At 28.8% G+C, this 144179-nt stretch overlaps 3 protein-coding genes across 3 annotated transcripts; 1 reads left to right on the top strand and 2 right to left on the bottom strand.

The window, feature by feature from the left end:
- Positions 1-11228: 11228 nt before the first annotated feature.
- Positions 11229-20406, top strand: LOC129960712 (mesencephalic astrocyte-derived neurotrophic factor homolog). The gene is made up of 3 exons (XM_056074280.1): positions 11229-11507; positions 13623-13747; positions 18357-20406. The coding sequence occupies exons 1-3, from the start codon at positions 11420-11422 to the stop codon at positions 18663-18665; spliced, it is 522 nt and encodes a 173-aa protein (XP_055930255.1). The 5' UTR covers positions 11229-11419; the 3' UTR covers positions 18666-20406.
- A 35458-nt stretch (positions 20407-55864) lies between these two features.
- LOC129959812 (probable G protein-coupled receptor 85) lies at positions 55865-56983 on the bottom strand. Its single transcript, XM_056072703.1, has one exon. It carries the CDS (start codon positions 56981-56983, stop codon positions 55865-55867), a length of 1119 nt encoding a protein of 372 aa, XP_055928678.1.
- A 6274-nt stretch (positions 56984-63257) lies between these two features.
- Positions 63258-123659, bottom strand: LOC129960104 (calcium-activated chloride channel regulator 1-like). The gene is made up of 13 exons (XM_056073227.1): positions 123380-123659; positions 106247-106544; positions 93370-93476; positions 91401-91571; positions 84771-84898; positions 82507-82621; positions 82174-82398; positions 78974-79273; positions 76040-76270; positions 73795-74065; positions 73492-73650; positions 70773-71063; positions 63258-64000 (listed from the first exon to the last, which is right to left on the bottom strand). The coding sequence occupies exons 1-13, from the start codon at positions 123548-123550 to the stop codon at positions 63390-63392; spliced, it is 3078 nt and encodes a 1025-aa protein (XP_055929202.1). The 5' UTR covers positions 123551-123659; the 3' UTR covers positions 63258-63389.
- Between the last annotated feature and the right edge of the window lie 20520 nt (positions 123660-144179).

The following is a 144179-nucleotide window of genomic DNA, read 5'->3' as shown; positions in this document are numbered from 1 at the left end:
AAGGAAGAATGATAGACTATCTATCTCTAAGTGGAATTCCAGCAGGAGCCACGGGTGGCTCCGTTATTTTAAAAATAGGGTCAAGATCGAATGAAAAATTTCAGATAGTTAATGCTTGTATATTAAATAAGGGTAATCTCAAATTCCAGTTGAGAACATTAATAAATTTGGAATAGCCGGAGTACTGGCATAGGGGTTGCGCGTCTTCCCCGTAATCTGGGCATCCCGGGTTCGAGTCCCGGTTTGGGCATGGTTGTTCTATCTGTGAGATGTGTGAATGTGCCCTCCCGTAAAAAGGGATTCTGCAGGCGATGGAGTGACGCGTGAGTAGCAAAGTCGTACTCTTGGCCCTCGTTGGCGCTACTATAAAAACAAGAGACGCTCCCCCTCCGGCTAAAATCACAGTCTTCGTAACAGAGGGTTTGTCCGTGGCAAGTGCCATAAGAAACAACAACATAATTGAGAATGGATGTTTGAAAGGGATCCCTCCGTCAGATAAAGATTTTTCGAGACCATTAGAGTGTGATATTATTTTAGGATCTGTTTCTTTACAATTCTGCGTTATAGAAATATCATTGGATCTGAAATGCAACCGATTGCTTAAAGCACCATTTTTGATGGGGATGTTATAGGTCGGATTCTAAAGTTTTCTAATTCATCACTTTATACGCAATCTCATTTTTCTCGCGTAGAAAACCGATTGCAACACTGATTCCGTATTGCAACAATTTTGGCAAATGGAAGAGTTGCCTAGTAAAATGTTTCATTTGTCAGAAGAATTTTGTGAAATTCATTTTAAATCGACTCACAAAATAAATGATCAGGGTCGATTTATTGTGAACTTATCTGTTTACAAGTGTATTAATCAATTAGAAAATACAAAGGGGATGGTTTTTTCTAGGCTACTAGCAATGGAAAATAAATTTAAATTTGATTCAGAATATGAAAAAGGATAAGAGGGTTTTATGAATGACTATGAGGAACTATACATGTCACCTAGTGAAAATATGGATTCTTGTAAACCAGAATACTTTCTTCCCTCTCGTGCAAGAGAAAGATAGTATTACAATTAAGCTTCGATTTGTATTTAATGGGCCCTGCAGCCTCCTAACTCTAATTCGTTAAATTCAGCAGTTTTAGGAGTAGGACTAATCTTGCAACCAGATGTTTTCGCTATTCTTGTCAGATTCGAAGTAAAGAAAATTGCTTTCACTTCTGATGTAAAGCTAATATATAGAAAATTTTTAATTGATCCAGAAGATATAAATTTGCAAAAAATAACGTGCAGAAATTCAACTGATTCTGTATTAACACTAACTTTATACTATAATTTATGGTACTTCATCAACTCCATTTTTAGTTGCTTGATATTTATATCAAATAGGTTTAGAGTCTCAAAACAAATCATAAAATATCTAATATAATTTAAAATTCTTTTTATATGGATAATTTAGTGGCGGGAGCAAAATCTAATGATAAAGTAATCGCTTTAATTCAAAACTTCTCTGAAACTCTAGATACCAGAGAATTTCATTTACGAAAGTGACGTTCCCGCTCTCAAAATGTTTTAAATAATTTAGCTGAAAGTCTTGGTGCTAATAAATCAAATGTGGAAATTTATGCCGAAAAGTGTTCTAAACCTCTTGCACTTATTTGGGACTCTTCTATTGATTGTTAATTTTAAACTGACTTTACCTTTGTAAATGAAATTATCAAAAGATCATTTCTATCACAATCACAGCAAGGCTGTTTGATCCTTTGGCGTTTCTTTCACCTTGTACAATATTAATAAATCTTCTATCATCAGTTAAGGTGGGTCAAACTTGATTGTAACAATGCTTAACCGGTGCATTTTGTAATTAAATGACATAATTACCAAAAGTAATTTTAGCAAATATGTCATTTCATTTCCAAGATTGCTTTAATTTACCGAGAAGTAAATCACTCTCCATGGCTTTTCGGATGTCTCGGAAACTGCATATGCCCGTGTAATTTATGCTGTTCAACGAAATGATAATAGTGTTACTGAAGTTGCTATTTTAGTAGCTAAAAGTAAGGCAGCTCTTGTTTAATCTGTATCTATTCCACGGCTAGAATTAAATGGAGCTCTCTTACTAGCCAGATTATTTGTAAGATCAGATTACTTGTAAGGATCATTTTATTAATTTTTATGCTTGGACAGATTCCCAAGTTGTCCTTTCCAAGTTATCTTCACCTCTTCGAAATTGGAATCCGTTCATCGCCATTAGGATTCCAGAAATTTTGAGCTTCCTTCAGAACAGACGGAGGTATGTGCCTCAAAAGGAAAATCCGGCTGATATTGGATCGAAAGGCTTCTGTCCTTTCAGGTACTATCTAAACTGTATAGTTTGACAGTGACTAACGAGCATTTGCTTTTCTTACTTCAACATGACTGTTCTGTGTTAAACTAGAGCAATTAGGCAAAGCTCGCTCTTTGTTAGCAGCAATATTAAATATGAAATGGTATATGTTATCATAAATATTATGAAATTTTCTTGTATGTATGTGTGTATGATGTCGAATTGCAAAAATAAGGAAAAAGCAACCAAGAATTGTTCTTTGGCTAAAAACCCACATACCCACATACTTATCCAATAATCAAACTTTCCTCTCTTTGAAGATTGTTTAACTTAGGAAACAGGTGTAGTTAGGATGCCGGGTTTGAATTTACGATACTCTTATTTAATGGCAGAAATCGGTGTTTATACTAAAAACTTTATTTATCACTGATATTAATATTGTCTCGCTTCCACCTCATTTTTATCAAGCTAGCTGTAGATCAGCACAATATTTTGATTAACTTTGTAATCTTTTACGATTATGAAATAATAAATCTTTTCTAAATTAACAAATTTTGCGCTCTGGCAAGTTATGTTTCTCTGACTTAAATATAAAATGAGTGCCGTTTTTTTATTATTATTATTATTATTATTTTGTTTTTTTCAACCTCCGGTAAACCATTGAAAAAGACTCGAGTAGACAAAAAAAAAACGAAAGAGTAATGCACAAAAATGGTTACTTTTCGACATAACCATCTTAAGTTTAGTTATATATTAGTTATATAGAGTTTAGTATATAGAGTCCCGTTTTTAAAGTAGCAATGGGCTAGATCTAATGTCATAATGAATCATAGATAGTAGATAGTAGAGCTAATGTCATAATGAAGAGTTGGTTCAGTTTACAGCTTTAGCTGCAGAGGGAGGTAATTACCTGACAACTGCAATAAATTGGCCTTCTCTGACAGATAAAATTATTCCTTTTGACAAGAAGAAATTATCTTGTAGACGATATTTCGATCGATTTAGAAATATCCTAAAAATATTGTTGCTACCATTCACTAGCCATTACAACGCCTCTAAATTGAAGGATATATTGCCTAAATCTAACAGAATCGGATCTTTTATCCAACAATATGATAAATTTAACTAATATTATGTAACAGAAAACTCCAGGTATATGCCTAAAGAAATATGCTATATACCAGAGTTTCTAAATTTTAGTACCAAACTTAAATGTGGTCGCGCAGAATAATTTTAGAGTTGCAAAAATATGCTCTACATTATAGTTCAATGAAGATGACAACTAGATACGTCTAGAATGTTTTTAAATAATATGAATACTAATCAAACTTTAGCCTTTACACAACCACTAAATCAATAGAATGTTGCCAAAGTACATCTAATATTAGATGTAAATATCAAGTAAACTAATGCTATGTAAAAATGGTGAATAAACACTAAATATATAAAGTATACAGTATACCTGGGTAGCATAAATCCAGGATTCCAACTTCATATAGGGTTTTATAAGATAAATTTGGGCCGCAAAACTTTACAATTCGTGTTTTTCTTCGCTTTTGAAAAATTAGTAATTGAAGAATAATTGTAAAGCCACTGTCTTTAATTATTCCTTGAAATTATTCAGTCATTCATTAAAATTTATTGAACAATTTAACGAGCAAATGTATCGCCTGATTTGTTTAAACTGAATATTAATCAATGCTGTTTTAAGCAGTTTTATTTTCTTATTTATATATACAGTTAGGGTAATAGTAAAAAATTTTCTGATAAGTAAAGAGGATCGTGAGAAATTATCCGAATCAAGAAGAGATCTCTAGTAATTACAGTCTGAAAAGTCTTGCCATACACAGACTATGTATATGTTTAAAATAAATTCTTGTCCACAAATTCAAGAAAGAGGTTAATTAAATTCAAATCTAACAAAATAAATCAATAATCAAAATAATTATATTAATTTTCTGAAAATGTGAATGCAAAATGCAGCTGAAAGTTCGTATTTTTATTTATTGTCATTATAAATATTCTATGTTTTATTTTGATTACTCTTTATTTCGTAACACGGATTGCTGTGGGCATGTCACAGTTCGATTCTGAGAAAAATCCGCAGTATACATGCTCTTTGATTGCGAGCATATAGGCTCGCAATGTGCAGAAACACACATATACTCTCATTGGTGTACGAAGATGGAATGATCTCTCAGGTGCCATCCTATCCGAAAATCGTTTAAAAGTACGAGCGTCTTTCCAAAATAGCTTTCAGGTAGTTTGAAAATAGAATGTAAATCTAACTGATTAAATTAAAATATCTCTTAGCACTGAAGCAAATGTCTGAATTTTTTAATGACATACAATAGTTTGGTTTAGTTATATTAACGACCCATTTTAAAGAAACACTAGGGCTATTTTGGGACGGAGCTCGTAATTTTGAACCGCAGTCGGATGATGAGGACGACGCCTGAGCTGGCGCACCCCTCTCCGGGCTTCCGCACCACACCAGCGAGGGGACGTTTGACCCCGACGGATGTGGCGTGCACCAGAGCCGCTTGCACGACTGTCGTTCTGTGAAGAAAAAGCAGAATTCTGGTCCACCAATATGACAATTGCTTGATCTTTGCAGCGATTATGTCGAAAATAATCATATCTACTTAACTTTTGATAATAAATTCATTTTGCACTCTATTCTTTTGTTTTATGGTCCATCAGAGAGTCTTTCTTATTCAACAAGAATAAGAAAACCCCTCTTTCCATCTGATGCCTGTATCGGAAACAGCTTTATTTCTAAAATTTACTGTGAATTTTCATTTTTTTTTTTTTTTTAATTTCTTATCTTATATCTTATATATCTTTCACACTTTGAAATTGTATTTTCTTCAATAGTAAACCTTTTTCGCGAAATTAATAAAGGAGCATTGTCTTTTTGTATTCTTCCTTTTTAGTAATAACAGCAGACTTTACATTATAATGTTTCAACTCTGCTTATTTTAGTATACAAAAACTTTTTATATTATTATCACTATATTCTTTATAAGAATTTTTATTTTTGACTTTCGTTTTCCGATTTGACTACAAATTTTGCATTAAATGCTGTACACCTGTCCTTATTTTTGACTCTTTATTTTTCGATATAACTACAAATTTTGAATTAAGTGCTGCCCTTTATTTTAAAAGTAAAACTATATTCATTTTTAATTATCAAAACTAATTGCAATTTTTTTCAACGAAACTATATTAGGGAGGAATTATAGCAGTATAATTGCCCAGCCTTGTTATTTGACATTAATTTTTTCGGCATTCTGTTTATACGATGACAGTTGTAAATGAATTAAAAACCATATATCGATTAGTGTACTGTACAGTTTCCGCCATTGTTAATTGTTCTTTTTGTGTGTTACAGGGTTTCTAATTCAGGTAGATGCTTTACAACCGGATAATCGTTGGTGTTGTAGAAGATTCCCACCTATTATATCTCTATAGTCATGAAGACCGTTATTTATCACCCATTATTACTTTTTTACTCATGTTTTTGCGACTTGATCAATTTGTTTACTGATGTCAAACTGCCATATTATGCCATACTGCTAAAAGGAAAATCATTATTTCAATGGATGAATGTAATAAGCGGCCAGGTAAGTTCAATGATTTTAATATAATTAGTAAGAATGGATTTAATAGTATTAAAGAAGCCCTGAAAACTCGTTAAACAGTAACAAGAGGCTTTAAATACAATAATGCTGCTCAGGAGATGGTGTGATTTAGTAGCTAATAAACATGAATCTGTAAAGAAGCAATGTATTATCATGAACCTTAAAAACGATCCCAACTATATCATCTTTATAGATTAATTTTAATACTGGTTTGCTTTCTGTTGCCTTAAAATAAAAAACTTGAGGAGTCATTTAGTATACAGCAGTCACCACTTGTAGGGATAATGAATGTAAAAATCAATCGACTATACTGATCAAAACAGAGTCGAGTCTTCTTCATCTAAATACATATAAGAATATGAATTGTCAGAAGGGAAAGTCTAAGGCTAAAACTAAAAATCAAAGGCAAAAAAAAAAAAAAAAATCCTTAGAATGTTACCTCCACTGAACCAACCTCTCTCTCTACCCTCTGCAGTCTTTTGCATCCTCCCATTTTGTAAATTAATAGCAGTGACCAAAGAACTTTGTCAGTTACACAATGGATGAACGTTGTGTGATAAGCATGAAAGAAAAGTGCGGTCTTCTGAAGGAGTATAATCAACTTTCCAGACCATGGAGGCTGGGGGCATGGCGAAAATTTAACTACTGTTCCTTAATTAATTGCTAAAATAATGGAATGATACTGAATTTGTAGTCGGGAAGAATGACAATTTTATGCGTAAACGAAAGTGATATAAGAAAGATTTAGACGTCTAATATGCATTGAAGGCATGTTTTTGAAAACAAAAGAAAAGGGCGGACATGTGAATGGACCATTGCTTTGTCAGAAGACAGAAGGCTTTTTAAGATCAGTCTAAAAGCGTGTTGAATCTTTTGATGAACATTATTAATAGGAACAATTTATCCAATGAATACTTAATCCCTAAAAAAACATTAGTCTCAATAACTTTTTAAAAGAAAGCTTAAAAAAATTGATGGCATGGACTTTGAAAGAGCTGGTATTCTCACTGCTGACAAAATCACGGGAAAAAAAATAATAAGTTTATTAAAAGCATTGCACTTCGTAAAGAAGGCCTACGGCGAAAGCTCCGATGTGACTATAAGGTAAGTACTTCACAATGGAGCTTTTATTTGGACACAGCAAGAGGATGGCCCTGATGCCTCCGCAAAGGAAGTCGACCTTTTCGAAGAAAAATAAGAGGCCGGGATGAGTATCGATACAAAATTTAGAGACATCTGAAAAAACTACAAAAGAAACAATTTGTCAATCGCGGATGATTCGAAGAGAAGAAAACTTAAAACACGGGAACAATGACAAGAAAGAGGGGGCGGTGAAAATCCACCATCAGCCCAAAAAACTTTTTTAAATCCTTCTACTTTAAGAAAATCAGTCCAATATCGTGCTAAAAGTTTCGATGAGCATTATTCACATGACTAGTTTATCTATCAGATGATTGGTAGCTCAATTAACAGATTACTCTAGGTAACTTTTTGAAAAAAGCTTAAAAATTAAATACATAATATTTTCTTTTTCAATTCTGTACATTGTATCGATTTTCTGCTTTTAATTGAAACGAATAAGTAAAATGTAATAAAAGTTGAATGTTCCTTTTTTTCTGCTGTCTTTATACACCCAAATATTTGAAGCGTCTTAAAGTCATTTTGGATGTAGTTGTCATTTGCATGCAGTGATCGGACCATCTTAAACCCAAAGCGATAACTATAAGTGGCATCCATCATATGCCAAGTTAATATTTGGTGTGAAGTATTCTAATAAAAAAAAATGTCCCTCTTCTTTTTTTCTCCCCTTGAAATCCAATATTTCCACCTATCTGACATTGACCATCCCCTTTTATATTGGATACATTAAGTTGTTCATAACGTTGTTTACAAATTAGAAAAATAAAATGGACAATTTAATGACAAAAACGGTTAAAAGGATATAAATAATACTATAAATAGGTCAAATAAGTTAAAAGTTAATCCTTAAATATTGATAAATCCCAAAAGATAATTGCAAATTTCTCAATTTCTTACAATGAAGCATACAAATTCGATTGACTTAAAAAAAACTTAAACATGTATTCATTTCAATGTACCTTTTAACTAATGTTGAATAGCATAACAAAAATATCAAAATATGTTTCATTCCTTCAGAATGTTTGTTTTGAATACAATAACCTCACATATGCATGATGGAACTCTCCGATTTCTCTTAAAAGTAAATCTTCGGAAGTCTTGAAAAAAATTTTATTTTTCTTATTTCATTAGCTCTTTTGGTACTTCAAATCAGCTTAAAAATGTAGAAGGTTCATGCTTTAAGTTTGAAGTTATTAGAAGATATCAATCCTGTGATAACTCAATTCTTTTAGTTCAGCTCCATAAGTAAACGAATATGAAAACCGTTGAAGATGATTATTCAGTATAGGTGGTTTGTAAAAAATCTGGAAATAAATCTCACTAAAGAAATTCCAAATATTTTTATATAGCTTTAAATATTCTTAATTGAGAATTTCTCTCCAATATTTTATATAGCTTTAAACATTCTTAATTGAAAATTTCTTCTCAATTAAGAAGTACTCTTTTTCTCTTAGTAAATTGATAATTCCAATAAAATGAAGGAAGTTTTACAGTATATAATCCTTTTTACAAATCGGAAACCAATTCCAATAAGGTTTATCAAAACACAATGCCACATAGAAGTCTTCAGTAAAAATTTAATGATCAAAATGTTATCTCTAATATCGCAGGTTTCTTTTTAAAGATGGTGAGAAAAGAGGAAAACTTTATTTGAACATCTTTTTTTTTTTTTTTTTTTTTTTTTGAGGGACGATAATATATAGATTAACTCAGCAAGTTGTCTCAGAGCTCCTCATGGTCTAATTGAGATAAAATGTTACAGCCTCTATGGTTACATCTATTGGATATACATTTCTACTGAAATTCGAGACAAATGTTGAATAAAATATTATTTCAATTTTCATATAACGCTCAACGAAATACTTTTATTTGTTTGGTAAAGATTAAAGAGAATCAATCCTAAGTTACTAATATTCAAAAAAAAAAAAAAAAAAAAACATTGAATAAAAAAGTAATGTTTATATATTTTTATTATTTTTCTTTTTAAATAGATAAATGCATTGAATGAATTTTATTTAAATTTGTTTAAATGCGAAATCAAAGAATTGGGTTTTATTCGACATTTTTCTTAAAATGAACATTTTCCACGAATAGTAATTCGCATTTCTTATTTAAACCCTTTTCAAGAGATTAATAGATCAAATTATCTGAGAAAATTTAGTAACATTTCGTGAAAAACTGTCGAAATGATTTGTAAGATTTGTTTTTTAAATATTGTTTATGTGTCATTGTGATATCTTTAAATAATTTTTACATCATGCTAAAATTTCAACATTCCTTTCATGTTTAATTGTTGTGCAATTTTCCCGTAATTTTATCAATTTTGAAAAGATTTTTAAATATGATTTACAACAGTAGTTTTTATTGTTGAAGCTTAATTCAAATTTTATTGTTTCATTTAATTTTTAAACCATTTGTTTTCTTCTGCTTAGATTTTCTTTTTGTGTGTGTGATTTTAAGTATAAGTTACTTTTTTATTTAGGATTAGGTTTTTCATGTGATGTTTGTTTAATGTATTTGAATTATTTAAAAGGTTTTATAATTTCTTAAATTATAGATATTTTTAACCCATTGATCGGCGACAATCCAGAACCTATATCTCCTTAAAACAGTGACGTTTGAATGTACAAAGAATGACTTTCTGCGTTCAAACCGCCATTAGCGAAAGTTGTTGAGGCGACTTTCTGCGTTTCAGCTGGTTGAAGAGTTAACTATATATTTCTTACGAAAATGGCAATTTTTCATTATTTAGAGCTAAGTTTGCCCGTAGAATTAATTTGTTTTTTTAATTAATGCAATATAATTAAATGAAAAACTAATTTTCAATCCAACAAATGTTATTATTATAATAACTATTTTAAGCATGTGAGCATCTCATTAATCAGATATTTTTCATCAAAAATTTATTTAAATTTTTTTTACAGCTTAGGAATGCTATTTTTTTTCCATGTGTGCGTTATTGTGAGAGTATGATCATTTATACTGCTGAATCATATTTTGTACACAATGTTTTCTTTTCATTACTTTTACATAAATGAATTATTAAGAAGACTGCCAGAACTTTTTTTAATATACGCAGTTTTTCGTTTCTTCAGACGATAATTTGCTTAGTTTCAGGATAAAAGCATTTACAGCTATTAATTATTTTTATTATTACCTTACTATGTAACTTCCATGCTTACTTTATAGGCAAATAAGTAATGCGCAACTGATGTAATCTAAATTTCAGTAATATTTGACCAAAATGACTAACAATTTTCATTAACTCTCATAATTTTTAAGAATCAGTCTACTTAATTATTTTTAACAATCAAATATAAGCGACTAAGCCGTTAATTACATTAGCTGCAAAATGTACGGAACATTTCCATTTTGTTCATGGATCCAAAATTGATTTCCATTAAATATGCATTTTTTTTTCTTTGCTTTGTTAATCTATTTTCTAACTTACTTCTTGGGGGGGGGGGTAGCAATTAGTACTAATACAAAATAAAATAAGTCGGCATTACAAAATTGAAGTTAGTTTGTGAAATGTTAATCATTTTAATTAAAAAATGTTTTATATATTGATATTTAAGTTGCATCGAAATTTCGATACTATATACTGTCTTGATATTTACCCTGGCGGCCATTTTATGTAGGTACGCCTTTGAGCACGACCTTTGTAACTTAAAGGAATACACAATATAAAATTATTAAAAAAACACCACAAAAAATCTCAAGGGTTTGCGGGCTCCTAGAGTTTCGGTGACCCTAGGCAGTTGTCTACTTTGCCTATTTATTAATCTCTGATCTGTAATCAATTCTGAAATACGTAACAGTGCGATCAAAAATAAGCTCCATTCATCTCCAGGAAATTAGCGCCATCTTGGCATGGTGGTAGTTGGTAGTAGAAGGATCTACCTTTCTGGGGACACGTTTTAAATCACATCTAAAAAAATGATTTTTTGCATTACTTTTCCTTTTTATAGACTTTTTTTTTAATTTTCTGATTTGTATGAAATCTATGATTTTTTTTTTTACAGTGTATTCTTATTAATTACAGATAGCTTCACTTCAGTTTGATAGTATCAAAAGCTACAATCCGAATTTCTCCGAATCGGAAGTGGCATTTATACTTAGACCAATCATATCCCGACAACTGGCTTTAGCCGGTAGTTTACGTGTTGTCAAATCCAGCTATGATGAATGGGCATTGCTTAACAAAAGTTTCCAGTTTTCATGAGTGAAATTTTGAGTTGAAGATACTCGAGTTGTTAGTGAGAGTTCGTGGGAGATCATTTCTTTTCTTGCTTACTTCCCTCATCAGAAACTATGGCACATTTGATTTATATAGTTAATTGTTTATTTATACTAGCATTATTTGAATCATCGAATGGTTTGAAAGAAGGTGAATGTGAAGGTAAATATATAAAAAAACCATTTAATTTTGTTTTATATTGTACTTAATTCTAGTGAATTGATGTATATGGAATCATGCAGCAGATGTAATATATATAACTAAATAACTTTATCATAAGTATATTACTAAATAATAATGTGGAATTGAGTACTTTTTGATAAATATTAGTTCAAAAATTTGTTTTCTATTTTTATTTAAATGATTTAAAATCGAAACTAAATTTTTTGACGTTGACAAAGTATTAGTATGACGTGGATTTTTGGATCGCATCTGTTACAAGAATTAAACTCAATTAAAAAAAAAATGTGAGCCTGTTCGTACAAAGCGGTTCCTGTCGTTGCAGTTGAGGAAAGATTTTGCAACGTAGGTCTTACGATTATTAAAGGATTTTGACAAGATATTTGCGATTTTCTAACTATTAAATGATAATGATATCAAATCTTTAAAAATCTATTTAAGAGTTAAAATATGCATTATTTTTATTGTTTTTTCTGGTTTTCTCAGAGAAATATATATTTATTTCTACGATCGTTAAATCATTGGCTGTAATCCAGTTTCATTTGATTTCTGTTTTCTTTCTAAACTATTATTATCTTTTTAAAAGAAATTTGATTACATATTTTATTTTGAACTTTAGATTATTTTTTTAATTAGAAAATGTTTGAGTGAGTAAACTGATGCAATATTACTTTAATAATAGAAATGTAGAGTCCCAATTTCTTACTTGTAAATATATCTAGTGAAAACTATTTTAATTTACAATTCTGAAAATAAAAAATTTAGTTTGTTGGAATATTGAAATTGCTGTTTATAGATTTGACCTTAACGGACTTCTGATCTTTAAATTGACACTTTTCAACTCGAAATTAAATTTGGATTATTTATTATAATTCCTTATAATTTTAAGTTATATTTTGTAATGGACAAAAAGAAAATTGCTTTTCATGTTAATCTTTCAATTGATTTCTTCCTCTTTGTTCATTTAGAGTATGGCTGACTTTTTAAATCAATGAATCTTAAAGCATTCTGACTTGCTAAATATCTACCAAGAAGTTAAATGTTTTATGTAGTCTTGATTTAAAGATTTATAAATCTTAAAATTGCAAAAGAGAGCTCTTATTTCAATTACCTTTAGAAGGCACCTTATTAATGACAGCAGGGTGTTTCTACTTTTCTTAAATATCTTCTAAAATTAAATCTAGGAAATGGCTTGGTCATCCTGTCATTAACATGGATTCGTTTAGGACTGTAATAGTTTTACCTGTAATGATAAATTTTTATAATTTGGATATCTTAAAAACTTGACTTATAGTCTTGACATAAACTTATAAACTTGACAAGGGATAAATCTGTATCTTGAGTAACAATTTTATTAAAGTACTAAAATGAGAAAAATATATACTTTTTTATTATACTTTCTGAATCTACTAGAAAATATTATTAATCATTTATTTATAGACAATTTTATGTACTATTGACTACAATTTGGCTTCCTGCTAGGTTTAACATGAATTCAATAACTGGCAATTGGATCATTGTGTATCATGTTTTTTATTTCAGCTTCATCATGTGAAAATTACTGCATAAAATTAATTTATGAAACTATTGTATGTAACCAAATATTTATCCAGTCTTGGAAGGAGTTTAAGATAAAACGCATAATAAATATAAAAGTTAAGCATCTGTGCTTGCTGTTTGATAAATGTAAGCAATAAAAAAAAGTATTAAATTTAAATGGTGATAAAACAATTGAATTGTATGAAAATGATTAAAAATTTAAGTATAAAAAGGTAATATCTTATAAATGTATCAACCTACTTCCATACATTAGACAAGATTTATTTGACATTATAAATATGCTGTGAATGCTATGGTTAAAAAAAGATTAATGAAGTTATTATGCATTTTCCTTTTGTGGTATTTATCCATGTTTTATTTTTACAAATACTACTGGTTATAACTTAATCTTTGCATGTAATATATATTGCTTGCTTAGTTTAAATATTTAATATAAATATAAAATTTAATTTGAAGAATTATAATATATCAGGTTGATTTTTATAAATCTTCAATTATATAGAAATTCTTCACATCTTATTTTTTCTTTTTCTTCAGTATGTGTTGGGGCATTAACAAAATTTGAGAAATCATTAGCATCATCAGAAAAATCATCACCACAGAAAATTGAAGCAAAGTTCAGAGAATTTTGTCTGACAGTTAAAAAAGCTGAAGAGAGATTTGTAAGTATTTATTTTGTCAATTGTAATTTTTTTCAGAAAATATTTTTAATTTCTTAAGCATTATAATTTTTTCAACAGAACATTTATCATTTAAAATTGTGTAATTGTTGTATAAATAATGATATGTATTGAATTTTAAACAATTTAATTGCTTATACATTTAGCAAACTTTAATATTTTTTATAATTAAATTAATAAAGTAACTTGTAAAGTTTTGTTCTCGAATAGGAATTTGCACTGATAAAATATTACTGTAAATAAACATGTTTCCTTTGATACTCATTTACTGCTTTGTTTGACATGGGCTGTTTCTTAGAATAATTATGGAAAAGAGTGTTCAGGCAGTTTCTTTTACCTTTTGAAATAAGCAGGAAATATATACATAATTTTCAGATTTTAAAGCTTAACTGCTGATATTGTCCTAAAAATATTGTATGTACAAGAAATACCCATTTTGCTTTTCTTATGATATTACCACCAGATCTTGTTATACTGCCTGCCTATTTAAATGAAAATTCTTTGCTTTTATGTAGAATTATAGTCGGTGTATTTTCTGTAGGCAGTTCAAGGTCACATTTTCAATCGCGTTACTGGTACCAGACAACCGAGGTAGAAAATGTGACCTTAAACCGCCTACAGAAAATACAGATTATAAAGTGGTAAAATGTTTGTTCAGTATTTTTAAGATCAAGGTACTTAATTTTAGAGTACTTAAATTATTTTGCTGCTGTTAACTTTTTTATGTTCTTTACTTTGATCAAATTAATGAGAGTGGTTAGAATTTCACATTTGGATTCCTGGTCCTACTTACTTATCCTACTTTTATTTTAAAGCTGTCTTTAGAAATTTATATATTGCAGCATGACAAGAGGTTGGTTTTATTCATTTGACTTGAGAGTTAAAATTTGTTGTTTATTATGGGTACTCCCTCCCTCCTTCTGTTCTAGTCAATTTTTCTTGTTACTTTAGATATTTATATTATATAGCAAACATGTAATATTAATGCGACAAATTTTACTACTCATTCGATGAATATTGAAAGCTAAATTTATTTGCCTTTTTAAATTCTGAGATGAAAATCAATCATGCTGTAACACTTGTAGATACGAGCCGCTATACTTTTCAGGTTTGTGAAATGCAATAATTGTCTTGCATACTTTTATAGACTATGGAAATAATGCTATAAGTTCAAGTTTTCCCATGAAATTTTTGATTTCACATGTTTATATTATTAAAAGCTTAGTTCCTTTTATTTTAATTTACTTGCTTAATGCCTATTTAAGTTTTATTTGTAGTTCCATTAGGCTTCGTTTATATTGCTTAAAATTGTTTCTTAAATCTGCTACAATATATATTTTTAGCAAAATACATTTAGAAGTAATTTACATGAAACTGTCGCACGAGATTTTATGCTTCATTTCAATTACCAGTTTTCTGACTTGTCTTCTAAATTGAAATGACTTGTAAGATTATGTAGTAGTATTGGGTTTCTTTAACTCTCTTTTTGTCAGTTAACCAAATTGTTATATTTATTGAAATTTTCATATCTAAACATATTACCATTTGGACAAAGGGATTATTTTCCCTCTGGTAGTTTTTATGCAATTTGTGGGGCTGAGGGCTATTAGACCCAGCCACTGTCGGCAGTTTATCTTGTTGATCAGACGGTTTGTGATTGCACAATCCTTTTATTATTCTCAGAAGAGATAAGGAATGTTTTGCAGCTTGAAAATGCAGCACATCAGATTAAGAAACAATGTTTTTTTATTATTTTAAAACACTACATAAAACTTTGATTAAAAGAATAAAACTTAATTTTGCTTTAGGAATCTATTGCTGTAAATTAAATGTACAGATTTAATTAGATTTCCCTATTGTATATTAAGAGATTTTTTTTATCTTAGAACTGTCAAATTGTTTAATATTGGGTGTGAGAGATTTAATACTTGTACCAAAGACTATTTATACATTTGCAGTATCCTGAATGAAAACATTGTAATTAAAAATGCATTGAAAACAATTGCAATTAATAACAATACATTATATTTTTTCCTTTAGTGTTTAGAAAAATTTATATAATTAGGAAATATACAGTGTTGGTTTCAAGATTCTGATGTTCATCTGCACAATTACAATTTTATTTATTTGTTAAAATTTCATATTTTTCACTAAATATTTAGTGGCAAATGATGTACTTTATCTGTAACAAATGATTATCAAAATGTTTTTCTTTGTAAAGTCCAAGGTAAACAAAATTTAGTGGCGAGAAATTAATCAGTAATGATTATATAGACTTTGCAAAAATACTTGCTGTGTGCCTCTGTATTGTGTGCATGTAATTCTATTCATCTTGCTATGTGTGGTCTGTAATTTTGACATCAATTCTAATTTCTCAAAAAAGTGAATATTAGCCTAAATTTTCTAGAGCAAACACAAATTAAACTCTGTATTATAAATATAACCATCTTTATTCACATGGTATAGAAGAACCTCATTTAATGAGCATTATTTATTCTCAAATCTTACTTGTAATGTAAAGCACTTCTGAAATGAAACAATTTTTTCTATCGAAATTCATTTAAAATAGACAAATGTATTCCATTAAAAAAAAGCTCAAATAAGTTTCTAATGTAATTCATTTATAATACATGCTTTTTTTCCCCAAGAAAAATATAAAGACAGGTTATGTGGTAAAAAGGAGACACAGCATTATCATTCAACAAATTTGTAGCAGACATAGCTACTGGCTTATTAGGTTAATGCATCTCAACATATGTGATAATTTCTCATGCTTTCACTAGAAGGTTATTGTTCTGGTGAGGCTATTATATCTTCTTGTGATCAAATTTCCATTAATGTGTCATAGAATGTGACTTTATAAGTTCTTCAGTATTCTGGCTATTTTTTTTCCAGGAATTCATCAATGTCCATCTCTAGGCCCATAACATTAGGGTTAATAATATAATACACAGTGTCGCCAATTAAGATTCAGCGAGCACCTGCACAGACACGTCAGACTAGCTTTTGACACTGCTTCTGTCCAAAACATCCATAGAGATACAAGGGCTCTCTTCAAACAAATCTTTATACAGGCTGGTTACTGAGTAATCCAGCATGGATGAGAGATTGTCATCATATAATTCATTCTGTGAAACATTGTTTATTAAAAAAAACTCAGTCTGTCTTGCAAATCACTTATTATGAGAGGTGCTTGTTACAAGGTTTGCTTGTATATCTTGAGTTTACTTCATGATGTGTTTGGTAATAGTCTCATTGTTATTTTTATGCTCTATTTTATTATAGTCATCAATGATATGTTTGATATGTCATCCAGAATATTTAATCAACAGCTTATTTGATGTGTGCAAGGTGTAATTGTGTTGAAGAATTTAAGAATTTTCATTATATTTTTCTAAAATATTCAAGTTTTCTGAAGATTTTCATTTATAATAAATTACATAAAATGTCTATGTAATCATTAATATTTTCAGAATTAAACAGTTCATTATATTGGTTGTATGTATTTTGTGCATTGTTTTTTAAGTACATTAATTAATGAAAACTAATAATGTTTTTATTAAAAATTATAAACTTATTCATGTGTTTAAATCTATTTGTGTTATATTCGAAATTTAAGTTTCAAGACTTGAATTTAAATATATTTTTAAATGAAAGTGTAAGAGAATTGTTAATTTTATTTTTCATTCGATGTTCAAAAACTTCTAACTTAAGAAATTTAATATTCTTTAGATCAGACTAATAATAATACATGTGTACAGACAAGATTTTTCATAACTGTTCAACTTTATGCCTTTTAATTATGATTAATTTTGAATACATATTTATTATCTAAATAGTATCGATACCAAATAATCCATGTATTTTATGCTGCTAAATGTAACATGAATTTAAAGACTAGGTCAGTTCAAGCTGATCCTCTCCTTGCAACACACTTACTCTTATTACGCTGCTGCATGACATCTGATAGTAACCAGAAAATCTTGTGTTTGCTGAAGTGAGGAGAAGAAAAGTTTAAATATATTTATCTACTGTCTAGTGGTTTAATTATTTACTGTAAATTTTTGTGTTGCAGTGCTTGAATTACATTTTTTACAAAGTTTTGGTTGTCTGAAAGAAAGTACTTCTCCAAATTTTGATTCCCCATCCAATCAGTTTACAATTTTACCACAGTCAATTTACAATTTTTTAAGTTTTAAAATATTCTTTTAAATAAAAAAAATATGTTCCTGTACCAGTTCAAGTTCTTAGCATTGGTTTCTCTTTATTTGCAGTATTACAATCTTGCAAAATTTGTCCAGTTTTTAACAATTTTGATAGTTGCTGTACTGGAATTATATAATAAACTGATTCATCAAATTTTGTTACAGTATAGTGCTTAATTCAGATTTATTAAATATTAAGCTTTTATATTTTTAAATTCAATATCTATTTTAGAAATGAGAAATTAGCTGTTGCATAAGTTTTCTGAGTGATCCAAGTTTCTACTAACATTTTAAATTCGATTTACTACGATATTTATTTATAAAATTGTTAAATTTCAATGGTACTTTATGATATAAAATTGACAGTGAATTTTTCTCTTCTCTAGTGTTATTATATTGGTGGTCTTGAGGAATCAGCTACAAAGATTGTTGCAGAAATGTCCAAACCTATGAGCTATGGTCTTCCTATAGATAAGATTTGTGAAAAACTGAAGAAAAAAGATCAGCAGATCTGTGACCTACGATATGAAAAAATGATTGATTTGAAAACTGTGGATTTGAAGAAACTAAAGGTGCGGGATTTGAAAAAGATCCTTTCAGATTGGGATGAGCGCTGTGAAGGATGCATAGAGAAGGCTGATTTCATAAAAAGGATAGAAGAATTAAAACCCAAGTATTCTAGAGAAGAACTATAACAAATTTTAGCTCCTTAATATTAGTTGGGAGCTTTCTTTTGCAATGCAATTGTGCTTAGATGTACTTCACGTTACATTTGTTTGTACAGTGCTCATTCTAATTTATTCATGTTTTGTCCATTAAAATCTTGTGTCTTTTATTATGCTGAATTATGATTTTTTAAAATGAAATAAGTTTATATTGCTTTAAATATTTAAAGCATTTTTAGTTCCGGATTTAAAAAATACTTTATTTTATTATCATATATTAAATTTAATATACTGGGAAAAATATATTTTTCCATAAAGTAGGGCATTTTATTTATCGTACAGTGGCTCCTTAGTAATATTTCTGGTGATGGGTTACAGGACTGACGGTTTTTGTAAAAAATGCATATTAATAGCAAAAACTAAATTCATTGGAGAACATTATTATATATATTAAATATTACAAAATGTGAATGCTATCTTATTGTTTATATTGTATCAGGATCGCTGATATTGACTTGCAGTTTTTTTCCTTTTCACTCGTTTTTTCTGAAATGTTATTGCCTGATTACTGGATTGGCATACTGCTAGACCATAGGGAGGCCACTACATATGATCTTTTATTTCTTACTGAAAAGCATATCTGTATCCTCACATTAGTTGAAGTAACCCGTGTGTTGTATAAAAAGTAGTTACCTAACTTGTTCATGTAGTAGATAATATACATGTACTTTTTAAACTTGCATGATAAATGCATATGGGCTTATTTATGTCAACCTGAAAAAAGTTTGGAATACGTTTTGAATTTTTGGAAGTAGGAATGTTTTGAGATTGTCTTTGTATATTAGTTTCCAAAGATTTTCTATTTTGAATCTAAAATAGAGTTGGAGTTATAAGTTCTGGTATTGCAACATTTTATGTTAAAAGAATACATTTTTCAATATTTATATTGGTCATTTTATTAGTACTGCATAAAATAAATTTCTTTCAAAGAAGTGAATTGGAAATTCCAAATCTTTCTAGCCATGTTTCTTAATTTTTTTTTAAGCCAGGACTTAAAAGGAATGCAAATCTAGCTTTATATCTTTGTACTACATATAAGTTAAAATGTGTCCAGCTATTAACTGCCATTTCTTGTAAACTGAATTATTAAACATAACTTCGTATATAAACTAATCTGCATTTTTTTCTGTTTTCATGTATCAGTTCTAGTCATTCAGTTGAACTTTTGCAGAAACTTGCCCATAATATATATCTCTCCAATATTAGTAATTTGAGTTGTATAGGAAAGGTGACAATTTCCAGCAATTGCTTCAATTATTGTAGCATTGACTAAACCAATATTTTGTATGTTGGCCTTTCTTAATACTACATAGTGTTCTCCTTCAACTCATAAAACCTAATTTGTAATAGTATGCATCTTTATTTACATTTAATCTTTCAGAGTAAATGTATAACAATTTCCTAATGAGACTACAGTATTCAATTAATAATGTTTGCAATGCTAAGTTATTTTTTGAATGGGTTTTTATTCAAGTTAGCATATTTTGTGCGTTTCAAGCCTGGATTCTGAATTACTACATGAAAATGAAATAAGTGCCAGCTTTTAAACTGTTGATTTTTTAAAAATTTGTAACGATTCCCTACTGACTAAAAATAACTTGTAATGTGCACTTTTAAGATGTATGTTTATTTTCAACTCTTGAATGGATGTAGCTTGTACAAAAAGAAAATTGCAAATTTAATTAATAAAATTTCATTTTTAATTGTCGGATTCAGTTTATACATTTCATAATTGTAAATATTGAACCACATTATGTTTACATAAATATATTTTGAATAAATGTAGAAGTTATATTCCTTTTAGCTTAAAGTTTTTTAACCATTATATAGAAAGAATGACATTCTATACTGCAAGATTTCTCTAAAGAACAGCTGATAAAAATTACTTTGTATTTGGAAGAAATTGTATTCTTGTGGACTTTTCAAGTAAATGCTTTTGCTTATGTATAAGGCTGAAATAATTGTCAATTCATTTGGGGAATTAAAATGCAAGCATTTTTGTTTTTCTTTTAAATTGTGTTAGACAACAGGAAATCTGATTTATTTACAGATATTCTCTGCTGGAATGTTCATCTTCGAAAACAAAGGAAATATAAAGATCAAGTTTAATAAGAAAATATTAATATCTTAACAATTAAATGCAATATAATGTAAGAGAAGATTTCTTATTTAGCAAATTACCCAGGTTTTTTGCAATCTAGTGCCAATTCTTTTATATAAGATCTGCTAATAATCGCTATGAATTTTTGTTTAATTTAAATTGATCTATTTCCCTGACATTGCACACAATTCAAGACTATCTTTTCTTTTAAGCATAAAGATCAATTATTTTGCATAAAAATGTTCTTAATTGAATTTTAAGAAATAACCAGTGTAACGATTTATTTTTTCTACAATCTAGATCTGTAACTGTTTAAGCTGTGTGCCACAGTTTTGAGAAGGGAGCGCCAAATTCCTTTTTCAATATAAGTCGTTCCAGTTGAAATCAGCACAATTTTAAAGTATAATTTTCTATACCATTTCAAAATTTCGTACGGATATACAATACTTGAAAAATGTCAAATTTCATTAGTTACGATGTAAAGTATGTTTAAAAATAGTGAATGGAATTTTTCGAATGGTTCTAAAAATTCCAATTGAGTATAGAGCTGGGAGAAGTGCCATTTTACAGCATTTTTCATGCTCTTTCTTCTGGTTCATAACATAATATTGAGAAATATCTAAATAGAAATTTTAATTTTTCAACTAGTACATATTTTAAGATTTGCAAAATTACTATCACGAAATAAATTATGTTGCAAAATATAAATTTAGGATGTGTTTTTGAAATTTGTTTCTCATTAATTCTGTTTTCACCTAATTTTTTGTAAAGCTAATATTTATAATTTCATGTAAATCAATATGAATTTTAATACAGTAATAAGTCTAAAACGAACTATGCAGGGTTGCAAATTACTGATAGTACTTATTTGTTTATACTTAAGCATTAACTTATAGTTAAAATGTTTGATTTTTTTAACTTTTATAAAAAATAAAGTAATAGTACTAAAACAATTAAAAATGTAGTCCATAAAAAGTATACATATAGCACCGATACAACATTTCTAAATTCAGACTCAGTATTTTTATTTTTCAGTTTAGCCTGCCATTCTATACAATAATAATGAGCCTCTGTTTTCATAAAGAAAGTTTTAAAGTGAAAGAGTGGCCTTTTTTTTACTATAGTATATGGAGAAGACTAGCAATGGAATGAAAGAAAATGAAAATCAAACCCTACAGTAACTTTCTGAAAGGTCAATTGAAAATAATTTTAAGGTAGACTTTCCCTACTGAACCCATGAGGAATATGTGAATCAGAATCGTTCAAGGGAAGTCATTTTGATCAAGCATTGGTTATCCAAAAAACACTGTACTGTGTGAATGATCATAGCTGTATGTTCATTCTTAAAATACATCAAAATTATAAATGAATTCGTCTCTGATGATTTGTAGGATCAGGAAAAGGAATTATTAAATTATCTAGATAAATTAGAAGACGTATCAGACTATGACACAGTTATCTATGAAGGAAATTGATGGATTGGTACATGCTTTACAAAAGATGATGAAATTTTTATCGAGCATCTTCATATTTTGTGGATGTTCTGATAAAGTAGAATCCAGTTACTCCCACTAGAAGAAATTACATTACATTTGAAAGTGAGGTATGCAAAACAAGCATGCCTTTTCAAACATCAGATGATAAAAAAAAATATTCTTCTACTAAAAACAAATTTTTCTTTAACTGTAATCTTTCTTCAGGTTTGTATTCATGTCTTTTCAAGGAATTGTTAAAATTAATAGTCTTGTGTTATTCAGCTAAATACCGAACATTAATGAAAAATCAAGCTTTAGATTTATAGCATCCAACTGTTTTCGGTGACGAGTTTTTCCTTTTTTAACATTGATTAAAAAATAATGGAAATATTTCATTTTTATTTCACATACATATTTCTCAAATTACCTAAATTGTAATAAATCACAATATGAGAAGTATTTAAATAAGCAAATATTTTATGAATGTTTGAAGTTGTTAATAGTTCTTTTCCAAAATTTCTTATGTTTTGAAATGAAAATGTGTGTAAATCATGATTAAATAAGGTTATCTTAAAATCTACGGTTTATTTTTTACATCTTCGAGGGTGTTATAAAATTGCTTTTGTGATATATTTTTCCTGAAGTAATCATAATGAAATATTCATTCTTCAGAAAATACGTTTAAAAATGTACTTGCACATTAGTTCATCTAGATAATACTTAAAACAAAAGCTGCTTTCTATCTTTTTTAAGCAACAGTTAAGCATAAGCTACCTAACCAGCAACAGTTTGCCTGAAATAAGCAAACTGTTTCTGGTTAGGTAGAGAAATTATATCAGCATTTCAAATTGGACTTTATGGTAAAAATAAAACAAAACTTTCACTTCCGGTTGAAAATATTGTTTCCAGTTTCATTTTTACATGTTATGACTGATACATCTACATCTACGGTTTTATCTCACATATATTAAAAACAGGGACTGCTTTCGAATCTATAAAATTTGGACTTTATTTTTAGAACATAAAAAAGAATGTTCTTTAGGAAAAATCACTTATATATTTTACTCAGATACATTAGTATTTTTAACAAATAACCCATCATCATCCCAAATTTATATTTTGCCAGTAGATTTACAACTTTTCTATCTATTCATGGCATAAATTTTAAGATATATATCCTTTTTAAATATACTTGAATTATTTTTTTTAAGATTTTAATTATTTTTAATTAACCTGTGTGATGCTTTATGACACAAGGAAAAATATAAAAAAATGCTGTAAAATAGCTTTTCTTTGACTAATATAGGAGAATACCTCTATAACTAAATTAGGAGAGCTCCTGGAGCAATTAAAAAAATTCCATTCACTGTTTTAGAACAAATTTTTAAAATTATATTTAGTTTTAGCTGTAATTTAATAACAAGTTGATATATCTGTATGAAATTTGGTATTTTTTCAAATAAATGGAAATCATACATTTGTGACAAATTTTATGAAAATATGAAATGATGATGTTTATAGAGTATGATGAGTTGACACAAAATGAATGACCCTGGCATAAATGTTCCGGGGGATCCTATTTTGCATTTTATGTATTTTAAAGAAAGAATAGTCCTTTAGCAAAATGTATTAAATTATTATGTATGTAAAATGTAACTAATGTAATTTTGCTTCAAATTTCAGAGAATGTATGGATATTGATATACCAGTGCCTATTTAAAATTCATAACAGAATAAATAACTAAAAGTCAATGAGTACATATGCACGGAATGTACGTATAGTCGTTAACAACAAAAAAAAAGACACCTCTGTAAGTTTTTTATTTGTTGTCGCTTCTTCACAAAATTGGTGTCGATGGAAATGGCTCGAGGGAACATGTTTATTCCAACCGATAAACTCATTAACCGAGTTAATTAACTACTATTTCCAAATTTTTCCATTACGGAAATCGAGATTTGTTAATAATTCAATTCAGCAGCTCTTTTTATGTATGTATACGAAATTTCGTTCCGAAACTCACTTGAAATATACTTAATTTTGTCTGCTCAAAACTCCGCCCCAAAAGAGTCAACCTGCCGGATATCATATATTAAGTAATTCTCAGTTTTTTTAATAACCACCGGTAAACAGAAAAACAAATCAATTAAACATTCCTAAGGCCAATCTGTCCTGATATCAAATTTTATATCGTTTGAGTGGAAAAAATGTCATTTTTTTAAAAAAAGAAAATAAAATTCATATTAAATTAAAATTGTCTTACCGGAAAATAAGTTTATTATTTAACTAACTGCGATATTATAATTGCCGGTGAAGCTTGCGCTTAATGAAGAGTAGATTTATAAATGCAAATAAATTTAATATACGGTCCCGCAAAAAGTGGGCGTTGCACATTGGTAGTGGAATTTTACAATTTTTGTCTATATTTCAAAAACTATTTGAGATATGAGAACAATTTTTTGAATTCAGACATTTTAGCATATCAGCTTTGTTTCCATGTAAAAATTTTAGTATGTTACCATACTCTTTTTCCCCACATTCCTGTTTAAAATTCAAATAATAATAATAAATAAATTTGTATTATTTATGCGTTTATTTCGTGATTTAAGGGAAAAGGATAGTTTCTTTTAGAGAGCGAAAAAAGTTTTGAAAAATATATAATAGTTTCCAAGATATCGCTGAAAGTACATAAATTTCATTTAACGTTGGAGTGTCAGTTTCAAAACTCTATTATTCTCGAAATTATCATCAGAATTTCATTAAATTTTATTTAGAATTTAATTACAAGCTGACAAATCGATTCAGCTAAAAGTATCGATTTCCTTAATGGCGGAATCCTCGATTTAGATAAAAATTTTGAGATAGTAGTTAATCAATCAGATTAATTAAATCAATTATTCAGTTTGTAGGTTGGAATAAACCTGTCCCATAGAGCCATTTCCATCGACACCAATTTTGTGAAGATACGACAATAAATAAAAAAGTTTCAGACATATATCTTTTTTTTGTTGTTGTTGTTGACGATTGTTCATATATACGGAATGTCTATATTATATGCACGTGTGTATGAATTCAAATTATTAGCGTTTTTAAAATTATTTTTCACAACTCAAATTCAAACTTAAGTAATATTTTTACCTTTACTTCTGATTTGAAGGCTTCTTATTTTTTCTTCTATGCCGCTCAGGGTCTAATAATAACTATAACTTCAACTTTTGGACAAGCAATTCCTTAATTTTACATTCGGAATGGGATATCTCCCATTTGAGCTGGTAAAGTTTGCTAACTTCTTTTTTAGGTTTGCTCATTTTATTTCTGCTTTGCACTTTCACCAATGAAACTTATGCGTCGAGTATGGTCATAGCTGAAACCCCCTAAAAATGATTTAATAAGAAACTATGTTTGAAGCGTATTTTCAAAAAATTTAAAGTCTTTTATCTTGCTTGTATTTTTTTCTCCGAGATAAGTGAAAAAAAAAAAAAAAAAAAACTTTTTCATTTGATTATATAATGAGGGTAGTTATACACTTTTAGAAGGATTTCGATGAAGATTTTTTTTAAGCAAATGTTTTGGAATAAATTATTCTAGCAACAGCTTATTGTTTCAAATGCAAAATATCGTCTGCCACTTTTAAATTTATTCTTCTTTAAAAATGGTATATGTAAACAGACTGTGGATTGGAGAATATGCTTTTTCGTTTTCGAAAGAAAAACATTCCTATTACATAATTCAAAAACATCGTAAAATGCATAGTATTTAAATTTCTAAATGAAAAATAAGCAATATTATTAATCGGGAAAGGAAAAAAAAAATATCAATATTTTCTGTTACATGGAAACAAGACTCCAAAAAATACCCAAAATATTACGTATTATTTGAAATATTTCTAAAGTGAAATCGCTCGTAACCAGAAAGAAACCTACCAAGTTAGAAATCATTTGCGAAAATACATCTATAGTGACAATAAATATAATAATGCTTTTACGCTTTTAACCAGCTTTATGATTTAAAGCATAAAGTTCTCCATCTTTTGTTGAGTCATGTGGTTCATCACAAAACAGTTTGTAGAACTCTGTACAAAAACTATTTAACTAGAGATATATGGAAATGTGATACCTGTCTTTACCTAAATGACTGCAACAAAAATAGGTATATTTCTTATCGAAAACAATGTATACATTGTACAAATCCGGTTTCGTCAATGGAAAGAAAGTTTCAGTAAGGGATTTATTATTATCGGTAGTCGATCGAATACTGGGAATAAAAAAAAAAAAAAAAAAGAAGCATGGGGGAAAAATTCGAAATCTGCTCAACGTACTATCGCGAGAAAGTTTTACGAACCATATTTATAAAAGAAATTCCATTTCTTTATTCCAGTGACTTTCAAAAAGGGAAATTTCATCAAGACAAAGCTACAAGTCATACTTCGAAAAATACCACTGCATTCCTTGAAAAAATGAAGGCTGATATAGGCATTATATATGTACTTTTTCTACAGATTCCTGCAAAGTCTTCAGTTCACAATGCAGACTTAATACGCCCGAAAAAAGGCTATCAGATAGTATACTGAAAAAAAAAATACTCTTTCATTTTAAACATTAATTCAAAGATCCTGATATCGTTCTAAAAATGTGTAAAACTCTTTGTTTAAAATATTAATTTCTTATATGCTAATTTTAGACACTAGATTTGAAAATATTAACAAGTCTTCAAATTCTATATTTTTCATTGAATAGAAATAGTGTACATAAAAAAAAAATGATATGTACGAGCAAAGAAATCTTGGAATATATTTAAGAGATACTGTGCTAAAATTATCCTTTTCTTTTATCATACCTTTGTCAAAATGTAATTTACTGTCATATATATTATTATGCATTTGTATCTATGTAAAAATAATACAAAATAAAATACTAGAAAAGTCTATTGTTCGTTCATACATCGAGTTTTTGTGTTTTTAAAATTGATAATGGCGTCAGATTTTTATTTAATATTATTAATATACAATTTGCATTATTCTATTTCTACTGAATTAAAATGAATCACATTCTCCTTTACCTAGTGCATAAGTGAACTCATTTAATTGAGCTGTCTTTAATCACTTTTTATCTTTAAACTGAAGAATTATAAAAAAAAGAATAAAGATTCTTTAATTAATATATATAAAAACAGACACTCAAAATAGCTATTAAATTGAAAAGAATTGCTTACGATTCTAGTGAATGTTAACTAATGTTTTATTTATTTATTTATTTTCTTTAAGAAGCCTATGGTAGTGATACTAAGATTCGAAGCTGTTTCTATTAAGTTTTCTATGCGTAGTTTTTATTAGTTCTCAGCAGCTATCGACTTGCTCAATTTATCAGCAACATAGTGATATTCTGTTTCAGAAAAGTAGTTAAGATGCTTAAAGAAATAGTTTTCTATCCTTTTTCTTTTTCTGAGGGAAGACTTTTCTAACTTGCAAAGACATACGGTAGCGAACAACGATGTTAAAATTCATAAATCGTGTTACCTCGAGAAACACTAACATGAATTATATAAATTAGAATGCATGTCTATGTTACTTAATATAATAAAATTAATGAATATAATTATAAATTACTTAAAATCTCAATGAGATGAACATAGGGTTTTTCATATTAAATAAGTCTTCCAGATAGCTGGCTCTGTTTGAACGTACATACAATTGCTGAAATCGAAAATGCTTGAATTCTGTGTCATGGAACAGCCACAGGTGTGATAAACAGGAATTCGGTTCACATGGCATACGATTTTGAGTCCACAACATTTGTTGCTATTTATGATTCAAAGCTAATCAGAGGCCTCAGAGCTAGTTTCTTTTTCATTTTACAACGAACCATTGTTCCTGTTTCCAAAATTCGTTTACGAATCGCACCCTTTGATATGAAGAATCCCGATGCTCTTTGAATTTTACGAATAATCATTTACTGAGTACTCGCCGCATTTAGATTTAGTAGTCTTCGCGTTTATTTGTCACAAAAGCGGTCTCCATTTTGCTTTTATATCCATCCACTACATAAAACTCGGTGAATAGTTTTCTTTGATTGATTAATAAGATCCGAATTTTCCAAAACGAATTTACCAACTGCCAATCTTCGCGTTTCAATTTCCGTTTCAATTCTTTCGCTTGCATTATCTTGACTACTACTTAGTAACTGTACCTTGAATATTAAATGTTATCATTTTGCACAATTTAAGTACTCAAAATCTGTAACATCATCTTTTTTAAATTTGCATATGCTTACAAAAATTCGCAGAAACTCGTAATCGAGTACTAAACTTTTGCAACAAACAAATTTCTCTTTATATCCAAAATAGTATTCTACCAAATAAAACAAATGTGTTTTGATTATAGCATTTTAAAAGATTTTTTTGAATATATTTAAAGTTCTTTTTTTATTTTACTTTTAGAGTTTTAGATTTTAAAGCCGAATTACTTCGATGTCTAAACTTTGTAGTGAATATATATGTGTGTGTGTGTGTGTGTGTGTGTGTGTGTGTGTGTGTGTGTGTGTGTGTGTGTGTGTGTGTGTGTGTGTGTGTGTGTGTGTGTGTGTGTGTGTGTGTGTGTGATTATTAACAGCATTCAATTTAAAAAAATTATAGAAGAGTTATAGAATCTCCTGCTCACAAGCTGTATGTACCGAGATGGGCATAACCCAAATTCCTAAGAATAATTTTATGAGCGCACTCAGACTTTCACCAGCTAAATAAATGTTATTACCTTATGAATATACGATGAATTGAAATGCGATGATTTTCTCCGAATCTAATAGATAGTATTCGATATTATTATTATTTTTTTCAATTCAAACAATTCTTATAAATGGCATTCTAATAAATGTGTTCGAAATGCACATGTATGGAAATAAAAATACTTAAAAACTTTGATAAAATATTATGGATTTAACATTCATTCGCTGATCCATTTTTATCCCAGATCGGATATCTTACCACCACTCCCCAGAAGAAAAAAAAAAGGTGAAATTTCCAATTCAACCTTCCCTCAAAACTGAAAGCAACATTTTTATTGAATTTAGGCGATTTAGAAGTGGAAAAATCATGCACTTGTTTTTTTTCGGGAAAGGGTAACTGTTTGCTGTTATTCTTTAGAACTAGAATTTGCCGTATGAGTAAGCTGGCAGTACAGTGTTGTGGTTGGTTAACGGCACCATCGGGAACATCTTTGTAATGGCCTGAAACATGAGATGCTCGTAATCGTTTCAGTTTTGCCTGGTTCTTAGCGCCCATGTTGCTCTTCTTTCGTTCATTTTTTTTATTATTTTTTTTATGTCCAAGTGATGGGATGGGTTTTCCTTATTACAAACTGAAATAATTCTGAAATTCAAATTGAGTTGTTATATGAACTATATTCGCATGTTTCCGTGTATATTTCTTTAAATTCTAAATTCATATAACTTCATAATAATATCGTAATATTCAGCATATATTTGTTTAAAATAGCAGCAAGCAGAGACGGAGAGGGAATAAAAATTCTGTGATGAATTTATCGATTTTAAAAAATAAATATTTTTACGGTCTCTAATTTATATTCGTGCTCGCGTACCTTGAAACGTGATATCATTTTCAATTGAAATTATTTTTAATTGAAAATTGCAGGATCATGCTGCGTAAAATGTTTATTGCTGTAACGTATAAAGTTTTAAAAAATCAGTATTGTAAAGTATCAGTATATTGTATTGTATTGTATCAGTATTTTATAAAATTAATAATGTAGAAAGAAAAGAAAAAGATCATGAATGATGATGATACATACAAAAAAAATTCCTTGAAGATGCAACTTATTTTTAGAAATAATAATAGCTCTCTTGGATCTTTTTCTTTAAAACAAATTTTGGTTAAAAGCTTTACTTTAAGGGGCTCTAATTGAGACAGTTGTTTACAACTCACGAATGCCAAGTATATCATTATGTCTTTTTTTAAAAAAGAGCAATATTTTTCTTACTTTTGGATATGGTCGAAAACCAACTTCAGTGTAGTAAATTATTTTTCAGATTCTAAAGATAAAGGTGATATTACAAAGATACGAAAAATTTCGAAAATTGAAAGCAAAGCATTTTGTAATTTAAAATTACTTCTGAAGAATCTATAAATTAAAAAAAAAAATGTATGCTGAATTTCGGAGCATTTTTAACTAAACATGTAAACATTTTTATTCTTCAATAAAATTTTCTGAAATGAGTCACTAAATCGAGTTTACTGATTCATTTGAATAATTATTTCTTTTTGCCAAGAACTGAAAAAAACCCGGAAAGGTTTAAAATAAATTTGTTCTTATAATAATTAGTATTTTATTTATTTTATCATTATATTGATGATACATTTATATGTGCATTTCATCCATATGCGTGCTGGTTATAAAATTTTAACGACAGTAACTTATGCGTAATGTTTCCATAGAAAATGAAGAAAATGTGCATCACCTAATGTTGCATAACTAAAAATAGATTGTATAGATAAGAGCCTTTAAGGCAATGGAAAGGATAAAAAGCTTTGAAATTTGACAGAAAGTGGATTTTGACTCAATGAATTTTTGTTCTCGCTTTCGCTTATAACATTTCTTGCGATCTTTTGAATAAATTGAGGAATATAAAAATTAATTTCTTACGATGATTGAAAATTCATAGTATGGGTATTAAAATGATGAAAACAATTCAGAAATGAATGCGAGTTTTAGTTTATATTTTGAATAAATTAAAATGCATTCAAATTATAGACAATATTTTAACTTTATTTTAATAGGATATCCAATGTGACCAGAGAAAAAAAAATCAAATTACTATTTGAAAATTTTCCAGTTAGCTAAGTGTCACCGTAAATAGAGTTCATTGAATAATTTATAAAAATTGAAAAATAACTGCACAATTTTAAGAATCTGTGGAAGATGGTATCAATGACAATTTTGTTTTCTCTTATTAACAACATTAAATTTCTTATTAAGAGGAATTGCAAGGCTCGCATCCCCTAATGTAGCACCATTAACTGGACTAACCCCTCTAACTGAATGTGCGACCTGCTTCTATTAGGTATAGGCTACAAATTTTCCCTATGTGCATAATTTCTATTAAATCTGTCTAACCTTGTTTTTCTTCTATTTTCAAACTAAATTTGTTAACTGAAAATTTGTCCTGTTCTTATTTTGGTGCACATGCATTTCGAAAAATTGTTATAATTATGCAATAAAAACGATATTTGTTTACTGAAAATTACGTATGATACATTTTTTAAATTTCTCTGCCGATTTTTTGAATCGGCATTTGTTTCCTTGTTAAGATTACGATTTCTCATACAACTGTTTATTTTTAGCATTACCATCATCACCCTTTGCTGACCAATAGCATTGATTATGCGATATAATATATGCCAACTCTAGAAAATTGATAGATATTTGAAATAATAATATGAACTATCTACTCATTTATTCCAAAATAATGTATTCTGAAATCTACGTTTAAAATTAACAATTCGGTTGATTTTGGGGAATACGCACATTGCATTTACATGAAGCAGAATCGGAATTTTCTCTAAGCAAAAAATAGCGTTTTGCAACTTTCACAGAGATGAAAAGTTTTTTCGATAATTGTATTATTTCAACGAAATTGCAAAACATATTCCTCAAAATACCGACTTGATAAATAAAATTTCACTTTCCCTCTCTCACCTTTTTTTAAAACTCTGTAATCATATTTATTCACATGTCATCAAGGTGAAGATTAAAATATCATGCTCGATTATCCCTTTCAATATTTCCGACTAATGATGAAGATTTACCGACTCGGTAAAAATCTGGAGTGGGGGGAATCGTATCTTTTTACCCCCCTCTTAACCGCATTTCTGGCAACTTTTTCTCTTTTTGGAATGAAGCTTTTTTCATCACTGAATATCCAACTCCTCTGATTCGATCATATCTCCTCTGATCTAGGTTTGACGTCATCGTCCCGAAACATTAAATAAGCCTGTTAAATAGAAGACATTTTTTTTTATTATTAAAGAAAGATTGCGTCTAGAAAGCAAGAAATTAACTTTTCAGGTATAAACGCCGGAATCGGTAAAAGTCCAGGGTTTGCTAATTGTTGGAATAATTCTTGTTATATCTGAAAATTTCTTAACTGAAACCTTGAGTTTTCTAATGAAATAAAACTAGAAGACCAATATCAGAATGGAAAAGTGGGTGGGGAGTGCAACATAGAGTTCTAGAATTAAGCAACTCAAGGGATCTCTATGAAATTCATTTTGATACAGTATTAATAGTAACTTTGTTTTTATTTAAATCGTCCGACTGAATAGAGCTCTATAATTTATTTAAAAGCAATTTTAAAAATTGTGAGCGATGTTAAACAATAGTATGCTTTCCTATACATCCTGGAAACATCGTTTTTGTCTGAAATGTCAGTTCAGAATAATTTTCTACATCATGCTGACAAATTTCGATTTTTTTTTTTTTTTTTTTTTTTTTTTTGATACACAACTTTGAGCTCGAAAGATGGCTTCGACATTTCAGCCGAAACTTATGAAAAAGCCGTCAATCTTCTTAGCTTTTAAGTATTTGAAAGATGATAGAAAAGACGATATTTTTTCATAGGTGATCCGCTTAGTAAATTCTAAAATATGAAAAAGTTTACCTTTGAAATGTCCGAACGGAAAATTTTTTGATCCATGCCAAATTCAAATCAAAAGTTTAGAATCCACCTGCATTTTGTCCAAACATTTCGACAGTTATTTTGTTCTTCAGTCTGTTTGGTGTCTGATTTCATCTTCAAAGTCCCGACTTCTAAATACCGTTTCATCAGCTTAATACAGTTTATAAAACAGTTTTTTTTATTGTTGTATGGTTTTAATTAATTTGATATACTTGGTGTTTGTAAAAAAAGAATTTTGCGATCGATTATTTTATATTCGCTTCCTGATGAATATGCCAGTGTTTTGAAATTATATGTCCTCGTGTGTTCTGGATGACCTTACACTATTTTATATTTTGTAAGAATAATTTTCATTTAATTAGTTGAGTTATTAACACTTCATACCATACTGTGATGCTATCTGGAAGAAATTTGATATAAAGGTTCTTTAATAATTACAATTATGAACTATAAATTAAAATTAAAGGGTGGAAAATAATTTATATCAAACAATTTCCATTGTTTAGTACAGTAAAAAATGTGCTTTTAAAAATACTTTGCATTATTCAAATTTTGATATAGATTTTTCTAATTTACAGGTTGGTCGAAAAAAATATATCAAAAGATCTTTTTTAATATCATTTTACCAGTCAATGTCAGTTTAGAGAAATATGACGAAGAAAAAAATTGACTAAAATTTATTGAAATAATCCGCTCCCTCAAGGGGTTTAAATGACATAAAAAGTGACGAAAATCGACTGCTTTTGCATTGGTTCAATATCTTGCAATTTCTTTCCGCCATCTGTTTATTATAGCATTAGCTGTTATGTATTTAACTTCTGAAAAATAAAAAAAAATATTTTATTAGAATCGGTTTATAACTTCCGGTTACAGTCTCCTTCCAAAGCAAAAAACTAAAAATAATTTTAAAAAACCTCCATGAAATTGCTTAAATAAGCAATTTTTAGCTCCTTATCATCGCCATAAACTTCCTGTATCATCTTGTCAATGAATTGCAATAATTCGATATATATACATAAGAAAAAGGTTATTTAGACCTCAAAGATACCACTTTTACGTGTTTATTTATTTTAATTTATGGGAATCTATTGCAAATTCAGCTCCAAAACTAGAATATCATTTGTTTGCAAGAAATGAAGGGCAAGGAAAAAAAATGTAAAAATTAAAAGATTTTTAAGTAAATAATTCATCTATAAAAAATATCTAGTTTTTACATTTTTTTAAAGACCCTTTGTTTTTTCTTCTCAAATGATACTAATTCGGATATTACGGGAAATAGCGACATTTTTGGGTAAATAATTCGTTATGCTAATTTCATGGATATCCTTCGAAATTTGAGACCCTTGGTATAAATATATAGTATAGCAACCTCCCTTCTTAAATATTTTTTTCATACTTTTGAAGTGCTTTTTTGACCGGAAAGAAAAAATCGGACTATCGATGTATGAATCAGCTTTATGGAAAATTATATATTAAACGTATTTCGAAACAACAGACACTCTTGTTAAATTATAAACATAAAAGATTTCACATTATTCGCAGTCTGATATTCCAAATGAGTATGGCCTGAAACATAAGGCTGATATTTTTTTCCTTGCGATTGACTTACTTTTGACTTTAAAATTTGTCTTCTGCTCAATTCTTTAATTATTTTTTTTTTTTCGATTGTACAGTATCATGATCAGTGTCAGATTTTTAGGATGAACAAAGAAAATACATTTTCGTTCACGGGTTTAATAGTTTTAAGTAAGTTTTTCGATAAGTAAATGAGTTGTTTTCGATAACTTTATTTGTGTTGTATATGTGCTTAAATCTATAAGGGCTTTGTGCAGTATTTTTTTAGTTTAAACATTCGTGGAACGAAGGATTTGAAAATAGTTATTTAAAAATTTTAGTATTATCTGATTTCTAAAATTAATTTAATTACTATTGTTATCCATCTGGCATATAACTATTCACCAGGCTCGCGGAGAACCGATTCTTTAATACATTTTACCGATTATATGGTAATTGAAATGTTGAAAAGATATAATGATCCTTACTGAGACTTTATTTTTTGTCGGAATAAGAATTAGGTTTGTAATGCCCCAATTCCAAATATTATCTGGTAAGGAGAAAAGAATTAAATGTCGTGCAAAAAATTAAAAAAAAAAAAACCACGTTTTACTAACTTAAATGTTGTTTTAAAGATCTCTTGATTTTTGCAATTTTTTTGTATTCCAGCAGTTAGTTTTTTTTCTTTACTAACAAATGATTTTTGTTTAGTTTCAGAGTTTTGTCTTCTTCATTTATTGTATTATTATAAACAAAGCGAAGAAATGAAGCTCATATTTATTTAGACTTAAATAACATTTCGATGTGCAAATATATTTGTGTCCTCTGACTTGATGACCTTCTTTGAAGTTTAGTATGATTATATTAACGCCTCGATTGGAAATAACACGAGAGCTCATTTGGGTCGGATCGCGTAATTTCGAACCCCTATCAGATGACGAGGACGACACATGAGGTAGTACCTTCCCACCTTCTTAAACATTTGAACCGCATCAACATCTGATTTAATAAGCACCATATCCCTATATTGGACGAATCTTTATTAAAATCGAGCCCGAGCTTGGGACCTTCTGCGACCGAAATTAAGGCTATACCAAAAGGGCTCGGTAACTTTATCCTCCTTGAGGAAGCCACTATATTAGTGTAAAATTATTAAAAATAGCATATTCAAATTATTATAACTCTGGCAGTTTTGATCGTAAAAGAGAGAGAGAAAAAAAAAGGCTGACTCCTTTTATTTTAAAATGTTAGCAGGTCGAGGTTATTTTATTAAATATGACTAATAGGTTCGGTAGACTGTAAAAATCTAGATTTTAGAATTTTTTCAGAAGTACATCTGATAACATAAAATATAATTCTTTACCCCACTTGAAATACTTTTTCGATTTGAACTATTTGTCCATCTCTAACGGCATAGAAATTAGCTATTGTCCCACGTTTTGACATCCTATACAGGAGACAGAAGCCAGTTGAAATCAAATTTCTTGAAATTTTTTTAAAGGAATCTCTTATCAGTATTTTTGAGAAATATACCTAAAGGTTATTCTAATAATTGAAGATCCATGATATATATTTTTAAAACGATAGGTTAACGGTGATTCAAGAGGATTACATTTTTCAGCACACGTATAGATTGTAACATCCTGTTCCGCAATGGAGTGTTTGGTACACTAGATGGGGGTACTTATTACATAAGATATGTTAAACAATGAAAAAAAATGTAATATCTTATCCTTTTTATAATTTCCATAGAATAACAATATGTGCGTTATTCACAGAATAACAATATATGCAATATGTTTCTTATTCTGATGAATAATCATGTTAATCATCGTCTGTGTTACATTTTTTTTACAAATATGTAACTTTTCAAAGTGCAGTGATCGTGAGCCCATTCCAAACAATTGCATCATTGAAGCCATTTTGTTGATAGTCTGGATATTCAAAAGGTCTACTCTAGGCCGAAGCAAACAGTTTTATTCTGAAAACATATGTTCACTTTTTTTTATAACCAAATAAGTTAAAATGGCACTCACTATCGGTTTCCGCTTACGGACTACTTTCTTATCTTCAGCTTCTGGAAATAATCTTATTTCCTGCGGACTGACATGAGTCTCTGTCCGCAGTGATATAGAAAGAACTTCTTTCGATGTGATAGGGCCTATTTTTAATAGAGTATCTGCATATGAGGTTGAAAGTTCTCCCTCTAATGTGAAAGGACCTCTTTTTGTTTTTGCATCTTTACTTCGAGGGTCTTCTGTAACGCTTGCTAAGGTTTATCCGATTGCTGTCGCCAATTAGTTACAGCCAATGACAGGACATTTTCATCATCGAAAAATGTTTTTATAAAATGGCCAGATAACAGCAGCCAAAAAGCATGTCATACGTTCTTCAAGGCAATCGAATTTGATTGGGTCATTTTCTCTATTAAAGGGACATCGAACATGATGACAGTCCTTCCAGTGTTGTTTCTTATTCATGAATCCGTTGGTGAATTTTTTGAAAGGCACAAAAATAGACCAGTCTGGTGATTGCAGCTTACGTGACTTGTGAAATGGGAAATGCAAAAGATTAATTCTATTTTCTTTCGCCATGTCTAATTCTGGTAAGGCGAGACGGGACTTATGATTGCTTAGAGAGGCCTTTCTTTAGTGATTCTTGCATGTTTTATAAAATATTGCATGAGAATCATGCCCGTCATCAATCCAAATTTATTTGCTGAGTCTGCACTTCCTTGAAATATAGTAATGTTTACAGTTTTTGCTAAAAAAATCATAGAAAAAGAGGAACTGAGTTGTCATTATTATTAACACCAGAGCCATGATAGTCAGAGTGCCTCTCTTTGCTGATGTTACGGCTTCGATTTATTTGTTATCTTTTCTGATAATTATCTAATTACTTCTAAATGTTCTTTCCCATCCTCGGTCCCATCATCGTGATAAATATCTTGATCTATCAATTCCATTTGTCAAGAGTGATGACACTGTTATTTTTGTGTCTGTGGTTGTTCGTGGTTCTGTTCGGATTTGCCGCTTATGGAGTGCGTAAGGAAAAAAACTTAAGCTTTAGATAAGTTGACAGTCTGTCATTTGCAGTACTTTCATGCTGACCCTGGCCAAAAGGAATTTTTATTTGATTTTGCATTGCATCCAAATATATGAAAAAATTTACTTCATTAACGGAAATACCATACTATAACATCGCAGCATTGTCTATGTATTGTTAAAGCTCCGTCTTCTGTCCATCTGTGAAAAACTATAGACCTGTTTTATAACCAATGCTAGACACAGCATTTCAAATTTAAAAAAGACTCATTAATGTAATTTATATGCAGTATCTCCAAGAAATATTCTTAAAAATAAATAAAATTTATCTATATCGTTTAATTGTTTAATCAATTTAATCACCCTTAAATTAATTCAATCATAAATTAATAGTGATAAGAACAACAACTAACAATTATTAGAAGCTTTCCTTTTTCTACAAAATCTCAGAAGTGTCATGAAATTCATTCCATATTTGCTAACCATTTTCACGATGAACAGCCAATTATCATTTCTTTGGCTGGCCCCAGAAATATTTCCTGTGACATTGTACATTAACAGTCTTTCTTTTATAAACTCTGGTAACAACTTTAAAAAAAATATCTTATAAAATTAAAATTTACTCGTAGCAAGTTTTTATACTGTAACTAGCCCCCTAGCGCCATTTAATATCTTGATACATGTGAGTGGTATAATGTAGTTCTACCGAAATTTAAATATGAAATAATTTATCTAAAATCAACGCTTTCCTTCGAAACAAATCTTACACAGATATCTCCAAGAGTTTAAACTTAAATAAATGAAAAATTAAAAGAAAAAAATTACCAATGCGCCCACAATCAACGTTTACACAAGCATTCTCTCTACTACTGACTGCAAGCAGTCCAGCGATCGTCGAGGATGTCACATGAATGAGAGTTATTGTCTAACAAGAGAAAATGAAACTTAATGGGCAATTAATTCAAAATTCGAATATAACAACTTAAATCTGTCTCCCCTATATCTTAAAACATTCTGCTGTTCAAGCAAAAAGGTACATTTTTATGAGCAATGAAACATATACGGGCGATTTGCGCATTATACTGATGGAAATTCAATAGTAAACCGTATAATATACTTTTAGAAAAAGAATTTTCTGACCTAATGTAAAACTTGGTGCAAATATATAGATTTCGGAAATCCACATGATTAAAAATCGATGACTTACCTACGTAAAAACCGAGAAGATTTCGAGGTGTTTACGTCAGCAAATCTATTGAGCTTCTGTAGAGACATATGTACATAAATTGGCACTCATGACATATATCAAAAGACCTCCCCCACCCTCCCGCTTTTCATAAACTGCATTTTGCATATTTCTCTGTAAAATTTTATGTCAAGGAAAGGTAATATTGGAATTGGAACTAAGCTTAAATCATAACATATTATTACGGAAATCATTCAATGGGCGAATTTTACGACAAAAAACATGAAGTAAGGGTAACAAGAATACATAACCGAGGTGTACACAAGGAACAACATTTGTAGAAATTAACAACACACAAGCAGACAACAGATTACTAATTAAATAACAGCAACAGCTCGATCAACAGCGACTGGCGTCATCAGCTCGAAATTTGATGAACATTTCAAAGAAAGAATGGAGCTTAATTTTCTGGTTTATATTGGCTTTCCAAAAGGATGTGACATCACATGGAATTCTACAGAAGAATCTTCAGACTTCGGTTCCATATAGAGATAGAACTTCCATTTTTCAAAATCTTCATTTGTCATTTAACTACCATATTTGTTTCCAAAGTCGAGGGATTATTGTATTATTCATTCAGTATCCATTAAAAATCCGTGTAAATCTCTCTTTTGTCTGTGATATTACATTTTCGTAACACTATAAAATATTTTTGAACTAATATTACATGTTGTTACAAACCAGAACACAAATCGGTTTTTGCATCCAATTACTCATATTAATTTCCTAATGATTTAATTAGCAAATACATTTAATTTTTAGTACTTGAAAGAATTAATTTCTACAAAGAACGAAGCAATAAACTGAAATCTATGAGAAAAACTACACGAAAAATGAATTGCTACTTAAATTAAATTTTTATGCATAAAAAATGAAACTGCAGTTTTGCACTGAATGTTTTGCTATAAAAGTATTAGACAAAATGACTTCCTAAAACGAGATTTAGTTAAAATTATTAATCGTTGATCTAGCTTGTATTTAAATTACAATACTCTCATATTACTTAGCTAGTTATTAAGCATAAATTTATGCACATTATAGCACGCAATTGAATAACAAATTAATTACTGTTAATGCTTTTGCCTCGTAAGTAAGAAAATTACTATCTTATGAAATATAAAACTAAATATATCTAAAAAATATAAGAAGTGACAAAAATTATCTAAATCACTCATCTACGCACTAAATACACCGCATGACAAATATAATTCTGAAATATAAATTATTACTAGCTCATAATATCAGCATAGAGAAAAACTAGGAGGTATGAGTTGTGAAATATCTATATCATATTTAATAAATGAATAACATAATTTAAAGTTACAAGTACTTTAATATTTAATGCAAGAAAAATTACTATTTTTCTTATGAGATGTATAGTGAAACATATTTAAAGTTTTAGAAGTTATGAAAATCTCCTAATTCTGGCACATATAGTAAATATCAAGTAACGAATCTAATTTTGGAATAAAAGCTACCTTATATTTAAAATCACAGAGAGAAAGAAAATCTAAGTTATAATCTAAGTACAGAAAAGACGAAAAAAAATCGTAAGGTACAATATCACATACTAACTTTTTATAGCCTAAGGATAAAGAAAATTTTTTGATTAAAAAAATTAACTAAAATATACTGCTTTCTATTTTTGATATAAAAAAGCAAAACGACTTAAAGATTTGACGAAACCATAAAATGACATAAATAATAACGAAAATTACTACTACAAATCATATCTAGAAATATTTTTACACATTTGTTAGAATTAAAGAGAAACTGCACAATTAAATTTATATCACCGAAAAAATAATTTTTCAAATTTTAAGACGGTCTCAAAAATATTTTCTGCATTAATATTTTCAGAAGTTACCCTGTTTTAATTAATTAACTTTTGCTTGATCTTTAATTGATTAAAATTGATTTTATAACAAATTTTAAGAAGTTAGAAAATAAAAGTTAAAAAGATAAACAAACTGAACTTAACTTACTTTTCTCCAAACTGCAACTAATTGATTCTTGAATTTTATGCCCTCTGGTAATGACGCCCAACATGGTGTCTCACTCTTACTACGCCACTGGTCAGATGATGTTGACAGAGCCACAACGGATGACAAGCGCATTCAATTCAGTCCTATTCAAAATTTTAAAATAGCGCGAAATTCGGCAGAGAAGTAAGAGAAATCTGAATTCCAATTTTCTTTCAGGCCAAATGGGTGACAGTTCGACCAACAAATGACAGTTTCCTTTGACGGCCAAGAGCCTCACAATCGCGGTATCCCTAAGCACTTATCCCAGAAAACTTAACGGTAAAGCTGGTTCTGACAAGCTGTCTAACTGTTGTTCAACAAAATATTTCTAATATCTTTTCCATTAGGATATTGAAATAGGCTTTTTGAAATAAAAAAAAATTCATACTCATTTTTTAATGCGAATGAACGCGGCGCCTACAGTATTATCTTTGTAATTGTTCTGCATTTTGTCATAATATTACACAAACAAAGCAATATTTCAGAACTATTCACTAATCAATTAATTACAGATATAAAAGTAAAAAATCCAGAATCCCAGATATATCCGGAAAACGCTTTCCTATGGAAGGACAACGGATTTTATTGAAGGTATTGAGATAGAAAGAGTTAAATAATTAAGCAGATGATAACAGTAAATAATAACTATTCCTTTAAACAATAGTTTGTATTAAATTTATTAATTTAAAATACAGTAACATTGTGAATAAAGCTGCAGTTTAAATGTTCATTTATTGCTTATAACCAATGAGAATGTCTACATTAAACAGGACCAAGAAAAGTACCACAACTATGACTCTCCTTTTTCTTTCTTTTTTTAAAAAAATATGATACTCATATTTAATTTTTTTTTATTTCTAATGTTTTATATTTTAAGGATGGAAATTTGCAACTAAATTTTTACTTTTTTAGTGTATTAGAGTTCTGAAATTTTGTACAACTATTGTTTTTTTTTTCGATAAAAATATAACATTCTAATAATTTTAGATATCTTAATTATCATTTAATATATTAACTAAATATATATAATTATATTTTAGTGAAAATAATAGCAATAATAATACAGTAATAATATTTTAACTAAAACTGATTTCACAAAGAAAGCGCTATTTAAATATTAATTTGAGAAATCTTAATTTTTAGATTTAATAATATTATTAATCATAAATTAAAAAATGTATATTCAAGGCTGAAAGATAGAAGTCATAAAAATAAGAAGATTCTAAATACAGTTTTATCAGTGTAGTAAAAAGCAGGAAATATTTTTTTTTTTTTTTTGTCGAATCTCCAACGATATTCTGAAATAAGACACAATGTAATCATAAGAAGAAAATTCTTGTATATTCATTAATAACTGTTATTAAAGTTCCCTTTTATTTACAGCATTTCTATCAGAATCTCAAACTTTTACGGTTTGACATATTTTTGATTTAAAAAAATTTAAGTAAAAAATTAAAAATATTATAAAAAGTAAGTAATTTAAAAATTTATTTCAGAATAGGGTTAATACTAATGTCAACTAGAATATTTATGATTCTAATAAAATATTAAATAGATAAGAGTATTATGCCATAGATAAGAGTATGAGTTGCCATAGATAAGAGTATGATGCTTAGAAATATAGAACGTTAATAGAAGGTAATTTTCGACACATTAAGATTTTCAATGGCTGTTTAGAATATAGATTGAAATTAAAACAAGCTAACGGATATGGTACAGTAGTTTACGTATGGTTTTGACGTCCTAACGTGATTGGATTTGATTCCAGGATAAAACTTATGTGTTTACGCCCTTTTTTCAGCAACAATGAATATCATGAGAAAGAAAAATTAGAAGTTGAAAAATACTAAATATATATAAAAAAAGATAAAGAAAGAACTGCTTCTATGAATGTATTAAAATGGAAAGGTAAATTTTTATATAAAATTTGGAGATCAAAACAAAAATCATAAAAGTGTGTGGTACAGAAAACGATAGGAGAAAGGGATAAAACTACAATAAATTTTCTAAGAATCAAAAATCCCCAAACATTCAATATATTAAATTTAAGATAAATTATAAATGCGATGACGATTGCAATTCATTTAAAACATTTGTGAGTCCCACGCTTTTATAAATCTTGTTTTGACTTCCAAGATTTTTATTTTTTCTTTTTAATACATTAATAAAGGCATTTTTTAAAATATTCTTTTTATATTTATTATTTCCTTGAAAGTAGGGTAATGTGAAGATTGAAACTGCAATTAAATCTAAATAATATTAATATATAAAATATTTTTGAATTACTAAGATTTATACATCATAAATAACGTTACAGTGGGTATTATATAGAGACCATTAATCTAAAGTTATTATAACAGTATTTCACAAGATGGTTTAAAAAACAAATTTTTATAAAATCATTTTGGAAGCATTTAATAATGCTGACATCCTGATCTAGGGGTAGCGCGTCTTCCCTGTAATCTAGGAGCCTGAGCTCGAGTCCTGACTCGGGCATGGTTGTTCTTTACCCTGCGCTCTATTTGTGAGGTGTGTGAAAGAGCCACCTGTAAAAATGGGTTGTGCAAGCGAGTGTGTGAGTGTCATCTTCATATGAGCTAGAAGTCAGTCTTCTGCCCTCGGGTACTCAGACATCTTTACCTTCAGAAGCTACTGCGCAAACTCAGCTTAAATCGCTGACTGCGATAGCGGGCTTGTCTATGATAAGTGACAACAGCATTTAATAAAAATGTGCTAAATATTCAAAGCAAACTTTTATGCATTGTAATTTTCAACCATTAATCCGTTGAGCTCTATGCCACGTATGCATCCATTTACCGCAATTTTCCACTTTTAAACAACAATTATATTATTCATAAATATTACAATTAAATTCAAAAATTATATGAAGCACATAAATATCTCAGATTTTTTTATGGATTCTCATATGAATCAAAATGGCAAATAATTTCAAAACAGAAGGCGTAATCTAATTAGACAGTAAAAAATAAACCAGTTAAAGAGTAAATCACTGAAATAAGATTCAAATAAGAAATACTTTTTGTTAAAATTATCATACAGAATAAAAGTATAAAACGAAGAAGCATTTTTAAAGGATACAGACAAAAAAAAAACCCACCCAAATATCTACGAATCGCTTAACTTATCAGAAAATACCCATATATATTATTGTATGTATTTTCTTTTGTCTACATACAGTGGCTACCAAAATTGAGTATACACTATACTCTTTCTTCTTTAATTTTATTCTTTTTGATCTTAACATTCCTATTTATGGCTAATATTTATAAGAACTACAAAATATCCATTAACAAAAATATTAGGCTAAAAAACAAAACGGAGGAATCAATAATATTTTTATTACAATAATTTTTATGTCAAAGTTGCAAATTCCAAAGTCACAAAATTGAGTATACACCTTATAAAATATGTGACTTGACTACCATTATTTATTTTCAAATGAATAAGTAAAATGGTTTTGTTACTCTAATTGGCAATCATCAATTTTCAAGCGAAAACGAACATTTTGGTTATTATAATGAGCTCCAGAAATGAAACAAATGTTGAAATTCGGAAACCTGTTATTCGATTGTCTGAAGACGGTAAATCTCTACGAGAAATTGCAAGGGAAATTCAACGCAGTCACGGATGTGTTCAAAGAATTATCCAGAAGTATAAAATGTATGGACAAATTGCTAATAAACTTGGAAGAGGAAGAAAAGAAATCCTCAGTGCCACGACCACGAGAAGAGTTATTCGAGAGGTAGAAAACAATCCTAAGGTGAGTGCTACAAAAATTGCCACATGTACTTCAAGAACAATTGGAAAGTGTGTTTCTGCAGAAACAATTCGAAGAGTAATACGAAAAGCAAATTATAATGTAGCAATTTATATCGCGTAGCCAGAACGAAACCATTCATTTCCAAAGTAAATGGAGAGAAAAGAATTTCATTTGCTAAAAGTCATGTTTCAAAGCCTCCTGACTTCTGGGATCAAGTAATATTCAGTGACGAAAGTAAGTTCAATGTTTTTGGTAGTGATGGTCAATGTTATGTTTGGAGAAAGCCCAATTCTGAACCTCTTCCTAAAAACATCAATCCTTTTGTCAAGTATGGAGGGGGTTCACTTCTTGTATGGGCTGTATGTCTACAAAATTTAGTTTTCATTGATGGAATCATGGACAAAATTAAATATTTGGATATGTTGAAGAACAATTTAAAACAAAGTGCCCAGAATTTGGGTTTAGGGTCAAGTTTTCTGTTTCAACAAAATAATGACCCGAAACATACAGCTAAAATAGCTAAGTTATGGTTGTTGTATAATTGTAAAATGCAATTGCACACCCCTCCTCAATCTCCAGATCTCAATGTGATTGAACGTTTGTGGGCACAATTAGAAAATCAGTTCAAAAACACGATATTAGGGGCAGACAAGGAACACTTAAAAAGAGTATTACAAGAAGAATGGTCGAAAATATCCGGCAAAAAACTCAAACTCTTGTCAACTCAATGCCACACCGTTTACAAACTGTTCTAAATGCAAAAGGATATGCAACAAAATATTAATTTATTTTTTTTCTCTTTTTGTTGACAGATTTTGCTAGATGTAGACTCAATTTTGCGACTTTGGAATTTGTAACTTTTACATAAAAATTACTGTAATAAAAATATTATTGATTCCTCCGGTTTGTTTCTTACCTAATACTTTTGTTAATGTATATTTTATTGTTCTTATAAATATTAGCCATAAATAGGAATGTTAAGATTAAAAAGAATAAAATTAAAGAGAAAGAGTCTAGTGTATACTCAATTTTGGGAGCCACTGTATATTACATAAAATTCTAGATACAGAAATAAATATTTTGTTTCCAATGCAAACAAAATATTTGAATATAAAAGTACGGATGCAAAAACCTTGTACAAGTAAATATATATATATAATGTACAGAAATATTTCGCACTAGAAATTTAGCTATCAAAATTTACAATTAATGATATTTAATATTGTTTTATATGGTATTTTATAACAGACTTTCATTTCTTTGCATGCCATTGGAAGTAGGTTAATGTAGAAAATCTATAAATGTTGACTGAAATATGAATTGATAACTTTATTAATTATGCTATTATTTGTAAAATTGTACTTGCTTATTATTTTAATAACACTATTTATATTCATGAAAAACATATATTACTTCTGTAAAATTCAGAAGCATTAAGGGTTCTAAAATGTCATAAATTCACTTTCTTAACTTTACACGAGACTAGATAATTCCATTAAAGTCAGTTTCTTCTGTTTCTATTCATTCCAAGGAGTAAATCCCCGTTTCTTTCATCCCGCTGAAGCTACTTTACTTTTTACCTTTTTTGAAAATCAATTTAACGGAAAAGTCTGCCGTAAGTGTTGAAGAACGCTTAAGATCTACGCTGAATTTTTTAAACTTACTCTCTCAATTAACTCTTACTCTCTCAAATAATTCTTTCACATTTTAAACGCATACATATTTAGGAAATTTTTGTTACAACAAAGAAAATTAATTAAAACATATTTTTCTTAGTATCAATATTGTTTGCAAGGTATCAGTTTTCTAAAAATGAAAACTCACTTCAACTAGAAAACAATTTCAACTTTCTCCAAGATATTTCATTCCAAAATGCATTCAGAACTGTAGTACTAAAAGTATTATAAATGTATTAAACAAAGTATTATACTAAAAAAAAGCCATTGCTAAATTTAAGCAACTTAGTGCTTTGAGAGTGTAGGGAAATTTAATATATTTGTTAGTATGAAATTTCATTGGCTATAATAACTTACTAATTGCGCATGGAAAGAAAACGCTTCAAATTTCTACAAAAACTAAATACTTATTTTTTATTTGCTCACTCTATTCATTTGAGAAATCTTTTTCATTCATCTTAAAACTAGTGTAAATACCGATAAATTTTATTTACATATTTCTGCATAGATTTATGCATTATTTTTTCTTTCACTTTCTATATTTTTTATTATGTGTTCAGCAGTGAAATTCAAAATGAATGTATTTTTAGCACACAAATTATATTAACGTACGCAGGTATACAGCGCTAAAAGCAATGTAAAAATAGTAAGACGAAAGTGAACTTACCTCTTTGAAAGCTGTTGAACTCCTTTTACGCAACACCAAAAAAATGGAAATATTTCTTTTTAACCCTTTAAACGCCATTTTTTACTAATCATATTATGTTTAAAAACTTTTAGGCTTGAAATTAGAATAAGAAAAGGGATTTATTTAGTTTATTAGATAAATTTAATTTGATTAATTAATTAATGTGGTTAATTAATAATTAAGTGACAAACTAAGACACATCATTTTGTGGGAAATAAAGAACTAAAGCATCCAAGTTTCTGTTTTTCTAAAAAAATTTGTCAGAACTTATGCCAACCTACAGCCGATAATTTCATACAAAGATTGATAAATTTGGTGGGAAGCATACTTCCCACGGCCTTAGAAAGGGTTAATGTGATTAAAAGAAATATTTCATAGGCAGGAGCTATCCAATCATTATGAACATATACTCTATAATGTTTGATCTTTAGACTTTCTCTGAAAATCTGTAGAGTTAATCGATTCCAATTTCTCCTCCCTTTTCTCCTTCCCCCTACCCCCAGGCACAAATATTTGAAACACACTTCCTCTTTCAGAGAGACTTCCAATCATTAAACTTCTATATGATAATATTAATTTTTTATTTTGCAAGAAAAAGCCCAGCTTGAGCAGTAGGTAAAAAAAGGAATGGATTTTTTAAGTCTGTCCCACACTAGGTTAAAATCATTTTAATTTTTATGGATTTTGGGAATAAAGGCTTTTAAAAAAGTATTTTATCTTTAAACACAGCTAATCAACTTTGCTCCATTGGAAATAGCGCCCAAAACAAGTGCTATCTAATTTACGCCGTTGTATTTTTGTGAAAAAACAAAAATTTTGATGTTCAAGATTTAAAAATTGATTTTCAGATGATGAATAAGAGATCGTAATATATATATATATATATAAAATTCTTCACGATGTTCGAAAATGAATGCAGATTAAATTTTCTGGACAATAAGGATATCTTCTAACCCTTTGCACTCGGAAAAGTAATTCGATGGAAAATTATTCACCTAATACAAGGGCTTGTTTATTGTTCCGAAAAAATATATATAATTGTTTTAAGTTGAATTACCCCAAGAAGTTAATTTACATCTTTTTACCATTCTGTAAGTATTTTTAACAATCAAAATTGAAAAGTAAATAAATAAAACGTCAAAATGATGCACTGTCTTGAATGGTAACCATGAGTCACCTCTCGAGTGCAAAGAGTTAAAATCAATAAGGAATATAGCATTGACGATAAGAGATGTGGTTTTCATTGGGAATTTTAATTTAAAGTATGCCAATAATGCCAGTGTAAAATCACCTGATTTGAGTGCGTAGCGTTGATTTAATTTAAAAATCCATTACAGCATTTAGAGTATAAAATAGACCGTGCCCCAGAGATGAGTGTGAGTTAATATGCTATTACTTAATTAAATTCAAAAGGAGGATTAATTTTAAGTCTAGGTAGGCATATTAAAAGATATTAGTTTTTCATAGAAACGTATAATTAGAAGTATCACATGTACGCACTAGTGATATTGGAAGAAACAGCATTAAATAATGTATATATAGCAGAGTTTATTAAACAATGCGGGAATATTTTTTCAAAAGATGCCTGAAATATGCCAGCAACCAATCACAGTGTTTGTTCATTATGGGAGATCCAGCTTTCATACCTTCTGGTACTAATAATTCATGATGGAATATTTGTTAGTTTGAAAATCTTTCACTATACAAATGTACTCCTTCTCAATTATTTCTAATAGTTGCCTCATATATCAAAGCGTATCTGTCATTTTTAGGTCGCTATACAATTCCATCCTGCTTTTACTACATATTTCACTGGAATAATTATAATTAATTTAATGATAAAAATAATTAATAAATTTCATTGTGGCAATTTCTGACATAACTTATTTTGTATCTATAAATTGTTCAGATCATATGATAAAATATTTAATCTTTACACAAAGAAGTTTCGAATTTAGAAATGTTACTGATATAACAAAAACCTTTCCCTACTTTATTCATTTATTAAATATCCTTAAAATTTCATTATCAGATAATGAAAATTAAATTATAATCGAGGATTTAAGTTATAAATGATGTCACTTATCTTTCAGCAAAAATTATAAACGGAGGTAAGGAAATATAAGTTTAAGATGTTAGAGACATAATTATTCTTCTTCATAATTATTATTACAGAGATATGCTTTCTGCACGACATCTTTATAAAATAAAATGTCGCGCAAAGTTTATTCTGATAAAAATATTATAAATTTTTATCAGAATAAACTTTGAATATACCGGCTGATATTGATTTGTAAATGTTTAATGGTGGAATAAATTTTCAATATATTTTGTTTATTTTAGAATTGTTCAGTTTTTTTAAATTTAGTTGATGAATGAATCCGATCTAATCACAGAAATTTCTATTTCACTATTTAATTTTATAGCAAACGACTTAATTATAGCAATTTCTTTAATTGACTCTCAGGTATTGAAGACAAGAGCTGAAAAGGGGTCAAATGAGAAGTTTAATATTTTATGCCAAAGTAAATCGATTCAGTTGGAAATGTTTCAATTATTGGGAAACTTTGTCAAAGTGTTGGCTTTAGAAATAGATGAAAGATATTATAGTAAATTTTTACATCCAAGTAATCCGAGTTTGTGCGAAATAATATATCTTATACTGAGTTTTCATTTGTTTCATTAAAAAAAATGAATACTCGTAATTTGACATTAGAAGAAAATATCTCTGACATAATTTAATAACTACTATTTTATTAGCTTTCTTTCATAAACTATTTCATAAAGCATGCAATGTAGAGTTGTCGTATAAATAAAATAATTATACTTTCTAATAAAATCCGTCCTTACAAAAAAAAATCAATCACAATTCTCTGTTAAATTATTTATAGAATGACACAACCCAGGGATAACGATACTTCAGTATTATCTCATTATTTAATTTGTTTGACATTTATTACCTCTATTCATTAACTCTGTGTTCTCTTCATATAATTATAGAATGAGTTTTTATTGTTATCTGTGTGATAATGCAATAGGTTTGACGGAAAGGAATGTTTAAACTAAAATGATTCTTTCATGAGCTTATTGAAGAAAATATTATTGTTAGTAGTAGTGATAAATTTCTGTTCAGAATCTTTTTTATTGTCGTTGTTAATTAAAACTAATCAAATTTAAAACAAAATTGTTGAAGAGTGTTTTTCAATAAAATTTACAAATTCTTATTTAATTTTGTTTACATAATTTTAAAAATGAAAAAAGAGAGAAATATTGGATGAAATGAATTAAATTTCGTAGAAAAGCAAAATCACTTTGCATATCTTCGGAAGCATAGAGAGAAAAAAAGGTGTTCATAATGATTTCCTTTAATATTATATATTACCCCAGGCCTGTAAATCATATAACATATTCTTGGGACACTCATATTTTCAACAAAAAATATTTCATTCTTCTGCGCCAAACTAACCGAGTTATGAACTATGATTATCATTATTTTAGACAATTTCTGATCTTTCCGATTACATTTCGAGGAAAATCTACCAATTATCTTACGTCTGCTCTAAGTGGCCGTTTATTGATTGAAAATAGTTTCTAAATTTCTTACTTCGGCCAGTTTCAGTTGTAGAGGAGTGGAATTTTTTTAAATGATAAAGTGTCAAGAATAGTTTGAATATTAGAGAGAATTTTATTCAAACTGTTTCAGTGTCAAGTATATTGATATAAATTTGATAAATAGGAATGAAGGGCTGTATCAAAATTTAAACTTCCTAATTTTTCCACAAAAATATTTATTGATTCAAGCAGCATAAAATATGATTCTTTGCGTCATTTCATTTATTGTGAATTATTTATTTTATTTATTATTTTAAAGTATTTCTCTTAAGTATTTCTCTAAAATTTATTACGTATTACTAAATTACGTATTTTCTCTCAAAGTATTTCTCTAAAATTTATTACGTATTACTAAATTACGTATTTTCTTCGCTGTCATATGTATGGTGATTTCTCAGAACACAACAAGCAAAGTGTTTTGTTAAAAATCTGAGTCACCAGAAAATGAAACAAAGATTTATTTATTTAACTTATTAAACTAATTTCATTTATTTATTTAAATTTTATTTATCTATTTTTCAACATTTTACAACCGATTTTTTATTCACTTCCTAATGTATCAGAGTTTTGAAATTATTTACATTTGTGTATTCTCGGTGATAGTACAATATTTAATTATTTTCAGATCTTATACTGGTTAATATATGAATTTAATTATACTTTAATTTCTTACTATGATGTTACTTTATGCTAAATTTGAAAAAAAAATATTTTCAAATAATATTTTTGATGTTGAATCATAAATTAAAGACCAAAAATTAGAATATTAAAAATAATAATTAAAGTACTAAAAAAGCCCTCTAATTAAAATATGCCTTTAAAATCTGTTTTTATAAAATTTATTTTAAATAAATGTTAATTATAATTTACCACTGTTAAATTTTTAAAAAAAGAAAAGAAAAGGTATTTTATGGCTAATTTAGCAATTTGCATTAGCAAATAACCCATTAAAATATAGATAGTATTCATTATTTTAATTTTTATGCAGCTAATTACATTTCGTTAGTTCAATAGAGTAAAATGCAAGGATTGAAAGTCCTAATTTTTTACGAATTTTCTCTTACAGATATAGATAAAACTAGTTTGTAATTTGAACTTTGAAAGGAAGTAGGAAAAAAGTTACTGCACTTTTCCGATTTTTAAACTCTAAAAGCTTTACAAAACATTTAAAATTGCTTACATTACATAACTTTAAATGATGGAACTTAATTTCTTTTCTAAGAATTAAACTGAAAATTTATCGCATTATAGATATATTGTCAAATTTCTTCATTCCATGACAAATTCTTAACATAAAGAAAAAATGTTCTATTAGTGTAAATTTAAAATGCTTAAGAATCTGCAATGTCAAAATTTAGCTAATACTAGTTATAATACTTTAAAATTTAATTGTATTATGAAAATAATGTTGTACAGTACAGTGTTGTATAATTAAACTCATGTGCTTCAACATTCTTCCTCCTTTGGGTTAATCATATCGATATATAACAGGTTCACATAATCATGTAAATGTAAAATGATTTATGTCAGTTCATATGATGAATCTATATTCGTGTAATTGATTCTCCTAACAGAAAGAGCAATTGTTTCACTGTTTGAAATCGTAGTATATTTTTTTATTTCATGATATTTTAGATAATGTAATTTAGTGTTTAGATTACAACATAAAGAACTATTTTTTCATCGTTTGAAATTGTTGTATATTTTTTTGTTTCATGACTTCTTAGATAATGTAATTTTAGTTTTTATATTAGAACTTCTTTATTACTAAACTTTGTCAAATTTATTAAATTTCATTTTCCATTTACACTAGAATCATCCATGTACGCTATCATTATCAGAAAATGTTTAATCTAAATTCATGGGCTTTTTTAATTATTCCACATTATATCTTATATTAATTATTACATTTACACATTTAATTATAATATTTATTGGATTACTTAAATTGTTTATTTTTAATAAATATGTATACCATAATAAAGGAAAAATATTTGTGCCAGATAGAACAGAGCTCACATGTTGATGTAATTTTAAAAAAAATTGCTTTCATTGCTTTCATTTTTCTAATATGAAAAATATTCTTATGGCAGGAAAATGTTGTCTAATTTCTAATGTCTGTTTGTCTAATATCTAAAAGACGAACAATAATAAGTGTGTATTTTTGGCAAAAAATTTGCTCAAAATATGAACATTATCAATATTAAAGTTTCTTGTGTTTGCGACATTAGATAAATTGACTCTATTGGAGCAATGGAATTTGATTGTTTATAATTTCCTCTATATTATTATATTAACCTTATACTAATATATTTATCTTATTCTGTTAAAATATAAGATAATTCAAACGTAAACAAATCAAAATACTATTTCCGCTTGTTATTAATAATTTTTTAGAAAGAAATGACAGAAAAAATGATAAATGAAGTAGTAAATCCAAGAATCTATATTAAAGTAATTTGAACTAAAGAGGAATATTCTCAAATTCTGACTACTGTTAAAATAAGAGTATTCTAACTAAATGGATTAAAAATAAAGCCAAACTTACCTCTATGAGATCAACGACCAGAAGAAGCAGACTGAAGTACTTTTATTTGAATTATTACTGATTGATTATGCTATTGTAAATTATATAAAATTAGAAGCTTATTAGAATAGTAATAAGGGTAGAGTTTATTATATAAATTGAAGTTTATAACATTTTCATATATTATAATGAAATCTGATTAAAAAAATATATAGTGCTGGATTTGCAAGAACTCTTTTTCATATTTGCAAATTTTTTTCCTCATTTTTCATGAGAAGACTAAAGCACTTTTATTTGAATTATTACAGATCATGCTATTGTAAATTATATAACGTTATAATCTCATTAAAATAGTAATAAGAGTACAGCTTATCATATATATTAAAGTTTATAGCATTTTCATATGTTTTTATGAAAGCAGATTAAAAAATAAATACTGCAGGATTTGCAAAAACTCTTTTTCATATTTGCAATTTTTTTTCTATACTTTTCATGAAAAGTTTTGAAAATCCACCTAAGACAAAAATATTTTTTGGATAAATGCATTGTTATTAATATTTTCTCTTGCACTGTTTCATTTATTTGGTCGTTTTCCCTTCGTGTAATAAATATTATCTTATAAGCTTTACTATTTTGTGTTAAAGAAAATTATTTGTGATGCGATTGACTGGCAGATTATGAAAAAATATGAAAATATAATTTAAAAAAATAATACATTTGGTAATTATTTAGCAATGTAAATGTTAATCAATACCTGATATTGATTTTTAATGATAGCATGAGAACAATTGTTTCTCTTAATACCATAAGCAAATTCAAGTATATTGCAAGAAATAACTTTAGAATAAGAAAACAAATTATCTGAAGCAAAACATCAATAAAGACAATGATTATTAAAAAATCAGTTTATCTTGATTAAGTCATTAGATCTGAAGCATTTTGCTTTAGTACACAGAGATGAAAACATTTTATAACTCGCGAAATGTGCGTAGCAGTCATACTACAAAGAAACTCCAACGCTTAAACTTCATTTCAGACTTTTCCCAATTTTCCATTCCACATAACATTAAGAAAACTGCTTAACAATTATCTTGATACAGCAACATTTAAAAGCATTGTTAAGAACTGCCTAAATGCAAAGTTAAGAACATTTTTGGAGATATAAACATTGAACATGCATATATAATAAACATTTTCTTTGCAATTGAAGGCATTAATACAATTGGACGACTCAATTGCATGTTGGGAAGTAATAAAATCAAAACTTGTATCGAAATTATTTTAAAACCAGTTGAAATGCAATTGTAACGTTAATGTTGCTTAGTTTTTAGCTTTTCGCAAAGAGCTTGTATATACACCTTGATACATTCACAAATTAATAAACTAAAAAAACAAGCAAATTATTTAAAAGCATACATCTTTTTAAAGATAATAGTAAAATGTATTCACATACAAATGCGTTTGTTTATTTACAGTGTTCAAAAATCCACAAAAAAATGAGTTAAATATGCATTTTATCTTGAAAGAAATAATGCAACTAAAATCTACATAAACTGATGCTTAATAACTTCTGAATAATAAGAAAATAATTTTGACTGAATTAACTCCAGCCATCTTATTTTAAAATCAAACGTTCTATTATCTTAGGCGCTATTAGAATACAATTCTACTTCTTGATTATAAATAGGTGCAGAGGGTACAATCATATTTCAAGGGGATTTCAACCTGCTAAGAAAAGCCATTCGAACTCTAAACTCTGTGTTATTATTAATGGCAGCTATGAAAGAAAAAGCTGACAGAGTCTAGGAAGGTTTTCTTAGGAACTGATGTCTTCAGTAAGAATTCGGCATTTGACTCTTTAGCCTCTCTTGTATTAACTGTATGCATTAAAATTTATGATTTTTTGAATGTTTAAAAATTTTCTACAAAATTCTAGCATTAAAACTAAAATTGTAGTCATAGAAAATATAATGAAGATTAAAATACACTTTTCAAACTATTTGACGCTCAGCCGTTCTTTTTTTTAAAATAATTTTCATTTACACTCTGTATATCATTAAAATTATGTTTAGAAAATTCCATATTATGATAAAGCTTTATAACTTTCAAAATATAAAAAAAGAATCTCTTTTTAGTTGAGGTTTGTAAAATTAAATAGATGTTTTACCTCTTATGTTATGAAATATGACTTGGAAATTTTTCTTAAAAGTTGTATTTTTTTACCATCACTCATTTATCGATTGAAATCTTAGAAGATTGTACTTAAGTCAAATCTACTTTGATTTCCGGTTTATTAATCAATATTTCTTTCTTAATAATTTCGGATTCAAATCAGGTTGTTTGTGTAATCGCCCTTCTCTTATAACTGTAACAAGAAGCATGTGCAATAATATATAACATTAACTGCTCTATATAATACTACATTTTGACTCTAGAACTACAAGACAATAAAGTCAATTTTAGCCAAACCATCCATTAATTCCTTCACACGTTTATACTTTCTACAAAAAAATGCTCAATATATTTCATTCTCAATACATAAGAGTAATTGAGCTCATTACTGATTCCAAGTCATGTCACATGCTGTTATAGACGTCTCATTGTTTACTAAACGATAATCTTGATTAAATACAGGGATTCACAAAGTTCTTTCAGGTCCTGCATGCTTAGAGTGGACAAGAATCTTACCCCTTACCCTAAACATCCCTTCATAAGCAATATATAGTGATAAAAAGCAATGGTGCCACTTGCAGTTCTTTCAGGCACTGGAACTGCTTAAAGTGGGTGAGAATCTTACCATTCTTACCCTGTGCCTTCTCCTTGAGAGTCCTGAGAGCGCAGAAAACGCGAAAGGAGTTATTGTTGGCTGTAGGTATGTCAGCCAAGTGACAAAAATCTCAAGCCATGCGGGAACACTTGCTCCACCATTAGCTAATGCTAAGTAATAAATTGTTATGACATATGGTAGCCACATGCTGGAGTACAGAAGATGTATTATAAAGCATAGTTTAGTCAGTTTTTCATTGTCTTTTTGCTTCTTGCTTCTCCACAATGCTATCTCATAATTAGTTGGTAAGGGGTGACTCTGGAACATGGATCTACTCACCACTGCAATGGGCGCCTCAGAAAGTGAATCAGCTACCCATCTATTCCTCACAGTTAGACCAATTCTGGGATCATAAAAACCCCAGTTTTCACTGACAGCTGGCTCGTAGATGATGGGTCTCATTCTCCTACGTCCACGTAAAAGAAGAAACAGCTTAGCATAGATGATATTCGTGAGGCAGAATGCTGTGGTGATGCTTGTCAGGACACTCAGCGTTTGAATCCCGTGTGTGAAAAAGAACTGAGGATACATACACTGCACTTGAAGAATTGGCCTTCTATTCTTCCCATCATAAATAACTGGAAAAGCAAATATAAAGGCTAAGAAATTGACCACAAAGATTATTGCGATTCCAAACCAGCTGCGACACCGCCTCCTATAAGCCGCTCGGTATTTGTTGTCAAAATACCGATCGAGCGCCATTCCGCACACATTGAGACTGTTTCCTATCATTATGAAAACATTGATGAAGGCCATAGCTCGGCAAATTCCATTCCCAATCTTGAACTCCAAAGGGTGTACAACTGTGACAAAAGCGATCGAAAAGCAGAAAAGAATTCGCGCCAAATCCATGGCCACGAATGCGAGCATGAATGTGTGCGGAGATCTTCTCCGTAGGCGCAGGTACCGTCCGAAGCCGTAGATAACAAGGCAGTTCCCCGCGCTGCCGATGGCCAGCATCAACCCCAGAGAAATAAACTGGAAGAGGGCCACGGGGGTAGGCAAAGAGGTGTCATTCCGATCGGAGAATCCCTCATGTGTTTCCATCATTTTGAAGTGTGAGAAAACATTCGAAGCGGTAAGTGGTTGCCTCTTATGGAGGGGACGGACACTTTGGAAGGGATGCGGAGAGGAGAGAGTTTTCCCAGATGTGCGCGCCCTCTGGATCTCGTTACCAAAATATAATGCGGTATCCTCTCTCTCCCTCTCTCATCTTCTCCCCTCCTATCTTTCATTGACTGAAATGAGCCGGAGAATCGCGCTGATACACATTCCATTGGAGTAAGTGCCGTCGTAATCTTAATTTTAACAATGGAAGGAGGAATGCTGAGATTTCTTATAACTCAAATCGAAACAGATATTCTTCCAAGTCGAATTTCTGAGGACGAAAGCCATTGATTACTTGACTTCAATATGATTTACAAGAGAAATTCCATTCCTTATGAAATATTACTCAGTTAATTTTTTATTTGTGTTTAAAATAACAGACGAATTTTTTTTTTTTTTTTTTTGAAAAAAATATTATAGTTTTGGATTTATGCTTAAAACAGATTAAAAACACTTAGGAAACAAAACAGATCAATTAAAAGCCAAAAGCTTTTAGAAAATAGGATTTTTTTAAAATAAAAAGTGGTATAAAGCAAAACTCTTCTAGTTTAGAAGTTTATGAGATGATTTGTTCAATATCTTAGAAATATCTTCAGAAATATTTTAACTAATTCTTGAAGTAAGGAATAAGCTGTATTTTTATTTGATGCTTAAGTAATAATATTAGACAATAAATGCTTTATTTTTTCGCATTATGAAGAAATCAGCATTGCAAAATCTCTTTAAATGAACAAATTGCTTATTCTTTCCTTTTGGAATTATGGAGCATATTGAGAAATCATTATAGGAAATTGGAAAAAAAATATATTCATTAGATTTTAATTTATAAGATTTTTCGTAAAAAGGTTTGACCAAATTTAGAATTTGGGAAAATAACATGTAAAGATGCAAAGTAACATTCAAACGTATATTATACAAATATAAAAAAATAAATACATAGAAAGAACACGGAAAGAAGATTTAAACAGTTTAAGAACGGAAATATATATATATATATATATATATATATATATATATATATATATATATATATATATATATATATATATATATATATATATATATATATCTTTTGAAAACTGAATTTGTATTTTTTTTTAAATCTAAGAATACTGATTTTTTTTAAAAACTGATATTTTCGGCAAAATTCGACTTTTTAACGTATTCTCCTACCGATCTTAAATTCAGGTTTCATCTGCTTAGTTGTATTATTTATTAAACGTCGTTAAGTGTTAAATGCTCAGAGGTCTCTGTTATAATAAACTTTTCAATGAATCCCGAATAAGAACAAGCTTATTAGCAAGTACAATATTCCATCTTAATGATGAAAATAATTCCTTGCAATTGTACTAAATATTATTTAGATGAGAATTAGTTTAAAGAAACTGGAATAATTTAAAATAAGAAGCCAGTATTCATAGTTACTTGTTTGAATGCTCATTTGCCCTGCATTATATGGCATTATTTTTCCAGTTTTTCAAATCTGTGAATAGTTTAACTCGGAAAATAACTTAAGAGCTTTAAAATGAAACTCATTTGTTTTAAGCGATATTCTTTTTGAGTAATCTAAATTTATTTAAATCCATTTCATATTTCTTGCAGCATAAAATTCTGCGTTTTCAGTATTTAATATAAGAACATAGGAAAAACATTAAAATAACTGTTCTTTCATTGAGTTTAACAGTATTATATTTTTGGAGCAGATGATTATTCAACATTTGGTAAGGAGTGAAAAATATAATCGAATAAATGTTCGGCTTCTTTTTATATTTTAGATAGATTCAGAAATTTTATCAAGTCTCAACTAACGTAAAAGTATAATGATATGCTGAAGATATAAAAGCTCAAATTTAGAACAAGTCATAACAAAGAAAATAATTAAATTTTTAATTTGAATCGAAAACAAAATTTCAAAATATAATTGGTGGAGTGAGGCACAAATTCAGGGCGCAAGAGGTAGATTTGGTCACTTCATAATATGAATTGAATCTTATATTTTTAGAAAACCATATTGATTGATGACATAGAATTAGATGGCCATAGTGACTTTTTCATTATAATTTCATCAGATTAACTGAGCTATCTTCTGTAAAATTACTGTTCAGTATTTACTGAACAGAAAAAAAACTGGCGGCAATTTTCTTTTGTCTCCAGAAAATTTCGTCTTCTATTCACAGTAAATTTATCATTTATATCAACAAAATGGAGTGTTGGCAATTCTTTTTCACTTCCACAATATAATGCATTTGATCATCATCATCAGAGATTATTGAAACTGTTAATTTTTATGAGATTGGAGCGAAATAATGTTATCTAGCTAGAAATTAAAAATGGTGATTACAATACAAATTTGTCCTCTTCATTTCAAAACTATTGAAAAGGCTGTTTTATATCAATAGTTTCCAAACTTTTTAAATAAATTCATCAATTAACAATGAGATGCTAAATCTAACAGAGAGAATCTAACATCTGAGGACACATTGTTTTGTACTAGAATGTAGCACCTTATCCATTCTCTTCTTGAAAATTATAATATCAATCGAAACCATATTTATTTTGGCACTGCGTATTTGGCGTAATTACATAAGCATGTACTGGCCACATTTATACTCTTTTTATGAATCTGTAATGGCAAATAATAATTATTAATTTTTACATTATATATTATAAGTTTTTAAAGCATTTTTGTAATAAAATTGCAGGCAATTATTATTTGCCTTTACATTACTCCCTTGCAGGGAGTAATGTAACGGCAAAAAATAATTATTAATTTTTACATTATAAATTATAAGTTTTAAAGCATTGTTGTAATTTTTTATCATCCACTTGCTTTTGTGCTATAGTATCATAGTCGATATTTGAGACAGATTCAATTCTTGACAATGCATCTGCAACTACATTATCTTTACCTTGAATATGTAGATACAAGAAAAATATCACCACATTATATCGTTTCTTGCAAATTTTGTAAGTATAATACAATATTAGAAAATATAATTTCATGCTGTTATTCATAACATTGAATTTAACCTTGTTTTATAAAAATGTAAACAAGAAAAGAGTATTTAAGCTGTATTTTATTGTTAGGAGTGTGTTGTACAAATTGAAAAATTGAATTACTTGTAAATGCGCATTATATTTATTATTCAGAGTTGAAACTGTTATTTTGTGTATAAATGTTGAATATTTTTCCAATAACAGTTCCTAAACCATTGATGTTCTAGCTCAATTGTGCTTGTTTTGAAAATAATATTAAGTTCTGATACTTTAGCTCACATGATTCAATGATTGCTTAAGTGTTTTCCGTTGCAATTCTCTGTTGTAAAAGAGCATGGAGATTTTTTTTATGTCATTGTAAATAATACTAAATTGAAATAATGTAACAAGCAAAAATGTGTCATATGAATTGTGTAATTATTTGTTTATGTATTTATTACTCAGAAATATTGGATGCAATATTGAATATATATATAACGATCATTGCATGCATTATGTAAGTTACATGTTGTTATTTTTTTTATTTTCTCCTTAGGTTCCATACAATAAGTTGAATTTAATTAAGTAATTGCCAGAACATGCCTTTCCATGTATTTTCTGTATATCGTAACTTTGTTACTGGCAAGGGGGTAATGTAACGGCAAATAATAATTATTAATTTTTACATTATATATTATAAGTTTTTAAAGCATTGTTGTAATTTTTAAATATTTTCCGTTAACTCATTGCAATAATATTTTTGGCTGTTAACTGTAAATGTAAACTGATTTGTTATGTAAAACCTGCTAGCGCGCGGATTGATTCTGGCGTTGCTATGGTAACCTGTAAGACATCGGAGTCAGCAATTTACCAAATAAACAACTTGGAATTTAGCTAAGAAACAGAGGTGGAAATAATTTTTATTCTAATTTATATTGATTCCTTCAATTAAGTTATTGAATCTCAATAGTAACTAATTCAGCATGGCAGTAACGTCTTTTAACAAATCGTATGAATTGAAAATTATTTTTAACAGAGATGCACCAATCGCTTGCTCAGGATGTAACACACCACTAATTGTAAGACAAATTTAGTTGGCAAATAAGTATATTTATGACAATTAGTTGCAATAACTGTGTTGTATTTTTGAAGTTCTGTTTCGACTAAGAAAAATTATCAGTTTCCTTACATTTCTATCTCACTTTTAATTATATTTTAAAATAATATTTGGACATTTTCACAGCATTTTAAGAGACAAACGACATGAAGCAAATGCGATTTTAAAATCTGAAGCTGTTCTCTAATTCTTTAAAGATTATTAAATTCTTAAAAGATTCGCTTTTAACATAAATATAAGAATTAAGTATTATTTAACATTAATGTATTAACAATAAAACATAATTAAGTATTATTTAACATTAATGTATTAACAATAAAACATGATTTTTAAATTTTACATATTTTTTCAGAGCAATGTGATTTTAAAGAAAGAACCATGCTATATTTTAAAGAGAGTTTACAGAAATTAACCAATATTTATTCGCAATTTTCGCATAATTGTTATTTTTACATCAAAATATTAAATACTTTAACTTCATAGATTTTAAAGCATCTATTGTGTATGAAAAGAGCTAGAATTATAAAAGGTTTTGTTGTTGTTTGAATTGCAAATGCATTATTTGAAAGTTGCATATATATAAATTATAATTATATTTTCAATTAATATGAAAAACTATAGTTGTTTTTTATATATCTGTTGCTTTTAATCATGAAATCTATTCGTTATCTTCTAATTACAAAACAAAAACATATAGAAAATTAGAATATCGTGGTGGAAAAATGAAACATAGTTTTAAGTAGATTCAAATAATTTTAAAAATATTTTTAATGTTGAAAATTTCTTTTAATCTTATTAATTATTGAAAAAATCATTTTATCAACATTTGATTAAAAATAAATGTAAATTAGTCTGAGTTAAATCCATATAATTTCAAAAAAAAATTAACCCTGAAAATTACTTTTAATTTCACTAGTAACTAGAAAAATCGTTTTTATCAACATTCAGTTAAATGTTTACGGTAAAGAAACATTGGAAGTATGATATTTCTATTTCACACTCATGTTTTACCCCAGAAAAAGCGATGATGAGATATTCATTGCAATGAAAGTATTCTAGAGGGATCAGCAAGAGCTCCACCCAAGAAGGAGTAATTAACATTAATGTAACATATCTGTGATAATCCCAAAAAGAAAGTTTCTAATAAGTATCTGAGCTATCATGTTTCATATAGATTTAAAAATGCGTGAATTTTTTTCCCCAAACAAGAAAAATAATTCTCCCTTAATATACTAGGATTACAAAAATACACCAGATAATATATAAAACAAATTTTCAATCAACTTTAATCAAGCTATCGATAGAAAGCTCATGTATTTCTTTTTAGATTGTTTTATATTCATTTAGTCTATTATGCAAGCCTCTATATCTTGGCTTTATTTACCTTGCGTGATTCGATTTGTGTGGAAAAAAAATCTTTACTAATTCCATGAAGTGAAAAAATAATTTAAACAAAGAAAAATAAAAGCACAAAGAATGCATTACTCAAAGGAAGTAAAATGAAATTTAATTTCAAATAGTCTTCTGTTTCTGCAAAAAAAAAAAAAAAAAAATGCTAACAACATCTCAAATAAGATGTATAGTTTTCTCTCTTAAAAGCACATTTATTCATTTATTCAGCTAAACTAACCTCTATTTCTTCTTAAACTCTTCTATTTTGCGATAATATTGGCAAGAAAATAAACTATAATGAGGCAAATAAATAAAAATCCAGTTTAGAATAGTTTTCTATTTGCTTTCAAAATGAAATTCTACCTAACAATCTCAATCCAACCTTGCAAATTTCTTTATTAAAAGTCTTTTATTCATCTATTCTACTATAAAAGTTATTTTAATAGACCTTATTAAACTTTTTCCACTCGTGACTCTATTTTTATTTAAAAAATGTTTCAGTTTCCCAAGAAGTGGGAAAATAAGTTGTATAGAAATAGATGAAATTCATAAAGAATGAATCACTCAAAAGAAATAAAAGGAAAATTTGTTTAAAACAGATTTTTTTCTATGTATTATTGATGTTTTAATGACACGATGCAGTGTTACGAAGCATTGAAGAAACCATAGTTTAACTCGCTATTTGTAAGCAAACGAAGAAACTGGAACGGACGCAAATGAAAACATGATAAATAGGATCATAATACATTTTATTTTGCTCTTTTTTTCTTGTTCATACATCTTTTTTTAATTTTTAACTTCAATTTCAAGTTTCTGACAAAGGCACAAGACATTCAAAAAATTTTCATTTCTTCACTGGAATGCTTAACATTGCTGATTTTGAACTGATGTATACGTTCTCTTTTTTGATCTTTTTATAATGACCACCGCTATCAGTAAAACGATCATTATAACTGTAAATGCCACTCCTATGCCTACAATTACAGGCCACCACTTCGAATTCTTTCCTTGATCATCCATATTATCTTCATCCAATTTTGCAGTGTCCGATACATGTCCTTTCATCACTTCATCTTTTGATGGCATATTCTTTTCATGACTTTTCTCGTCTTCTTTAGTTTTCTTCTTGCCTTTCGATGCGACGTCTTCATCTTCATCATCGGCAAGATTGGAGTCCTTATGTACTTTAATTCCTCTTGTCGGTTTGAGTTTGATTCCGAAAGTCGCAGATGCAATGTTGTACCTAGATGAGTTTTTTCCAGATTCGTCCTTTGCTCTCATTGCAAAATATATCGTTTTAGGCTCCGAAAATGAAAGTTCTTCAGGCAGTTCGATCATGATAGCAACTTTCTCACCTGGGCCCATAGGTTCTAAGGAGCCGTTAACGATGTTTGTATCATTTAGGAGTATGCCGCTTTCGAAATTTGTGATGAGCTCTTCCGAATTCATGCTTGCTCTCAGCTCGAGAGATGAAACTAGAGAGATAAAAACAGTTATTTTGAAGCATTAATAACTATATATTATATAATATACTGCAATTCAAAATATACCTGATTTTATTGATAAAGGACATTCGGATCTTATTTTGCAATGAAATGCCCGAATATAAAGATATTTGCATTATAAAAATCAATGTATAATGCTAAAATTTGTCCAATATTAAAAATAATACTGTACCAATCCAAAAAAATTATAAAATAATAAGCCTATATTGTTATTTCAAGTGACTATGAAATGAAGTTCAAAATTATGGATATTCCTTCTGTTATCTTCCCTGTTAGCATAAGATATTGTACGATATTCCCATGATGTTATTCGATATTCTGAATGCTGTACAATATCCTGAAGCTATCGCAATACTATTGTTGAACATTTTGTGCTTTTAGAATTTTTTCTTCACGCTTTTTATAATAACATCAAAAGAATATTTTTTTTATAATCTTAGACTATTTGTTAAAAAGTATTTTTAATGTTACATTATTTCTTTTTAATGTTACATTATTTCTTTTTAATGTTACATTATTTCTTTTTAATGTTACATTAATGTTTACATTATTTTTAATGTTACATTATTTATAATGAAAGACAACATAAAAGATTATTACAACTTTTAATGCAACACAATATAATAATTAATTTAATTTTACAAAAAAAGCAGTTTCTTTACGAATTTCAACAACTAATAATCATCAGAAGTTTGAATTACAGTTTTAATTCTTTCTTAAAATATTAATTTCCCATTGAGAGAAAACAATTCCATTTAAAAATCGCTGATATTACAGATTTTATTTGAGACAGCAAACTTGAAGGCTTTGAATCTCTGGACATCACTATTGCTGAATGGGAAGTGAACTACAAATTTCAACACTTGGAATTTGTAATGGATTACAAACCCAATAACATGGATAGGGTCAAGTTAAGATTTTAAATTATATATTCATTCATTCATTTATTTAAATTTATACTTTCTAGAAAAATGTCAGTAAAAAGAATACAATGTTTCTAAATTTTTATGCGAGTTTTTCTCAGCAATTTTAACTAGCCTTAACTAATAAGTAATGAAACTTGCTTAAATTTCAAGAAACTTCCTGCTGAAGTCGTAGATAAACAGAACTGCTGACGCAAACTTGTTTATATTTATAAAAAATTTCTGTAAATGAAATGACAGAATATATTCTAAAAAAAGAATGCTCTGAGGACTAATAAGAAGTAGATGTTGTATATTTATTTAATAATAAGAATACATGTTTAATGAGTATTGTGTGTAGATAAACCTTAAAGCAAAATGAAATGTAAAATCCAGTACTTTCGCTAAAAGTGGGTTAAAGCAAATCTGAAGAAAATTGTTTTTTCACAATATTCTTGGTTGCGTGTCAGAGATTTTCTTTGCCTTATAACCATAAATTCAATGGGTACAAGTAAAGAGGGGAGATAAAAATGAAAGCGTGATATATCAAAGTTCAGTACTACGATCCGTTAGATTCCAAACATCCTGGAAAGGACAATTTACTAACACCTTACTTAAAAGATATATTTCCGTAAGGTGTTTGTAATGCAAGTTTTTAAAATATAAATCTGAATGGTCATATCTAGAAATGATTATTTGACCATAGCATTGGAATTTGATTCTCAGTCGGTTAGATCTGTAAATCTGGGAAGAGAGGAGAGGAGTTGGGATGGGTACTTGAAAAATAAGTTTAAAAAATAGAAAAGACTAATAATAAAAACTAAATAAGAAGCAGTTCGTTCAGTCATTCTTAAAATAATATGACATCCTTAAAGGTTATTAAATTACGAAATATATTGTCTCTCATTTAAACGAAATAATTTAATCATTCAGTACTTAATAATTCATTTACAATGTTTTCAATTACTTTTGATGAAAGATTGATGCCCTCTATAATCCAGAGATATTTTAATTTCCATATAATCACAAAATTATGATATTATCTCATTTTGAAAATTGTTTTACTGCCCATAAACCTTCATTCTAACATTATTTTTTCAAAGATAGCAATGTAATTTTTAAACATGGGTTCACTACTACATTTGTATGGTGGAAAACTACAGATTTTACTGTATTGCTTAGTATTGCAATAAACGACAACGGATAAGTTGAGAACTAAAATTTATTATGTTTGAAAATAGCATCCACTTGTAACTAATTAATGCTACTGAACATATTAAAAATTAGCCTCCTTTGACGATTAACTGGGTAGCTGGGAATATTGGTTGTTTAAAATTTCAATAAAATATTTTATGCATAATTTGATGCTGATAAATCTGTAAGCAAAAATTTTTAAGCATCAAATTGCTACAGACATTTAATCCGTATTAGTTTAAAACTTTACACCTGTTCTTTTAAATATGTACATGAACCTTCCAAAGGGAGACGAATAGTGCCATTAAAAATGTAAGTATATGGGTAATATATTTAAAATTGAACGTTGTCTTTAGTGGCAATGCATTTTTACTCGCTGATTCTTCATGTAAACTGAGCAGATAATTGCAGAATATTTCTTCTTTAAGTTTCAAAAAAACATTTATACGATTAAATATTTGGTGATAATGTGAAAATGGATTGAGTTTAACTGTAACAATGAAAGCCCTTATTAAAAATTATACGAAAATATTTTTTTAATTTCAAAATCTAAAATAATTGCACCGGAATTAAATTGGTATATTTTTTTTAAAAATTACGTTTTAAAACAGTGTAAAAATTAGTTTTGTGCATTAACATTTTCACTAGTTTTCGTGGTACATCACTAAAATTTCACTTAATTTAAATTAAATAAAATTCAAGTAAATTTTCACTAAAAAATTCCTCTAAATTATACATCCCCGTTCTCTTAAAAATATATGCGAGTGAAATTTGGTAGTTTTAGATAAAGTTATCAGTTTTGTAACACGCAAACACACACACATTCTATTTTATTATTGTAGAGATAAATGCAGAAAAGTACAAATATTTAACTGTTAATTGAAACATAGGCTTTTATTAAAAGTTTAGAACAAAGAAACGGACAGATGTTATAAAAAGGGACTCAAAAATTTTCATTAAACATTTTCGACATTAAAATAACATTTATTTTTTATTTATAAAACTGATCATGCTATATATATATCACCGATTGCTATTATCTTGTATGAAAAAACCGCTACTTTATAACTGTTGAAAGTACAGTTTTGTTTAGCTTCTAAGAGGTTCTTCATGATAATTGATAATTACGTTAGTTTGAAAAAAATTATTTGGTTAAGTCAGCTATTTGACAACTTTCAAAACAAAAATGCTCATAGCAATAATAAAATAATTTACTGCTTTATAAATGGGTTTCTTAACATATCGACTGTTTTGTGACAGCTTTAAAAAAAAACTTAATATTACGCGTAAAAGAAACTACGCACTATTAACCAGAATTACAATGACGTGTAGGGAAGTTAAAAGATGTTTATTCCTGTTGTCGCGAAAGCATCCTGTTTCTTAGAGAAACAGAAAACTGATGTCGTCACCTTAAAAGCATTTTCTTTGCTAAGTTTTGCTTTCTAAAAATAGATATTATTCTAATCACCATTTTATCCACTCCCCTTTGAAAGAGAAACTAAAGCTTTTGTGAAACTAAAAAATAAAGCAAAACAATATTTTGAATGATAATGTTCATATTTATATGTGTAACGATGAGAACCCCGATTCTGGCAAATGTCTATATTGCGTGCATTGGAGTAAAAGTTGAAAAAAAAATACTTTTATTAAATAAAAGAAAGTTAAGAGAAAAGTTCAGCTTTTAAAATCACATTTTTATTATTAAAACATATTAGGACAGATGGCAAAATGAGAGAAATCTGAAATAATAACACATGTCGTCAACATATAACTGTTAAGCTTAGAGTGAACGGTACATTCTAAATAAGAAAAGAAAATAATACAAATAATGCACATAATTTATGTAATTAATGCTGTGCAATCTTATTTATTGCAACAACTTAAACTTCTTATTGAAGTAATAGCGTGTATAGTCACTCCACAACACGAATTAGTTTCAGTTTCTTTAAATTGTAGCAATAAATAAGATTGTATAACGTTAATCAGATAATTTTTGTGCAAGTTTATTTTTGGTAATATTTTCTTTTATTATTTTTTTTTATCTGTGCAGTCATATTATATATATTTTAATGATAAAATATGATTTAAAAAGTAGCATATTTTTCTTAATATAACATAAATATTTTTATTAAACATTCACCATCATTGCATGCTAAATGTCTATACACACCGGCAATGGGCAAACTTTATAAAAATATAAAAAAATATTTTGTCCTTCGCCGAGGTATTTGGTATGTAGCGAAATTCATCGAAGAATATCAATTTTCTTAAATTTCGATTCTTCACAATAACAGAATATTCGAATGTAATCAGAAAATTAAATAAAACAACACAATAATTTAGAGGAAAGTACTTTTCTGTTATTGAAAGCATATATAAAAGAAATAAACAAAACGAACTCGATGACTAAGTGTGTCAAGACCCAAACCGGAAGTTCAGTTTCAAATCTTCAGCTTCGAGAAAAGAAATAAGACGGAAAAAAAGAGCAAGATAATTACTCGATATGTGACGACATTTCATTTATAAAAACTAGAGTAAGATTACACTTTACACTTTGAGTGATAACAGGAATAGTAAGAAAACAAGGTGGCTTTTTCAAAAAAAGTTGTGAAATTAAATTTCTGTTGCTAATGATGGTTAAAAGAAGGTGTGAAAATAATTTAACGTTACTTGTTTTTTTATGATCTGAGGTAAGGTTTAAACTGAGCGTGGATAAATTTAACAAAAATATTACAGAATATAATAATTCAGTTTTAAATTTCAGTTTTAAGGCTATTAATTAACCGTACCAAAAATAAAATGGTAGGGGCTATGATAGATTGTTTTTAAATTTAAAACAATTTTTATGCAGGAAATCTGAAAGCAATATTTAAAAAAATGAATAAAAAATAGTGTATAGATTTTATTTATAGAATGCATGTCACTTTATAAGAAAGTTATTGCAGAAATAATATTAAATACTCAAATATCTAAATTAATATATTAAAAAACAGATGACAAGTTTTTTTTTTTTATTTCATACATTACTTATTTTCTAGAAAAAAAAAAGCCTGAACTTTCACACTTCATTAGATATTCCCTTTTATATTCCCATTATTCTGAACTATAAATTTACACTCTTATAACATAGTTTAGAACAAGTTAAATGGCTTGATAAAATTTTAGGAATTTTCAATCATTTTAATTTTGAAACATCCATAAAAAATGATTTAAAAACTATCACAAAAAAAAAACGATTTTTATTTTATTTTATAGAAATGAATAAAAAATAGTGTATAGATTTTATTTATAGAATGCATGCCACTTTATAAGAAAGTTATTGCAGAAATAATATTAAATACTCAAATATTTAAATTAATATATTAAAAAACAGATGACAAGTTTTTTTTTTATTTCATACATTACTTATTTTCTAGAAAAAGAAAGCCTGAACTTTCACACTTCATTAGATATTCCCTTTTATATTCCCATTATTCTGAACTATAAATTTACACTCTTATAACATAGTTCAGAACAAGTTAAATGGCTTGATAAAATTTTAGGAATTTTCAATCATTTTAATTTTGAAACATCCATAAAAAATGATTTAAAAACTATCACAAAAAAACGATTTTTTTTTATTTTATAGAATATATTCTATTTCTTATGAGATCATTGTAAAATAAGTCTTAAACCCTCAAATATGGTGTATGCATACACTTGAAACTTCGAAAATCGTTCAAAATATCGAATATTTTTTTTTTATTTCTTAATAATGTTGTCTGATCCTTTAGCTTTCAAACGATACCAAGATGTTGTCAATATTCGAAATATTTCTCGAGTTATAATTATTTTTCTTGAGGAGCTTTCAATAAAAACTCTGGTTACGGTGTTTTTAAAACTCATTTTATGAAGAATGGTATTTTTCCACTATGTTGCTTCATTCAAGCAATCATAACTCAACAAGAAATGAACCAAATACAGTTATTTATGTATCAAAATAATCTGCATGAAGTAGCGAATGTTCTGTGCCTCAATGAAAGTTATATTTATTGAAATAAATTTTTATAGCTATTTAAAAGTTAAAATTACAGAAAAAATCTCGCTTTTTCTATTCATTGTTAAAGAAAAAATTGTTTTAAAAAAACTATATATTTTTATAACTTGATTGAAGCAGACAACATGAAGACTAATATTAGGCATAATTTCCAACTAGAATTATGTTGCTGTGCAAATTAGAATTTAAGATATCATGTTTCAAAAAATAGGCTAATTAGCTCATTAAATATTATTTAATTAATTAATAGTTAGTGTAATATGGTTTTTTCTGACTGAAATGAGTTTAAACATATATTAATGACCTACTGTGAAAAAATGGACTTTTAAAGTTAAAATTAAAAAAAAAAAATCTTCAAGTGTGTACGTACACATTAGTAATATAATAAAAAGCAAATATATTAAATTCTTTTAATGCAATACATTTAATAATTGCTTCTTTGACAAAAAAAAAATATGAATTGCTTTTACTTCTTTCATTATTCCCGTCAAGCTGAAAGTCAAGTCCGTCAAGTAGTTTTGAAAAAAATTAAATTCCTCAATAAAAATTCAACAACTAAATATTAAATGGTCATGAGAGTAAAAATGTCAGTCTTTATTCATATACTTACCATTTCCAACATCCAGATCATCTCCAGGTGTTGTGAACTGGAGGGTAACTCTTTGCTTGTCCCCTGTTTCAATAGCCAAGACTTTCAGATCGGTTATATCTCCTGGAGGTATGACATCGCCAGTTTTAGGGGCCCAGGACTCCATTCGAAAAGCACCACCGTTGGAGGAACGATCAAATTTATTTGCAGGCACAGTCTCAAATTCATCATCCTCATCGTCAGTACTGTTCTTGTCAGTTACTTCAAAATTTTCAGGTTCAAATTCTTCCATTGGAACGTCTGTGGTTTTTCCTAGCGATATTAAAATAATTTTTGATTAATTTTCTATTCAATAATTGTGCTAAATATGTGCTTCTCAAGGTGAGGTTCAAGTGCGTCACATGCAAGAATAATGTCATTGTTTCATGTGAAATGTGGAGAGATAGCCTCGGCTGAGAGACTAAGCCAGGAACATATGCCCAAACCCAAAAGGTTTGTTGATGATTTATTGAAAATCTAATTATCAATCTATTTTAATTATTTTATGCTTGTATTACAAAAATGAAAAATGTTATTGTAACAAACTGTTTCAAAAGAATTAGTTGATGTCACATAAGAATAATGATTTAATAAAAGTAATAATAACAGAGAAATGAATTTAAATTATACTTGTGCAGCTGAGACAACTATACCAACAGGGTATGGGCCCGGTTTTTGGGTTACAGGTAAAATAGAATCCAAAACTTCTTGTAAAGGGTAGATTTTGAAGGAAAAAAATGAAACATTCTCCCCTCTCCACTTTAAGTCATTTTAAGATAAGAATCTGTAGTCCATTTCAGTTGCCGTTGGAGTCATCTAATTATGTCTTCTTTCATTAACAATAAATTCAGAAATTGGGTGATATAATCAAACAGTGTAGTAACTCTCTTTAGGTGATAAGAAACCACATTCATTAGTTACATGGGGTATTGAAATCAAATACTTAATTATATAGCTATTGAACAAGACCATTTGAAAACGGGGGGAAATACTGCTAATGTATATGTGCATTTATTACAACAAGAAAATTAATATTTAAATGCTTGGGATAACTAGGTTGGTGACTTTTAGTCCCAGTAATGGGTACAGTTCAAAGTTTAAAACGGATTCTTTATTAACTGACAATCACAAATTCCAAGAATATGCAAAATTTTCCTAAGTTCTCTTCTGCAAAGAAATCGTAAACATTTTTCAAATTTTACTCTTATTTAATTTGTTCACTACTATCACAAGGGAATTGATACTAAAGTCTAGACAAAATTAATATGACTCAGACTGGTGCAATAAGGTTGAAAATATTTTAGGTTCGATATTTCGAGCAGCTAAAATTTCTGGCTAAGGACCAAGTTTAAATTCAGGCTTACGCTTGCAGACAAACTGAAAAGCTCGGATTTATTTACGGTCTTTATTATAAGTGCTATGTGTTAATATTTTAAAGTATAATACTTATATTTTATCGTTAAACTTATTTCTCACAAATAATAAGTATAATAAGGTAGTTCTACAAGTCTCAGGAATCATTTGGTGAGTTTTTTAAGAGTCGTATTTGGAATAAACCCAAATTCCCTTTCATTATCGAATACTTAGTTTTTAAAGTTCTATTTCCTCAACAGATATTTCTTCCTTATAAACAAAGTTCAATTTCTATAAAAAAAATGAATGACAGGAAGAAATATAGTTTCTCTTTCCTCCTGAAACAATCCTAAAATAGTTTGGAATTCTTTGCTTCGATTTGGGAGAAATATTTCCTTTTTTTATCGTTACAGTGTTTGATTGATGAAAATAAAGAAAGAAAGAGCTCAAAAACCAATTTAATTTAACACTATGTAAAATAATAATAAATTTACTGTAGCAGGCTTTTGATCGGAGCTAAATCACAGAATTGTTTCTCAATAATATGTTGTAGTAGATAAATCATTTCTTTAAAGATATTTTCTGCAACAAAATTTTTAACATACATTTCACATGAGAATACGCAAATACATAATGAATACAAATAAAGAAATTAGATATACATAAATGAGTTGCCTTTACATTATTTTCAAAATGGACGTTTTAGTAAGAGCCCCATATATTATGAAATAGTGCTATATATAATGGCAAGAAATTCTTCATTTGAAAAGTTAAAATTTCCATAATGACTGGGCAGCCATTAATAATCAGTAATGACCAATATAACTACTGATCGAACCGGAAATGCTGATATGTAAAAGCAATGTCAAAGAGTTCCCCACATTATTTAAGTCATCTTCTCTTTATATTATAATTTTTTCTTTAATGACTTAATCAAGACTCAGTAAATTCTTTGATTTTTTAAAAAATGATATAACCCAAGTTTATTATTTTACCGTATTTTCAATACCACTTTCTTCCAACATTAGCAATGTGCAAAGGTGTGAAACCTTTGAGTTCTAGAACTCCATAAACCCTCAGCACATTAGGCAGACAAGTGATTTGTTAAAATGATTTACACTCTAAGGGCAGAAATGAAAAGGCAGGCATAAAACTAGAAAGTGCGTAACTCATTCTAAATTATTTATAAAACTAATATTGACTTCTTGAGATTAATAAAATGATTGTGACAAAACTGCATTTCTACAAAAGAGTATTTGACCGAATATAGATTTAAATGTTTTCGAAACGAATGGCATTCTAGTTTATAAGTATATCATAAACATCAGAAAATAAACCAACTACTTACCTTTCATAATTGGCATTGGTTGAGAGGCAGATGCTTTTCCTTGTTTCAACTTTGCTTGTCCATCATTTGACACTCTTGCTATTACAGCATAGCGTCCGTTGCCGTTGAAATGAGTGAAATAACCAGAATAAATTCCGTCATTTTCCGTAACATCCGCACCTATGGATTCAAAAAACATATTCACCACCAAAAAATTCCAATTTTTTTAAACACAACAAGATACATGAAGAAATTTCTACACTATATTTCAATGAGTAGCTTTCTGCTAAGTGTCTGAAAGAACAGAATGAAAAAAAATCATACCTAAGCCGTCATCTCTTAGCTCAATATCTACAGTTGCACCCATTGGCCTTTCTACAGTTGCAATCACTGTAGCTCCGATAACAGCCAAGTAACCTTTTTTAACTTCTGCATAAACTTTCGCATGGGCTGGGAACTTCAGTTGAATTTCACTTAACCAAGAACGAACTCGAATGGGTTGATCTCGAATATCTTTCGGTTCAGAAGTCACAGCAAATCCAACAGTGACTGGGAAATCTCCTCGCCGGCGGAAAATGACTTCCCACTTACCAGGCTACAAAAGCGATCAGTAAGTGTTAAGTTGTGAGCAAATGCATAATTCTTGATTCAGAAATATAAGGGTACAAAAACTTTAGTGATAAAAATAAATATCATCATGATAAATATATAATTCATATAAAAATTGTAAATATTTTGAGAATTTTGAAATTCATCAAGATGCTTAGTTATATGAAGAACTAAAAACAATGTCATATTTTCTAAATGCTATCATCAAAATTTTTAAAAAAATGGACACATAAACATTAGAATAATATGGATTCCTTAATCAAGTAATTGATCCTATATTTTTTCAATTCGAAATTTAATTTCTTACGGGATTATCTAACTAAGTATTAATCTTTTGTAACCTATTAGGGAGAAGTGCATAAATATCTTACTGAATATCCTTCATAAGGCTCATTCATAGAATGAAGGCAATGAGACGAAATGGCGCTGAGTGAAACCTTAAACTGAAGCAAATATACCCTCTAGAATTTGATGCTACAGCCTATATAATTACATAACATTATAATATTCTGCTAAGTCTACGAGACATTTTCGGGCCGAAATTCACTATTTGTATTGCTTTATTTTAAAATACATTCTCTAAATTTGTGTTGTTGTATTTCAAAGATTAAAAGTTGCTTGCCACACAAACAAACTATATGAAAAATAGACTTTTCATGTTAATTTTTAAGATATCCCCTTACAAGAAGAGAGTAATGTATTACAAATGTAAAATTACATATTTTATCAAATAATCACATTTTTATATCCATGCACTGTGCTCTCGAAATAAAATTAGGATTTCTAGATAATAGAAAAATGAAAATATATAGTAAGTAGCAATTGTTTTTTTTTTTAATTATATATGCTTATTATGTTACGCTCGTCCCTGTCCTGTTGCATTCTGCATAACAGGTTTAACGTATAAAAGTTTTATATTTATATTTTACAGAATATATATTTTTTATATTTTACAGAACTTTTATCATGAGCTATTCTACTTTTTTAATAAAAGGTATTTTATTGAAATAAATGTACATATTGTATAAACACATTTAAGTATATTATTTAAAGAAAAAAGAACGAAACAGTTTTACATAATTACTCTAGGATCTGAACTGACGGAGAATTTTAAATTTCCATCTCTAAAGATTACCAATATAAAGTACATCGAAATCTTTGAAATGGAATTAAATCAGGGAAATCATTGAAATAGAAATAATACAAAGGGTTGAATATCTGTTGGTCAATACTTTCCCAAGCATGTAAACACAATAACTCAAAAATGCAATGATTTAAATATATAGATATAGGATTAAATATATAGATATAGGATAGATTAAATATATAGATAGATATATTAATAATATATAGATTAAATAAATGACTGCAACTGCGTCCATTTTTTGTTTCAATCGGTAGCGAAAAAACGCGTCTAAAACACAAAGCCATCTTTATTAGATTTTAGTTTAGTTTAGTTATATTAACGTCCCGCTGTAAAGCAACACGAGGGCTATTTTGGGACGGACCTCGTCATTTTGAACCGCGTTCAGATGACGAGGACGACACCTGAGCTGGCACCCCCTCTCCACACCACACCACACCACACCAGCGGGAGGACGTTTGGCCTGACGGATTTAACGTGCAATAGACCCCCTTACACGACGGTTCTTCGGTGGAATCGGGTCTCGAACCTGAAATCTACGGCTCACAAGCCAAGACCTTACCACCAGGCCTCAACGGCCTCCTTTATTAGAGAGTATGCGAGAAAGTTTTATGGAGACCACTCCCACTAGTTTATTTCTAAAGCGCTTTTAATGGGGATACTTAAATTTTAATCACCCGATGAATTTATAAATATTGTTCCTTAGCTATCAGAACCAATGAATAAAAATGATTTGCCAAATAGTAAGAAAAATAAATTTATTTTTATTTTAAAATGTAAATTCATCGTAGACTAATATCCTAATTTTAAACTTACCTCTGCCTCTGGCAAAAATATTTGAATCCTTTGACGCAGTGTGTCATCCCTACTGTAATGAGGACTTGTAGAATCCACAATAGCCCCAGATGGACTTCGGAGGACTACGTCTCCCACTCTGTCTATATGGCGAGAGGTTATTGTAAAACTGGTGTCTTTTCCAAGTTCTTCGTCAAGGTAAAGATGTTTTGTGAGAATGTCTTCGTCAAGGCTGAACATCTCATCTTTCAACTAAAAATATTAACATTTAATTGTAATAGAATATTACAAAATTAAATACACAATATAGTGTATGTTAGATACACTATATTGTGTACTAATATTTTCATCTTCAAACTCTATTATTTAGCAAAAAAAGTATATATTTCAATTTAATAAAATTCCTAATATAACACATTTACATCAAATGACGAAATGTTCCGCGAAATGGATCTGAGATGCATTCCATATGGCGGAATATTTTACCAAAATATGAATTATCTTTATTGTGATTGATTTAATACTCCATTAATACAAGCCCATTTTCAGGTTTAGACAAATGATCCAAATAGGATTTACACTTTTTTCAAAATAACTTTGAGTGAGGAAATAGTAGTTATTTTATTTGCAAGTTCTAAATCATATCCACTATTTATTGCTCGAAAAGAAAACAGCATTCAGCAAATCATTTACAGCACAATTTCAGAAATACGAGATCACAGATATGTCAATTCTGCAGATGAATTGGGAAGGAAAATTATTCTTCCATTATTGATTATTTTGATTTTATTTAACTATACAGATTTATGCCCCATTTGAAAGATATACCAAAATTAATAAAAATAAATTCGTGCTCTTAATTTATGGTCAAAATGAGGTGACTTCAGCCAACACCCTCAGCGCAAACCATACTAATATATGATTCATAATATGACGACAGTAGAGCTTACACATAATTTAATGTTCATTAGTCCAGCAAACAGATTCCTGTGAGATTAATATTCGATCCAATATGCTTCTAATCTCAGCCCTGCGATTTTCCCATCCGTGCACCACGTTCCGAATGGGTGGTACTTCTTTATGGTGTTTTTTCTTGGTACTTCTTTATGGTGTTGTTTCTTTTCTTCTATTTTCTGTTTCGGTTTTTTCAAACGGCGGGGGCTAAGGTATCTTAAGAATACTATTGTGGATTTTATTCATTAAAAAGGAAAATTATTAATATTTAAAGGAAAGAAAATTTAAATTACAAATGACCATAAATCATATATGAAAAACTGTTGTTCTTTCTATGTTTGTGATACTTATTATTAATTTTTTTTTTTTTTTTTTTTTTTTTTTTGCAGAATAAGAACGCATCTGTTCTCAAGAAAGAACTTATAAGTTCAGTATGTCATTTGAGATTTTACTCTTTTCATTATAAGTGACACAGAAACTATACCAGGATGTTTTTTTTTTATTTTTGCTTTCAGGAATGGTACATGTTTTATATCAGAGCGCCATTGTAAATCTCCTTACCTCTCAGTCACAATTTGTAGATTTCTAAAAATATTGTAAGTTTTATTTCCTCTGATCAGTTTTATCGAGATATGAATTTTCATTAGAACAAAGTAAGTTGTCCTATGTTACCAGAATAGAACGGATTGATTGCTAATGAGGAAAGACAAAAACAGGCAATACTTCAAGAGATACTAATAATCTGATAAAATGGATCTCTAATCACTATAAAAATCATTAACTCTTTTCTTCTTTTATCGAAAAATGTCTATTAATAAGAAAGGATAAGTTGATTGCTAATGCGAGAAAACAGGAATTACAACACTTCAGATATTACAAATAATTTGATCAAATGGGTCTATAATCGCCATGTAAGCATCATTACTCCTTGTTTTATAATATCGAAATATGTTTATTTATAAGAATAGAATAGGTTGTCCTATTTTTTCAGAATATTATAGTTTGATAATAAGAAAATACAAGAATAGGTAATACACCAAACTACCAAATTGTCCATATTCCTCTCTTTCCCATAAAATATCAGTTTAAAGAAAAGACGCCAAACTTTTCTTAGATGTAACCTTAACTTCACGATTATGGATACATTACTAATAATTATCTCAACATGCTCAAAATGTAATAATTATACTCTATTTAAACTTTTATAAGTATTGAAATTCTTTTTTTATTACGTATATCAGAAAAAGTAATTATTAATTTTTGCAACACCTGAAATGTATTTTATTTAATCAAAGTCGAAGAGAAAGCTATAGCTGGAATAGCTTCAATAAATTACGAAACAAATTATCTTATTTAAAATATAATTTCTTTCTTTCTGCTAATAAAAGCAAGTTATTTTCAAATAAGTTTAATATTTTAAACGTATTTATGTTATATCCAATAACCGCTATGCAAATACAATGCACAACATTACTTATGTTTGTAATGTGTTTATGCACAGGACTTGGAAAAAATGGTGGGTACATACTTTTTGAAAATTCAAAACAAAACCTATAAAGTTTCCAAATAAATAAATTGTATAGTTTCGCTCAATTAATAGGAAATATAAAATTTTATTTTGGCTTTGTGATAATAATTTCCAAAATAGACAGAATACAATTGTTTCTTACAATTTTTGATTGAAATGAATTTTAAAACTGTATTGTTGATAGGTAACAATAATTAATAATAAACTAAAATTAAAGATAGAAAGTTTTGGTATTAGAAAACATTTAGACACCATTGTATTTCATAATTTATCAAAAGTTATTCATGATGCGTGAAATTAAATTTCAAGAAGTGTAGTTTCTATATTTAATGAAGCAATGTATTGAAAACTTGGACATTAGTGCTTTTTACACTCATTTTTCGAAATGCAGTTCTATATTGAAATTTTATAAGTTTTGTATTTGCTTTCCCAGTATGTGATCGATCCTAAATTTAAATTCATCAACTACTTACTTGCACAGGCTGGAGTTCAATGTCTGCTTGAGATGTAATAGATTCCAAGAAAGCCGAATCCAAAGCCGAAGCTGGACGACTTCCATTGTTAGAAAAGAAGTAGCCCCTTCCTCCAGTCACAGCCGTCATGTGTTCTAGTTTTGCACTGGCTTCTGATCCGAAGGCAACAGCATTGATGATGACATTATATTCTAAAACTTCGGGAAGGACGTCTTCAATAAAGGGTAGAACATTTTCTTCACCGTCGGTGATCAGCATAATCAGACCTCCTTCTGCGGTACCATTGTCATTCGTGAAAACCTTTAAAATTGATTTATTAGTATCCCAGACTGAAAAATGTTAATTTTTTTTAATTTGAAATTTTGTATATTTGATCTTGGCACAGTTTTATAAGAAATAGGCTAAAAAAATCAGACGGTTTAATTTTTAAGACAATAAGAAAAATAGAATGGAATAGACTAATATGTTTTGGTTTAGTTTAGTTTGATTTAAGTTTCATCTTGAAGATGGCGTGAACTATTTCAATATGAATCCTCTACACTTTCATGTCACACCTGTGGAATGGAGAGAGAGGGGGGGGGAGACTTGGGTTATGAATATGAGACACTAGTAAGCCGTGAAATACCTAAATTTCGTCAAATTTAACCCTGAAGTATAAAATGTGTTTAATTCATGAAAAATAAAGCAAATGCCTCTTCAATTTATGAAGAACTGGGCATCTATTTTATCAACCCTGATTTAAGCTGCAAAAACACTAAGACTAGGCTGATTTTATTGGTCATTACAGATTGATTTAAAATTAGAATTTTAAAGTGTTTGAAATTTACAGCTCAGTAAGAACCTTGAAAAGTGTTTTGTATACCGTTATTCTTAGAGCGAGTATCCGTTGCATTTCAAGCTAGTACACTATTAAAGAAATAAATAGTAAGGTAATTAAAATTGTTCCAAAAATGTTGGTATTAAATTATACTTATTCCCTAATTACTATTGTTTATGTGATATAAAATCATTAAATTTAAGTACTTCAATTTATTCTTAGGTTTTCATTCTGCGTAAGCGTTTATTCCTTAGATTAAGTGCAATTTTAAAACGAACTATTACAGTTTTCCATGACGACTCGAATTTTTAAACTTAGTTTCTTCTTTTAAATGTATGAAATTATTTTGCATACACATGAGCGACTTTATATTAACTTAAAGTGTATACATATGCAGAATTTTGCGTCAGTAATCTCTATTGTCACTTTTTATTTTCTCGTATATGAAATTATATACAGAGATTTTAATCGTCAAAAAATTTGAACTCGACGTTGAGATGAATCTCCGTGTTTTAGACATCCCTGAAACATTTTTCAAACTAAGTTTGTGAGGATGATAACTCAAAAAAGTTCTTTGCTAAACGGATAAAATTTGATATTGCGATATTCTGAAAATAAAAATCTGAGCACTTTTAGCGTTCATAGGCTAGTTCAAAGTCTATACTTTTATACCAGGAGAGGAGAGATAATACGTTTTTCAGAAAGTATGCGAATAATTTTCGGGGGGAATTACTCTCGCTGGTCGTTTATATGAAATTTACTTTAACCCCTTACCTGCCGAGGATAACTTCCGAGATTCAGCCCCCAGTGCCACGTATACGTATATAGTTGCGAGACGTATATATACGCCAGGGGCAGTTAACACATTGACTTAGGGAGACGTATATATACGCCCGCGGCAGGCAAGGGGTTAATGTCATAAGAAATTCGATGGCTTATTCTTTACTATAAGAGAACACTCTTCATCATATTCCCATCTAGCAAACTGCGTACAATAGAAATTTTTTTTAAAAAATAACTTTGTGGGTAAAACAGCTGGATTGCTTGTTGCCATAAAAAGTGAAAAGGAGAAGTAGATCTGTGGTTATCTCTTAGGTACAAGAGGAGGGGGATAATATTTACAGCTAGAATTAGAGAACGAAATGAAACGAAATTTCCTACATAGACTATGGAAGGCATGAGAACATGTAATCCGCATATAATAATAACGAAAATAACCCATACAAAAGATTTTGACTCAGTTGGAATGATAACGGTCAAATCAGGTTATTTATAAGTTTGGGTTACTAGGAGACTCATTTACAATGGACACACACAAAAAAGGATATATAAAATTTCATTGATTTCGAGTAATAAAAAAATGCACATACAGAAAGAAATGACTGGCAGTATGAAACTCGTAGAAAATCATCTCTTATTAATCAATATTAGAATTCCCTGACTTCATGTAACAATTTCAAAATTCTGAAATTTCCTGTGTGCAGGATATGGATTTTTTTCTTTTCTTTTTTCTTTTCTTTCTTTTTTTTTATTAAATTCATCTCCCAATCTTTCTATAACCTTCCGAAAGCGAAAGTTATTTTATGCCCCTCTCCTTCCGTATTTTAAAAACAATCATAAATGTATACCAATTTAATTTAAACATGAGAATTTTGCAAAATTATTGGAAAATGAATTTTTTATTCGTTATTATATACTTGAAGGTCTAAGCTACACAAATATATGAAAATTATTGACAAAGGAAATTCATCTCTTAGTCTTTTATTTTGCATTTTATTTTAAGTACAGGATATTTCTTTTTCATTCATATCTACTCTGCATATTTCAAAAGCTAAGCAAAAATTTGTTGCATTTTCATGAAGCACAATATATTGGACTTATTCCAAACCCAGCCTATACGGTTTTGGCATCATTCTTTTCAGAATTTATAAGAATGTAGCATTATTTTTTGGAATATCAAAAAATTTTTGCGGTTTAAAATTATAAACTGAAATTTTAAAATAATAAAAATATTTCCGTTTCTCTCTCACAGATGTCAGCCTAATAAATATATAAATAGCAATAAATCTCCTCAGTAATTCTTCTTCCGCATATTTTTTTTTAGTTCAGCAGGTGGCTAATAAAGTGGCAAAGCCATTGAAATAGACTGCAGCGAAACAACAATTATAATAAATGAATAGGGTACCTGCAAGAGAAAAAGGGGCGGATAAATATTTAAATACATATAATATTGGGAATATTAAACAAGCTCTAATCTTTTGAAATTAATTAACATGTCTTTATGTACTTAATATATTCGTTATGTACTTAATAATATAATATTTTTGTATGCACACAAAAATTGGACAGTGAAATGAAAGATACACGATGCTCTTTTGATTACCTCAATAGCCTTTTGTAATCCCTTTCCAATGGCAGTCCTACCACCATCATCTTTAGCAGGCAAACTTCGACTCAGTTGAAGTCTTGTTTCGTTGTTTACTTTCGTAAGATTTCGCAAAATACTTGCATCCGTGCTAAACTGAACTAAACCCAAAAAGGCGCCGTCTGGAATTCTGTCTTCAACCAATCTCGTGGCTGCACTGTGAAGGAGTTTCATTGGTTGTCCCTGATCAAACAAAATAAAACTTTTTAAAAAATGTAAAAGCATACGTCAGAACTTTTATCCTGTTAAATTATATTCTTCCAAGGAAACACGCTTCAACTTTAAACTTACATTCATACTGCCAGAAACATCCAGAACTAGCACATATCGAGATGTTGGATCTTTTGGTGATTGAATGACTCTGAACAAAGTTTCGGTCAACTCGGTAACAGCATCTCGCTTGGTGCTGGAAAAAAAATTGTAATACATTATTTGCAATATTTACTTTCGTATATACTTCTTGGTATGAAAAAATTAATTCTTAAACTAAAGAGTTCTAATGTTCTCTGTTGTTCAATAAAGAATGATTTTTCTATCTTTGCAAATGATCTAATTTCAATAGTGAATCTTCACATGAAATGCTATAGCTACCAAGACTGGGCCCTTGTAATGGTCAAGCATATTTATCCAAATCTAAGACTTCATGGTAAAGATGAAGTATGAATTCTTCTGTTGATCAAAGAAAGGAATTTGTGGCTGAATTGTTAGAGGTATGTGACGCCTTAATTTGTGTCTAAGTAGAAGTCTAACCTATCTCCAAAGGCAAGTTGAGTTTCCGGAAGACTTTCAGGGGAAGTTAGCCAACATCTGTGTTCTGTTTGGAGGACAGCTTCCAGAAGCCAGCCAGCGTGGCCTCAACGAGTAATATATTGCTAAAATGCACATCGATCAAACATTTTTGGATTGCTAATTAAAAGCATAGCCAGAATAGAGCCCATAGTTTGTTGACTCCGCTTATGTTCCTTAGCCATGTCTTGCCTTCCCTTAACTTGCAAGGTTAGTGATTAAAATGGGCCCTTCCTTTATGAATATGACAAATATTTTGGGGGTAGAAGTGAGGAATCAGTTTTTAAATTAAATCTGCTTTAACTGAAACATCCCTCATCCTGCGTTGCTTTGCTATATTGGGATTAGATGCTAAAACTCTTCTTAAGCCTTAATTCAAGAATTTTTAATTCGGCAAATTTTAATTCGGCATTTCATCTAATTTTCTAACTATGCATAGCAATTCGTTTTTTGTTTTGTTTTATTTTTTCGCTTCGTGTCTTGCCAAGACCAAAATGCGTTTTTTTACTGTCCGGGATCTTAATTCTAGTTTTTCCCTAGTATAATTGAAGTTTGAAAAATTTCTGATTAGAGAAATTGAAGAAATGGTAAAAATAAGTATGACATAGATTTCAGAACTTTTCTTGATTAAATATTGTTATAGTACGTATGTTCCTGAACGTTTCTGATATTAGAGACAAATCAATGCATTATGACTACCTACATTTGAGAGAAAAAAGACTATTCTTAGCTCAAATCCAGATCTGAAAGTAGCATTACTATACATTAATATAGCATCAGTAATCTTTTTATAAATAAATTATTTATTACCAGAATGATAAAAATAATCATATTAAATAAGTTTTATGAAGGTTTGATTATAATAGGAATGATAAGTAGAAATATCTTTGATGGAAACGGGACTTTCTTGTTCAGTGTTAGTGCAGGGAATAAACATCATAATTTCTGTATAGGCTTTTTGCACGACACCTATTTAAATGATTGAGTTTCATCTGGTCGTTAAATGTTGTTGGTTGTCAAAATCATCACAATGCGTGCAATTTGACAACAATGCAAGCAAGAATTACCAAGGCTGGAATATAAATACACTTCTTCTCTACTTTCCTTTACGATAACATTGTTTATCTAGTGAAATTAGAAAGCAAAAGCATATTTCTTATATTTCCATTTGCTATCGATATATAAATGAAATTTGAAGTCTTAATTATTTGATAATACAGCCTATTTTTAACTTCATACTCTAATTCTAGATTAATCCGGCAGGTTTATACAACTTACGTTCTGAAGTAATAATGTTGGATAATTTATGGATAATCAGAATAAAAAAGTAGCCATAAAATGTGATGCTTTTTATATAAGGTAAATTTTCATTTTTACCTGGATTAACTATTCAAGACTATTGAACTATAAAAACTATAAGTTTTTGGGCCCATTTGCTGATCATTAATGTAACGAGACATTAATGATGTGCAAATGGGTGCAAAAACTTACATCGATTAAATTCTTTATATTGATTCTTACAGACAAGTGAGCTAAATTTAGTTTCTTCCAATCAAAATTCTTGTATTAGAATCTACTCTAATCGTTTTAGCTAAATCATTCAATAGATGAAGGCTAAAGGAATGTAAGACATTCAAATGTATATAATACAAATCTTTCACAATTTTTTCGAATTAAATATAATAAATGTTTTTTTATAAAATTAATTTTAAGTGCTTAAATCCATTAAACAAAATTCACCATTAAAATTGAAGGTAAGTGATTCTCACCGAAGTTTTTGAAAATCCTTGTGGCTCGATATGACATCCCATGTACTTCTATAGTTACAGACAGCATTATGTTTGGTTGGAGCCAGGACATTGTGCCTGTGACTGCCATCATCACAAAAACCTTCCATCTGTAATGAAAATTAAAACATTATTTTTAATGAGATTATTGATAGTTTTCTAAACAAAAAACGCTTGGAAGTAAGAAAATTGTTAAATTCATTTTAAGCTAATTTTCCTACACTGTGGTGTAAATTTTAATGTGATTTCTGCAAATATAGAGCAGCAAGCATTGAAACTGAACTTTAACCAAAGAAGGCAAATACAAATTAAAACTTGCACCTTGTTCAGATATCGTTCATTCATTTGCATATGTAAAGTCTAATTTGAAAATTAATAGGGAATAATCTCAATTATTCAGGCGAAAACTTAATGAGAGAGCGCCGGCAAAATAAATTTATAAACAAATTCTGAAATTATTACGATAGACCCTGTTTTTTTATCAGATATCAAATTTTAATCAACGAATAGAATTTTAAATTGATTCCTTTAAGACCACCCTTCATTCAAAATTATATATATATGTGTGTGTGTGTAATGGTATTTTTAAATCTAAATTAAACTCTAACTAATTCCCAAAGTTTTATCTTAATTTAGCCCATATTAACTTCATTCTAAAATGTTCTCTTATTTCCTGATCCAATTCCAACTGTTTTATTTAATTAATGCAACAGAAGCTCAGTAAAATTGCTTACATCAGCGGTTTCCACGCTCCGAGTGAAGGGATAACAAATTGTCAAACTAAGCGAATTATTTTTAAAAGATAGCCTGATTTTTCTATCCTAAATCGATACGTGTGCAGCAAGCCCTATCGGAATCTCACAGTATATAATCATGGGCATAAATATTTCGTTCACTGTTTTCTGCTCTCGCTCTTGTGTCGTGCTGTGGATTGATGAGTCTCTTCGCATTTTGCTTGTACATAAATTTTGCCTCCCAGGATGGAATAAAGCAAATTTTAAAGTGACAAAAATCTCTCTCTTCCGCCACGAAACCGTATCAAAATTACGTGTTTAGATACACACACGCTCGCGCACACACACACACACACATGCGTGTAATGATATTTTAAACTTTAATTTCAATTTAATTAATTTCCAAGGTTTTATTTTAATTTAGCCCATAGTAACTTTATTCTAAAATATTCTCTTATTTCTTGATCCAATTCCACTGACTCTACTTAATTAATTCAAGAGTAGCTATGTAAAATTGCTGAATCGGCTAAAAACCTAACTTTCCCACACTCCGCGTGAAAGGACAAATACCGCTGAAGAGACAAATTCTTTTTTAAAACCTCCCTGTGTTTCCCCTGCTTTGTCCGCGCGTGTAGTGGAAATCTCTATCGAAATCTCATTATATATTAGCATTATGAAGAAATTTTTTCCCTATCAATTTCTTTGGTTATATAAGATCAGGGATAAAATGCCAAAGAGCTTTTTCCTCATTCCTTTCTGCGTCGTTCTGTGAGCTCATCGCTTGTACATATGCCTGCTTCTTCAAAATGAAATAAAACGACGGCATGAAATGGAAAGTCTTTTCACTGTCTTCAAAACTGCATTTTTTTTCACATAAAATAATGCTTACATATATATATGTAATGATATTTTAACTCTAATTTCAATTTAATTAATTTCCAAGATTTTATCTTAATTTAGCTCATAGTAACTTCATTCAAAAAATATTCTCTTATTTCGTGATCCAATTCCACTTTCTCTACTTAATTAATTCAAGAGAAGCTTCATAAAATTGCTTAGTCAGCTAAACGCCGATATTTTCAAACGCTCGGCGTGAAGGGGTAAAAATGTCCAGTAAGCACATTCTTTCTTAAAAAATCCCTGTGTTTCCCTTACATGTGATTGACATGCATCAGAAATCCCTATCAGAATCTTATTAATATATTAGCACTGTGAAGAAATATTTTCCCTATCAAAATCTAAGGTTATATAAGGCGAGGGATAATTTATTTCGGCCCTTCTTCCCCACTTCGGCTTTTTGTACTGCGCTGCGGCGGACGTCTTGTCCGCGTCTCTGCTTGTAAATAATTATGCTTTCCCGATGGATTAAAAAGAATTTAAAATTTTTAAAAGTCTCTTCACTGTTTTCAAACTGCATTCTGCTTCACAACAAATAATATTACATATATATAGCAAGTAACTAGGGATTATTTTATATAAAAAAGATTCATAAATTCTATCCGATATTCTCTTTCTTATAAAAACACCAATATGTCCAACGAAATTAACGAAGAATTTAAATCAAATACGATTAACTCAAAGATTTATACTTGACTGTCGCACTTTTTTAAATATTTTTTTAACTTTGAAGAAAATATTAAAAATTTTGATTGACATATAAGAAATCTTATAAATTTCGTAGATATAAACTGAACACTTTTAGATATAGATGGGTGCAATTTTTTCTCAAATTATCCTTCTTGGTCCGTAGTGTTAATGGAAGTATCCTTCATGCTAAAGTAATATTTAATCGAGAGTATCAACAAAGGCAATCTTATTTGGAGATCTCAATATATATGAGAACATAAGTTTCGGTTAAATTCGTCAATATTAGCAACAAAAGAATATGAAGAACCTTCGTGATATGGAAAGAAATTTTTTCACCGAAACTGCTAAATCCTTATTTTTAGCTTTATTTAATAATTCAGTTTTTTTGCTTTGTTCTTTATCGTATGCACATCTTGGGTGAGAAAAAAAATTTATTACGCAAACTAAATAGTTTATAAAAAAATAAGGTACCATTATTAATTGCAAAAGTGTTGATAGCCTAAATGACCTGAAATTTGCAATCATTTCTAAGATATTTTGGTTTAAGGTTACTGGTATCTTTAAGGTTTAACGTTACTTTGGTTTAAGGTTACCGGTATCTTTTCAAGGAATATTTCCAGGTAATTTTCATTCACTTCATTTGAAAGTGAAGTTTTCCGCGTTTCAGACCTCCGCGAGTTTTGAAACAAAGATGTTGGAATGAGGTTGGCAAGTTTCTCTAATTGCGAACGAAAGAAAAAGAGAATTAGATACAGATTAGAGATTTTTAGGTATGTATTTTTTGCGCCAAAATTGTAGATTTATATCGCATTTTGGACAAAATCCGTCATTAGGAGAATCCATCCGAGAACGTGAATCCGATAAATCTAAAACGTAATGAGCTAGATGGATGAAATTAAGCATATGACTTTATCACTAAGATTATAGGTATGTGCCCTGTTTTAAATTATATTCGTCCAGGGATTTTTGCCCATCGTTCTGCCTTAAAAACGCAATAATCTATGAGTATGAATGAATCTAAATTCTTTATCTTATGATCTTCAAATGAAAAAATTGAGGAGTTTTTCTATTTTTGAACTAAATCTATCAGTGAGTATACTGCCTACTTATATTTTTTTAATTTAATTTAATTAATTTCTTTATTTTGTCTCCGTGTGTTTATAAATACGATAAATCAAAAACAAATCAAATCATTAAATTTCACAAACAAAACTTGCTATGAGATCACGACTCCCAAAATTGAGATCTGTATTAAAATTCGGTTCAAGTTAATTAATGTTAAATGGTCTAAAATAAGTAATTGACTCTTTTGTTAAGAATATTACGAAATTAAACACAAAATGAGTGTAAACTATACAAATAAGTCGAAGGATAAAAGCTGTCATTTCTTATAAGTAAAATAAAATAAATAAAAATCCGCATCAACTATTTTCTGTTAATAGTAAAGAAGACACGGCTTTCGAAAGCAGATATTTTGTAATTTTCGCAATAATAAAAAAAAATTGTATTTAAATCTCGTATTTTTTTCTCGTAGTTTTTCACTTCCTGTAATCCTATAAATCATTACAAAAAAAGAAATACGGTAAAAGAAAAGAAAATGCGCTCTCGTTTGTCTGTCAGTCAACCCACGCTTCCAAGTTCGTTGAGGAAAACAAAACACCACCCAATATCCAGTCTGACGGTACGCATCGCATAAATTGAATCTGAAGGTCAGCAATCATTGGATGATTATCATTCTAATTGCTGTTTTGAAGATTAAAATTACCTGCAATTTAATTCTAATGCATTAAAAAGCACATAATTTTGATTTATTACATTTTGATAAATGAAAGAGTCTGAATTTTTATTCATTTTTTTAACCAAATGAGATTAGTCTCGCTATATTTATGCACCGTTTCGATGCAACAAAAGTTATTTCAGAATGAGCATTATAATTTTGAGTAGTGGTTATATTATGAGGATAATATCTGATACATTTTTTTCAGTACTGCTTGAGACAATAAAGGATTTGAATTAATATTTTAAACATAATTTTTTAAACATTCTTAATTGAATGAATTGAAATTTTTATTGAGTCTTTTTTTTTTTCGTAAATCTTCACGTGGAATTCAATTTTATGTCCTGAATTGTAATTAAAAATTATTATAAAATATATATTATAAACCTCAGATTCTATTGTACACATAAGTGTATGTACATTTGCAATCTTAAAATTGCAAAAAAAAAAAAAAAAATACAGCTTTAAAATATTGTTTATCTTTGTATTTATGGAATTTTACTCAAAAAAAACTCATCCTATCAATACATATTAAAAAAGTATTAATACGTTTTTCTTATTAACCACTATTTGTTAGCTATCCAATCTCATATAATTTGTAATTCATTTGAAAATTCCCCTAGGGTAGGTTTTCATATATTAGTAGAGTGAAGTATTCAGAATTCATATACTTATAGTGAAAGATAGATTTTATAGAAGTCTATTCCTGATAAGCGTGGTCTTGCTGACCAGATGAAGAATCTCCTCTTTGTTGTCGATGGGTTATGAGTTCAAGAATCAAATCCACATTAGATCAACTGTATTGTGTGCCTAGCATATGATAAATATATTGTACTGATTTTAACGTATTGCACCAAAACATAAAGTGACACCGCTTCCTGTTTCAACTAATAATCAACAAATCATTAGTTGAAACAGAGAGCTCTATTATCTTACATTGTTTTATTATATCATGAAAGCTTGAAGAGAAGTTTGGTCTGCTCACATTATCTTACTATTATGGCATGGAAGTTTAGAGAATCTATAGATGTTATCTTCAACATCTTACCAGGGTTTGAAATTGCTAGGTTCATTCCAAATTAGAGTATCTTTGAATCTGGACGTTCATCAGGCAAAAAAAAAAAAAAACAATATGCAATCTTAAGAAGAAGGCAATGAACGTCTCTTCTGTATGGTTGATGAATTCAGGGGATCGTAATATACAATTTATTAAACGGAAAATTTAGGGTGAGAAAGTTAATTAAAAGTATTTTCTAATTATCTTTTAGACAGTGTGATTCATCTAAAAATTTGGCTATAATTTTTTCTAATTATGGAAAAGAAAATCCAAAAGTTCTAACCATATAAGAATTATTTTTGCAGTTATTAAAAAAATCTTTGCACATTTTATCAATTCTGAAACTTCTTAGAATAAGAGAGAAAAGAAAAAAATATTTTTAATAAGAGGAAATGCATGGTTAAAAATCAATCAATATTTTTTGAAGGCTGTAATGTTTTTTACAATACGCTTATTCCTGCAAATTTAAAAGGGTCAGAGCTGCTTATTTCAATTAATAATCAATGAATTAATACCGTTTAAAAACTTTCATTGAAGATAGTTTTTAAAAACGTATTTTTATTAGCATACAAACAAATTTTAATTATTTTCTACTTAATCACTTCTCCAATTCAAGACCAAGCAACATGACTAATATTTAATAAATTTATACTACTAAATAATTAGCTGATAATTAAGTTTCTGTAAATATTAAGATATATTAAGATGTCATCGAGAATACAGGATTGTACGAAATTTATTACATTAGGTAATGAATGACTATTAACTAACAAACTACTTCAGCGTGAAATACATTTACAAACATGAAACAAATCAAGTGAATTAAAGGTGGCTAAAAATAGATTATTCTAAAAACTGAATTCTTAGATTACAGATTTATAGTGAGAAATATCAGGATAATGAATGTAATAGTGGAAGTTTTTTTGACGGCTAATAACTAACTTTCTAAGCGGCTGATGACTCACCGAAGGCAAGGATCTATGGTTTTAAATAATCACAAATTAACAAAATTGTCAAGTTAAAAATTGGTAAATTATAATTTAATAATACAGTTTTCTGCTTTTATAGTTTGAAGGGGCAATAATGACTTGGTGGCAATCTCGGACTTGGAGTCAGAGGATTTCGTTATAGATATCTGATTCCTCCGAAAATTTCTTTATACATTAGGACCTGTAGCAAGTTTAATTCGTCGAAGTCAAAAATTCTTGTCATTTTTAGGTAATATGGAGAGGTGGATTACCGCCTCAAGTGTTTCCCTGGCCACAAAAGAACGAAGTTTGTCTTCAAATAATCCACAAGTAGTTTCAGAAGGCGTGTTAATTTAAGTTGAATAAAATTTCTACATTTAAAATCAACAAAATGGAAGATTGGAAACTAATCCAATTATCTAAAGATGAAACATTTGAAAGTGGAAAAGATTCTCATCGGAATATCTGCTTACACCAAGGTATACTTACAGACGGAATAAAGGGCATGTACATGATAGACGCCTTGGCTTCATTGCTGTGCATATTAGGTATAAAAATACAGTCACTGTCAACTTCACCATCCAGGTTCATTGTACAAGGACCTCCATCGCGGGATTCGATCCAACCCTTAATATCTCTAACACAGCTGGTGGGACGAATCTGAAAATAATAAATAAATTCATGAAGAAATTAGATTTTAGATTTATTTGTATAAAGGCAACACGCCTGATTTGAAATGTTTTTAAAGCATAAAAATAAACAGACTTCCATATCTAACCAACTACTTAAGGTGTATGTACACACTTGAAACTTCGAAAATCGTTCAAAATATCGAATATTTTTTTAATGCTTAATAATGTTCTCTGATCCTTTAGCTTTCAAACGATACCAAGATGTTGTCAATATTCGAAATATTTCTCAAGTTATAATTATTTTTCTTGAAGTGCTTTCATTAAAAACTCTAGTCACGGTTTTTTTAAAACTCATTTTATGAAGAATGATATTTTTCCACTACGTTGCTTCATTCAAACAATCATAACTCAACAAGAAATAAACCAAATACAATTATTTATATATGAAAATAATCTGTATGAAATAGCGGATGTTTTGTGCCTCAATCAAAGTTATATTTATAGAAATAAATTTTTAATAGCTATTTAAATGTTAAAATTACAGAAAAAATCTCGCTTTTTCTATTCATCGTTGAAGAAAAAATTGTTTTAAAAAAACTATATATTTTTATAACTTGATTGAAACAGACAACATGAAGACTAATATTAGGCATAATTTCCAACTAGAATTATGTTGCTGTGCAAATTAGAATTTAAGATATCATGTTTCAAAAATATGTTAATTAGCACATTAAATATTATTTAATTAATTAATAATTAATGAAATATGGTTTTTTCTCACTGAAATGAGTTTAAACATATATTAATGACCTACTGCAAAAAAACTGGATTTTTAAAGTTAAAATATTAAAAAAAATCTTCTAGTGTGTAAGTACACCTTAAAGAATGAGCCATCCTGACACCCCGTGCAGGGGTATTCTGCATTCTATAATTTTATTGTGAAATAACCATCTTCTGAAATCATATAATATTATTGTATTATGAATGCAATCAGTTTATTTTTATATTTATAATTTATATTTGTTTCTTAATTTTAGTATTTATTTTTAAGGTGTCATCTAGATTCTGAAAAGTTGAAAACACTACTATCTTCCTGAAGTTTTAAGTCGTTCAAGTACATAAAAAGTAGTTTAATGGAAAATTGACTATGTTGGCTCTTAAATAAATATATAATGGTGAAGTTTCTTAATTTTTAGAAACAATAAATGTCAGCAAATAATAAAAAAATAATAACTGTATATGGCATTAAACTTTTTCAGAATACTTAAAGTTTTTTTAATTCCAAAATTGTTAAATATTCGTTTACATTTTTTTTTCACTTAAATGTGTTACTTGCACCAGAAAATATCAAATAAAAAGAGTTGATAACATACTTTCAGGCAAAAAATATTCTGACTGCAAGAAAAACTATTTAAATGATCATCTAAGTTAGACATATTTAATAAAATATTTACACACTTAATATAATCAGCACCTCCTTATGCCTAGGATCTTTGTGTCAGCAATTTTAATAGGTATGCACTGTATTTGCATACAAGTAACACTTTACATTTAAAAAAATTAAATATATAAAGATTATTCACATAAAATTGAATAAATATTTCTATCTTTTGTTTTAAATTGTTGTAAACACTAAATATAAATTCAAATAAAGTATATCAGTATATCACTCACTAAAATTAAAAAGATTGTGTTTGGCTAAAGTTTGAAATTTAAATTAGATATCTATTACTAAAATTATTTTTATATTTTTAATTATTATTAAATGTATTAGAATAATTATATATTATTATTATTATTAATGATATATTATTATTTGAACTTACTTTGCCATTTTCGTGATAAAACATGGGATATCGTTTATCACCAGGAATTCCATATTCGTCAAACACACCATATCTTAAATGTGCCCATTCGTGAACAAGTTGTCTTTCTAAAGGAATCAACAACAAGAAATATTATTATAAACGGGAATTATTTATAATTTGTAATATCTGCTTTATTTGACCAGATTATGAGTATTCAAAAAATATATGAATGTTTACGCTTTTGATAAATTTCAATCAGTCTAGACATCTTTCGAAACAATTTTCCAGTTTCAGTATTGAATTGAGTCCCGATTCTACAGAGGAAAAAAATCTAGATTTTCTTCAGAATGATTTTAAAAAGTGCAAAAAATAATATTATAAATCGGACTCCTTCTCTTGTAAAATGTTTCAAATTAATGAAACTTTAGTTTGCAGCTTTAAATAAATGTATCTTTCAAATTGCGCAGACGATTTTTTTTTCCGAGTTGAGAGTTCCAAAAACGCTATATAAAGTTGAATGAAGTAAATGATCGGTAAAGACGCAAACAGTTCGAAAGATTTCTAAAAATAAATAACAGTTCTTGAAAGAAGTTACTCCTTTTCAAAATTAAAAAAAGAGCCGAGAAATGAAGAAATGTGTGGAAGAAACGGAATTAAAAAAAAACGATTGAAGTTTTGAAAGGCGATGATTAAGTGGAGATGTATTGCAAAAGATTTACATCGTATGAAACCCCTACATTACATTAAGTCTCTTGTTTTATTTTAAAACAAAATTTATTTCATGAATAGCTTCGATTGCTGAAAGTGGGACACAAATTCAGAAGCAGCTTTCAACATTTCAGTCATATAAAAACAAATAAATTTGTTACTGTGGTAGTGCTTTTGAAATCTGAAAGACGAATGTGTAAACAAATTATTTTAAACTACCTATGTTTTTCTTAGGACAACCAACGATTATCACCAGAAGATGGCTCCATTTTAATTGTGTGATTTTAGGCTGATCAAGGGCAACTAATTGCCTAGTAAGCAAACGAAAATTACTTTACAAATTTATCTTGAATTGCTTTAGTTACTCATTAAGAAAAATTCGCCGTATATTTTTTCTGATCTTTCATTTTCAAATGGAAAATATCAAGTGTTAAGCTGAATAAATTAATTGTAAATTGATGAATGCTAATTTCCGAAAAACAATGACTATATAATACGATTCATTATTTATTTAATTAGGAGTTAATTGACGCTCAAGTGATGCGCGACAAGAAAGAAACTCCGATTTTATAGGTCCTTCCGCTGGTATGGTGGGAAGTTTAGAGAGGGGGTGCTATCCCAGGTGTCGTTCTCGTCATCTGACCGCGGTTCAAAATTACGAGGTCCGTCTCCAAATAGCCCTTGTATTGTTTTAAAATGGAACGTTAATATAACTAAACTAAACAAAACTAAACTAAACCAATTTTTTAGGAGAATCCATTGTGTATCCTGCAGGTGGAAAAAATGATAAATCACAGAGTAGCGTAAATCAAAGCGCAGATATAAAATAGTATGCACATTTACGCTAGTCACGTGAGTTTAATTTCATGTGAATTGCCTTGATTATATTGCTGATTCTTATATAATAAGACTGCATTATACTATTTATGCATGTACTAATGATGACACCATTAGTATAAGGATGTCACAAGACATGATTATACTAATGACGGTGTCTTAAAATTACTCTCGTTTGGATAAACCTTTGGTGTGTTATTTTTTTTATTCGCAAGATAGTATTTTTATATTTTATTTTTGTAATCTAAATTTTCGAAATTTCATCTATGCTGCTAACAGCCTGTGAACATCTTCCCAGTAATTTATAGTGCAAGCACACAACGTCGCTCTTAAACAAGGCACAGTTGTTTCCCATAATTCTTAAGCGAACTGACATGCCGTCATTAACATTTGTGATTGTGGTATTTCTTTTACCTTATTACTTTACTTTTTTTAGAAGGGAATTTCTTTTGCTCGACAAAAACCTTTTTCATAACTCTCTCTCTCGCTTTCGCTCTCGCTCTCACACGCCATCCCTTTTCCTACCCCTCTTGATAGTTTTCGTATGCTCTTCAATTTTTAGTTCCCATAGAATTTTTTTGTTTTTGTTTCGTTTTCTTTCTTTTTTTTATGATGATGATGATTTGAGATTCAAATGTTGGTGAATTCCTAGGTTGATTATACTTGTCATTTGATTAATAGAAAACACATGGATTTGCTTTTAAATATATGGATCGCTTCCCACAACAGTGCAAACTACAAACTCCTTAAAATATCTGCTTTGAAGCTTGTTCTTGTAATGAACGTCCCTCGTTTTTTTAACGCTTTTATTTAATTTGATTTGTTTCCTGTTTGTAAAGATGGAATATTGGAATCGAATTTTCATTCACTTCTTGATGTGCTAGAGTTTTAAAATTTTGCATACTTATTTATCATCAGTAACAACATAGCATTTTGATATTTTCAGACTTCAATTTTGAATAAGTGCGTTTTGGATGATATAGTTTACTTTTATTGACATGCCATTATATTTGAAGCTACAAGTCTACTGTTTTGAGATGGAACTCGGATTTCTAATTGCGGTCACTCTCTGAACTTCTATGGTAGTATTATCAAATGCGCACTAAGCCGGCATACATGGTGAATTATCACAGTGTGGAAACGGTCAATTTACTTTCGATTCTCCGTCTGTATAGTGAGATAGAGGATTAAAAGTCCCCGACACTGACGTGGTGCGGAGGTTTGGAAAGGAAGCGCTGGATCAGCTGACGTCCTTGTTATCTAATCATGGTTCAAAATTGCGAGGTCCGTTCCAGTACATTTCTAAATTTGCATCAAAAAGGTATGTATATATACTTGTTGTTTATAATGGCACTTTCCATGCACAAGCTCACTGACGAAGTCAGCGATTTTAAGCCAAGGGAGCGTCTCTTGTTTTTTTAATAGCGCCAACTAGGGCCAAGAGTACGTCTTAGCTACTCACACATCTCATTTGTTTGCACAACCCCTTTTAACAGGGGGGCACATTCACAAATCTCAGAGATAGAACGGAGGAAGAACAACCATGCCCGCACCGGGACTCGAACCCAAGACGCCCAGAACACGGTGAAGACGCGCTACCCCTATGGAAGGACGCCGGCGTATATATACTTTAACTGCATAATCATCAGACTACAGCAGATCGGTTTGGGGAGAGGAGGATACGAAATACTTAATAGAATTTTGTACTAATAATCAAATATTAATAGCATCTATGATAAAAAGTTGCCTACTTTTAGCGATTAATCGTAAAAAGTGATAATCCAGGAGAGTCATTAAAATAGTAGATTAGTTAACCCTTTAGACTCGGAAAAGTAATCCGATGCATAATTATTCACTTAATGCAAGGGCTTATTTATTGTTCCGAAAATATATATATATATAATTGTTTTGAGTTGAATTTCCTTTAAAAATTAATCTACTTCTTTTTACCATTCTGCAAACGTTTTTAACAATCAAAATTGAAAAATGAATAAATAAAACGTCAAATTGATGCACCGTCTTGAATGGTGAGTGAGAGGCTCCATCCGAGTGCAAAGAGTTAAATTATAAATACATTAAAATAATTAAAAGTCATTTTTTTTATTTTAATATTTCTATTTTAATGCAGATTAATCAGTGAATCCCATACAAATCGTATCATATGCTAGTATTTCTAGAAAAGTATTAGAAAGTAGAAGAAGCTAGTATTAGAAAAATTACCATTTTAGAACCACATATTTCATTCTAAAGTTTCAGATATACTTATTATTCCGCAAGATGTCTACTTGTCTAGTTTAATATTTGTAAATATAATTGTAAAAGTAACATTTTGAGATAGTAATATCGGTTGAGTTATCGTCCACGTCATCTGGTCACTTTTTTAAATTACGAAGTCCGTACCAAAATGGCTCTTGAGTAAATTAGTACAGAAATCCCATCTATGACTCATGCGAAATTTTTAATCAGTCAGTTTCTACTAATAAAAGGGAAAAGAATTTTTTTTTAACTGATTACATTTCTGATTCTCATTGATTGCTATTAGTGAGAAAAATTGTAGATTTGATTCTTTATGAAATTTGAAAAATCAGCTCAGTTTTGAGAGGACTGGTTTCTTCTTGATTGCAATTAAAATTAATGAATTAATTCTTAACTTATTAATATAATTTATCGCTATATTTAAGAATAAATGTATGTTTATAATCTTCTGTTTGTGTTTTTAAATATTAAATAAAGCCTGATATGCGCTTTAACAATGAATGCTCTCTGCATATGGACTGGTTGAGTGAGGCTATTCCAATCAAAACACGAATTTAGGTCCACTTTTTTTAAAAATCCACATGAGAGGCAATCTGCCCCTATATAAACTAAATGAAAATTCTATTCCAGGTGCTTCCTATATGCTCAAGAATCACTTGATTCAATAGAAATTACCACACAGCTGCTTAGAGTAATTTATTAAAAAATTTCATACGTTAACCCTTCAATTACATAGAAATACATTTCGAAACACTCAACTCTCATTCAAAACGTAGATTTTGAAGAAGAACAGAGAATGCTCACTCCCGTAATTTCAATTCAATGGAAGATAAAATAGGTTCCGCGGAATTGTCAATTCTTATTTTCTGTAACTGGCAATAAATTTGGCAGTTATTCATGGGGCTCTAAAACAGGCCAAGGGAGACTAAAACTAGCTGCAGGCTGATTAAATGACAAACGGATTTAACGGGGAGGAAAGTCCTGATTAGTGGTATATCATCTGTACCATTCCATTCGCATAGGATTTATTTTATAAATTCGTCATTTATACTGCTCTTAAAGAAAAGGTAAAAATTTATAAAGAGGGAAATGCAAGCTAGTCAAATTTTCTTTACTACAAAGCTCTCTAATGATCATAAATTAGTTGTTGAATAAAATAATAAATTCAACAACTGAAAATAATGATAATTAATCTATGAGGTATAGGGGTGTAACGAAAATAAGTAGCCCCCAAGTATCATATTATTATTTCGCCTTCAGTCGTCATCAGTGACATAGTAAAAGCTGATGGCACCCTAGACATGTTATTATTTTTTCCTCCCTACATCTCATTTTATTTCAATAAATAATACAAACACTTATGTTTTGCCTCCATGGTCCCCCCTAAGACTGGGGCACAGGGTCTTTATACCTGCCTTTGCCCTCCAATCGCTATATTACTGTTCAAATGCTGCAGTAATCATCAATGTAACTTACTATTCCTAACAATAAACATTCAAACACCAACTTTCTCAATGCTAAATCTTTTCATCAGTTGAACTTAAGCTGATGCCAAGGCTACCAACAAAAGATGTTTATTCAACTACTTTCAGCCAGGAAGAAACAAGAAAAAATAATCAAGGTGTTGGCAGCATTCTGCGAATAAACTTTTCAATCACAGAACTGTATTTTAAAAGACGTTGTATTTCATTATTGTTTGCTTTAAGTGTCAAGTATTTTTGTTCTTTCTTTCCCCATTTCGAATTCTCCAGTTCGTTTCTTTCTTTCTTTTTTCTTTTTTCTATAAACTGATTTTCCTTTTCTCTTTTTAGAAATATTTCTTTTGTGCATTTACATTTTGGGCGAAAAGACACATATCTCAATTTCTACTAAATAATAACATGAATTAATCATTCGTTGCAATAATGTTTAAATTATATTATATTACATGCAAAAGTATGCAAGTCTCTCATGTGCCCTTATGTCATATAAAATATTTCATAATGAACTAAATAAAATAGTTAAAATTTAATAATTTGTCACTATCTTTTGCTACAAAACATATACATATATATATATATATATTCTAAGTATATGTGCTTCTGTGTTCTGCAATAAAATATATTGAAAGGATGGACACGCATATAATTAGAATAATGTCTAATCCCTCTTTCCTAAACATTAGTTGGTTGTTTAACTAAACACAGAACTTAAAATATTTTTCATGCAATGGTTATTAAGCTTATTAGGAAGTTTATATCTGAAAAATATTCACAAAGGATAAATAAACTTCAAGTAATCAAAAACTTCCTGTGTTGAATAAGTTTTAAGCAAGTTTTCTGTGAGAAATCGAGAAATTTTATTTGATTTGCTATGTTGACGTACTGCCTTGAAGCTACGCGAGTGTCACTTTCTGTCAGATATTGTAATTTGGAACATTATTTAAATAACGAAAACAGCATCTGAACTGACACAACCATTCTAAACTTCCACAACAATACAAAAGTGTGGGCGATTGACCTACGACGATAAAGGACACTAGCCTAAAAAAAAGAATGCTTTACCTATTAGAACAAAATGCTCAACTATATTTTTACATTTTCACGATATTGTATGGCATTCCGAATGATAAAACGCATCATAAAGATATAATGCAATAACTTGTGCTTGTAGGGTTTGTGGGTTTCTGATCCGCCATACTCTAATTTCGCAGTTGAGACTTTACCACTAAGCCACTAGGCCCTCACAATAGGTCGGTAGAGGCTTTAAACTCTTGTGTTTGGTTGCTAATTCACAAGCAATTAAAAGCCATAAATCATAACCATTTTATTTACTGATGAATACTCCTAGAGTTTTTCAAGAGAGAGTCTTTTTAAAAATTATCAGTGTGTAATTAATTGTTCAGATAATATTATTTAGATCTTCAAGTAAAAATAATCAATGGGAAATACGCTATCTGTTCGGAAAAGAATAAGTTTTCAAGTGTCACATGATATTTTCCTTATGATCAGAATGCATCCACCAAAGGACGCTACAAAGTGATAACGTCAAACTGAAATGAAACTGTAACTGAAACCAGAGATGACATCTGAGATTTTCAACGCATGTTTATTTTTATTCCATAATCTTGGATTCAATAATGTAATATCATGGATTAATGTATATAATGGATTCTATTCCTTTTAATAGATTATACAGTAAAGCAGAGAATATTCGAGATCTCCAGGATAATATAAGAGGTAAACCTATTTTTATATTCATATTTGAATTCCTACTTGCTGATACAAATCAAAATAGGGTTAAATCCCAGTTTACCTTCGAATTTGTCGCCAATATGGTAACCTAAAAAAGAGAGCGGTATAATTTTCATAGTAACCCTAATACTGATTTGTTTACTATCTTTTTCGCTTGTTGAGTTGTACATCTACTATAGTAGTTTTGTAAGAAATTAAAATTAAAAATAATCGACAAATAAAAATCATTAACGCATTTAATTAAATTACGCTTTATAATTGAAAGTATTATTATTGCTAATAAAACATTCAATGTTATTTTTAAAATGAACTATGAACAGATAATATTTATTCTTTTGTAATTGTTAACGATTTATTTTATTATGATTGAAGTCGTCTGTTTACGAATTTTGTCAGAACAATAAATAAAAAACTAAAATCATCTGCTCCAGTTTTTTGAAAATCGCTTGTCATTATTGCACAGTTTTTCATTTGAATATTATCTTGCCATTCTAACGGAATTCTTTGCGATTTCTTGTTTTTTATGGGTTTCCCGTTATTATTCAATAACTATGAGTGATCAATAATCCGATGTCTGATGATTGTGATAATCAGAAATATTATGATCACAAATATTATGAAGGATATTATATTTGTGAATTTGATATCTACATTTCAAAATATACATGCGCCGACAAAATGACGTTTGCATCACTGAAAAGTTCCGCTGTGTTTTTCATACAAATTCATAAATCGTGCTCTGTTCCAACGAAGAATTAGTTGAATCGAGTAAGTGTATTTATTCATTCAAATTTCTTAAGAAAAGCATCAATCTCTAGTAGAGAAGCTACTAAGAACGGATACTTTCATTTTTCCGCGTGCTGTTCTTATTCTCAGTCCTTAAGTTTAATGAGCTAACGAAGCTACTAGGCTCCTGCTCTTGCTGCTAGCGAAGCCGTAGGATGTTTTGAAGGTAAAAAAAATTATACCCGGCGCTTTCAGATGACGAAGTCATTCTGATTTACCCCGGTCTCATTTATTCCATTTCTTTTGAGTTATTCAACTGAATAAACAAAATTCCTTATATTCATTGTGCTAGAGAAGCTACTAAGTTCCCGCTTCCGCTGCTAGGGAAGCCGTAAGATGTTGTTTGTTTGTTTGTTTTTTCAACTAAAAAATTCTGCCAGGTCCTTTCTTCAGATGCCGAAAACATCACCGCTTCGAATTTTATTGTCTATAGTACAGACCGACGCAGACGGCTTACGAAATTTCGTTATTTCAGAATTCAAAGGAGATTCAGTAATAGTGACCAATAAAGGTTCAAAAAGAAGTGTTCCTAGATAAAACAATCATGATCAATAAATACCATAATTTTAATAAAAGAAAAGGTGGGCAACAGTTTCATATCATTGTTTATATGGTCAACCATCTTGATTGGCGACTTTGTACCGTTGGCATCCTTGGCGAAATATGCGGCACACTAATCTAGGATTTTACCCAAACGTTAAATTATTTACGAAATCAAAGAAATTAAAGAATTTTTCTAATTAAAATAGGAATTAAATCTGAATTTAGAAATTATTTATGTATAAAAATTATATAATTACATTTATGTATGTGAATTCTAGTCTTAATTTTAAGAATAATCATTCGACAGCATCAAATTTTGTTTACATCATTTCTATCTTTTTTATGATTTTTTTCTGGTATCTGGTATGGACTTTTTATTTCAAATAAATTTATCTGAAATAGAAATCCCTTTTTCTTCTGCGAAAATAACTAACTTTATTAGTAACCAATCTTATTTAGAAAATTTTTATATTCAACACTGTCCGCTTATAAAATTACCTGTGTCATTAAGTGGAAAAACAGTTTTCTTTAACATGTTAGTATTTTTTCATTAACCTTTATTATTTTTTCATTGAAATCTTTGAAGCTATCGAAAAGGAAGTTTTTATTTAGTTCTTTAAAATGAGAATGTCATTTCATTTGCTAATAAACGTTAAGAAGTGAATGGAATGCGTAGACAATGTTATCTTATCACACTTATGAAATAAACATTACATTTTTTGTGAATTAGTCACAATTAAGAACTGTGATTTCAAAACTTGAAATGTTAAATATTTTTTATAATTTTAATTAAGGAAAGTGAATTAGAAATTTAATTATGAAAAGTAAGTTAATGGAGCACATATTTCTGGTCACACTAAATATATGACATATGTTCAGATTATAGCTCCTTGGAAATGTCCACAAACGTAGAGGCAGAATCCCAATTTCGGATTTAAAAAGCACAGATTTGAGACAAATTACACCAAAGATTTAATATATGTACTACCAATGGTAAAGTATGAGTAGGTATAAGTAGAATATGTGGTTAGGTCGCACGTCTAAGTTTTAAAATCAAATTCTATCAAAGCAATGCCTCAAATGTTGATCGGGATCCACTAGGTTTTAGCTCTGGCGTCGTCCTTGTCATCTGACCATGATTAAAAAATACGAAATTCATCCCGAAATAGACCTTATGCGGTTTCAAAATGGATATTAATATAGTTAAATTATACATGGAAGTGGTTCAATTTGATTGCACTGTGGACCGACCACCTACACACTGACGCGGCGTGGAAGTTTGAAAAGGGGTTGCTGGATCAGGTGTAGTCATTTGACAGAGGTTTGAAGTTGCTTGGCTAACTCCAAAATAGCTTTAGTGCAATTTCAAAAGGGAACGCAAAGGGGAAGGGAAAAGGATTTCACTTAATTAAGATTTTCATGAATGTAAAAGAATAATTTTTTCCAATCTTTTACGATGCACGAAGAACTTTTCACGCTTCTTTTAGTATTCGAATGATTATTATTGCGAGAAAATATTAGCCATTCTTATTTTCATCTATGGAACGGGTTTTAAAAGCTTTTCATGACATATAAACCGAGAAAAAGGTAGGAAAAGGTTTTAGTTTGTCTCTTAAATAATCCTTTCGAATGATAGCGTGACAAAAAATAGGAGCAAATAGTGGAAGGTTAAATTGCTTCAACACTAAAAAAAAAGCAAATATTTGCATTGATTTTCATGCAAATGAAGAGTAGTTTCAGAAACATTTAAGAGATTATAAAGTGAATGGCTTGTGTTTCTGTTATTGTGTTCTGAAAAAAGGTGACACAATGAAGCAGAAGCTAACAAGTAGAAGGCGCGGATTCTAAACAGTGTTGAAAGTTGTTACGGGCAAAATGCCAATACTTATTAATACTGCCGACGGTGAAGTAAATGTCAGTTTAAAGACAAAAGCATGAAAACAAATGGCAAACAACGTCATTTATTGTGATTTTTGTACTTCCTAAATATTTTAATTGTGTGAATGAAAATGTTACGGTTGAATGAATGAGTGTGCTTGTTCATACTGTGGATTTTTCTCGTTGAAACTCACTTTTCAAGGAAGTCTATAGAAGTTGGCGTAAGCCAACTCTCGTCGGCTATTGAAAAAAAAATACCAATGATTAATGCTTGCAACACGAAGGTCTTTTGATTCTTTTGAATTTCAAATGCGATTTGTTTATGCAAAATTAGAGTCTAGTTTAGCCAAAAATAAGTTTTTAAATAGTTTGGGAATCAGATTATAATAAATTTTATTATTTTAATCAAATCGGCATTACATGTGTTGTACTTATTGAATTTCGTTAAACTTTTACAACACTAAATTATACTTTGTTGTTTGAAATAATCTTTTAAAATTCTGGTCGATCGAAACAACTTTATTTATTCAACATATAATAAAGAATTTTTTCATTATTATTTTCTGCTAACAGGGAAGTTGAAAATTATTTAGAAAAGATTAATTGGCATTAATATAAAAATCCATGCTTGCTTTTGCTTTACATTTTAATTGGAGTCGAATTTATGCTTATCTGGTACAAGCTAAGGGCATCCATCCAGTTTGATTTTGGGATCCATTGAGCATCTTGCATGAAGGAAAAGAAAATGACTTTTCAGCACAATGTAGAAAATTGTATAGTGCCGTTTTCAATTTTATTGTGACATTTAGAGATTCAATTCCATTTTAATGAGCCGGCATCAGTCCCTAATTCCATTCTTATTATTAAGGCAACATTGTATTTCATTTGAAACATTTTTTACTTGCCCCTGAAACGGCTACAGTTTTAGACTTTCAAAGACAAAAAAGGCCAAGGCCTCGTAAAGAAAGTACCGAGTCAACGGAATTTCGGCATTAGCACTTATTTATTTTTATTTAAAAGATTGATTAAATAACTGACATATTAACTCCATCCATAACTGCGGAGCTTTAAACCCGGAATAATTTTTTTATTAATGTATGGAAAATTTTAATGTTACAAAGGGGTTCATAAGCTTCAAAGGGGTTTCATAATAAGCTAATATTTCTTCCAGTCAATGTATATGGAGTGGGTAATGGAGTTTTGAAGTTAACTGATGGTTATCTTGGAAAGCACTTCATACTTTTGAGCCCGGATCAGATAAAAGGGCCCCATCCTCAACCACTCTTCATAATTCCTTATCACAGCAAGATAAGGAGTTCCGGTCCACAATAGAAAATTTAACGTGAAACAGGCGCCCATACCCTGCTAAGGTAACCATATTTTACTCAGACTGTGGAGCTTAGGCGCACGTAGTATGGAACAATGGATAAGAGAAAGCGTTAAGGACATTGACAAAATTCAAGTAAAAATTTGTAAAATAAATAAATAAGATAAAACATAGAAACAAGGAGTTAATTATTTGAGGGATTTTTAAAATCCTGAAAGAGCATAGATAAGACATTTTGCTGTGACTTTATTTTTTATTGGCTGATACATTCGTATAGTTTTATTAGAGAAATCATATTCTTCGAAAAACAAAATTTTTCAGAAGCATTCTTTCAAAAACATAAAATCTAGTTTGCCATTTCTTTAATATAAAAAATTGTTAAGTAAAAAAGGATCGAGCGAGTAAAAATTTTAATTTAAATCCTGGATCCAAAATCGGAATTAGCTCCGCTAATCCGAACCGTCTAATAATATATGTATAGCAAATATTAGGAATCGTAACTTTTATATCTAATTTCTTTAAAACTATATGTCGATAATAATATTTGATATGAGCTATTTATTTATAAATAATTAACTTCGGAACAATCTTTAGGTACTTTTCCAACCCAAGACTAACAATCTCAAATTTGGACTATCACGGTTTATTCCGGTCGTCTGACCACCTAATACATAATTGATCTTTGGTGGAATTGTGCGTCGAACCTCCAATCTACCAAGACAAGAAGCGAGATTCTTCGACCGAGGATAGCTTTTTCTGGAAGAAAAGCTCTTATTTATTTATTTAAAAGCTCTTATGCAGATTTACAGAATGAACTATCAGAACCTTATTGAAGTTCTCATTGATAGGTATTTTACTTTTAGTTTTGGTGTTACGTTAATGAATGACCATTTAACAAATTGGAATTTCTCCAAACAAAGTCTGGTCGCAAAATTCTGTTTGCAGATTTTAAAACAGGCAAAGTCATTTATATATATATATATATATATATATATATATATATATATATATATATATATATATATATATATAATATATCAGTAATTTCGTCTCTGCGTGAAACACTTGTGACTTGAAAATTAAAAGTTTTATATAAGAAAACTAAGCATTCATTAATAATTACAAACAAGGGTTAAATTAAAATCATTATCCAAAAAATTTTCAATTAACTTTTTAATTCATGAAAAATTTCTGAATTATTTTTCCTTTAAAGCATCGAAGAATATGGAAGAAGATTGTCACCCAAAATTTAAGAAGTCTTTTACCAAGCTATTTCAGTAGTCAAGGTATTATTGAAGTAATAGTAAAAGTTCTTAAACTGTCTAACCTGGTGCTCCATACATTTCCACAGTTTTCCCATTCAACTCCTTCAGAAACCATGGGGTCAGATGAATGTACTGGCCATGCTCTCCACATCCACCAGGCTGTAGGGTATATGGTGTGTCTTTGTATTCAGGATTTGCCAGATCCACTCTGACATGGGAGTTACTGAAAAAATTGCCAGGAAGGATTTCATACTCAGGCTTTGTTGACCATGTCGGAGGTACGACGATAGTTACTTCCTTAAAAAACAAAGTATTCTTCGTCGAATTGTGGAGAAACGTTGAAGCTTTGGAGAACAATGTCTGAAATAAAAACAAAAACAAAGTACAGAAACGTATAAGCTTAATAAAAGTTCTGGCGATGAAAATAACTTTCTGTCAATAGTCTTTAATATATATTATAAAAGCCTTTGTTTCGTTTAAATATGTATTAATTTTGATAAATTCATCATTAAAATGGAAATTCTGCTAACCTCATGTGGGAAAAATGAAATTTAGAAAAAGATTTCAGTGTAATCATAAAACATTTGCAACAAGAAAAATATGTTATCTAATATTTCTTTGTTGTAAAATGAAATCATTTGTAAAAACCACTGATTGAAACAGGTTTCAAGCAAACAGGTAATAATATTGAAATCTGATCCTTTAAAAAACTGTCACTCGATATTTCATAGACAACTAATTGATTCTTTTAGTTAATATGCATATGCTTAAATAGTATATAAAATCTAAAAGGCGTGTTTTAAATTATTTCATGTTCAAAAATAATTATTTTAAATTAGCAGAATATTTTAACTTAATAATTGCTTTAATGTTATAATTTCCAGTACTATAATATTTGAAACCGTATTGGCAAATATATGCAAAATTCAAGCGTCCGAACTTCAACGCATTTGATCATCAAATTGGCTATTTGCATATAATTAGCTAACGAAACGTAATTATTTGCTATGCATTATCATGTCATAATATAATTAATATAGTAATTGCTAGTTATTTATAAAAAATACCGAAGTTTCTGATTTGCTTAATGTGGATTTTCCTGTAAAAATAACAGACAAATATCATAATTATGTAGTTAAAAATAATCAGTATAAAATCTATAGTCAGTTAAATATCACTGAAGAACGAGTAGGCTAAACGTTTTGTCAACCCAATGGATGTGGTGGTAAAGACAAGTCTGCTAAGTAGCTATAAGTGAAATTTTTTTAATATTATTTGATTTATATATCAAATACAAAGGGGGGGTGCAAAGTTAGTTGGCGTCCCCAGAAACAAAATTCATGTGCTTCTTATCAGTGCGTACAGTCATATATTCACGCATATAATCAAATGGAAACAAATTTGATAAAGAAAAATCGCATTATTTTTTACAATCAACAATTATCATTTGAATTGTTCTAAAAATAAAAATCTTTATTTTTAATTACTTGTAATCTAAGCATCAAGAATTCATTAATATGCTTGATAATACATCTACTTAAAAACAAAATGCAGTTTAATATTATGAGAAATTAATTTTTCTTGCCTTTTCTTTTAAGAATGGTTGAAATAATGCATCGATATCTGATAGAAATGCACTGTGCTATTATTATATCCCTAGGTGATCGCTTTAAGTCACTTAAACCGGCCTTGATTAGATACATAGATAAAGCCTTAAGAAGGAAAAAAAGATAGAAAATACAAGACTAGGTATATTATATTACTGGAGAGTTAGATAATTTTTGTGACGCATTTAGGTCGACCTTGGATTTTCTGCTGTACATTCTTTAGAGTAAGATTCTGTTTTTATTATAAAAGGATGTCATTCATGCTTTAAACGAAGAGCATTAATTAACATATATTGTCCAGTACCTTTTAAAATATTTTTGAAGCTCATAATAACGATTATATTTATCATAATTATTAGAAACGATTATCCTTATCATAATTATTAGAAGAATTGAAATTTTTAAGGCCAGTGTACTTTATAGAAGCACGCTCATTTTCTCAATATTTATCCTTTTTTACATAAAAATGAATTAGTTTATAAATATCAACATGAGGCCCGACACAAAACAATCTTTGCTTCATTAAATGAAAAAAACAATTGTTTAATATGAATATCTTTGCGTGCACATTTTCTAAAGGCTATTTTGTTGTATCTTTTTTAAGTATTCATTCATACATCAGAACTCGGAATTTCCGCATCAGAACTATTTTTTTCTTATTGAATGAGAGTAACAAAAAAGAAAATGCATGTGACGAAAGTGTTTCTCCTTTACTAACTGTGCTTCCTTTTTTTCTATAAAAAAAAGGAGTGGAAAAATAGACAGGAAAGAAAGTTTCACTAACTTTTACAGTCCCTTCCGCATTTCTCCTGATGCACAAAAATAAACAAATGACTCATAAAAGAAAAACTCGCGGAGTGAAATTACAGTCAAAAGAAGTCTTGTAAAAAGTCTAATATATTTTAAACATAACATTCAGATTTCATGTGTGATTTCGATATATTACTTGATGAAATTGTTTATAGAAACTGTTATAGAATATCTTAGTGAATGAATTATTATAGGTGTACAGTTTTTCATTTTGTTACATGCGGGGTTTTTTTTATCAGAGAGATAAATTATTTAACTTTTTTATCCCGTGTTGTAATTGCTACTGTCACCTCAAAGCTAATTAACTCTTAGAAAATTTATTTGAGTTTTGAACAACTCTGTGATGATTTTCATTTTTGATATTTTGGTGTCATTAATCAGTATATCATTATCAGGAGTTAAACGGATTTGGATATAATTCCAATATGTTTAATAGTAACTGATACTTTTAAACTCATTTCTGTCTTTGACATCACTAAACAATATTTTACATGCAATTTAGAGATTTAAAATAAAATTAAAAATAAATTGTTCGTAGACGATCAAAGAAAAAGACGCCATTTGCACAGGAAATATGAGACAGCCCGGCTATTTGGGGGGGAGGGGGTCATAATAATATAGTTTACAATCGATAATACCAGATGAATCTACAACTGATGGAATGGTGCCTTGCTCAGGATAAGAAATTGTTCGAAGTAATAAGTTTCAGATGTTAAATTGAGAGCTCAGCTGTCAGATCATGAGCCACACCTTTTCGCTGTGATAAACAATCCTCATGTTGCCAATATTGTTGTATTGTCAGAAATTTCATTTAAAATTGTAAAAAATATATTAATTCGTCAAACAGCTCAGTTCCGGAAAGAAGGACTCGATTGAATGTTTGTACCCCATTACTTCCACCAATTTGTTACGTAATGTACACAAATTGCAATTCATATGGTGATTTGCTTTAAATCATCCTAATAATGTATCTGGGAGAAATGACAATGAATTCAAGTTTCATTTCTATCTTTTATATGCAGACGACATCTTTCTGTCTCCAATCGTTTGCGAATTTTTGATTTTTAAATTCGGACTTCTAAATTAACTTCTACGTAATCAAACTCCATATTTAAAAAGAAAATTCTTTTAATAGTATTCTATATACAGCCTTAAGTTGCGTAGAAGCACATAAAACATTTTTCAACGTGATATTGCCCTTCGTACTTTTGTGCATGTTATAGATTTAAATAATCATTGAATATAGCCGTCATACTAAGTCCTATAAAATCTTCTTTTCCCAAGCGCAAAGTTTTGCTTCTTGTTTGGATCAAATAAAAGCCGATAACATATTTCCTCGAATCGCGTCCGAAATTAAAATAAAAATCAGAGTTAATATCCAACATTTTTCATGTCCTGCATCAATTCTTTGAAAACAAAACAAATTTCAGAATATAGAAGTCAGAGAAACAAAAGTGTAATTTTTTAATAGGATGGGAAGAAAGAAATCTACAAAAAAGTAGAGTAATCTAAAATTGTTTATTTATTTTTTTTACTAATTTTATATAAATGAATCTTTTTTTAAAACTGTTACATATATGGGATTATAAAAATTTACAGCCGATCATTGTTTTCTAGATATAAAGTTTTTTTAATGAGATTTTGGAGAAAATAAAACTGAAAAGTTACTGAACTTTTAAAACGACACAGTATTTCGATATTAAAAGATTTTATCTATAAGTAGCATGAGTCGGAGTTCATTGTTTCCAATGCACTAACCGTGGGATACAATTTTTTTTCGTTTCATATAATTTATTAAGTTTTGGAGTTCAGCAACATCAAGCAAACAAAATACAAAGAAAAATACGTGCTCTTACTATCGCTGCTTTATTATACTAGATATCAAACTTGACAGTATTGCAATAGTAACAGCAACGTGACATAAATATAATGATCACATGAATCTGTCAACTATGGTGACCACATCAGATTTATGAAAGCGTGGGCCTCAAACCACGGATATCTATAACAACACAAACAGTTTTCCGTCCGGTGAGTAAGGCGCTCTTCCTAATAACGAGTTACAAAGAAACCACAGATCTATATTTTAAATCTTATCTCAATGCATGCCGCCATATGACTTCCAAGGATTTGATGTGTGGGATGTTTAGGACCAAATGCACGAAGTTAAAAATATTGATGATCTTAAAACTTTAATGATTTAATTAATAAAAAATTTGCTAAATGACATAATTTGGCATAGAATGAAAAAAAAACTTAGATGTGAGATATGCGCTTTGGGTCATAGTTTGATTCCATAACAGCATCCTAATACGAGATAAAGTTATCCCTAAAACTCAATTCTTTAAAGACCAATAATTTTCTTTAGTTTAGTAGCACCAAGCCGATCCCAATGGCATATTTCATTTTTTTTTTTTACCCTTTGCACTTGGAAAAGTAATTCTGTGCATAATTACTCACCTAGGACTTGTTTATTGCTCCGAAAACTAAATATATATTATTGCTTTAAATTGTAGATTAATTTTTCAGGAAACTTCATCTTATTACCACTTTGTAAGTATTTTTAAAATCAAAATTAAAAAATAAATAAAACGTCAAAATGTTGCACCATTTTGAATGGGGCCTGAAATGAAACATCCGAGTGAAAAGGGTTAAATTAATACATTAATGACTGGAGCGTTTTTGTAGAAAATGGGCTACGTGCCCAGCTATTTACTCTAAAACTGACAGGGAAGGAATTCATGTATGATTAAATGCAAATAATTGTAAAATATCTATTTGAAACTTTGTGCATATGTTTCCAAAGTATTTCAGTACCAGCAATTGTTTCATTACCAGAAAAGATCATATGAAGCTTAACAGAGCAGGGCTATCTAAAGACTTTATATGATGTCTTTAGTTAACAATATCATTGTGACTGATATTTACTTCTATTTCCATACTGAAAGTCATAAAAGTATTCATTAAAATGCAGAAACTTGTATAATCTTTTGCATCAATCGAAAACTTCTTAAAATGATCCTAATAACATTTTTTTTTATTATATTGTAACATAATAGTGTTCAGTAATATTAAAATAAATTTTTTCGTCTTCTAACTTGACGCAATGCAGGCGCGAGGTAATAAAATATTTGTTTTGAGTTGAGTAAAAAAAATGGAAGTAATACATTTCCTGATCAATGTAGATGTCTAATAGAAATAATACATTTTCTGATCAATGTAGATGTCTAATAGAAATAATACATTTTCTGATCAATGTAGATGTCTAATCGAAATAATACATTTTCTGATCAATGTAGATGTCTAATCGAAATAATACATTTTCTGATCAATGTAGATGTCTAATCGAAATAATACATTTTCTGATCAATGTAGATGTCTAATAGAAATAATACATTTTCTGACCAATGTAGATGTCTAAAATGATAAATAGCATTATTCGTAAAACTGAAAAGGAACTCGAGAGTAAATATTTGCGTCATCATACTTCCAATTAATACACATCCTTCCTTCGTGTCAGAAATTGTGATCAATTATAGATAAGTTTTTTGAACGATTTTTAGTTTGTTATTGGTAAATAAGGTTTAGGTCAAATCCATCATTGCTACCTTCAGAAATTCTTAAGTGGAGAAAAATGAGTGCCATCATTAATCTTCTGAGTTATAATTTTATAGTTTATTATAGTGTATTAATTGTTTTTTTCACATAGTCATGTTTATTGAATTGTAGTAGGTGGATCGTCATTGATCGTTTTAACCGACGAGTCGCGAGTATGAATTCACATCTCTCCAAGAGTGTATTAAAATATTAGCTGATAAAAGCCTGATATAAAAATTTTGTTGGTTGATGTGGACATTTGAAGAATACAATAAAGTTTTTACAGCTATAAAAAAGTGTATTGCTAAATAAGATGTTTAATTCCACTGCGCAATTTTTTTATGTTTGTATCATTACTATTTACTCTCTTTTTCCAACTAATTTTGAAACTTTTTACATTTTAATTTATTCAAAATCAGTAATCAAAATATTTTCTTCAATTTGATGAAGAAATGTTTTACAGCCAACAAATTTGAATTTAACAACGAATGTATATTTTGCTAATTAATGTTAAGGATTTAAATTCAAAATTAAAGGGTTTAATAATTTTCTTCCATTTATTTATAAAAGTTTAAGTGGGGCTGCAACAACCTGATGTAAGAAGCTCTTGCAGAAGATCGGAGAAAGGTTTCAGAGCAAGTATCCTCGTCATCTGATTGTGACTCAAAATAACGAGGCATATTCCGAAACAGCTTTCATGTAGCATAATATGTAATAAGGAAGCGTTACGCTAACTGTACACATTAAAATAACAGACTTATGGAAGTTTTATTAAAAAATAAAAAAATCTTATAATTTGGAGTTATGTAAAATATAAAGTTTCTTAGATAGACATCAGATATGTGACCTTCAAATTATAGTTTATGGCTCTGAGTGAGATTGCGTATAAAACATCTAAATATCCAAGACGTTAGTTTTTTTTTTTTTTTTTTGCTAAACTTTTTAATATTTAAATAAAAATAATCAAGAAAATATGTATTTGTTTAAAATATTAGGATGAACTTACGAAACAATTGCATTTAGTTAAAATTAGCTGATCCTTCATTATAACTTCACTTTCTTTTTTTCAAATTTCTATTTTGAGAGTCCAACACTTTAAGAAAAATAATGGAGAAAAAAAACAATTTTTCCATTTCGGAAGTGGTTCGGTAATGGAAAATATTTTTGGAACTCTTCGTCTGATCGTACATGCATCCTTGGCAAAAATGCAAATCAGGAATAAATTTAAAAGACGATCTTCAATTCAAAACTTATGGTCTTATGATAAAAGATTCAGACATTTGGTAATCAGAAATGAAATATCATTCCTCGCATTATGCAATAAAATTTTATTCTGATTTCATTCATTTTTATCCTTTCACTCTATTCACACCCCGAGGTGAAATCTCCCTTTAATTCGTCTATCATTGAGAAATTTCACTTTCATAATGTCCCATTTCCCCAATTATTTTCCGAAGACACAACATTCTTTCAAGACTATCTTTTTCTAATAAAGCTTCCTGCTGCCTATTGTTTAAGGTGTAGGCGTAGCCGGTAGTGCATCCTTAATAACAAGAAGGGAGGAAGAACACCTTTCTGTTATTTCCTCACCATCGGTGATGAGTCACGGCTTTTTTTAACCATTAAGAATAAAATGAGAGGTGTCTATACAAACGCCTTGTTAAAGAGTTGTGGAATTTAAATATAAACCCAGCACCTTTTTTGGAAGTGAATAGTCAATGAAAATAAATACTTGCCAGCTTGATGTCATGGCCTTGTGCTTCGTAACAGCTATTAATAAAATAAAGGCACTTTTATACACTATAACTGCAAATTCTTTAACATTTTTAAATATTTTCATACACTGCAATTCTAAAATCTCAGCTATTAAAGTAAATGGAAAAAATGAGAAGGGGAAATATTAACACATTTGTTGCCACAGCTTAAGCCAGTGATCAGGACCATCTATCTAATTAGATTATCCTTTGTTTATTATCACTTAACTGTAGACGAAAAGGGTTTATTAAATGAAAAATTAGATATGAATCGTATGCGATTCATGGCACAGCCAATGAATTAAACGCGTTTCGCAACTTAAAGATGAATAGTCTTTGCCGCAGACAAATAATGTCTTGCATTTTGAGTTTTTATTATTCAAACTTTAATACCATGGAGTCCAAGTTCCCTTCATTTATGACAGGTGCGCCCAGCAAACTGATTTTGGAGCTCACTGCGCATTTTTTGGAAGAAAATACACGACGTCACAGCGTAATGTACGCCAATTAAATGGTAATGATAACAAACGCAATTACGCTTGCCATGTGACATCGAATGATTTGACTTCATCTTCAAATTAAGATATTTGTAATAGAAATCAAAGGAAATTAATTTATATTTAGCAGAAAATTTAGTTTGAATACAACATCAATTTACCCAAACATGATTTAAATACTTACAGAAGATTAATTCATAGTTTTTTATTGAACTTTTTAATTTTTATACCTTTTAAAACGTCTCAAAAATTCTGTCTTAACAGAAAATGCTCCTATTTTGCCAATATCTGACATTTTTCTTCGACGGTTTGATCAATCAATATTTTGTAATAAATCAACCTTCTTTTGTCTCCACAAATAACTTATCTTTTCAAACTTAACAAACATAAAAGAAAGTTTGTGAATAAATATTGAATGTAACATTATCCCTTGCATAAGCCCCAAAAGTGTTACTTTGTCTGGCTTATCTTAAAACCATAGTTTTTATCTCAATAATACATGCCAGAGTAGAAGCAATAAAATGCTAATCACAATATCCTAATCATTTCACTTTTTAAAAATGTTTATCTTCAAAAACAGATACTTAATGATCAAAATGTAATATAGTTTAGCTCATTGAATTGATTTTTGAAAATTCAGTGTTTAATGTTTTTATAAGATTTTTAAAATCATATTCTATAACTCGGTAGACTTTATATTTCATCATTCTATTATTTTAAAAATCATTGCTCTTTTCGAGCAAATGGTTGAAAGTCCTACACACTGGAATGCTGAAATAGGTCCCCAATTTATCTTCAAAAACAGATACTTAATGATCAAAATGTAATATAGTTTAGCTAATTGAATTGATTTTTGAAAATTCAGTGTTTAATGCTTTTATAAAATTTTTAAAATCATATTCTATAACTCGGTAGACTTTATATTTCATCATTCTATTATTTTAAAAATCATTGCTCTTTTCGAGCAAATGGTTGAAAGTCCTACACACTGGAATGCTGAAATAGGTCCCCAATTTATCTTCAAAAACAGATACTTAATGATCAAAATGTAATATAGTTTAGCTAATTGAATTGATTTTTGAAAATTCAGTGTTTAATGCTTTTATAAGATTTTTAAAATCATATTCTATAACTCGGTAGACTTTATATTTCATCATTCTATTATTTTAAAAATCATTGCTCTTTTCGAGCAAATGGTTGAAAGTCCTACACACTGGAATGCTGAAATAGGTCCCCAATTTATCTTCAAAAACAGATACTTAATGATCAAAATGTAATATAGTTTAGCTAATTGAATTGATTTTTGAAAATTCAGTGTTTAATGCTTTTATAAGATTTTTAAAATCATATTCTATAACTCGGTAGACTTTATATTTCATCATTCTATTATTTTAAAAATCATTGCTCTTTTCGAGCAAATGGTTGAAAGTCCTACACACTGGAATGCTGAAATAGGTCCCCAATTTCAAGGATTGGAATGACACATGTATACCACTGTCTAAATATGTTCAACAATTACCCTTATTACAAATCCAGTTATTTTTGGCAGTTAAAATATTTTATTTAGATTAAATTTGAATATTTTATCTGTAATGATTAATCAATAAAATAACGGATATATCGCCTAAAAATTCGGTTGTGTAGCAGTTCACCAGCGTTAAAAGCTTAACGTTTATTCTTAAATTCGTCTCTTAAATTTCTTTCCTCAAAATCCCTCTTTAGATTTCCCTCATAAGAAATAATTTTCATATACAACGATGTTTTTTTCTTACCTGAAGATTATTTCACGCAAAAAGTTGGAAATCGGGGAAATGTTTGTCTTTTCGGGATATCTTTATTTGTCTATTTCAAAGAAAGTTTCGTTTAATTGGTGTTGCCTTCCAGCATGTAAGGTTGAATGTAAAAATGCATGATGAATTATCGCACATTAACTGACAGTCAATATAAATAATATGGGCTTAAAGTTTTTTAATGTATTATCTTCGTCTGTCATATGAAACTTTTTTAGCAATTTCCTGTAATTATGCTGAGGAAATGAGATGAAAAATGAGAGAGTGAGGGAATTATGAGAGAAAGGTTGCTATTTTGATGCCGTCTTCGCCATCTGACCATCGTTAAAAATTGCAAAGCCCGTGCGAAAGAAAAAAGACCTATGCGTTTCCTTGAAAGGAAGCCTTAATATCATTGAACTGAAATCTTTTTGATCTTCCTCAATATAGAGTGAAATATATCGGACTAGGACAAGCTAATTTCAAATTTAAATGTTCGAATATAAATAGAAACACCATTTTAGAATATTTAGCTATTTGCTGGGGGGAAAAACTGAAGTGCAAATTGTAAGGTAGCTAGAAAAATAGAATTCATTATAATACAAGCATTATAAATGAATACTATTTCCCTTTATAAACATGAATCATGTAAAAAATTTTGTATTATTCATTTGATGATAGAAAATACTAACTATAATCGAGTATAATCTTACAAGCGTATGGTTTAATTTTATGAATTATCTCAGAAATTTGTAATCGTTTCCACGCCCTTGCCAATCAGAAATGCTAGATTTAAATCTTGATCTTTCATAGATATAAGTAAACTACCAAAATCGTTTAGCTGCACCTTTCTTTATCTTTTTCAAGTATCTGAAATCTGAGTGTATTATTTCGAAATAATCAAACTTAAAATATTCATAAAGGGAAGAGTAAGCTCTTCGGAGTTACTCCCACTCTGCCGACACATCCGGAGTTAAATTGAATGATCGTTGTCGTGATAACACAGAGGCAGGATCTATGGCAGAATCCTAATGGCTATCACAGTTCGTGGTAACTCGACCCTGAAACTTCAATGTACCAGCCAAGGAAGTGAGAACCAACCACTGGTTACCACAACCTCAAATCTGAGATGTCCACTAGTGGATAAAGGGAACAAGAGACTATATATTATGACTAGCGTGCATTGTTTCAAAAAATTCTGCTATTACGTTAGTCATGTTTATGGTTGGTTTAATTTTAATACGAAAATTAAAACTAAATCCATGACATCTGAACTGATCTAGTCCGCGGTGGCCTGGTAGTAAATTTTCGGTTTGGGGGAGATCCAGATTTTGCACCTGATATCATCCAAATGTACCCCAGTTGAACTGTTGCGGAAGTTTGGTAAAGGAGGAGCAGCTCAGGGGTCGTCCTTGTTATTTGATGGCGTTTGAAAATTACGAGGTCCGTCTCACAATATGTATAGTGTTGCTTTAAAACTGGAGTTAATATAACTAAACGTAATTGGTCTAAGGAATATCAGTTTAATCAGTACGACAGCACATTCCCAAGGCAAAAAGTGCTAATTAATTTGGAAGTGAACAATATATTGAAACGATTAAGAAAAATTCATCATCGTGGGCATCTACAGCTTGAATTTCTTAAAGAAAACATTTCATTAATCCACTGATTTTCTGTAGTGCAACCATTTTTTTGTATTCTCATGACAGCATTATTTTAAAAATAGCATAATAATTTACTAGAAATCGTCTTTCTCTCTTTGAATCCAATCAAATAATCAATGTTAAAATATAATTTAGACATAATTTTTCTACTACTTAATGATTTTCCCCTTTTTTTCTGTATGCTTTGATTTCATAGGTAGTTTTGCAGTTTAATAAATAATGCAGATTCATTATTACGCAGAAATATTACTAAAATTATCTAAAAGTACTCTCCAAAAGTAAGACAAGCATTTTGATTAAATTCAATGATGGTAGAGAATATAAGAATTATTGGTCATGAATCAGTTTATCTTGAAATCTAGTGAAGGTAACCTACGCATTGTTTTGTGCCTTTAGCCTTTTGAGTGTCTTATCAGCAAGAGTTTTCCTCGATGACACTGAACTTAAAAGCACGCCTTTTTCTTCTTATAAGAGCTCTTAAAAGAATAGGTGTAATGGACGACGAATCTGTTATGGTTTCAAAATATTTCAAATAAAACAAATGAAAAATGAAGGTGTAGTGCGCACATATTTCTTTCTGAATACTAGCAATAATTTAAAAAACTGCAGATATATATGAATCATATTAATATCACTATGTATTTTGAAAGTAATCGATTCATTTATAAGTGTTGCTACTGAAATTATTTGAATATAAAATAAGAATATTTTGATTTAATAACGTTAATTTGTTGTAAAATTTCCTTTCAGTGTTGGAAAAAAATCCACAACTGTCTGCTTACTTAAAAATTTCAGTTGCGATCTTCAAAAATTTTTTCTGAAAGTTTGATTTCAGGATAACTGATTCATCAAGACATCTGAAAGATCATAGATATCCAATAATTTCAAATGATGCTCTTGCAACATTTATACGTCGCGTACATTGTCAAAAAATATCACAAATGAAACTTTTTAAGTAACTGAATTAACAACGCAGATATGTTACACTAGAGTACATCAACTATGCAAGCTAAGTATATATTACAGATACTTTTATGTATCGAATATTAGTTTTAATTTGAAGTACGAGTTTTTGTTACTATGAAATCTATTTATTCGTTTAAAAAGTTGATTTTAGAATTCACATTTTTTTAAAAATATTTTTGAATATTAACATTGAACAAAAACATATTTACATTAAACAAAATGCATTAAAAAGATAAAAGCTAACTAAAGGTGTTTAACAGTTGAGAAGCCATTGGTAAAATTTCTTTGCTAAGACATGTAAAAGTATCTTATTTCACAAGATGCATAAAATTATCTGTTACTACATGTTTTACACATTTATAGTTTCTTTTTTTGACAGAAATCCGATAATTTCTTTCATCGGGATTTGTACGTCAGATTATCATGTTTTTGTCGCCAACACAGAAAAAAAACTCGCTTTTCACCACTTTAATATTCATCCTTATTGTAAAATAAACGCCATTATTTTTAGACGCCTTGTTTAGTTTTGTTTAATCGATTATAACGTATTCACTAGATTGTTCAATTTAAAATATGTTTTATTGCCATCCTTAATAAATATAAACGTGGAATACTTATGGATGAAATTGGATTTTAAAAATTTAATAAAAATTCAGTTGCAAGATTCGATTCACAAACTAAACAAAAACAAAAAAAAAAAGGAACAAACAAATTAATTTTTTAAAAAAATGGAAATTTGCCCATTGAAAGGTTTTATACAATTAATATTTCATTTTTAAGTTGATTATGCAATTAATTCATGCTTACATGATCCGTGTGAAATACACAGCTGCAAATTAATTTTGGAATCCATCACTTATCTTATAGGAAGGATAAAGGTTGTGGCATCACAGCGCATTGTAAAATAAAAGGCAGTAAGGGAGCAGGCGGCGCAAATAGTTTTGCGTACTGAAGCAGATATGAATGTGATCTTGCATATCTATGAGAATATTAAAGTTTCGGATTCGAAATTGGAGAACTGCAAGTTCCAGACTCGATAGTTTATATGGTAAGTTAAATCTATGTCAAATATACTCGTTTCCTTCTTTTTATATGTGGCAGGGAAGAGTAAAAATCGAATACCGGCTCTGGTGGTGTTCTTGTCATCTGACCACGATTCAAAATTGCAAGGTCTTTTTCTAAACATACCTGTTATAGATTCTTATAACAACTTATAACAAGACGTATATTTAAGGAATGGAACCAATTAAAGGTGGGAAATGAGATCTAACCTGAACAGGTTTTTGGTTGCCTTAACGCCCAATTTGAATATACACGAGGTCTACTATGAACTGACGTTACGATTTATAGAGCGATTAAATGATGAGAACAAATCCTGAACGATAATAAACATCCACCTTTTTATTCTTCCCTAGTTCCGTGTAGATGACGAATCAGATAGGAAACGGAATGTCAAATGCAGGATTTCGTTTTTCCTATTTGATTGAGAAATTGTTTCTCAATTCCGTTATCAGTGACTATCTTGTTGACTAAAATTTATGTTAAGCATTCAATGACAAAGATATACAAAATAAATAGGAGCGAACCTCATCGCGTCAACATGAAATGATACATTGTTCTCCAAACTATTATATTGCAGCAATGACAGAATGTTTGACCCACAATGAAATTTTACCTTTGAAACCTGATTTTGAATTAATACCTCCATTGATTGCTGAAGTTCTAACTACTTTTAAGCCAATCTTAGGAAAATGAAAGAAATATAAAACGGATTTCAGAATATTTCTCTTAGCTGTATGTTTCATTACAAATTAAAACCATCCAAACGTTAAAGATAAAATAAGACAGAGATATCTTCTTAAACTAGATCTTGTTTTACAATTGAAATTTTAGAAATATTTCCTCGTGATTCATAAATTTAATAAAATACAGTGACAGTTAAAAAAAATAACAATCTGATATTTCTAACATCGACCTATTTGAAAAAATATTAGAATTGCTAGTAATAACGAAACAAAGGTCAGTGAATGTTACTGCTATTTTTCTCTTATTTGTCAACGTTTTCTAATATTGTTACATACTAATTTTCTTGATAGTTATGTGAAATCCAAATATCTTCAAAAATAGAAAATTTTGTATTTGTAGTAATATTTGTACTTGTAATAATATTTTGCATTTTTGAATCATTATACTCATTTTTGTAGATTGCTTTTTTCATTGCAACAATTCATTATTCATGTTCAAATGTGACTACATGAAAACAGTATATGTTAAAATTTTAAACGCACTTTAATAAATACACCAAATTAGATTTTATTATAACTGTTAGAATCTAGTACTGACGTATATATTATAAAATTTAAAATGCAAACGGAAAAAAAAATCTGTAACATTTTTTTGGTTTAATGACTTATCTATTTTGATTCTAAAATTAAATAATCTACTAAATCGCATCCAGTAACCTAGTGAACTGCTTGTAATCTAATGACTTAAAGAATCATGTAATTTTAAACGTAGCACGAAAGATAAACGCCTCATTCTCCGAACTTCTTTCAACAGAGTAATAATTTTTAATCAAAGATAATGACCTAATAAGTCCACAGTTTTGAACACCAACTATTTGGATTGATGAAAATTAGAAAAAAAATGGCGGCCGAAAAGAATTTCATCATTAAATCACATCCTTGATTTATTTTTCTTTTCTATTGAATTCGATTATTTTGGACAACTATCCAAAGCTGTCTATTTTATCGTGGTGGCATATTCCACTTCCATTTTTTCCAGTCAAACCTAACTCTAAATATCTAGAAAAAAAGTATATGTTGTCATTTAAATTCTTTTATTATATTAGCTAAATTTCTTTTCAAGTGTCTGAAAAATGACTTTCTACAGAATTAAACTAATCGTTATTCTTATTTTCCTTTCACTTTTGAGCCAATCATCGCTGAAAGATATGGCATCCAAACACACAAAATAACGATGTAATAGTATTCAAAAGTATAATTAATTCGATTGTGACGTATTTTGCTATTTTCAAGATAAGTCGCCGATCGTTAGGTTTCCAAAAATATAACAATTCTACTCTTTCGTTCTCTCTTTCATGGCTGCAGTGATTTTATTTCGTCAACAAATTTTTCTGTTATATTTTTCAAATATTCTATGAATTTACTCATTTAAAAATTATGAGCTCATTTTTTAAAATACTCGCTTTTTGATTAGTGAAATTAAAAACTATTACGCATAATAAAACTGCACTTTAATTTCATATTAAATTAAAAACATATATAAAAAGTTTAAATAAATTTGATTACAATTTTTTATTCAGTGAATGGTATATATTATAACTTGGGGATATATTTAATATCAACATCAAAGAAAATATATTATTATTAATATTTGAGAATAAGAGATATAACATGATTAATGTCGAAAATGTGTTTAGGTTCAATTTCTCATAATTTCATTAATTTTAATTTTTTGAAATTATTTTTTATAAGGGCAATTGATAGCTTTTCACAAAAAAGCAAAGAATTACATTTTTATTTATATTTTATTATAAATGAAAAATTTATTAATAAATTACTCGGGTGGGAATATATTCCTTGTTTCACTGTAAATTAGTCTTTTAAGGTTTTCCACTGAAGGTCATTTATTTTAAAACAAAACCTTTAAATGTTTATACAAATTAAAAACATTTCTCAATTAAATTTTTTAATAATTAAAAATGAAGAGCTGGAGGGCTAACTAATGGAAATGGAAATGAGTGATAAAGTATAATTTTATTTGAACATCACCAACAATATAAAGCCATGTTTAAAACCCGAGAGACCGATTTAAGATTTTTTTTTAAAAAACACATACTAATGAATATTTTTTGCCATAAATATAACAGTTCTTTAATTATGAAATTAATTTCTTCCGTCTTTGAATACATGTTATCGAATACCAAAATATTATTTTCATTCAAATATTTTCATTCAGTTCTTAAGTTTTTTTTTTTAATAAGGCTTTTGTATCACTAACATTTATTTTATTTAATAATTTTCTTCAAAGAATTAAATTCATTTTGTTGTATGTACTATCATTAAAGTTGTAGAATATGTTTGCTTCATGAAACACAAAAATGCTTCGTGTTGTCATAATAAGAAAAAAATAACTAAAAAATAATAAATGGAATGCCTACAAAATTTTAAAATAAATTATTGCACAAAATTGACGGATTTCTTTAAAGTTTTAGCCAATGAGTAAAATGTAAAATAAGATATAGATAATACATGCATTATCACCTGAAAATTAATATATTTAAAAAAATAATTCATACATTTAAAAATATGAAACCAAGAAAAATATTCTTAATAAAACAATTTAAAATTTTATAAATTTTTTATATAAATTTAATTAATCTTTTTGCAAATAAGAATAATTCTGTCATTAAAAATACAATTAATTTTATTAAAGCAAAAAAAAATTCGGTAGCTTACTTTGCTGTTTAATTTATTAAAAACTAGCAACCTTTTGAACAACATATTACCTTAATATTTTCTAAAATTTCTCCATCTTCTGGGACATTTTTATGAATTGCAACCACAATTCCTGTATAACCATTTCCATCCAAAGATATAATAGAAGCAAGTGATGAAGTCTGGATAATATAAAGCATGAACAACAGAAAAAACTTCCCGTTGCGCTTTGACAGCTGCATGACGGATTCTCTTAACAGCTTAGAATTTAAAACAAATCCGCGCGAATTAATTCGAAAAACTTCCTAGCCGGTCTGCCTGCAAAGAAGTTATGCTAGTTAATCTGTCTGAAGAACTGTCGGTCTCTCTCAGCATGCTGGAAAGTCGCCAAAAGGATCGACAACAACATAAAAAAGTCGCCATCTGAGGTTTTCTGGTTTCTGATTCATCGCCAGTTAACCTATCTGAAACTAGCTACACGCGCTTTAACTTAGGGGTGTGATATATTAATAGAAAACGGGTCCGCTTGTAATTCATTTTTACAGTACGATTACCACAAGTTATGCGGATAGTGCCCTGATTTTTTTTATTTTCCTCATCAATGTTTTCCCTACTCTTTGTTTTGCGCAGATTGTAGTAGTTTTGATTTTGTTTGATTAGAGTAAACGAAAAGCGTTTACTCTAGTTTTGTTTGTAAACATTTATCTTTCAAAGTAGTTAGAAAACAATTAAACGGATTTGATTGATAATTATTATGAATTAATACATGAATACATATATATATTGGCAATTCTTTACGTACGTGATTTGACAGTTCTTTTAGAAATGTAAATTGCTTTTGAAACATTAAAAAATTTTGAAAAGAAAATTTTTTTAAATTCGCTTTCTAAATGTAATAAAGTTTTAAAAATTTGAAAAAAATGAAGATAACTCTGCTGCAAGTATATAGTATTATCATTGTTAAGATTTACATTCTGTCAATTATACTTTCAGCTTAGTTTTGTCTAAGAAAGTAAATAATTGTTGAAGTTTGTGCATATCATTCAGATAAATTATGATTATTAAAATATATATATAATTATACATATTTTGTATTAATATTTTCTAGGAAAATAGTTATAGATTTCTACAATTATATTTTTCCTTTAAGAAACTTATGTATAACTGGTGCATGAAATTTCGCGGAAATATACTAACTCAAACTTTTAGATATACATTTGAAATTTTCAAAAAGCATAAGCGCTATATATTTATTTATTGTTACTTTTACATGAAAAAAAGCTGAAATAAGAATTTAAAAATGTGAAATCAAGAATCACTTTTATTTCTAACTGGAAAGAAAGACAAAAATAAAGTTTCGTGAAATTTAATAATTAAACCTTTGTCATTGTATCTTTTGATACATTATCTCTAAGAAGAACCATATCATTAGAATTCATTACCAATAAATGTATTATTGCAATATTTAAGAAAATAAAAATTTTATATCAATTTTATTTACAAATTCTTATTCTATTACGTCGTTATATTTATTTTAGAAACCTCATATTTTTTAAAGTTTACTTCGTTTTATTTTTTCTTAACTTTTGACAAAAAAAAAATTCTTTACAAATTGTTTAATGAAATTGCATTGTTTCATTTCAAATTAAGATAATATAAGGTGAAATAATTTCTTTCCATATCTTCTAAATATTATTTATTATTTGTATCTAGTGCTGTAAAATACCATATAAATACGTTTTGATGTGTTCAAAAGGTTAATTTTTTTTTCTTTTATTACGTAAAAGGCGTTATGAGATGCAATCTCTTCAGTAATTGCTGGTTAAATGTACTCATGTGAAAATTAACTTTTACTCACCCAAAAATTTCACTTATTTTAAAATTTGTAGAATACTTTTTAGTTGTGTTTATTTTTTTCGTAGATTGAAATTCTTCAATGCTTAAAAATATTTTTATATAAAGATATCAATTTTCATTAATAAAGTTTCTATATTTTTAGAAGTATTACTTTCTTAAGGTCTTTGATTTTTGATGCAATTTGATATTAATATAAATTGATATCAGTCATAAAATAAGTGCTTACATTCTGAAATGGAATTCTAAAATTTTCTGCATTTGTTTGTTTTCAATTACATTATGCTGTTTTAATATTTTCAAAGTTTGAATATCAGTTAAATTAATTTCACATGTTGCGCCACCTGTTCATGAATCTTAAGATTATTACTACATAAATTTTGATTCCCAAAACCCATAATATTAATAATAATGAAATATAGGTTAAAATCAAAAAATAGAAAGAAAAAAAATTAAAATTTTTTTCATCTTTAAGTATCTTATTTAAAATATGCTTATAAAGTCTGTTTTGATTTCATTTATTTAAAAATAAAAATCCTCAGTGAATAAATTAACTCATACAATTTTTATTTTAATCATTCATTAATTAATACGGTGCAACATTAATGCCATATTTTTGTCCTTTAAGTGCAAAAGCACGAAAACATTGACCTCATTTTAAAAGAAAGCAAAAAATGGAAAGGAAAAAAAAGACCCATTCAAAAGAGTTGTAAGCGAAAAAAAGGACTAATAAGGGATCTAGTTTCAAAGCATGCGATGGGATTTTATAAAAATGTCTTTCGCATTTCATAAACTATTTCAAGCATCGAAAGACTTTATTTTTCTGTCTCACTTCTGAAAGTTCTCAAAAGGCTAATTAAAAGACATTTCGAGTTATTTATTACATTCTAGAAAAACATTTACATTGAGCGATGCTAGACATTTTGGTTCATATTGCTGCATAAAATGGTCTTATGTTTTTAATTCAACGCATAAAAGACATTGATTTTTATAGAAAAATCAACAATTTAAAATTTGAAGACGGTGCTACTTTTGGCGATTTATCTTATTGTTTTTGTTAACTGTTTACCTGATGTGCAAAAAAAATTTTTAATTGATAGATTTTAGATTTGTTTGCTATTCTGGATTTTGTTCAAATTTTCTGGCATGTATTAATTACATTATTTGCAAATTAGTGTGCCTTATCGGAAAATTGTCTTAAAAATTTTATTTTTAAATAATGCGTATTAAAAAGCATAATTTTTTGTCATGTTTGTTGATAGGCATTTATAAAATTTTTAGATTATATGTAATATAAAATTTGAATAAAATATTCCCCAAAAAGTAAATCCCTGGATAAAACATTGAAATCTCAGTAAATTTCGTCTATAAGTACGATTTCTACTAAAAAGTAATTATTTGATGAAAAACAACAAAAAAAATGCGAGAAATTCATAAAAATTATCTTCCATGAAAAATGGGATTATTCAAATGTTTGCAATGAGGAGAAAGAAACACAAAAATTCTTTTTAAAAAAAATGCGCTTTTTTTAAAAATTTTGAACTCTAACAGAAATTATAACATAGATAAAACATAGCAATCGCACATTCGTCAATTTTTTTTAAAAAAGAGATCGAAATGAAAAAAAAAAAACCAAAACAAATTAAAGGAAATCCAGATCAAGAAATTTAAGTCGCTGCTGTTATTTTGTGTCAATAACTCAGAAGTTCTATCAATCGATTTCAAGCACGCAGAAGTGCTCTTAACAAAGCTTCACTTTTATTTGCTAAACTTAAATGGTAAAAGTAATTGCATACTTCACTATGTAGGTATTGTTTTCTTTAAACCAGTAGTCACTTTATAAATATTCAGAGCAAGTTTTCGTTTTCATTTCAAACCGCCTACTTTTGAACCATAGTTAGAAATCTTAAAATAGCCGAAAGAACTATGGATACTTTGAGCATGTGTGACCAATATTTTTTTTGAGCATGTGCATGAAATGGATTGATTGTTGCGCCTTTTATCAATTTTCTGTTTGAATAAAAAAAAATTTCTATAGTGTATTGCTTAACATACCGATTAGTTTTGAGCAAAAAAAGTGTAAAAATTTTATAAAGTGATAAAATATTTACATAACCAAGAAATTTTTTTAAAGTAAAAATCATATCGGAATTATTTAAACATCTTCAATTAACATGTTTCATTTTGATAATAATGAAATTTTATAATCGATTTTTCTTTAAATTCCATTATTTATTTCTGTAAATTAAAGGCCGGAAATGTTATATATTTGCGTGTTTCTGATTTAAATACACTATTTTAATATTCTCAGAGCTTGAAGAACCATTCATCTATTAGTTTGAATAAATTTTTATATCATACTGGGGGTATAACTTGATAGTCAATGTGAGAAAAGAAGTTAAGGTTATATTTATATAGATCATTAAGGATTCTAAATAAAATATAAAAAAGTAGAAAGTTATGCAAATATTCCACTTTTCAATGCACTAAAGACTGAATGTTTAAAAAGTGTTTTTATTCAATCTTCATTTTTTTTTAAAAATTCTCTTGTTATTAAAATGGTTTTTCTCTTCCATAAAATGTTAAGACTTAAAAAAACATTCATTAATGTTCAAATTAACAATAAAGAAATATTCTTTATTATTTTGTTTTAAAAAAATTTGTCATTAAAATAAAAATCCTGTTTTTGTTTTAATTTTAAGCTAAATATTTCAATTAAGAAAAATTTAGTTTCGCTGTAAGATCTTTTGTACATTTTTAAGAGTTTCTTTCTCAGTGCGTCAATAGTTGGCCTTTTCGGCGTTTTGTATTGCTTTATTTGGCCAAACGCTGCATATTTTCCCATTTTTTATTAATTTAATTTATTTAATTAAATTGTAAAAACATTCTGTTTCAAAGCTCTGCTAATTAGCAAAAAATTGATAAATAAAGACTCATTTGTAGTTTTATGAAAACCATTAAGGAATTTTGAGATTTTTTGATTTCCCCATAAAGAATTCTGGGAGAAAATTGATAAAATAAATCACATTTTGGTCAAAAATCAAACTCAAATAAATGTTAGAGAATTTATTTGAAACAAAGCTGTGATTGTTTTTGTAAGTTCGAAAAAAAAAACAATAAAAAAAGTTTAACATAATCGAGCTACTTCCGTATTTTTTAATCTATAAAATAAAAAAAAATTGGTCCTAAAATAAATTTTTATTTGGTTGTAGTTTAAATTAGCTATAACTTTTTATGCATATTTCTTAAGAAAATCTCTGTCAAGGAGTTACACTTTTAAATAAAGTAAAAGAAATATATATATAAATAAAAATACAATTAAAGATAATGTCTTGTAGCAATATACCAATTTAAAAACTAAAAGGTCAAGATCATATTTTATCGAATGCCTTTTAAATATGTTAATTATATCAAATTATACCTTTCCTGTGCCCGATTAAATAGGATATTATAATCCATGAAAATGTTTTTACTAAAGACTTAATTGCGAAGTAATTACTTAAGAAAATAATTTCAAAATTTGATTGACTTTAATTTTACCATTGGATTTTTTCATAATATATTAAATTTAATTTTTGAACAATTATTTATCATTAAATTAAGTCGGCAAATACAAATTCCCATTTATCCCTCATTACGTAAGGTTAACCTCTATTTCGGGGTAGTTCCACAAAATTACTTTAAAATAAATTATGTCTGAAATAATTTCCCTTAGACTTTCCCAACTACGACTGTTTAAGCATATAAATAAGATATATAAAGAATATAGAGATTTTCAGTTATTTTTTGAAAACTACTGAGAAATATACTTCAGCATTATAAAAAGGACTCTTCCCGCGATTTAAAAGAATTATAACTAAAAAAAGGAAATGTTTTGTTAACTTAGAATAAGTTTTGTTCTATTAATTTGAGAAATCAGATTACATGAATTTAAATAAATTTAGTAAAGAAAAACAAAGTTAATAAGTTCTTGATAATGGAAATGCCAATCGTAAGATATATAAATTTTTTATAAATTTTATATGAATTCATAATATTATAATATTTTGACGAAAGGCATATTCTAAATTTGTGTTGGGAGGAGGGGGCATAGAGCTTTTTAAAATAACTTTTTTTTATCAATATAACACATCCTTGCTGTAATGTGAAAAGTTCGAGTGAGTAACGTCGACTCGGACGTCGTCATCGCCATCTGACCTCAGTTCAGAATCCTGAGGCTCATTCCAAAATAATTCTGGTCTGTAAATTTTTATGTTATAGACCTTCCCTGCATGAGCATGTAACAATATTTTATGCTGGAAAATTTTAGGTTCATATTTAATGTTCCCATTGGCGTAATTCGGAAGCTTAGAGAGGCGAATGCTAGTCCAGATGCCACTCTCGTCATCCAATATCCACTCAATTTACTCAAATTTACGAAGTCCGTATTACCTTGTGTTATCCCAAAGAGTGATTATATTGCGTTAACTAAAACCAAAGCTACTCCATTTTTTACCACAAGTTCTGAAATGCATACTATCGAGGTATTCTTAAGACAGCTCGTTATCTTTCTCTGAAGATTTCTCAGTAGAAATGTTTTCATTTCAATCAGTCTGTGAGAAGAAAATACTACAAAAGTAGATTTTTCTTTATTTCCATTATTTTTTTGTCTTTAATTTATGATTCGTTATTATAAATATAATGGAATTTTGAAATGATTTTTTTTTTTTGAAATTCATTATCAGGTGGTACCACTCGTTCAATTTTATGTAATTAAATGCTGAAAATATTAAAATAGTGTATTTCATTAATAGCACGAGTGTACAAAATTTCAAAACTGCAGATCATAAGGATGCAAGATAAAAATCGATTACAAAATTCCATTTTTGCAAACATTAAACAAATCACGTTAAATACAAATTTTTATAAGTTAAGTGATTTAAGCCTCTACAAGGTACATTTAATTGGAACTTTTTTGTATTAAGAGGGTTTTTTTATTATTTTTTTTTTTCTTACTGATATTGAAGAATTTAATTGAAACATTTGCTGTTCTCCTGTTCGACATTCTAGAGAGGATAGGTTATCCTGTATTTATATGTACAGTTTGTTACGAAGAATGTGAAGATCGGCTGAATTGAAAATTATTTAATACAGAAACCTCCACGAAAGCACTCCAGGCAACGTAATCCGATAGCCCTTCTATCATTAGACTCTTGACAAATTGTTAAACAGAATTTACATCAACAAGCTGTCTTCGGCGGCAATTGCGGCGGGCACGAAAGACAAACTCTTGTCTCCCGTTCATCTAATTCAGAGGGTTGCCATGTCAAATATTATAGCAATAACATGCTTCTCAATATTGCACAATAAATTAAAGTATGGCTTACTAAACTGAGATTGGTAACTCCGAAAACGATTAAATAGAGAAATATTATGGTAAGACAAATTTCTTTCAAATTCAATTCTTGGAAGCAAGAATAGTTAAGATTCTAGTACTGATTTAAAAGCTTTGATTAAAACTTTCTAAATTTTATTTAATTGGGTTGTCTTTTAGTTACCTTTGAATAATGCTCCATTTTTCTTAACTAATTGGAGAGTCTGGGATCGAGATTTAATTTTTTTGAAAGAAATAGATTTTTTCTTTTTTTTTTTTTTTTCATTTAAAAAGAGTTGCAAATAGAAACGTTTTTGAAACTCTAGTTAAGAACTCCTTTGTAATGTTTCTATAAAGGTCATTAGCACTATTCTTTAATAACTGGGCCACGGAGATGATGTCCTTATAAGCAAATGGGATCAACAATGGAATGAAATCTCCTAATTGAATGTTTCCAAACACACTTACGAGCTGAAGTACCATTGTGCATTTCTGCACGATACAAAGTGTTAAATCAATCTATTTGATATTCTATCAAATATGTTTTATTAAGATTAAACGTAGGTACAAGGGAAAGTACAGAAAGAGGATAGCCAACTCATGTGTTCTGCTCATTAGCAAATCTCGATTCAAAATAATGAGGAGTGTCTCGAATGGACCTCTTGTAGCTTTAGAAGTAGTTATTATAATTTTATTTATGGAAAATTGTACAGTTGTTTTATTCTGTTGTGAATCAATTCTTTCTTACAGGCTTGCTATATTCGGGGCATTTAGGTCATGTAATTCGGCGGTTCTGGCACAAAGCCGGAGATAAATTCAGATCAGATTTAAGTCAAAAGAGGGCGCTTCAAAGCCCATTTAAAGCTCAAAGAATTTGAGAAATGCTGTTGATTGTGGAGGATAAGAAAGTGCTATACTGTCCAGTTTATGTTGGCTGATTCTGCTCCGTATGTTTCAATCTAGCAAAAGAGAACGAAAAGATATTTTCTTTTTTCTCTGGAGAGGGATATTAATATTTCTAGATAAGATTATAATTCATTAGAAGAAAAATTATCAGGATGCAAATGTTTATAGCAATCCAAAAATTAGATTAATTCCTAAGAGTGTATTCATTAATCCGGAATTAAGGAAATATGTCAATGCACCATTTATCGTACTTCGAAACTAACCCCTATGAATGATTTGAGAAGTATGAGCTTTTATTTGCAGTTTAATCCTCAAGATGCATTTGAAAAATTCGGCAAGATTCAAGACAAAAATTAATTGCTATACTGTGGATAAATCATTGATTTGAAAAACTTGCGCTACATTTAACAAAATCATTCTACGTGGATCTCACAATTTTGAATAATTGAATGGCATCCACAACTTAATAACTGATCCATCCACACCACAACTTAAGAAGAAGTTGCATTGTAGAGAAAATAGTTCCGATAGAAACTATTAACTATGTAAAATAAAACCTTCTAAGCTCTCATTTGTTCATAACTAGTTATTTTACGTTCTAGCTTATCCGTCCTTGAAATGTTACAGATAATGTTATCTAGATTGCCCTGGCAAATATGTTACACAACAACTAGTCTCCATTTACAGTTTCTTCTGCCTACATACATATACATCTTGATTAAATTTTAAAATAAAATTGACAGTTTAAAGTTTAGAGAATTTTTTTAAATTCTTATTTATTTTTAATATTGATCATTATAATAATATCGGAAATTAACAATGACGGTAAAAAAGTTTCAAAATATCTAAGTTTTAATTGTAGCTTTCCTACCCCCAGGTTACTGTTCTAAATATTTACAAGGCTCTCGAAGAGAAAAATTAAGCTTCAAAATCTCAAATTCCTTTAATATTTCCTACAAATTACGCTGACTAGAAAAATTGGTTCCAGTAACTTATTTTAAAGCTTCTTAACAATTGTTTCTCTATTTTTAAAAAGCAGTGTTTTACAATGAAAATAACAAATTTAAGACTACGAAACCTGGTAATGTTCCATCGTGTATCAGAAAAGCATGTGGGCATTATTTCACACTATCATGCATTATTCTTTAAATATAGTACCAGATCTCATACAAAGCGGCAGTAAACAGCTATACTCTGTTTCAAACGACATTTTTTAAAAATCTTTTACCATTCATCACTGAAATCTTATCTTCGTGAAGTTTCCCCGCAAGAGAGCAATTAAGAACTAGTTCGTCAACAAGATCCATTATTCCTCCATTTTCTTCCTCAGAAGAAAAACAAAGAAAATCATTTTACTTTCGAAGATTTCACCGTGTAATGTTATCGCTTTAGCACCAAAAAGTGATGACAAATTTTTAAAAAGTGGAGGCAGGTTTTTAAGAAAGGTGATTTTCACAAAAAAAAAAAAAAAAAAAAAAAAAAAAAAGCTTTTGTGTTTAAAGTGTTTTGCATGTAATTTTGAAATAATTTGTAAATTATATCATTTGATTTATTATGGCCAGACTAATTTTTTCATGTTTTTATAAAATTTGTCATTTTTAAATATGCTAAGCTAATTATTGCACAAAAGGGTCAACTTTAAGAATACGCTTTGTGATAATCCACTCTGAAAACTAGAATTCGACAGTAGAGACTGATGTTTGGTGTTCTCATTATATACTTTTGTTTAACTTGATTTGTTTCATATTTGTAAAAATGGGACTTTTTACCAGATTTTTCACACACTTCCATGTGAAGTAGAATTTTGTAATTTTGCAGTTGATGAAAATATTCCAGAACTTAATCATCAGACAAGCGATTAATTTATTTCGAATTTCAGTAAAACATAGCAAATCTGAATAAAACCTAATGTTAAGATTCATTTGTACTTAAAAGAATGAAATAAAAATAAAAATTATAAGCAAATCAGAAGAAAATAATGAAAGATATTATTTACTGGTACAGTACCTCCACATAAAATTGTACCTATATATAAACTGTGTGCATATATTCTTAGTTAATGGCTAATTTTCGTCAGATCAAAGAAATTAAAGAAGTTCGAGCGTGGTGGAGAGTGGTTGAGAGGGTAATAACCGGAATGCATTATGTGCTTTTAGTATACATTTTGAGTCCTCCCTTCATGAAATTGATTATTATTTTTTAGTGATTAGTGCTACAAGTAAAAGTACCCGCAGATAAAACATTATATTTTGTTTAAGAATAAATGATGAAATTTTCATGGATATTTCTCTAAGTAATTAAATAATTTTAAAATTTTATTCTAAAGAAATATTTTTCAATATTAGATTCAATCTCTTTTTTAGGATTTAGTTCCAAACCTTTTCTATTGCTTCTATAAATGCATGTTTGTTTGTAATACATTATTTATAGGTTCTCTTTATTTTTTAATTCAACTTTTCCTTTTTCGGAGTAACTGAAAAGACCTTGAAACAAATATTTATACACTTTTAAATTTAAAAAACAGTTAGCATTAAGGATGGAGAGAGAACAAAGAATAGTTGTTTTCAATATGTCAGGAAATTTACTAGGCTTACACCTGCAAAATCGTATAATATTGTATTTTATAGTCATTACTTTTAAAATTGACTACTCAAAATTCAAATTCTTTAACAAATCAATCAAACAGTTGTGAGGTGGAAAAGTGCACCGAACTTGCTAAATAGATTCGATCTTAGACTTTTGAGATAATAAACGAAATATTTCAATATCACATCATTCAGTCATCTCAAACTACATGGATTTATTTAGTTTCTTTCTCTCACTCTCTCTCTCTCTGTCTCTTTCTCTTTCTCTCCCTCTCTCTCTCTCTCTCTCTCTCTCTCTTTTTTGTAAGAAGTTTTAACGCTGGTTATTTCCGCATTTTTTCAATGAAAACTTGCATTTTGTCAATAATGTTTATAGGCAGATATAAAATGTTGTATTTCGAAATTTCGACAGCTTCAGGGGTTTGTTTAAATTTTCATAAAATATATTTTGAGCTTATTGAAATGTGGCAGTTTGATTTTTATCAATAATTTACCATGAAACTCGGTTTTATCTCTGAAAGATTCATTTAATATGCCGTATCTAATGATTAAATAGAATGAATATGAAACCAACTTTCAAAATATTCAAAACCAAATGAAATGAAAACCAAAGCATCGCTTATCACCTATGAAACAATGAAAATTCTCGCAAATTCATATTAATCTTCCTTTTAATAATTTCATAAATCTCAAATGCAAATAAAACATTTTAAAGTAATTACAGAAACAAATAAGCAATTGAATTCTGACTTCGAAGGTCAAATATCCTTCCATTAGTATGAGGCGGGAATTTAGAGAAAATAATGATTCAGGTGTTCCCATGTTATACAAACGCATTTAAAAATTAAAATCTCATTAAATTTTAATTATATTTCTGCCCCAGTTAATGCTCAAAATAATTTGTCTGTTACTAATCACCATTTCAGCTGAGCGGAAGATAAAAGGCCACCGAGCCTAGGCGCTTCCAAGAAATCCCCAACATCATTGGCATTGACGATTCAGGTGTCATACTTGTTATCTGACCACAGTTCAAATTGCGTAAAAAAGGGACGCTAATATGATGTAACTTACTAAACAAAATTATGTGCATTTGAAAAGAACAAGGTTCTTCATGCTAAATAAATGAACTTAAAATCTACATTACGTTATAATTATTTAACATAACGTTTCAATTATATATATGATTATATTTTGACTTTACACTCTAGAAAAGTATTTGTCTGAACTGCTATAGACAATTTATACCAATAAAAAAATAATAGTGATAAAAATATTTAAAATGCTCATAATTTAAAATACTAAATTTAGTATGTAAAAAAAATACATGGCCTAATTCAGAACATGACTTTTAACACGGAGTTAATGAATGTCAGGCGTAGGAATTCAAGGTTTCAATATAACGTTGGATAGAAAAATGCGGTATGCAATTCTCTGTATTATACTGACTTTTTTCGTATTTACACATCGTTAAACAGAGTGCAATTTGCTTCAGAAATAAAAACACTTCTTCCTCTGTGAGTTAGTCTTTTTTTAGAAATGCATAAACCTATAAAAATGCAGCTTTGTTGTGATGTTAGTAGCTCTTTTAGAGAAAAACAAACACCGAGCTTAATTTCCGGATCTTCTTCATTGTCTCTTTTAACTTCCTGGAGAGTACAATGGATTCTTTGAATGACGAACAAGGGATCTTGCTTCATTCGAATACGATTCCCTTTTCACTTTTTTTGAATGTGCATCTTAAATATTAATTCTTAATACTTAGCATTCCTTAAGTTGAGCACCGAACTTCCTATTTAGATAATTGAAACTTTAATGTTTGGCTGCATTCTGAAAAACATATTATAGGTTTTGATTTACAAAATTCTTCAAAAACTAGGGGTGCATTGTTTTGCATGAATGGAATACGAAATCCGATCTTAATTTTGAAGGAAGTATCGGCTTGCAGTATTGGGGAAAAAAGAATTCTGGTATCTTTAGATGTTTGATATTTTATCCTTTTGTTTGACTTCCTAACAAGTTAAAAGTAATACTAGTAAACAATTAGTTTTGTCACCTTTGCTTTAGTTTCTGTTTCAAGAGTAATTATATTTCTGTTTTACAGTTTCTGAGTATAATATTAGATTCGTTATTGATAATAGACTTGATATTCAAATTCTTTGTTTAACTTTTTTATAAGGGTATTGAAATCCCCTTTATATAATAAGACAATAATCTTTAGACAACAGGATTTCACTTAATTTTTCTTCGGATTTCTGCCTTATCAGCAATCATTTTGCGATTTGAACCTTTTTATCTCCAAAATTAATCTAATAATTAATCACAATTCTTCTCTTTATTTATAAGACTTTCTTTTACGAAGCATACAGCGAACACCATTTATAATAATTCAAAGCTTCAGTTGTAGATTTTCATAAATTTGCCTGTTTAAAGTTTCTTTGGATTTATTTATAACACTTTTTCGTTTACGAAGCTTATAGCGAACAACATTTATAATAATTCAAAGCTTCAGTTGTAGATTTTCATAAATTTGCATGCTTAAACCTTCTTTGGGTGGAAAAAACTTTTTTGGAATTATGTCTACTTATATAACTATAGCTACAGCATCAGAATTCCCTCATTTCCTTTGCTAGAGATTTAAAATTCTGTACAGTTACTGTATATCATTACCCATAATGGAACAAATACTAATCCTCTATACCGACTTTCAGTACTTGAAATATCAAAATGAAATCCATTTTTCTGAAAGTACTTCAGATAGTTTCAATTCTGAGTAGCATCTTTGTTCCATTATTGGTACGAATTTGCAGAAGACACAAATTAATTTCCTTAAAGATCAGGATTTCGGGTTAGAATAATAGCTCTACAAGGAGGAAATTATTTCAAGACAAATATTAATTACAGATTACAATTGAAGACTATAGTTATTATTAATGCAGAATTTAACTTCTTATTTATTACACATTTGATTGAAATGTGTAATAAATAAGAAGAGTCCAAGATTTAATTATTTAATTAAATATTTGACTAAGAGATTAATCACAAAATCATTAACTTCCAGAATGCTTTATTTATATTAAAATAAAATATTTTTCATTATTTTGATAGTCATGAATGAACAAAAAATATCGTTTTTAACTATGCGAAAACAAAGAGAATGCTCCAAATTTGTAAGAAATCTAATCTTTTTTCGTATAAATTAATTATTAGGAAGAATAATTTTTGAAAATAATAAGTATTAAATGGATGAAACAATAAATTGAATGTTTTCTATGCTTTCTTAAAACAATTCATTATTTTACTTGTAGTAACCGCAAAGATAAATAATTTTCCGCTTAAGAGTCCGGGATGAACTGAATGACAGAGACACTGTAACAAGTATCCAGAATTATGATAGACACATAATAAACTCATTACGAGGCGTAGATGTGCTGATTCATCAGAGTTTCAGCCTGGGTCCAGAAAGCATCGCCACCATTTTTGCACCTGTCAGGAAAGCGAGAAACAACTACTATACCGGAAGTTTCTCATCTTCATATTTCTGGTGCCTTGGGAATACATTAGGGTAACGAAAAAATCGTATTTCAGTTATTCAGCACAATTGGATCGCCAAAGTTTTTATAGCGTTGCATGTAATACCAGTTTGCCTCTTTTCAAAAGTATTTGGAACTTATTTTCAATTATTGCATATAAACAGCAATGCATATAAACAACAATTGAAAATAGCCTGCGATTTTATGCAAAACCAGCAAGAAGTGGTGTCTTCGAAACTGTATCGAATATTCCCAAATAAAAGTGATATTCTCTCTTCCCTGAACATAAAGATTGTGTGCCTTGAGCAAGATTGTGAACGTCACGAGTACTCAGAATTTTATTTTCAGAGTTTCGCACCTGAGAATTGTCACTTTGTAGTAAAATGCAGGATATCAAATATACATTTTGGACGCTTTTTGTCGTCTGACGTACACCAAAATGTGATTCAGAACTACGGTTTCAGAAAAAAACGCCGAATACGAAATTTCCTTTATCAAAGTCATTGCGTTTTTTAGTTATGATATCTGCATTCATGTAACTATACCGAGTACGAATCTCCTCGTTGACAAATTTGGTTTAAAATTTGACGCAAAACTTGCACTATGGATGCTAAAATTGATACCAATTCAACTCGTTACGTTTTTTAGTTATTCTGTTCACTGGCTCCCAGAGGAATTTCCTGTATATGAATTTCATACGAAATTGGATACAAATCTAAAAATTTGGTGCAAAGACCAGACACCAAATTTCATCCTTGTAGCTCAAAGTGCTTTTGAATTGCCTTGTTCAAAGACAGATAGGCGTAATTCTAAAAATGTGTTTTTCGGACTCAGAATTTGTGAAATATGAAGATCCGTCAAAACCTTGAAGACGGTTATAATACTTTCCCTTTCTGCACTTCTTATAGAAAAAAAAAAAAAAAAAAAAAAAAAAAAGATTGTCGAGAGTTAAAAGATTTACAATATGAAAGCCTCACCAAAAAATAAATTGATTAGATTGAAAGTAATAAAATAATAATAATTAACAAGCGTACTGTATTATTTAATCTGTGTTATCGGAATATATCGAAAAATTCATACAACCTTCAGTTAACTTCGCGAACAATAAAAAAAATTACGTGAAAACAACATCATGGATTACAGACGCACTCGAGTGTTTTTTTATGGTTGGCATCCGGCGGGTTTGAACTGAAGCAAGTGCAATGTTCGACCTCCGTCACAAAAATTTTCGCTATTTAATTGCCTTGTTAACCTTTGAAATGAATCGCACTCCCTTGGGGCCTCTGCAACCGGAAGCCTGCAGACATTCATAATTTCGACTTCTTTACTGATATAAGATGAATAAAAAAAATCACTAACATTTCTTGATAAGAAATGTCTAATGTAAACCATCAACTCAAAACATCAGTGATAATAATCGTTTTCCAGTTTGCATTTTGATGCCTTTTTAGAAAAAAAAAACCATTAATGATTTCTTTTTTCAAATAATCAATACATAAAAATTTCATTTGATAACTTCATAAGTTAGGATCTTATAAAAAAATATGACTTGCTGAGCCTGGTTGTATGCTTTTTACACAAAAAATAGGGTTTTCACTCATTTACTGGTGCGGGAGAGCTAAAATTGTGTACACTTATTTATTATTATATGCAATGACATTACATAATTTTAATGCCATATATATTTTTATAAGATCCTAACTTAGGTTCATGTACGTCATAAAAAGTCTAAAATCCACTGTTCATTTTGTTGGAGGTGAAGAGACGCAACTTCGTTATTTTGCAGTAGATAAAGTACCGTTAGATGGCCTGCGAAGTTGAGTTACTCATGTGAATATGATGTCCCATGAAGTGATTCTATTATATCTTTAAAATTTCTTACTCTCTCTAAATCTTATAAAAGGTTAATACGGACCTGAAAGTTCAATTACTTAAATACCTAAATATGTACATTCCCCGAGAACAACTCGGCAAATTACTCATGCTTGGTAGCATTTTGATACCTTTTTTAGAAAAAAAAACATTAACGATTTCTTTTTTCAAATAATCAATACGTAAAACTTTCATTTGATAACTGTTTAGCTGAATATCCTACCAAATTAATACGCTTTTGATAACTTAAGTTTTATATTTTTCCTTGAGAACCTAGACACCCCCAACATATTCCCGACTCCAGAACCTTGTTAGTTCCGGTTTGCAATATGTGCGGATCTGTGTGGGAAAGGGAGAAATCCACATATTCCAAGCCGATGCGGCTCTCCTATAGCGCCGGGGTAGTTACCTTTCTGTAACAATTCTGCCGTTGATTGGTAACTATATAGCATCTTAAAGTTCGTTTTCGATTTTAACTTTTTTAATTTGATTTAAAATATCTTTGTACAAAAAATAAATCTTTGCATGTGACATTTTCTTTCCTCATTTGCTACAAATTTCGAGAAAAATAAGATTCCTTAAATCTTTCAATGGAATATTAATTTACTCAAACTATCTTGGCATGAGTTTTTTTTTATGAGTTTTTTTTGTTGTTATTGTTGTTGCTTTTGTTTTTTATGTCAATAAATTTCAGTAACATCAAATATTTAGTCGAGTTTTAACTCTGTACAAACAGCAACACTTGTTAATAAAACTGAAAAAAAAAAGTGTTTTCAAGTTTTATTTCAAGTTTAAAAGTTTTCACTTATATTTCTAATAATGAATTTCAAATAAAATGCCGAAATTGAAAAGGATTTAAAATAATAAAAAAAATCTTTACTTTTTTAATATCCTAAAAAAGTATTTCAAAAATATTGATTTACTAGTTTTGATTATAGTTAAACAATTTACCTCTTTGTAAAGCAGATATAGTATGTAACAAAATCGATACATTTTAAGTATAAAGAGAAAAAAAAAGAATACCTGAATATAAATTAAATATGAAAGGCCATGTCTTAAATGGTTATTCGGATCTGGGATACATTTTACAGTTTTGATGTATTTACATTTTTATGTAAAAATGAATAGCTCTTTTGTGTATATTTACTTTTGAAGATTTGGTTTTTATTAAATAAGAGCTTGATTGAAATCATGCTTAAATTTATCACTCTTTTCAAAATGTGATCAATTCATTTTCAAATGAGGTTTTTTTTTTATTTAATATAGATTTTGTTAATTTCTATTTTGTTGCAGAATTTGATATCAGTTGAATATTGTTGAAAGGTTTATAAATTTATATTATTTAAAGTCTTCATAATCAAAATGAAGCATTTAATACAATGCTGCTTTTTGATCTTAATGAAAATTTAGAATCTAATAAATAAACGCAAATTTTTGAAAAATTGTAATGATTATCTAAAAGATTAATGTTTTTCTTCTAACAGATTCAGTTCATGCTTACGGTATTGACGTGAAATAAATCAATCTAATTTCATTTTGCAGTTAGCTGCAAATTGATTCCATTCATAAATTTTTCTTTAAAAATCTCATCAGTAATTTTTTATATGTAACAAACTAATATCAAAGAATATAAAGTATTTTATTGTTTTTCTGGATATTCAGATCGAAAAAGATAAAACTGATATATTTAAAGACATGAACTATGAGGTAAAAGAGCGAAGAATAATAACTAGTGCTCTGACATCATGAATGCTGAAAAGAATTATTAAAAGTATAAGCAGATGTTATTGCTTAAAGATAATAAATGAATCATATTAAATTCCAGACCAGAAAGCAATCATGAATTTGAAGCGACTCCATACTTGACGACATCAGTCTTTTAACAAGTTTCGTTTCTCGAGCAAATTACATGGAGTTTCGAGTTATCTTATCATTGAGGAATATACAAACATACATTTATCAGTTTCAAATCACTACTTACTTTTAACTTTGCCGTCATTTAATTATTTGCTTACTGTTTATACTTAGTTCGAAGAAACTTTTTTACATTAGCTATTAGGAATGAATATGGATTTATGAAAGGAATCAATCTAGAAATGTGTGCGCAGTTTAACTGTTTGGTTTGTTTTTGTACTGGACTGAAATGAAAGATTAATGCTCTTCTTCGTGGAATCGTCAAATAAAGATTGAAGTCAATTAACTGAAATTTCTTCGCTGCAAAGGCATGTGATTTTGGTGATAATTCCATATATAATATGGTGTTAACAAAATTGGTAGATTAGTATTTTTAAGAACTGTATTCGCCTTTATAAATTGACTTCATTTGTAAAGAGGGAAAATTTATGAAATTTTAAATGATACTCAGAAAATACGATAAAAATGTAATTCATTGGAGGTGTAAAAACCATCAAGTATTTCACTAACCATGAAACATTATTAATTTTTCAAAAAAATAATTAAATAATAAAATAAATAAATCGGTACAAATGTATGGAATTCAGGAAAATTATTCGAAATTTTGAATTAGATGAAAATTAACTCATTAAAATCCTGAATTTTTAATTACACTTCATAAAAATAATTTCCTTTTTGACATTTATATGTTAATTATTTTCCTAATTAATTTATAAATTATTAAAATGTAATTGAAAAAGGACCTTTAAATGGTGAAAGAATATGTAAATAAAGATTTTCTATATTTTGGAAATGTTGCTGTTTTTATCACATTAAAAAATAATTTATTTTAAATTATTATGTGAGTATAAAAGGTTTTTGTTACAGAGAAAAAAATATTGAAACAATTCATGCAATCATATTTTTTCACATTCTAATCAAAAACTTTTTTTAACGAGTTTAACATTCAACTTGTTAAAACTTCAAAACATTTGTTTGAAGTTAAAACCCAATGGTAAGTGTTTCTTTAAAGAAGTCTTCCTTTTGTTTATTCTATGTTCTCCAGTATCTTAAATTTGAAAAAAAACACTTAAGTTTTTTAATAGTAAGTAAACTTTCTTGAATTTCATAGCTTCTAGGAAATAACAGTTTTAAAAGGGTTTTGAGAATTTGATAGGGCTTTGTTTAAAAAATGCAATATAAAATATAGGAAAGAGTGAAAAATTCCTTCAACCTAAGGAAATTTTGCAATAGTAAATTTAATAATAATTGTTTTGAGTTGGTTGGGTCTTAATCAATGTTACTATGTCTCCAAATAAAATATCCTGTTCACTGTGCTGCAATTAATTATGAAAATAAATGATTGTATACATTTCTGTATCGTATGCAGTTGCTGTGAAATATATTATATTTAATATTAACGTTACTGTTAAAGCTTAGTTATATAGTGAATGTAATTAAATGGATTAAATTAAGAATGGATTTAATTTAATTTACTGATATTCACTGTAGAAAAGCAAATCTTTTAAAGAAATGTAATTTCAAAAAATTTCGAAAATTTTAAAACATGCGTTTCAATGATATTTTCAATTATTAGTCAAAAAGCTTTCCTCCGCGGTTTCAAGTTCTAAGAAAGACCTAATTATTCCATTCAGTCATCATGATTGGCTTTTAAATGAATGTTGCGTTAAAGTACGGAATTTGAAACCGGTTGAATGAATATTTCAGATTTTAAATACTCAAAATGTAGAGAGGATTTTAATGAATACTATAGATAATATTAATCAAATTTTTTAAAAAAAAATTATCATTTTCTGTGATTTTAGTAACCTTGTTTCACAGTTTTACGTTATTTGATTGGTTTCATTTTTATAAAAAAGAATTTTATAATTGATTTTTGCACTCTACTCAATATGCTTAAATTTTGAGGAAAAAATCATATTTGTGTTTTCTCAGTGATATACACTATTTTAATGTTAAATTTTATTTGCATGGAAGTGACGCTGTCTGGTAGTTTCGGATCATACTGTTATAAAAATTCCGTAATATTTTAATTATTGCTTAAAAATGAAATAATAAAAAGAAGAAAATAACTAAAAAATCAATTTTTTAGAGCAATAATAAAAGTGTGTTTTTAAAAGCTGTTTGCTTGTTAAATTATAAGTCGAAATTTTTTTCATTGCATATAGATGCTGAGACAAAGTAACTCAAAAGAGGTCGAAAAAACTTTACAAATCTGAGCGAAACAATAAAACCACCGACATGATAATAATTATTTTCTAAAGTACAGATATATAAAAATTTTGACTTGTCAGAGAAGATGCCATTTGAAGCTTCACATTCATGATTACACATCAAGTTCTTCAGGACCATTCAATTTTAAAATTTCTTGTCAACGCTTTCCGAAACGTGTGATTGTTGCGAAAAGCGGCTTACTGCAGTTGACAGAGTGACTGCAGTAAGCCGCTTGTGAAATATTTTGATGGAATAAATTTTTTAAATTGGTTCTTAAAAATATTTCTAGGGTTCTGAAAAGTAGAATTTATTTTTATTTCTACTTCTTATTCTTTGATTTGTGGTCCTTTATTAAAAAATATTATGAGGTCTTTACATACTTTTTTTTTGAAATTCACTATTAGATGGCGCCTCGTACAGAAAGAAAATTTAATTATGTTAATAGATCAACAGATAAGTTCAAAAAATATTAAAACAGTCAATTGTCATAAAGAATACACGAGTATGGAAAATTTGCCACTCTGTCATATTAAAATGTGTGTGTAAAATTGGCTATAAAAGTGGGATTGTGTACTCATGAAACAAGTCAAATAATTATTCAAAAATACTCGGAGAAATACCCCATCATGCGTAAAACTTTCAT

The sequence above is a fragment of the Argiope bruennichi genome, chromosome X2 (assembly GCF_947563725.1).
Source record: "Argiope bruennichi chromosome X2, qqArgBrue1.1, whole genome shotgun sequence".
NCBI lineage: Eukaryota > Metazoa > Arthropoda > Arachnida > Araneae > Araneidae > Argiope > Argiope bruennichi.
This window is presented reverse-complemented; position numbering and strand designations above follow the sequence as displayed.

What these genes read in the sequence shown, in the direction of transcription:
- LOC129960104 (XM_056073227.1), bottom strand. Translation starts at nt 123,550, where the DNA reads ATGCAGCTGTCAAAGCGCAACGGGAAGTTTTTTCTGTTGTTCATGCTT. An exon ending in TATTTTTGCCAGAGGCAGAG is followed by an intron (nt 74,066 to 76,039) that starts GTAAGTTTAAAA and finishes TCGCTTTTGTAG; the next exon opens with CCTGGTAAGTGGGAAGTCAT. An exon ending in GCTAAGAGATGACGGCTTAG is followed by an intron (nt 73,651 to 73,794) that starts GTATGATTTTTT and finishes TTGAATCCATAG; the next exon opens with GTGCGGATGTTACGGAAAAT.
- LOC129959812 (XM_056072703.1), bottom strand. Translation starts at nt 56,983, where the DNA reads ATGATGGAAACACATGAGGGATTCTCCGATCGGAATGACACCTCTTTG.
- LOC129960712 (XM_056074280.1), top strand. Translation starts at nt 11,420, where the DNA reads ATGGCACATTTGATTTATATAGTTAATTGTTTATTTATACTAGCATTA. An exon ending in GAAAGAAGGTGAATGTGAAG is followed by an intron (nt 11,508 to 13,622) that starts GTAAATATATAA and finishes CTTTTTCTTCAG; the next exon opens with TATGTGTTGGGGCATTAACA. An exon ending in AAAAAGCTGAAGAGAGATTT is followed by an intron (nt 13,748 to 18,356) that starts GTAAGTATTTAT and finishes TCTCTTCTCTAG; the next exon opens with TGTTATTATATTGGTGGTCT.